This window comes from Loxodonta africana, chromosome 22 (genome assembly GCF_030014295.1).
Source record: "Loxodonta africana isolate mLoxAfr1 chromosome 22, mLoxAfr1.hap2, whole genome shotgun sequence".
NCBI classification, from domain to species: domain Eukaryota; kingdom Metazoa; phylum Chordata; class Mammalia; order Proboscidea; family Elephantidae; genus Loxodonta; species Loxodonta africana.
In genome coordinates, this window is record NC_087363.1 from 26,493,032 (window position 1) to 26,614,663 (window position 121,632).

The 121,632-nt window shown below is 42.3% G+C and overlaps 2 protein-coding genes across 6 annotated transcripts; both read right to left on the minus strand.

Moving 5' to 3' along the window:
* Window positions 1–3,645: 3,645 nt before the first annotated feature.
* CCR5 (chemokine (C-C motif) receptor 5) lies at window positions 3,646–24,871 on the minus strand. 4 transcript variants are annotated; one of them, XR_010318947.1, is made up of 3 exons: window positions 24,741–24,871; window positions 20,607–22,201; window positions 3,646–17,810 (listed from the first exon to the last, which is right to left on the minus strand). XR_010318947.1 is itself a non-coding variant. In XM_023547556.2 (2 exons), exon 2 carries the CDS (start codon window positions 22,188–22,190, stop codon window positions 21,129–21,131), a length of 1,062 nt encoding a protein of 353 aa, XP_023403324.1. In that variant the 5' UTR covers window positions 22,191–22,201; window positions 24,741–24,871; the 3' UTR covers window positions 17,846–21,128.
* A 13,774-nt stretch (window positions 24,872–38,645) lies between these two features.
* LOC100660192 (C-C chemokine receptor type 2-like) lies at window positions 38,646–94,117 on the minus strand. 2 transcript variants are annotated; one of them, XM_023547786.2, is made up of 5 exons: window positions 94,103–94,117; window positions 93,430–93,526; window positions 92,834–92,981; window positions 46,768–46,879; window positions 38,646–41,921 (listed from the first exon to the last, which is right to left on the minus strand). In XM_023547786.2, exon 5 carries the CDS (start codon window positions 41,908–41,910, stop codon window positions 40,858–40,860), a length of 1,053 nt encoding a protein of 350 aa, XP_023403554.1. In that variant the 5' UTR covers window positions 41,911–41,921; window positions 46,768–46,879; window positions 92,834–92,981; window positions 93,430–93,526; window positions 94,103–94,117; the 3' UTR covers window positions 38,646–40,857. The 2 variants fall into 2 exon arrangements, with proteins under 2 accessions (XP_023403554.1, XP_023403553.1); XM_023547785.2 differs by lacking the exons at window positions 92,834–92,981; window positions 93,430–93,526; window positions 94,103–94,117 and having other exon boundaries at window positions 46,768–47,041.
* Window positions 94,118–121,632: the final 27,515 nt, after the last annotated feature.

A 121,632-nucleotide genomic window follows, 5' to 3' on the forward strand; every position in this document is an offset into this window, starting at 1 on the left:
CTCTGAGGTGCCTCTAATCTTTCAGTTAGCAGCCAAGTGGGTTAACCATTCGAACCACCTAGGGACTTCTCTAGTGATACTAAGGGCATGATATTAAGGTGCTGAGACAGGCTGAGACCCCTCTGGCTTCTGACATGGAGCATTCTGAACAGGTAACAGCTAGCAGGGGAGGAACAGGTTACATGGTAACTGTGCATCTAGAAGGCCTGATCTTCAGGGGCTGGGGGCAGAGGGGAGCGGGGAGTTTCAGCTGAAGGGCACTCAGTTTCTGTGTGGGGTGTTGGAAAACTTTTGGAAATAGATAGTGGTGACGGTTGCGCATCATGGTAAAAGCCATTCATGTCACTGAGTTGCTGAAGAATGGTTAAAATGGCAATACGTTTGTTATACATATTTAAAAAAAAGGAAACCAAACCCAGTGACATCGAGTTGATTCTGACTCATAGTGACCCTACGGGACAGAGTTGAACTGCCCCATGGAGTTTCCAAGGAGCGCCTAGTGGATTTGAACTGCTGACCCTTTGGTTAGCAGCTGTAGCACTTAACCACTACACCACCAGGGTTTCCAATATATGTTTTACCACAATAAAATGATTAAACAACATAATGCAGACCTGGACTTGGCCCTTACATATTCTGCTCTTCTTGAAATGTGAGCAGGTTTTCTTCAGCACTAACAGAAACCCACTTCCTGAATTAACACGGGGACCAAGGACCCACAATGAGAACCAGAGCAAATGGTGTGTGTTTGGATTTTTCCTGTCACTTTTGACAGACTGTGTGTGCTGTGGGTGAAGGATGGGGTCCAAGAGAAGGTCTGGGAAAATGGAACCCAGAAAGTGAGTGTTGTCAGTTGTGGGAGGAGCGGGCAGAGGTGGGACCTTGGTGCCAGGACCAATGGCATTGATTTTTGTTTTGTTTTGTTTTTAATTGAACTTACATGAAGGTTTACAGAACAAACTAGTTTCTCATCAAACAGTTAGTAAACACTTTGTTGTATGACATAGGTTAACAACCCCACGACATGTCACCACTCTTCCTTCTCAACCCTGGGTTCCCTATTACCGGCTTTCCTTTTCCCCCCTACCTCCAAGTCCCTGCCCCAGGGCTGGTGTGCCCCTTTAGTCTTGTTTTGTTCCATGGGCCTGTTTGGTCTTTGGCTGAAGGGTGAACCTCAGGAGTGGCCTCGTTACTGAGCTGAAAGGGTGTCTGGGGGCCATACTCTTAGGGTTTCTCCAGTCTCTGTCAGGCCAGCAAGCGTGGTCTTTCTTTCTGAGTTAGAATTTTGTTCTACATTTTTCTCCAACTCTATCCGGGACCCTTTATTGTGATCCCTGTCAGAGCAGTCAGCGGTGGTAGCTGGGCACCATCTAGTTGTACTGGACTCAGTCTGGTGGAGGCTGTGGTAGATGTGGTCCATTAGTCCTTTGGACTAATCTTTCCCTTGTCTTTAGTTTTCTTCTTTCTTCCTTACTCCCGAAGGGGTGAGACCAGCAGAGTATCCTAGATGGCCCCTCACAGGCTTTTAAGACCCCAGACACTACTCATCGAAGTAGAATGTAGAACATTTTCTTTATAAACTGTGTTATGCCAATTAAGCTAGATATTCCCTGAGACCATGGTCCCCACAGCCCTCAGCCCAGGAATTCGGTCACTTAGGGAGTTTGGATGTGTCTACGGAGCTACCATGGCAATAGGCATTGATTTTGATGGAAGCAAGGAGTTTTTCCAGGAGCAGAAGACACCAGTGTCAGGTCCCTTGAGGGGGCTGACCCTCCTCTTAGAAGGAGAACCCAGAGTAGGACAATTCAGTGGTGGGAACTGTGACGCTCCATCAAGTGTGGGCTTGAGAAAATGTGAGGAGAACAAGTTTAACTCCAAACCGAGGCTGGAGATGGGAGTAGACTGGAGGCCCGAGAAAAAGGAAACTGAGAGAACAGCTCAGATTTGGAATCGTGGGATGAGACAGGGCAGTTTGGAAGAATGATGAACTGAGAAGAACTTAAAAAAACTGAAGAATTTCTTTGAACTTGTCTCAGATCAACTCATTGTACCTGTGATTGACCTAATTTGGGGAGCAGTCTTACACATTGGCTAAGCGTTTATATCTCTAGGTGAAATGACTTTTTAATGCCAAAAATGTGTTTGAGATAGCTTTCGATAAAGAATGTGTAGCTATTAAAATAGAAGCATAAAATGAAAAAGCTGTTAAGAGAAAGAAAAAATAAACAAAAAGAGCCCAGAAGAATGTGACTCAACACTAAATTTAACTTCAAGCATACTGGCAACCAAGCAGAAAGGGAAACTCAGTAATGCTCAACTGTGTGGAGGGGTTGGTGAGGGTGGGAACCCTGGCTGTGCAGTTCCCCAGAGATCCTCTCCTCCCCCAGATTGTGTGGCTTCTGGGAGGAAGTGACGACCACCATGTCCTGGGAAACCGCCGATTGGTGACAGCTGTAGTCCTGGGACCTGTAGTGTTTCTTCCTCCTGGCGCTTCTCTGCCTCCTGCAGCTGGGCAATTTGGAGCCATGCCAGGATACCTGACCTTGAGTGACTAGGTGAAGGTGGCTTTTATGGATCGAATTATGTCCCCTCCAAAATGTGTGTCAACTTGGCAAGGCCATGATTTTCAGTATTGTGTAGTTATCCTCCATTTTGTCAACTGATGTGGTTTTCCTATGTTGCTTGTGTGTTGTTAATCCTACCTCTATGATGTTAATGAGGCAGGATTACAGGCAGTTATGTTAATGAGGCAGGAGACAACCTACAGAATTAGGCTGTATCTTGAGTCAATCTCTTTTGAGATATAAAAGAGAAGCGAAGCGAGCACAGAGGAAGGACCTCATTACCAACAAGCAAGAAGAACCAGGAGAGGAGCACATCCTTTGTAACTGGGTCCTTGTGCTGAGGAGCTCCAAGGCCAGGAGAAGATTGATGACAAAGATATTCCCCCAGAGCCGACAGTGAGATAATCTTCTCCTAGAGCTGGCATCCTGAATTTGGACTTCTAGATTACTAAACTGTGAGAGAATAAACTTCTCTTTGTTAAAGCCTCCCACTTGGGGTATTTCTGTTATAGCAGCACTAGGTAACTAAGACAGTGACTGATGATGCTTTCTTGCCTGATGCTCATTGGTCAGTGCCAGGCAAGAGAGTGAGTTGACTTTCAAACTTTGATACTTGAAACCCCCCATGAATGTACACGTTGCACATTTTGTGGTTAAATGGAGGGAAATAGCAGCAGGCAGGTGCCTCATATGTGCAGGCACCGAATCATGTGAAATTTGAAGTTTTCCAAAGAAGAACGTTGTTTTGTAAATTCCTGATGAGCCTAACTTCCTGAAATTAGTATGGCTTTCACTTTAAGTATTCTTCTATTTTGACTTGATTCCCAGAATTCTGCCTACCCAAGTTCAGGCCCTGAGATTCCTGAAACTTCTTCTAGAATGGGAAGGAAGGAGTAGTTTAGAGGCCTGGAGTTGAGACAAAAGGAAAGAATCTATTTACTGCTGCAATAACTGAATCATAATGGGGTCATTCTTGTTGGTGAAACTATACTGTACTCTGTGCTTCGAGTTCCCAGCTGTCCCACTGGATCAGTTTCTGCTATGCCTCAACACTGCCATCCACTGCCTGCTTGATTGCTTCTTTCTTTTTTTTTTTTAAACTTGTCCCTATTCACCCCAATTTCCTCCATCACCCGGTTACTTAGTTGCCCATGTGGACCCCCATTCAGTGCCCAAGACTTTTAGCTGATCAGCTCAACTTCATTGGCCTTCAGTTTCACTCCACTAGTGTTCACACCCATGGGCAGATTTTCAGGTTTGTTTGCATCGAACTACCTCTGAACTCTTGGAATAACCTTGTACACTTTTCTGATTATAACCGCTACTCCTTTAATCTCTCTTACTCCTTCTATATCTGCTGTTCTCTTTCACCAAGCCCTCCAGCTTCTGCCTATCAGCCCCTCCTTGTCTATCTGAGATCCAATAGTCAATCACTTAGTCATTCTCTGGTCAATACCCAAACCAACCAAAATCAAACCCAGTGCTGTCGAGTCGATTCTGACTCATAGCGACCCTATAGGACAGAGTAGAACTGCCCCATAGGGTTTCCAAGGCTGTAATCTTTATGGAAGCAGATTGCCACATCAATTATAATTCAGAAGTCAAGTGATAAGCTGGAAGAAACACACAGGAGCTATGCTTTTGCCCATATAGACAGCGAGGGCACCTGGCCTAGTCTGGGAGGCATCAGGGAAGGTTTCCTGGTATAAGTATCACCTAAGCTGAAAGCCTGAGTAGGAATTAGCTAGTAGGAATTAGCACCTCTCCTCCCTTCCCTCCTAATATCTTTCATTTTTCTTTCAGATTCTTGAGGGCCCATTTATTTGTCTTCCAGAAATGGGCTAAGGCAAGGGAAAGTAGTAGAACTCAAGGTGGTGATATTTTATTACTTATTGGCATCTGACTTTTGGTGGAAGAGGAAGTTGAAGCCAAGAGTCAGACTGTTTTGTATTGGATTCATGGGAATCCAGGACTCTGAGAGGCAGAGTTGCATGCAGAAGGTTTGTTGGGGAGAATTTCCAGATACATCTGGAAGAGAGTGTGCAAGACAGGACTGAGCAGAGGAAGAAACCGGCCCACAATGTGGTTACAACTAAGGCCTCATCTGACCCTATCAGGAGCTCTGGAGCTGGAGGGCCCCTTCAGAGTTGTCCTAAATTGAGTTGTCCCAGTTGGCTTTGCAATCCCACATCAGCCAGTCATTGGATCTCCTGCGGACAGCCGTAGCCTGGGCAGGCATTTCTCCTTGGCAAAGAGCAGCATCCAGTGGAGGGTGCCACTTCAAGCTGTCAGCAGGCCTATTGCCAGCAGCTGGAGTGGGTGCGTTTCCCAGAAAAGGTCACCTAGCCGGAGCCCCGTAGTGCCCACTGTGCACACTGAGGGCTCTGGGTTTTCTGTAAATTTCATTTACCCTGAATGACAAGAAATGGAAACTGAAATGTCCAAAGCCACAGTGTCATAAGGCCATGGGACACGTATGCGGGCTTGGCACACTGAAGAGGGAAGTCACGTGCACGGCCAGTCCACACAGACCACATGCTCCACGTGACTACCCACTGTTACTCATCCGCTATCATTGGAGCCTGAAGACAGGGTCAAAGAGGAAGTAGAGTGTCCTCTCAGCCCTGCACCTCCAGCTTTCCTTTCTCTTTCCACTCCTTCTCCTTTCCCTACCTGATCGGCCACTGTCCGGTTTTCATAGGATGGGTTGGTCAGACAGTCACTGGTCCTATACTAACTATATTTTAAATAGATAAGAAATCTTTTTCTCATGAATAAAAGGTAATAAGCCAATCAGTGTCTTCACTTAAAAAAAAAAAAATCCTTTAACAGAATTAAATTGTGACGCTTTCTAATCAAGCAGGAAGAGGTTTCGCCCTGGTCTTCAATCTGGTTGATTTCTTGGACCCAGCTCCCAGCCTATGCCCACGTGGGCCCCAGATGTTGGGAGTTCTGCCAGGGCTCCAACTCTGCTTCCTCCCTGCCCAGCTCTCCCACAGGGGTAGTTCCCCAAGCTCCTCAGAGGCCCCTCAGCCTCTCCTTCCCCAGGCCCTGCAGGCTCCAAGGAGCTGGATTTGAGGTGGCTCCTGTCTCTGCACCAGAGCCTTTGGTCCCCTTTCTCGTCCCAAAGGATTTAGTCACCCCCTCAGGAAAGGGTCCCCGACTCCCCCCACCCTCCAAAAAACAAATAGATGAAAAAACAAACCCACCGCCATCAAGTCAATTCTGGCTCATAGTGACCACATAGGTTTTCTAAGACTGTAAATCTTTACAAAAGCACCATGGAGCTCCTGGTGGTTTCAAACCACCGACCTTTCAGTTAGCTTTACCCACTGCACCACCAGGGCCCATTTCGCTCCCCCAGTGTACCACAAAGCCTGGTCCTGGCCCCTCTGGAGGACCCAGAACATGGGGACTAAAGCTGTGTTTTTCTAGGTGTAAGGACACAATATTACTTTGCAGCCCCTTGTCATGGTTGGTTGCAGGACGAGACAAAGCACAAGTATCAAGTTATCCTGTTATTCTGGTTGCTTCCTGGAGTCAGGAGGTGTTTTTTCCGCCTTTATCTTGCTTGGCGTCTCTGCAGCACTTGACATTGTGACACTCCCTCTTCCTGAGAGACAGCTGTCTTCTCTACAATGTCCACCCTCCTTGGCACATCTTCTTGGTCTTCTTTGGGGCTCCTTTTCATGCCTGTGTTCCTCAGGGATCCATCTCATCCACTCCCACAGTCACTGGCCTCTAATTGCCCGTGACCTCCAGATGTAGAACTCCATCCTTTGCACTGCTAAGTTCAAGGCCAGTGCACCCAGCTCCTCCCCAACACTGCCACCTGAATGTTCTCAGGATCTCTAAGTCAACCTGTCTGAAAATGGAGCCCATCATTGCACACCTTGAAGCCAGTGCTCCCCATTTCACTGGCCCTGCCTTGACCTCCCTGACTCCCTCCCTAAATCCAGGTCCTGATGGTTTGTCCTCCTTCATAGCTTTCCATCCATTCACTTCTTTCCACTCAGAGCTCTTGTACCTTGGGAGCAGCTCCATTGTGTCTCAGAAGGAGCACTATCTGACCTCTGTTGAGGGTCTCTGTCTCCATTCTTACTTTCTTCTACATGGCCAGGGCCAATCAGATTAGTCCAAAATATGAAGTTTCTCCCTAGCTTAAAACCCCCCTCCAAGCCATTAGCCCCACACTCCTTAACACAGTGTGCAAGGCCTGTCCTCACGTCCTCCACTCCCAGGTTCCAGTCCTATTTCCTTCCACGCCCAGCTCACATTCTATGCATGTAAACCACTTGCTGTTCTCTGAAGCTGCCTCCTTCCCATGCCTCCATGTTTTCCACACACTGTTTCCCCTGCCTGAAATGCCTCTCTCTACTCTACATGTACGTACTTTTTCTTATAATTTCTACTTGTGTAAGAGATCCCCTAACACACACACATAAACAGGCCACTGAGAAAGATACTAGACACGTAGAACTGTTATGACCTAAGGACAGCTAAGGATACACGCTCACGTGGTCTACTCAGGCATGGGGAGGACTGAGAACCTGGCATTCTGGTCCCTAGTAGGATTCATTGTGGGTATGTCATGTGTCAACAGATGAGGGAAGGCAGTGGAAGTGATGGAATGACATGAATGGTTGGGCAAGGATAGAGTGCCAGTGGACAGTCGGTGTCTCCTGTGGCCATGTGCTATGGACTGAATTGTGTTCCCCAGAAATGTGTGTCAATTTGGCTAGGCTGTGATTCTCAATATTGTGTGATTGTCCATTATTTTGCCATCTGATACGTGTTGTAAACCCCACCTCTATGATGTTAATGAGGCAGGATTAGAGGCAGTTATGTAAACGAGGCAGGACTCAATCTACAAAATTAGGTTGTGTCGTAAGCCAATCTCTTCTGAGGTGTAAAAGAGAGAAGCAAGCAGAGAGGCATCACCAAGACACCACTAAGAAAGCATCACCAGGAGCAGAGTGTGTTCTTTAGACCTGGGGTTCCTGTGTGGTGAAGCTCCATGACCAGGGGAAGATTGAGGACAAGGACCTTCCTCTAGAGTCAACAAAGAAAGAAAGCCTCCCCCTGGAGCTGGCACCCTGAATTCAGACTTCTAGCTTCCTAGACTGTGAGAGTAGATTTCTCTTTGTTAAAGCCATCCACTTGTGGTATTTCTATTATAACAGCGCCAGATAACTAAGATACCATGCAAAGAATCCAGAATGTTCCATGATCTAGAGTAAGCTGCAGAAGTCTTCTAGGGGCCTGACCCAGCCAGCACATGCCCCAGAGTCCTCCTTGATGAGGCTAAAGCAAGGCAAAATCATGAAAGCAGGTTTTCTCAACCGTGACACTGTTGACATTTGGCATTGGATAAGTTTTGTCATGGAGGTTGTTCTGTGTCTGGTAGGATGTTAAGCAGCAGTCCTGGCCACCACTCACTAGATGCCAGTAGCCTTCCCCCTCTTCTGTTGTGACAGCTAGAAATGTTCCCAGACATTGCCTGATGTTCCTTGTGGGGGTGGGGGTGGAATGACCCCTAGCTGAGAACAGCTGCGCTAGAGGAATCAACCATGGGGTGAGAGAAAATTTGGTGAGGAAGCACTGGGACGGTGAGTCTTGTGCATCTTGAATTTGGTTGAAAAGTCATGGGATTGGATTGAACGTGCTAGGGAGGATGAACTTGAACGAGAATAAATGAAGGTCAGAATGAGGAAAAGCATGCTTGGTTATAAACCAGTGTCACTTGTGCTCCTGAGTGTGTGGGATGATATACTGGGAGGAATCGGAGGTTTATCCTCGGTTCTCGGGTAGTAGCTGAGCCATTGTCCTCGTCAGGAGCCAGTTCTGAGGGCCCAGCCCCAGGCTAGGAGCCATCCTGTGTGTGTGGAGCGTGTGTCACTCTCGACTGTAGCTGTGTATCTGTTGGGCTCCTGTCTCTAGACTCCTACATCGCTCCTTCAACATAAGAACTGGTGCCTATTATATGCTAGCACCCAGCACACTAGCTTCTCCATAAATGTTTGTTGAATGAATCATTGTAAATGAAACTTCCCTGTATTAGTGACACTTTCCACCGTGATCTGCTATGACTTCTTGGAGGGTGAAGAACTGGATAGGAGGTTTTGACAGAGGAGAAAGACCAGGGGGGTGAGGTAGCACTTTGCTAGGAAAAAGGATCCACTGACCAAAACTGACATTGTTTTAAATTTAATACAGGTTTTGTATGAAAGCAATTTCTAAAAGAACAGGCAAACACCTGGTAGCAGAAATGACTGGTAAATGAGTACCTGTGTATCGGTATGTGAAAACTTGCCCCCTCTACCACAAAAAGCTAATGAGAGAAGAGCAGCTAAAAAGCATGGAGTGGAGAAATACTTGTTTCTGAGTGTGGGGAAAAGTTGAGCCTTTTGAGTCTGTATTAGTTAAGGTGCTCCAGGTACAGGCAGCAGAGAGAGAAACTTAGGCTCACCTGGCCATGCAAGGAGTGTTTGGAGACTGTTTTGGTAGGCTACAGGATGGAAGGAATTGCAGAGCACCTGGCCTTGGGAAGGATGTTATCCAGAGCTGTTCTGTGTAGGAATATCTCCCCTCCTGGTGGTCATGGACCCTCTCTCTGGGGCACTGCCAGTGACAGTCAGGCTATCATTTCTCGGAGTGAAGACCTGGTTGGCTCACCTTGGGTAGCACACATTAGAATTCGTGGTAGGTAGGTCAGCCTCTCTAATTTGTGTCCACTGCAGTAGCCCTTGAAAAGAAACCCTTCTTTCCTTCCTTTCTTCCTTCTTTCCTGCCTTCTACCCTCCTCCCTCTCTCCATCCTTTCTTCCTTCTTTTCTCTCTCCTTCCCCATCTTTCTTTTTCCTATTCTCTCTCCCCCTCTCTCATTCTTTCTGACTTTTTTTTATTATTGTTGCGTTGTTGTTGGTTGCCATCAAGTTGATCCCAACTCATGGTGACCCCATGTGTGCAGATTAGAACTGATCCACAGGGCTTTCGAGGCTGAAAATGTTCACATATCACATGGGTAGAGAATAGTATATTAAACCACCACGTACCCATCACCCAGCCTGAGCAATAACCAACATACGGCCAACCTTGTTTCAGCCATACTTCCAACATTTTCCCCTTCACCCCAATGAACTATTTTAAAGCAAATCTCAGACATCGTATAATTTCATTGTTTAATATTTATGGAAATCCTGGCGGTATAGTGGTTAAAAGCCACGGCTGCTACCCAAAAGGGTGGCAGTTCGAATCCAGCAGGCTCTTCTTGGAAACCCTACGGGGCAGCTCTTCTCTGTCCTTTAGGGCAGCTATGAGTTGATCGACTTGACAGCAACAGGTTTTTTTTTGTTTTTTTTTTTAAGAGGACTTTCTTTACAAAATGATTATGTTAAAACTGACACTAAAAGAGGTGAGCGTCAGCTTTCTGGGAATAACTGCTTCCTGGAGGCCTCGGCCCCTGGCCCCAGGGGACCCTTGCCTCCTCTCCACCCTGGCGCCTCTGCCTCCACTCGGGCCTGGTTAAGGATGACTACAGCAAGCTCGTGACTCGCTTGCTCCATCTTGGAGTCTCTCTCCTTTTCCCTATGGTCAGAAGACTTTTTCTAAAAAAGCAAAGCTGGTGTGATTATGTCACTCTCTTGCTTAACAGCGCAGTGGTTTCTGTGGTCTGTAAGATAAACTCTACACTTGACAGCTTGACATAGAAATTGCACACAGTAAACACTCAATGAATGTTGGTAATTAATGAGTGAATGTGGAAGGTTGGTCATGAATAGTTAACGCATGTGTGTGCTGTTTTGGGGAGACTCCCTGTCCCGTTTTATCCAGGGGGAGGCTGGAGGCGGCACTTTTTGGTCCTCTCCTTACCTCCATACTAGTCACTGCTGCTGCTCTCCTGCAGGGGGAATGCGTGCAGATGGATAGCCACTCATGCTCACGCTCACACTCACAGCCTCCGTCCATCCATCCATCATCTGTCTCATCCTTGCCTTGCCATTTGCATTGTCTCACCTCTGCACACTCCTGTACATTGTTACTACTCCCGTGCTCCACCTAAGCAGCTTCTAAGCCACCCTTAACACTAGACTACTGCAGTATGCCCTCCCTGACCCCGTTCCCTAAGGCCCTATCCTTGGTTTGGGATAACTTACCCTTCTCTGTGCTTTTCAAACACCAGTGTAACTTTATGTGCCTGCTTTCTCTCTAAATAGTGAATCTTGTGAGGACAGGGACTCTCTTTCATGGCATAGTTTGGTGTCTTGCACATAGTAAGTCCTCTGTAAATGCTTGTTGAGTGAATGAATGCTGAATGTTGAGCTGCAAATGGTTAATGCAGAATTGAAGTGCACTGGGGAGATCCTTGCTCACTTCCCCTCTCCCCATGCTTCTGCTTCTGCTCAGAGGAAGGGCAGAACTTCTGCCCAAGTTCTCTCTCTCCCCTCAGGGGATAATTGGAAGACGCTTCCCATCCTTCTCCCACTCTGACTACCCCTGCCTCCATGGGAGGAGGTGTGAACTTGGGATCTCTTTGTTGCATCCCTTTTCCACAGACACACCTGAGGGTGTGGGTCCCAAGTGTAGATTTCGGGTTGGGATAAGAAATCACACTATATCTAAACTGTGTCTGCCCTGGAATTTTCCCAGAACTTCTCATTGGTATCCAGGGCTTGCCTAGTTTTTGGCACATTGGTTTGTACTTTGTTTCTCCTTGGCATATGCTTCTGTGGGAGTCCTGGAGGGAGGGATGTGGGCAATTGGCCTGCAACTTCCATTCTCCCAGTTTGCCTTGAGCTGTAGGGTCTATATCAGACCAGAAGTTTGATATTTGGTTTATTCCTCTAGACAAAAAAACTAAACCCATCGCTGCTGAGTAAATTCCGACTCATAGAGACCCTGCGGAACAGAGTAGAGCTGCGCCATAGGGTTTCTAAGGAGCACCTGGTGAATTCGAATTGCCGACCTTTCGGTTAGCAGCTGAGTGCTTTAACCACCGTGCCACCCCCCCAAAAGCAAACCTGTTGCCGTCGAACTGATTCTGACTCATAGAGACCCTATAAGACAGAGTAGAACTGCCCCCTAGAGTTTCCAAGGGACCCCAAATTCCAGGCCCAAGGACCCTAAATTAGCACAGGTGCCAGTTGTGAGGGTGGTTAGAGCTGCTCTCCTGAGTCCTGCTCAGTGGTTCACCATTGGCTGCTCATAGGGAGCACTGCATGAAATTAAACACATACCAGGTGCTTAGACCCACGCCAGACTGACTCCATCGGAAGCTCTGGGGATTGGGGTGGGTTCTCCTCTTCACCTGACTGATCCTTAAAAACCTTTCTGTCTTCAAATGATATGACTCTGTCAGAGGGTTTAACCAATAGAGGCATTAACGGTAATGGAGGAAGAAAAACACGAATAAAAAAGAGCCCACTTTTAAGTGCTGCGGCTGCCAACCAAATGGTTGGCAGTTCGAATCTGCCAGGCACTCCTTGGAAACTGTATGGGGCAGTTCTACTCTGTCCTATAGGGTCGCTATGAGTCGGAATCGACTCAGCGGCACTGGGTTGGGTTATATCCCAATTGGGTTTGATTGCTTCACACACTTGGGCACACAGGATTGCAGAGATAAATGTGGGAAGTTCTTGGGGCATCTCATGGACTACGAGAAATGGTTTGACACAAAGCCTTTTCTGGCCTTGTTGTAAGGCTGTGAGCTAAGGGCTCTGCAGAGATTTCCGTGGGAAGTTGGAACCTTCATTTCACCACAGGTTCTACCTCTCTCCTTCACTGATGCTGCTCCTGTCCTTCAGAGAAAAAACTGGAGTGAGTTGTGCATCATCAACTCTGAGCCACTATGGAAACACCTCTTGTCCACAGGCAGAATGGCACTGTCAGAGACAAACACGAAACCGCTGAGTGTATAAATACTCAGTATATATTCTCTGTGAACAATGCACACAGAATAACAGAGAAAGTCTGGCTGCAGGTGGCTTGTTGTTTTCCTAAAGTAGCCACAGGGGGGCAGTAGAGTCCAAGGCTATTAACCCTTTCAAGACCCAACTGTTTTCTCCCCTGAATTTTTTGTTGATACTGTGTGTTTTCACTAATGAAGGCATGCTGATTAAAGGACTAGTTCAGAATTTTTGTTATGAGTTATGAATTTTGATACCTATTATTTGGGATCCCATGTATCCCAGCATACACTGGACAATGTAAATCCTGCCAATATGAGTCAATGATAAAGTTTTTTGTTTTTTTTTTTTAATTTTTAAATTTTACTTCTTGAAAATTTGCAAAACATGAGATGAAATATGAAGGCACCTGGTAATGACTGCACATACACTTTATTGTAGTCTCCTTCTTAGCCTTATTATTTTTCATGAAACTTTGAAACACGGAGAACGCATTCTTCCTATAGCAGCCATCTAGTGCTGCTGTAACAGAAATACCACAAGTGGACGGCTTTGACAAAGAGATTTTTATTCTCTTACTGTCTAGTAGGCTACAAGTCCAAATTCAGGTTGTCAGCTCCAGGGGAAGCCTTTCTCTTTCTATCGGCTCTGAAGGAAGGTCCTTGTCATCAGTCTTCCCTCGGTCTGGGAGCATCTCAGTGCAGGAACCTCGGGTCCAAAGGATGTGCTCTGCATCCTGCGCTGCTTTCTTGGGGGTATGAGGTCCCCGGACCTCTGCTTTCTTCCCTTTCCTTTTATCTCTTGAGAGATAAAAAGTGGTGCAGGCCACATCCCAGGGAAACCCCCTTTACATTGGATCAGGGATGTGACCTTGTAAGGGTGTTACATTGCACCCTAATCCTCTTTAACATAAAATTACAATCACAAAATGGAGGACAACCACAGAATCCTGGGAATCATGGCCTAACCAAGTTGACACATATTTTGGGGAGACACAATTCGATTCATGACATTTCCTTACAGCAAAAGTAGCACTTATAGCACATATAAATAAAAAAAAAAAAGAATTTTTTTTTTATCTCAGAAAATTTACCACTACAATGCAGTCTTCATTACTGCAAAAGCAGTACTTAGAGGCAAAATAAACAAAACTAAAGGAATTTGAATCGCAGGAAAATTACCACTACTATGTATTCTTCATTACAACAAAAGCAGTACTAACAGCTAAGAAGCAGAAACGGCTGCCCGGGAATACTGCAGAACTGCTCACAGTGGTGCGTTCCACCTGCTACACAAGGAAGCAATGATTGGGCCCTAACTGAAGTGCATTATTTCTTATGGGAAAGGCATTATTCACTGTTCAGAAGCTAGAAAAGTAAGGAGCCAGTAACACTTGGGAATAATGAATGGCATAAAGGAGAAAATGGCCACTGTGACTGAATGAAGACTGGCAATAACTTATTCTTCCATTAAGTGCATTCTTATGAGAACACAGTAACTGGGAAGTATAGTGAGGAGGCTTATTGCACAGAAATAAGGACAAACTTGTCCAAAGTTTAGAAGATTCACACATCTGGGAGGTATCACCTAAGGCAATGTTCAATGTACACAAAAATGAGGCTCCCAATGAGGATTTCTGAGTTTCAACCATTTTGAAAGGCTCCTTCCTCGAGGCTAAATGGGTTAAAATCGGACTACCCCCTTTCCAAAGAACTCCAGAGGCATAAAAATGGGTGGGATACTGTATGTCCCAGGGGTCTTGAAAGCGTGGCTTTGAAGGCCTTTCCATTGAATTTAGTTGGAAAAAACTTTCGTCTTTCCACATATGCTCTTTGAAACTAGTTACCACTTTAAGAAAAATAACATAACAGAATTATAATGACACAAAAATTATAATCAAAAGAAAGTAATAACAATATGGAGCTGAAGCTTCCACCGAGATATCCCACCCGCTCTGCCATAGTTACCCCCCACCTTGCAGCCTGCCAAGCCAGGGCTTCTAACTGCGGTTTGGCCCGACCACATTGTTGCCCTAACTGCAGTTTGAGTTTGGTACCAGAATCCCGTGCTCGTCCTTGGACCTGAGCATCACTGACGTGATTCAACATCCGGACCTCTAAATGTGGACATGGGAGGGCTAAAGGTGGAGAGTTCTGGGTGCCAAACACAACCTCCCAGATGCCATTGGAAATAAAAAGTTCCCCAAACCCCTCAGACAGTGAGCATGTGGTCTTATGGTTGCTAGGCCCCTCGTTGCTCCTTGTCTGTGCAGACAATAAATTTCCACTTTCTGTTTCCCTTGCAACTGGCAGTGTGGTGTCCGTATTATTTCCATCGGCTAATTTAATAGGACAGGACAAGAATCTCGTTGGGTTACAGAGCCATGTACATTCAGTAAGACTTGGAAAAATGCTTATATAAAAGTATGAAGGAAAGTGGGAATTTTGTCACAATTATGACTTTTATGCATAAATACAGCATTTAAAACATTGAAGTCTATGTTTTGAAAAAACATGAGAACTTTTTTTAATTGTAAAATACATAAATTGCCATTTTAATGATTTTTAAGTGTACAGTTCAGTGGCACTGATTATATTCACAATGTTGTGCAACCATCGAAACCAAAAAAAACAGAAACCTGTGGCCGTCGAGTCAATTCTGACTCATAGTGACCCTATAGGACAGAGTAAAACTGCCCCCATAGAGTTTCCAAGGAGCACCTGGTGGATTCGAACTGCTGACCTTTTGATTAGCAGCTGTAGCTCTTAATCACTACGCCACCTGTCTATTTCTAAAACTTTTAAATTATCCCAAACAGAAACTCAGTACCCATTAAGCATTACAAGCAAGGCTTTTGTAGTGAATTTTATTTAAAAGAGAAGGAGCTATGGAAATGCATTTGTGTTTTTGCCTCTTCAATTCATTCTCATCCCTGAAGTTATGGAATGCTTTCTAAATACTCTGCCTATAAAAAACAAACAAACAAAACACCAAATCGTTGCCATCAAGTCGATTTGATTCCGGCTCATACTGGCCCTGTAAGACAGTAGAACTGCCTCATAGAGTTTCCAAGGAGTAGCTGGTGGGCTCAAACTACTGACCTTTTGGTTAGCAGCCAAGCTCTTAACCACTGAGCCACCAGAGCTCCACTTTGACTATAGGTAAATGGATATGTTAAAAAACTAAAGAATTGTTAGAAAGTTCACGACTTGTTTTCTGATTCACATTTCTAATCCTAGCCTCCAGGGTAACTGGCAGTAAGCCTTGTGTCTTCATTAGAGGAATTAACATTTGAAAGTTGATGTTCAAGTTTGGGATTCTGTCTCTCCCTGGGATAGGAAATAAATGACTTGTCGATTTAATCATAACAGTGGAAATGTCAATGTGTTTTAATTTATACAGAGCTGCTTATACTAAGAATCCTTAGAATACAGATGTAAAGAGAATCCTTATTCATGAATTCGCAAATTATTTCTTCCTGTTAAGGACTTTAACCTTAACTTTGATTTTATCCATGGCATATACAGAACCCCCTCCTTGATGGGAAATTTTGGGTTGAGGCAGTATGGTACCTCCCAAAGAATGGTGAATAGAATCAGATCTTGAAGGTTGTACTTGTTTGTCAATCAAAGGAACAGGGAGAGAAGAGATGGGGAGTGGAAGGACCTTCAAAGCCAGGGAGGAGCTCAGGGCTCAAGATCCAGGACAGCAAGCAGTAAAGGGATGGGCCCAGGACATGGTTGAGACAGGCCTTGGAAAGGCTGCAGACACCTCTAATAGCTTTTTCCTCAAGTTAACATTAGATTCCTTTAATAAGATAGGAAGTGGCTAAGCAGTACCTGGACACCAGCCTTAAGAATTGGCATCTTCCAACTGCCACATGGTGGCTACCTTCACCACATGGGAAGTATCTCTCTTCTCTTTGATCCCTTCCCTCTATTCTAACCCCACCCCCTCAGACCCTCCCTTGGTTCATTCCACCTTTTGGCCAAAAGAGTTGCTGAGAGGCCACCCTAAGAACCAGTTCCACTGTCTTCTGCTCGGCTCATGTGTCGTCTCCCAGTGTGACTGTGGCCAGTGCTTTAGAATCCTCTCTACTTGGGGTACTCAGGATGTGAGACACTTGAACCGAATCCAGATGTTCACCATTACCATCACTGGATTGCAGCCAATTTTTTTTGGAGGGATGGAGATGAAAGAAAAGCATAGCAACCTTTACAGCAACCAAACTCATCCTCACACGTCATGTGTCTGCAACTCAGGACTGGGGATAAATGGCCAGGCCATGGCATTAATTGTGCAAAAAATAATCAAAGCACCAATGAATTAAAGCATACAGTGTTTATTCAAGCAGCTGTTCTGTACGCATACAGGGAGACCATTTTTTTCTAAAAAACTAGTGGCTCAATGCAAGCTGGTTACAGTGAGACTTTTAAGGGGAAGAGGAGGAAACAGGAAAAATAAACCATTGGCTAGTCTCAACAGGATTGATTAAAACCCTGCGCCCCTTTCTGAGATCGGCTGACATTGGGTTACTAGGTGGTTTCTATGGCCTCCATTCATTCAAAATCGCCTAAAGTTAAATTCTTTGCAAAGGATAAACTTTAAATATCTTCATGGTTATCACAGTTGTCTTGTCCCAGAGGAGGTTTGAGATTTTATGATTACCTATCTCTACATTATTTCTTTTGTCTGTTCTTGGGTGTTTTTTTTTTTTATCTCTACATTATTTCTTTTGTCTGTTCTTGGATGCATTTCAGACTGGCCAGCAGCCTTCGTGAATGTTCCCGCACACTCAGGGGAACCTGGCAAGTCCTGTTCCCGTTTTCTCTCTTTTAACACTTATCTTCTTCACTTTCAAACCTAGACAAATGACAGATGCTTAAATGTTGCCAGAATGAAATGAGGTTCTTGCCTCTCACTGGTCAAGAATGAACAGGTGAGGCATGCAGAGTTTTCCACACGGGCAAAGCTTTATTGAAGAGGCTTGCAAGCGGAGGTGAGGAGGGCCTAAGCTATGCTTACCCCCATCTCACAGAACAAAAGACTTGCCTGGGTTTTTAAAAGTTTTTGGGTGGGAAAAGATTCGTGTTTATTCATAGGCATAGGTGGGGGATATGTTAACTACGGTGCACACGCAACACCTTTCTAAGATGGCTCCTGTCCCAGAGGCCTCTGGGATTCATAGCAGGACTTATTACGGGGTGTTGCACCTCTGCAGTCTCTCTCTCCCCGAGTTCCATTCCCCAGCTGCAGCTTCAGCTCCTCAGTGCCCCTGGTGGAAGGTCACACGTGGATGTTCTGCGCATGTCCCTGGGGCTGGTTTTATCCAGCTGCTTCTGAAAGACAACTTTAAAGAAGTTTGTGGGCTGTTCTCTGATACCCTGCCCCATTGTTCTGGGGAATGGCTTTGTTTCTGCACCCTGCCCCATTTCCTGTTATTTTGTTAATTTGTTTAGGTGAATTGCAGATTTGGGGGCCTCTCTGTTCCCCATCTTATAGACACACATCAATTCCCTTTTTTGAAATGTTTGTTAACTCTTTTGCTTACGTAGGACAATTAAATTTGAAATTCATAAGTTTTCAGATTAAATTGCTCAGAAACCCCGTGCCTTTAGCGGTATACTCTTTAAATACAAATGATTCTGGCAGTTTGTCCCAGGGAGAGGGCCAACTTTTAAAAACATTTCAAGGGAATTACAATTCTCTCTCTCTCTCTGTATATATATTTTTCCCCACCCCCAAGGAAGTTTTCCAAAACAGCTCCCTACAAAAAAAAATTTTTAAATAGCATTTTATTGTGCTTTTGGTGTAAGTTTACACAGAACAGGTTCCCATTCAACAGGTCTTACTCAAGTTGTTCAGTGACATTGGTTACATTCATTTCCGTTCCCATTATTCCCTTTCTAGTAATCTGGTTTCCCTGCCTCCTTACCTTCTCATCTTTTTCTTTTTTTTAAGTAATATGTTAACTGGGACTTACAAAGGCTTTACAGTTTTTTGTGCTATTCTGTAAATGTACACATGAGTAAAAGAATAAGAACACAATAAATTATTTTCAGAGGGTACTTTTAATAAGATCTATATTTTCCATCAAGCCATTTAAATATTATATGTACATAAAAATGGACACGTAGATAAAAAGGTATCAGAATGCCTTCGAATTGACCCAGAGGCTGGGGCCACAATCTACTTATGACTCTCAACAACCTTAAGAACAAAGGTAAGATCTTCCATGCACTTCACACAGATCACAGCCCTCAAGCTTCATGTATTAGAGCTTGAGAAAAATCAGTAACACCTCTTATTATTCCAACACCTTTAATCCCCTGAGTAATTCTCACAACTGTTTGATTCCCCACCTATTTTTCACTATGACCGTCATGGCTGCCTAAAAGTTCAAAACAATTTCAGGTATGTACAAAGTTATGTAACTAGCAACTGCAAAATAAAAAAAAATTATAATTCTCCCTTTGAAGCAAGTGAGCCCCTTAGTGTTTTGGCATGGTTTGTCTGGAGAAGGCTTCTGGAAACATCAGTATCTAAAGCCCCCACACCCAGCCTGAAACACAGAGGTCGGTATAATGTACTTGTTGTGGTTTACAGAGCTCGAGGCTGCCTGTTTCCAAATGAATGTGTTCTTTCTCCCCTTTGCCTCTTGATGTTGACTCCAGAAAACAATACCTGCCCTAGTGTGTCCTGTGCAGGCTGAATCTTAGTCATCTCGGCTTCCCTCACCTCTTGCGGGACTCTTTGCTTACTGCTTTTTTTTATAAAGCTCTGGAGTTTAATGAACTGTGTGTCTCAGTTATCTAGTGCTACTGTAACAGAAATACCACAAGTGGATGGCTTTAAAGAACAAAAATTTATTTTCTCACAGTTTAGGAGGCTACAGTCCAAATTCAGAGAGATGATTCTAGCAAAAGGCTTTCTCTCTCTGTCTGCTCTAAGGGAAGCGTTCCTTGGTTCCTTGGGGATCTCCACATGGCATCTATCTTTCCCCATCTTGTGCTTGCTTTCTCTGTGTCTAATCTATTCTTTTTGTGTCTCAAAGTAGGTTTAAGAGCATCCTACGCTGATATGCCTCATTAACATCATAAAGAAAACGATATTCTCAAATGGGATTACACCCACAGGTATAAACCCGTTGCCGTCTAATCGATTCCGACTCATAGTAACCCTACAGGGCAGAGTAGAACTGCCCTATACAGTTTCCAAGGAGAACCTGGTGGATATGAACTGCCACCCTTTTGGTTAGCAGCCGTAGCACTTAGCCACTATGCCACCAGGGTTTCCTCCACAGGTATAGGGGTTAGGATTCCAACACATTTTATGGGGACAAAATTCAGTCCATAACATTGTGTAATCATTCCTCACCTGGATCTGATATCTGACTGAAAATGTGTCCCTAGACCTCAAGCTCCTGTCTTCATAAGTCTAGTGTTCCAGAGGCCCCTGAGGCACCTCATTCTTTGAGCTGCCCCATTCTTTGGAATGGCCAGGGCTGTCCCGAGGGCAGGATCAGTCATCCAATGGCACCGAAAGTCTCTCCCTGAGAAGCTGGGTTTAAGCTCAGCAGACTGAACTCATCCTCTTACACCAATCCTTCTTCACGTTGACCTCAACCTCCCCCTCCCCATCCACCCTTAATGGTTCCTTAAAGGCATCTCCAGCTTGCACTCTTGAAGCTAGGGGCTCTCTCTGTCTCCTCTTTGTGCCTCACCTCCAACTCGAATCTGCCCGAAGTCCTGCGGATTCTGCATCCAAGTGCTGCACAAATCCACCCTCCTTCTCATCCCCAGGGCCTCCACCCTGGTTGGCCCTTCCTCATCCTGGCCTGAGTGTTGCTGAACTCCTTGCCCTAATCAGTCACCTTACCAGGAATGTGCCTTCTGCAACACCAGCCACTGCATCTCCCTGCTCCACTCACAAACTTTGATGGAACGTGGTCCAGCCTTGCCCTTCCTCCCAAGGGTCCTCCCAACCAGCGACATGCCTTCCCCCAGCCAAGCTTTGCCCATGCAGAGCCTTCAGCCTGAAGCTCCGATTTCCCCTCCGCCGTCACACACCGTCCAACTGAAATCCCTCCCTCATTAAGAAGCTTTCCCAGCTCTCACCAAGCTGCAGGCTCTTACCTGGCTCTGAACCCCAGTAGAGCTTAAGAGCCATGTATACCTTCCAGGGGAAACCACACGCAGCCGATGTAGTTCCTTAGCCCTCCTGCTCATGGCTTTTCTCCCCAAGGCAGGACGAGGACCTTGTGTGACGCAAATTTACAGCCTGCACATTGGCTTGCTCAAGGTAAGAAGCGCTACGATAAACTCCTTGATTAATTTTGTTATTCCTGTTCAGGCAACCAAATTCAAGAACTAACAATTCTCTGACTTTTTTTTTTGTCTGTAACGAATATTTGCAGTAAAGGAAGAGGTTGCCCGTAAGTAGATATCTGTGGAGGGGAGATGAGAAGGTTGCTATTTCATCAACATATTTTGATTCAGCTTTCTAGAATGCACAGGCTTAAATATCTCATATTCTTCAAATGGATGCCAAAGAGATGTGTGACTCTCAGGCCCTCTGTGGCAGTAACATCCCTTTTGAAAGGGTCTCTCCCACCATAGGCTGTGTGTAGCTGAGCCGTGTACGTGACTGAGTCCAGCTCACAGACCTGTAGAGATCTCCTGCTCCCCCGTGGATCGAGTATATACTGAGGTTACTCGCTCGGGAGCCTCCCGCTGGAAGATTGAACAATGTTTGCAGAGGCGTTTGGCAACGTGCTTTCGGAAGAACACCAAGAGGTAGTTTCGGAACTTCTCCCCAACGAAGGCATAGATGATGGGGTTGATGCAGCAGTGTGTCATCCCAAGAGTCTCTGTCACCTGCATGGCTTGGTCCAGCCTGTTAGAGCTATCGCAATTATCTAGGCCAAAGAAGCCCTGGAAGGTGCTCAGGTCAAGGACGATGTTGTAGGGAGCCCAGAAAAGAAAGTAGACAATCATGATGGCAAAGATGAGCCTCACAGCCTTGTGCTTCTTCTTTTCGTTTCGACACCGAAGCAAGGTTTTCAGGATTCCCGAGTAGCAGATGACCATGACAAGCAGTGGCAGCACCAGGCCCAAGATGGTTATCTTTAAAGTCTGGAAATTCTTCCAGAAATGATACTGACTTGATGGAAAATGAGGGCTGCATGTATAACGAGAACCTTCTTTTTGGGATCTGGTAAAGATGATCCCTGGGAGAGAGACAAGCACAGCCACCACCCAGGTGACCCCACTTGTCACCACCCCAAAGGTGACTGTCCTGGCTTTTACAGCAAACACGGCATGGACAATCGCCAGGTACCTATCAATTGTCAGGAGGATGATGAAGAAAATTCCACCAAAATAGCCAATGTGATACAGCCCGGTGAATAGTTTACACACTACATTCCCGAAGACCCACCCATTTGCCGCATAGTGGGCCCAGAAGGGAAGGGTGAGAAGAAACAGCAGGTCAGAGATGGTCAGATTGAGCAGGTAGATGTCAGTCATGCTCCTCAGCTTTTTGCAGTTGATCAGGGTGAGGACGACCAGCATGTTGCCCACGAAACCAAATATGAACACCAGCGAGTAGAGCGGGGGCAGGAGCTGGGCTGCGATCTGCCTCACGTCGATTTTTTGGCAGGGATCTGATATGCTGTAATCGATGCCATAGTCCATCGGACTCGTGGTTTCGTAGTCCATTTTGCTCAATCCTGTACATAAAGAAAAAACCACCTTTTGTAAGGTCCTAGAATATATGTGGGTCCCTGGAAGACACATTCGGCTAAGCTCTCGACTACTAGCCAAAAGAACTGACCTACAGAGGTGCCTGGGAAGAGAGGTCTGGTGATCTGCTTCCAAAAGGTCACAGCCTTGAAAACCCTATGGAGCACAGTTCTATTCTGCATAGATGGGGTCGCCATGAGTCAGCATTGACAACAACTAACAACAACAAGAACAACGTGTGTACTTTAGGTCCCTGGATGGCACAAATGGTTTGCACTCATCTACTAACTTAAAGGTTGGTGGTTTGGACCCAACCAGCAGTGCCACAGAAGAAAGACCTGGTGACCTGCTTCCGTAAAGACTGCAGCCAAGAAAACCCTGTGGAGTAGTTCTGTTCTGCAACACACGGGTCACCGAGAGTCGGAATCAACTCCAAGGCAACAGGTTGGGTTGGACTTAGTGGTCCACCATGAATGCAAGCCGTGTTATACCTTATGTTTTCAACGTGATACATAGATTCCTACCTTTAACTGAGCTCCCTTTTTCGGCCAAATGCTGAAATTTTGCAGCGAGGGGCAAGTTTGCCACTAGCTTCTCCGTGGTGCCCACTAGATGGAGAGCTTGGCTTGTTGGAAAAGTTCATGAAAGCATCATCTCACAAAATTTAATCTGCTGGTTTTCTATAGCAATGTGGAGTGAAGCTCTGACAACATTTTCGAGGAATGGAGTCAAATCGAGCCCAGCACTACCTTGCCATCTCGGCTGCCCTGGGTTAGGCCACAGAGCATGCAGCGAGCCTGCCAGGACTACTGTTGACTTAGAGTGCGGTCACTGTTCTGAGCTTGGCCCGTACTCATTCATTTAATCCTCAAGGCCACCCTCATCCCCAGCCCAAGCACAGAGAGGATGAAAGAGTCGCTCAAAGCCACACAGTTAGTCAGCAACCAGTTTTGAAAGCAGGCAGCCTGCACTCTTTACCACCATGCTACTCTGCCTCTCACTCCTTGGAGAAGGAACTAAAGAGCAGGCCCCTGAACCTGGTGCCTCCATGTAGTCAGAATGAAGTGGGCGGATGCCCAAGTCCCCAGAGAAAGCCATAGAAGTCAACAATTTGTAAAATACGGATTGCTACCTTTCTCTCTTGGGTTTGTGTTTGTCATTTCTGAATTGCCACAATTGTCAGCCCTTAGAAATACACAGGAAACGGCCAAGTGGAAAATGTACTCATCTACCACGACCAGCAAATATCACACATTCTGGGTTAGTTTCTTTCCTTCATAACCATCTGTCTGGGCCAGTCTATTTAAGTTTCACTTCTTCCTTTTATTTATTTGTTTTTGAATAATTTTTTTTGTGTGTGTTTTAAGTGAAAGCGTACACAGCAAATTAAGTTCCCCTTTAACAATTTTTATACAAATTGCTCTGTGGCATTGGTTACAATTTTTGCAATGTGTCAGCACTCTCGGTATTTCCATTCCGTTTGTTCTGTTTCCATTGATCTAGAGTCCCTTCCCTTCCTTGCCTTCTCATCTTTGCTGGTGGGTAAATGTTGACCATTTGGTCTCATATATTTGATTGTTTCAGGGAGCACATTACTCACCGGTGATTTGTTTATTTTATAAGCCGTTCTGTTATTTAGCTAAAAGGTGACCTGCAGAAATCACTTCAATTCCAAGCTCAAAGGGTATTTTAAGGCAATAGTCTCAGGAGTTCCTCTAGTCTCTATTAGTCAAAAAAATTGGGGTTTTTTTTTTTAGGCATCTGAGTTTTGTTCTATATTTTTCTCCCATTCTATCCAGAATCTTCTATTGTGTCCCTGGTCAGAATGGTTGGTATAACTTTTACTTCTTTAGGTGAGACTTTTCTCTGATCAGCCCTTGTGAGTCTCAAACTCCCCAAACCCATTAGATTAGATTAGATTAGATTAGATTAGGTAGCTGGGAGAAGCACCCAGAAAAAAACTGCTTCTTTAAATTCTGAGCCAGAAAAAGAATCATCCACAAAATATGCTGTGAAACTGATATATTAAGGGGAATTTGTTTTTGGTAATTTGATAGTAATTTGGGCAACTATTGGGCTTTGCTCTTTTCTAGGAAAAGACAGAAAAGAGCAGGCTTAGACACAACTTTGGGTTGTGGAAGCCTTCGGACACCATCCCGGGGGGAAGATTTTTATAGTTCTCTTTAGCAGAAGAAAGTCTCTGCCAAGATTGTAGCCAAGACCCATCTCTCGGAAAAATTTTCTTTTGAGAGTTTTTCTTTTCTTCTTCGTTTTTTTTTTTTTTTAAATAATTTTAAATAATTTGGCTCCCTTTAAAATCTTTCATTTAAGATCATTTAAGATCTGATGTTATAGACTGAAACTCATTCCAGATTCTGACTCTTCCTTATCTTAAAGATTACATTTTCAGACAGTTCTTTGAGCATCTGGTATTTGTCAAGTGTCTTCTATGGTTTCCTGCCAAGGCTTTTACTCATCTCAGAAGCCGAGCTAACTAACAGGCAAAGTGGCTAAGAGGTGACTTACCGGGGAGAATTTCTTGTAGGGGAACGGATGTCTCAGCTCCTCTGGCCAGCTGAGCTGTGCAAATCAAACGTATAGACAGCAGAAAAGTAGGAAATGCTCAGTTTCTTCTGAAGGAGGGCGGAGTTTTGATGAATAAGAATATTGTAGGAAAAAAAAAATCAAAGGGCAGTTCTTTATTTCTGTGAATTGAGCTGAACATAGGCTAGAGAGGAGACCTTCGGTCTGAAAGCTAATTCATCGACTTCTTTTGTTCTCTGCTCATCCAGCTACACAGATTGTGCTAGAAAATGGAAAGGATGAAAGGAGACTGCATGGATTTTTAATTGTGACTCAAAGGGTGGGAGAATGCTGGTTCTTTTAATATTTGTACTCGAATGAAAGGCAGCTCAAATCACATTTAAATTTAGAAGGGATACTTAATGGTGATCCCCCTTTCTCTACTGTCTTCTCTAGCCGCCTTCCCACCAGCTCACACACATACACTTGCTCTCACGATGCTTTTTCTCCCTTAAACTAAAACTCCTGGTTGTCTGGAAGGTTTAACCCAAAGGTTCATCTGTGAGCTAGGCGCATTTATCCATCTTTCTCTGGGGATTGGGTGTCTAGTGGAGCACATCATTATGAATTTGCCCCCTAAACATTCACGATTCTGCAGCCTTCCAAACCAGACAGCATTTACGAGTGGCGATGCTATGTCAGTCCAGATATATAGGTGGCAGGGTTCTGACTCTGAAGACACATCTAGGTGGACCTATGAGAACTTTGCAAAATGAACTAGGCAGCAGGTGACAGAAGTGTACGGTCCAGTTCAGAATTACGTGACACTACTACTTGCAGTCACATCAAGCTTTCTTGGTGGTTACTTATCTAAAACCTCAGCTATTGACGCCAGAGCTGAGAACACAGCAGAGCCCGGGTTTCACCTGGCCCCTCCTGCGCCACAAGAGCCCCTTCTGTAGAATAAGGAATATTGGCTCATGGTTTAAGGAGAGGCAAAGGCGCCCCCAAACAGCAAAATTTTATGCTCCCAAATCTACGGAGGTAGCCTAATGCACAGGTTAAGCAAGTGACCTCTGCAGTCAAACTGCCCTAGCTTGGAGCCTGGCTCTGCTCTTAGCTTCCTCATCTGTGTAATGGGCTGAATAACAGAGGTTGCTTCATTGGTTTACTGGGAACATTACGTGAGGCTTCCATACCCAGCACTTAGCGCGTAACATACACTAGTGGTGCGGTGGTTAAGAGCCGAGCCACAGCTGCTAACCAAAAGGTCTGTGGTTTGAATCCATCAGCTGTTCCTTGGAAACCCCATGAGGCAGTTCTACTCTGTCCTTTAGGGTCGCTATGGGCCAGAATCGACTCAACGGCAATGGGTATGGTGTTTTTGGATACCCTCAATAAATATCATACTCTTTGTTACTCATTCAGTTGTCCTTTCTTAGAGCTATTTTAGATAAAATCCTAACAAAATTGGCTCCCTGGGATCCTTGTCTAGAGCAGATTAGTACAGTCGTCCCTTGGTATCCATGGGGGGTTGGTTCCAGGACCCCCGTGGATACCAAAATCCCCATGGATACCATAAGACTCAAGTGCCTTATATAAAATGGCATAGTGTTTGTATATAACTTATGTACATCCTTCCGTATACCTTAAGTCATCTCTAGATTACTTATAATGCCTAATACAACCTAAATGCGATGAAAACAGTTGTTTCATCAAATTGAAGGCTCGCTCTGGAAGGCAGCCCTTCTCTTCTATGAGTTTCTGGAGCTCTCTCTGCTGGGAACGCTAATGCTGCCTGGGTCTCTGTGATGCTGGCTCGTCTGTGATCTTGAAGTTCTGGAGGCCACAGCGCAGCACAGAGCTAGCCAGCCATCCCTTCCTAGCTTGACACTCCTTTCTCTCGCTCTCCTCAACCCCTCACACTTAGCCTCTGAGGGACTGCTCTGACCACTTCTTTGCTTTTTAGGAGCCCATTTTTCACAGAAACCAAGGGGGCACACAGCACAAGTAGGAACTAGTAGTGAGGTGAACAGCGCTCAAACAGCCAGCACTGGAGAGAGGCTGAGGATTTGCGAGGTGGCGGGAGGCTACAGCAGGGGATGTCTGCACTTCACTTCATTGTTGTGCATTCAGTGTAGTGCTCCGTGAGCTGCAAATTCAAGTTTCGCTTTTTGGAATTTTTTCTCCATCCCTGGTTGGTTGAACCCGCAGATGTGGAACCTGCGGATACAGAGAACTGACTATATCAACAAACTTGAAGCTGAAAGGGTGAAACCAGCAGTTGGTGCTTGGAGAATAGTAAGCAGTGACCGCTGGGGAAACCTAGAAAAGCCGGAAATAGCCCAGTCATCAAGAATCACCCCGTGCAAGCGCATATGTCTGTATCAGAAGAGTCCAGTAACTGGTAATCATACCAAAGACAGTGACTCATTGAGAAAATGCTCACGTTCATCCTGTGTGTGCAATTCAAGAGCCAATGATGGGGAACTGGACTCTAGTCTTCACCGTTGGGTTTAAACCCAGCTTCATTATTTACTGCTTTACTGGCCAAGTCGTTGAAACTCTCTAAACCTTAGTTTCCTTATCTGTAAAATGGGGGCAAAAAAAGAAAAACAAGAATTCTGCTCTATAGGTCTGTGGTTAAGATTGAATGATATAACAAGTGTAGAGCCTTTCGCAGATACCTGCACAGAGCAAGCCCTCAAGATGCTATTTAAAGCAGAGAAATATAACTTATGTTCTAGAAAGAGTACACAAAATGAGAAACAAATGAATTAGTGTAAAATTTCACACAAAATAGGCAACATGACTACAATTTCAGTCCTCTGAAGAGTAGACTTTCAGTCACTGGTAATACACTGGTGTGGAACTCTCAGATGATGCTGGACAAACGTCTTCTAGTTTCCTGTGGCTGCCCTGACGAAGTACCACAAATCGGGTGGATTAAAACAACAAAAATTCATTCTCTCACAGTTGTGAAGGCTAGAAGTCTCAAAACAAGATGTCGGCAGGGCCATGCTCCCACCGAAGGCTCTAGGGCAGAACCCTTTCTTCGCTGCTGGTGGTTACCATCAATCCTTGCTGTTCCTGGGCTTGCAGCTGCATCACTTCAGTCTTTACGTCCATTGTCACGTGACCTTCTCCCCCGTGAGTCTCTGTGTCTTCACATGGCCTTCTTATAAGGACACTAGGCAGATTGGATTAGAGTATCATCATCTAGTATGACCTCGTTTCACTTAAATAATTACATCTGCAAAGACCTTATTTCCAAATAAGGTCACATTTTGAGGTTATGAGTGGATGTGATTTTTGGGAGGGGGGACCCAGTTCAACCCAGGACAAAATGTTATATTTCTGATTGTAACCATTGTTGGCTCATACCTTTACCGGGTGAAGCCTGGGCTTTGCCCTGTGTTCCCTGCATCTGTCCTGGGGTGGAGGAGGATGAGAAGGCATGCCCACCCCCAGGGGGCAGTGTGGAGCAGTGGACCAGACTCAGAGTCACACAGATCATGCCAAGGACTCTCTGTGTGACCTTTGCAACACTCTTTCCTCTCTGAGCTTCCGTGTCCTCATCTGCCGAGTGATGGGCTAGACCTGGGGTTCCTAAGGCAGCTTCCACCTTAAACACTAAACACCCTCATGGCTGAGTTGGTTTGGAAAATACACATTGGAAGGAATTAGTGTTAGGCTTCACAGGCTGAAACAAGGCTTTCTATGTCCAGAGATGAGTTCAGGTCACCCCTGGGAACGGGGGTTCACCCCAAGGATACATGGAATATTCTAACGCATTATTAAATGCATGCATTTAATAAATGAAACATGATTCCAGATACAGCAACTCAAACAAAAACTAGCTGATTACCATTCTTATTCTTATGACTTAGCTCCTTGGACTCTGCTTCTCCTTTTGCTTTGTCTCCCCCCACCCTCCCCAATCACATGCGATAGTGAGCTCTGGTTCTTATATGCATTGCATTCAGTGCCCCCATGAGAAATGACCTTTTGATTGGTTGGTCACTCTAGATTCAATGCTCATCTTGGAGGAGTCGCATGCCAGGCCTCCACTGGGGCAGCTTTAAGTGGCTGCCTTTGGGTTAAGTGTCACATCCAGTCATTGAGCCCATGTTCCAATGGTTGCTTCACCCTGCTTGCCCATCTCTGGCCACTGCTCAGGAAACAGCGTGGGTTCCAAGGGCCAACTACGTGAGCACAGGGAGCTGAAGCCCTGCCCGACAGCAGCTCATCTGAAAACACCTGGGGCTGGAGCTGGCTCTAGGTCAGTGGGAGTCAACAGCGAAAGGGGCTGTAATAGTAGCGGATGAATCTTTTATTTTTTTTTTAAACAAACGTCTAATTATAAAACCAACACATGCTCATTGTATGAAACTGGGGAAAACAGAAAACTAGGAAGTAAAAATAAAATAGCCATACTCTCACAACCTCAAAACAGTCCCATTAGCATATATTATGTTCAATCCAGAACTTTCCCCATGCATAATATTTTGATTGTTTTCACATTATATTATTCTTTATGCCGCTTTTCTTTCTTTTTTGCCAGACATTAAATATAAGCATTTCCCTATCTTATTAAAAATTGTTCATAAATATAGTTTTTTCATGTTATTTTTTTTATTGAGTGTTATGGATTGAATTGTGTCTCCCCAAAATGTGTATCAACTCGGCTAGGCCATGATTCCCAGTATTGTGTGATTGACCACAATTTTGTCATCTGATGTGATTTTCCTGTGTGTTGTAAATTCTACCTCTGTGACGTTAATGAGGCAGGATTAGAGGCAGTTATGTTAATGAGTCAGGACCCAATCTACAAATTAGATTTTACCTTGAGTCAGTATCTTTTGAGATATAAAAGAGAGAAGGGAGTGGAGAGACAAGGGGACCTCTTACCACCAAGGATGAAGAACCAGGAGGGGAGTGTGTCCTTTGGACCCAGGGTCCTTGCACTGAGAAGCTCCTAGTCCAGGAGAAGATTGATGACAGAGGTGACAGAGGGAAAAAGCCATCCCCTGGAGCCGAGGCCCTGAATTGGGACTTCCAGCCTCCTAAACTGTGATAGAATAGATTTTCGTTTGTTAAAGCCATCCACTTGTGGTATTTCTGTTATAGCAGCACTAGATAACTGAAACATTGAGGTATAACTTACGTGCAGCAAAGTTCACTAACCCTAGATGTACAGCTTGGTGCAGTTTTAATATGCACCTACCCATGTAACTACCACCCAGATTGAGATAGGGAATACTCCTGTTATACTGGATAGTGTTCTTGTGACCTGCCCAGAGGTAACTCTTACTTCTAGCGTCATAAATTAGATGAGCCTGTTCTATAACTCCTGGAAATGAAATCATGGTCTGTTCTCTTATGCATCTGGCTTCTTTCGTTCAACATAATTCCATAGCTGTATTTAAAAACCAAACCAAGTCCATTGTCATCGAGTTGATTCTGACTCCTAATGACCCTCTAGGACAGAGTAGAACTGCCCCATAGGGTTTTCAAGGAGCTGCTGGTGGATTTGAACTGCCAACCTTTTGGTTAGCAGCCAAACTCTTAACCACTGCTCCACCAGGGCTTCCGTAACTATATTTAGCACAGCCCAAAGTCTGGCCTGATGCAGGAGACCTGGGTTCAATTCCTGGCCAATGCATTGCATATGCAGCACCAGTGGAGGCCTGAGTGTTGGTACCACGCTCAACAGTTTTCAGTGAAGCTTCCAGACTAAGATGGTCTGGGGAGAAAGGCCTGATGACCTACCTCCAAAAAGCAGTCACTGAAAACCCTGCGGAGCACAGTTGTACTCTGACACATGTGGGGTCACCATGAGATGGAATCGACTTGACAACAACTGGCTTAAATTTTTTTTAAGGTGATAGACCACTGTGATTTTCAGTTGGTCAGATCACACCTGCAGCTGTATATTCGGCTCTATGCATAACAGGATATTATCTGGGACTTTTCCGGGTGCCCCAGAACTGGCAACCAGGGCCAAAGGCTGAGTACAAAAAGGTGTTAAGTACCCCACATTCTAAAGGAAACCACCAACACCTGGGGTCAGACACCACTCCCAGGGCTTAAGAAGAGGTGACAGAATCAGCCTCATGCCCCATCATCTCATCAACTCCTTCCACCCCTGTCAGTATAAGGAGACAAGTGGGGAGGAAAGCGTTGCAGGAGTGGTGATGTGAAGGAGAGTGGTGCTTCCTCTCTCAAAGTCAAATGAGGGGGCTCTCAGAGAATCACCTGGGGCTTGTAAGAAGGGGAGGCCAGCACCTCATTCCAGGGTGGGGCACTACTAGGTTGTAGACAGCTGAACAAAGGAAAAAAGGATGGAGAAAGGGGATTGGGCGGTCACAAGGCATGAAAGTGAGGCAACAAGGATGGCCCAAGGATGCGAGTGTGCCGCTATGCCAAGGGGATAGGGTGGAGGTAACTGGGCTGGAACTGTCACCCGGATCCCACTATCTGGGTGAGGTGACCCCAGCAGCCAGGGGTGGGGGGGGTGGGGTTGGAGGAAGTTGATCTGAAGAGAGATCTCACATGTGCCAAAAATAAAACACAAAGACATTAAAGCGTATGGGTTTTATTTACGTTAATTAGTAAGTATGCAAAAAAAAAAAAATTTTTTTTTTATGCAGCGATACTCCACCTTCTGAAAAAATAGTAGGGGCTGTTTTAGACCAGTAACAATGAGGCTTTAAGGAGGAAGGGAGGAAATAGAGTAGAAAATCAACCACTGGCTAATCTTTTTTTTTTTTCTTTAAGCGAAGCTTAAAATTCAAGTCAGTTTCTCATACAAAAATTTATACATACATTGTTATGTGACCCTAGTTGCTCTCTGTACAATGTGACAGTACATTCCTTCTCTCCACCCTGTATTTCCCATGTTCATTCAACCAGCTCCTGTCCCCCTCTGCCTTCTCATCTCGCCTCAAGACAGGAGCTGCCCACACAAATAGATAAATATGTATCTATCTGAGCTAGGAAGCACACTCCTCACCAGTATCATTTTATGTCTTATAGTTCTAAAGAGTTGGCTTCAAGAATGTTTTTTACTTTTGAGCTAACAGAGAGTCTGGGGGCCATGACCTCTGGGGTCCCTCCAGTCTCAGTCAGACCATTAAGTCTGGTCTTTTTACTAGAATTTGAGGTCTGCATCCCACTTTTTTCTTGCTCCGTCTGGGATTCTCTGTTGTGTTCCCTGTTAGGGCAGTCATTGGTGGTAGCGAGGCACCATCTGGTTCTTCCAGTCTCAGGCTGATGGAGTCTCTGGTTTATGTGGCCCTTTCTTTCTCTTGTTGTTGTTGTAGGTGCTGTCGAGTCGGTTCCGACTCAAAGCGACCCTACGCACAACAGAACGAAACACCGCCCGGTCCTGTACCATCCTTACAATCGTTGTTATGCTTGAGCTCACTGTTGCAGCCACTGTGTCAGTCCACCTCGTTTAGGGTCTTCCTCTTTTCTGCTGACCTTGTACTTGGCCAAGCATGATGTCCTTCTCCAGAGACTGATCCCTCCTGACAACATGTCCAAAGTATGTAAGATGTAGTCTCGCCATCCTTGCTTCTAAGGAGCATTTTGGTTGTTCTTCTTCTAAGACAGATTTGTTCATTCTTTTGGCAGTCCATGATATATTCAATATTCTTCGCCAACACCACAATTCAAAGGTGTCAATTCTTCTTCAGTCTTCCTTATTCATTGTCCAGCTTTCACATGTATATGATGCGGTTGAAAATACCATGGCTTGGGTCAGGTTCACCTTAGTCTTCAAGGTGACATCTTTGCTTTTCAACAGTTTAAAGAGGTCCTTTGCAGCAGATTTGCCCAATGCAATGCGTCTTTTGATTTCTTGACTGCTGCTTCCGTGGCCGTTGATTGTGGATCCAAGTAAAATTAAATCCTTGACAATTTCAATCTTTTCTCCATTTATCATGATGCTGCTCACTGGTCCAGTTGTGAGGATTTTTGTTTTCTTTATGTTGAGGTGCAGTCCATACTGAAGGCTGTGGTCTTTGATCTTCATTAGTAAGTGCTTCAAGGCCTTTTCACTTTCAGCAAGCAAGGTTGTGTCATCTGCATAACGCAGGTTGTTAATGAGCCTTCCTCCAAACCTGATGCCCCATCTTTCTTCATATAGTCCAGCTTCTCGTATTATTTGTTCAGCATACAGATTAAATAGGTATGGTAAAAGAATACAACCCTGACGCACACCTTTCCTGACTTTAAACCAATCAGTATCCCCTTGTTCTGTCCGAACAACTGCCTCTTGATCTATGTAAAGGTTCCTGATGAGCACAATTAAGTGTTCTGGAATTCCCATTCTTTGCAATGTTATCTACAATTTGTTTGATCCACAGAGTTGAATGCCTTTGCACTGTCAATAAAACACAGGTAAACATCCTTCTGGTGTTCTTTGCTTTAGCCAGGATCCATCTGACATCAGCAATGATATCCCTGCTTCCACGTCCTCTTCTGAAATGGGCCTGAATTTCTGGCAGTTCCCTGTCCATATACTGCTGCAGCCATTTTTGAATCATCTTCAGCAAAATTCTGCTTGCATGTGATATTAATGACAGACGAGGAAGAAGGACCCGGCAGTCTACTTCTGAAAAGCATTAGCCAGTGAAAATCTTATGAATAGCAGCGGAACATTGTCTGATATAGTGCTGGAAGATGAGCCCCCCAGGTTGGAAGGTACTCAAAATATGACTGAGGAAGAGCTGCCTCCTCAAAGTAGAGCCGACCTTAATGATGTGGATGGAGTCAAGCTTTTGGGACCTTCATTTGCTGATGTGGCACAACTCAAAATGAGAAGAAACAGCTGCAACATCCATTAGTAATTGGAACCTGGAATGTACAAAGTGTGAATCTAAGAAAATTGGAAATCATCAAAAATAAAATGGAAAGCAAAAACATCGATACCCTAGGCATTAGTGAGCTGAAATGGACTGGTATTGGCCATTTTGAATTGGACAATCATATAGTCTACTATACTGGGAATGACAGCTTGAAGAGGAATGATGTTGCATTCATTGTCAAAAAGAACATTTCAAGATCTATGCTGAAGTACAATGCTGTCAGTAATAGGATGATATCCATACGGCTACAAGGAAGACCAGTTAATATGACCAACCACTAGGGCCAAAGATGAAGAAATAGAAGATTTTTTATCAGCTACTGCAGTCTGAAATTAATCGAACATGCAATCAAGATGCATTGATAATTACTGATGATTGGAATGCAAAAGTTGGAAACAAAGAAGGATCAAAAGGATCAGTAGTTGGAAAATATGGCCTTGGTGATAGAAACAATGCTGGAGATCGAATGATAGAATTTTGCAAGACCAACGACTTCTTCATTGCAAATACCTTCTTTCACCAACATAAACGGCGACTATACACATGGACCTCGCCAGACGGAACACACAGAAATCAAACTGACTCTATCTATGGAAAGAGACGATGGAAAAACTCAATATCATCAGTCAGAACAAGGCCAGGGGCTGACTGTGGAACAGACCATCAATTGCTCATATGCGAGTTCAAGCTGAATCTGAAGAAAATCAGAGCAAGTCCATGAGAGCCAAAACATGACCTTGAGTATATCCTACCTGAATTTAGAGACCATCTGAAGAATAGATTTGACACATTGAACACTGGTGACCGAAGAGTGGACGAGTTGTGGAATGACATCAAGGAGCTCATACATGAAGAGAGCCAGAGGTCATTGAAAAGAGTGGAAAGAAAGAAAAGACCAAGACGGATGTCAGAGGAGACTCTGAAACTTGCATTCAAACGTCAAGCAGCTAAAGCAAAAGGAAGAATTGATGAAGTAAAAGAACTGAACAGAAGATTTCAAAGGGCGGCTCGAGAAGACAAAGTAAAGTACTATAATGACATGTGCAAAGAGCTGGAGATGGAAAACCAAAAGGGAAGAACACACTTGGCATTTCTCAAGTTGAAAGAACTGAAGAAAAAATTCAAGCCTCGAGTTGCAATAGTGAAGGATTCTATGGGGAAAATATTAAAGGACGCAGGAAACATCAAAAGAAGATAGAAGGAATACACAGAGTCATTATACCAAAAAGAATTAGTTGATGTTCAATCATTTCAAGAGGTACCATATCAGGAACTGATGGTACTGAAGGAAGAAGTCCAAGCTGCTCTGAAGGCATTGGTGAAAAACAAGGCTCCAGGAATTGAAGGAATATCAATTGAGATGTTTCAACAAACAGACGCAGCGCTGGAGGTGCTCATTTGTCTATGCCAAGAAATATGGAAGACAGCTTCCTGGCCAACTGACTGGAAGAGATCCATATTTATGCCTATTCCCAAGAAAGGTGATCCAACTGAATGTGGAAATTATAGCACAATATGTATTTCTTTCTCTTGGGCTTATATTTTCCTTGTGTCTTTGGTGTTCCTTATTCTTCTTTGCTCCAGATGGGTTGAGACCAATTGATGCATTTAGATGGCCACTTGCTACCTTTTAAGACCCCAGATGCCACTCACCAAAGTGGGATGCAGAAAGTTTTCTTAATACACTTTGTTATGACCACTGGCTAATCTTAACATGATTAATTGAATCGTCCCTCACTACTGAGATCAACTGACAGGGTGATCTCTATGAGATGATCTCTGTGGCCTGGCCACAGCTCCCCCGCATTCATTTGCACAAATTCTCAGGTGTAGAGTCTGGAGGTTTTATAGTAATAAAGACACCTCAACTACCCACGAAATTCTAATGTTTTAGAATTATTTCCCAGGAAGCAATGAGAATTACCTAAATTTAAATTCTTTGCATAAGATAAACCTTGAGCTAGTTTCTGGTTAACAAATGTCTTGTCACAAAGGTGGTTTGCATGATTTCATGATCACTGTGTCTGCTCACCTCCCTCTTTTTTTTCATTAGCACATGTCTAGGAAGTGGCAGCGGGGAGTCCTCACAACCCTAGACCCTCTGAGCCACCACACAAGCACTCCTCCACCCAGGTGCCTGAGCAACCACACAAGCACTCCTCCACCCAGGTGCCTGACACACTGGGGCCCCGTGGCCAACACGACATAAACTGCAGCAGCAGCTGGTTAAAGATGCTGTTGTTGTTAGGTGCTGTCAAGTGTATTTTTGACTCATAGTGACCATGTGTGACAGAGTAGAACTGCTCCATAGGGTTTTCTAGGCTGTAATCTTTATGGGAGCAGATCGCTAGGTCTTTTCTTCTGCAGAACTTCTGTGGGGGGTGGGGGGGGCGCGGTTTGAATCACCCATCTTTTGGTTAGCAGCCAAGCACTTAACCGTTGGGCTCCTTAGGTGAAGATCCTTTTGCCCATTTTCCCAGCCCTCCTACCCCTGGTCTCACCACCATCCCATGCCTAGGAGGGGGAGGGGCAGGAGGTTTCCCTGAGGTGGACCACTAGGCAAAGGCTGGGAAGGGGGTGTGGGAGGGGAATGAAAGAACAGAACATGCCCCTCCTCTAGACAGAGCCCTCTGGAATCCACTCAACCTTTAGGCCCTGTTGAAACAAGGATTGGAGAGAAATAAAACAATTTCATATCGTGAACTGATTACATTTGGAGATTTTATAGGGATAGTGATAAAATAAGATATTAATCAATGCCCTACCTTTACTTGCTAGGCTGTGAGCTGGCAGAGCTTCTCAAGTGGCAGGAGGAAGTGGCCTGGGATCTCACCATGCCCCCCAGGCCAGGCCTGCCCATATGACAGGGCTTCCACTGCATGATTCATTGTTCTCTCTTTTTCCTACAAGCATGGCAGCCACTTGGCAACACCTGAAGAAATTTCCAACCTCAGTCTCTCACCTCACCCAGAACCATCCTCCCCTAAATCCATGAGCTACCTTGTTGAGTTCAAGTCACAGCCCAGATTCTTCTCTCATGGTGAGTTTCCCCTTGGTGGTGTACTCTGGTGGCTCATCACATCTGAGGCCATTTCAATTTGTCCAGGAAATTTTAATAATGATTAAAAGCAAAAGGGAAAGGATAGAGTCCCGACAGCTTACTCCCAGGAAGCTGCAGGGCCTCTCTGCAAAATTGTTCAAACATCCCCAGCTATTTTAAGCAACACAGATCAAGGGAGGTGGGATGGGGCGGGCCATGTTGAGCCCCTTCCTCCACCAAAAACCATCTTATGACACCCACCTCTTGGAAAAATGGGCTTTCCTTACCTTCATCTGCTTAATTCAAACAGACCACTCAAGTGTTCTACCCAGAATAAAGGAGACTTGAGGTTTTAATGTCTAGAAATGGAGATGGTTGGCAACTTTTAAATGGCAGTTTCTTTGGATGCAAAAAGAGTCCACTGTAGCTGTTATCACTATGGAGCAGAAATACCCTTTAGTTGCTGTCCTTTGGGCTCTCAAAAAAATTTCCCATATAGCTCTACTCCTGTGTTCCATGCAGTGCATTGTAACTTATGCCTACACCATTCTCCCCCACCCACAACAGCAGTCCTGGAACCTGGAGCTTCTGAAGGGCACAGGTGTTAACATATCTGTCTTTACAGACCCAACCCAGACTGGCACATGGTAGGTTCTTGTTATGGATTGAATTGTGTCCCCACAAAAAGTGTGTCAACTTTGCTAGTCCATGATTCCCAGTATTGTGTGATTGTCCACCATTTTGTCATCTGATGTGATTTTCCTATGTGTTGTAAATCCTACCCTATGATGTTAATGAGATGAGATTACAGGCAGTTATGTTAATGAGGCAGGACTCAATCTACAAGATTAGGTTGTGTCTTAAGTCAATCTCTCTCTTGAGATATGAAAGACAGAAGTGAGCAGAGAGACTGGGGGACCTCATATTACCAAGAAAGCAACGCCAGGAGCGGAGAGCATCCTTTGGACCTGAGGTTCCTGCACTGAGAAGCTCCTAGACCAGGGAAGTTTGATGACAAGGGCCTTCTCACAGAACCAACAGAGAGAGAAAGGCTTCCCCCAGAGTTGGCACCCTGAATTTGGTCTTCTAGGCTCCTAAACTGTGAGAAAATAAACTTCTGTTTGTTAAAGCTATCCACTAGTGGTATTTCTGTTACAGCACTGGATAACTAAGGCAATCCTCATATGTGTTTGTTGTGTTGAATTCCATGATGAAAAAAACAAAGACACATTTCCAAATTTTATTTATGAAGTCACTGTATATCATATGTACTAGTCAGCTTTTTTGCTTCTTAATCAACAACCCCAAACTCAGGGGCTTATAATAGTGAACATGGACTCTGCTCCCATTACATGTGGTTGTGGTGTTGCTGTGTCCCTGGCTCTGCACTCAGGCACCTGAGCTGAGGAACCGTGATCTGAAAAGAGCCTTCCCCATGGCTGAGCAGGGAAAAACATGAGGTTCAGCGATCCACTTTGAAAGCTTCTGATTGAACTAGGCAGATGATGTTACTGAGCTCCCATTCTGGTCCCCACGTGGTACAAAAGGTTGTGCTTGACTGCTAGCCTAAATGTTGGCAGTTGGAACCCACTGAGTGGTGCTGTGAAAGAAAGACCTGGCAATCTGCTTCCATTAAAATTACAGCCAAGAAAACCCTTTGAAACAGTTCTGCTCTGTAACATGTGGGGTTGCCATGAGTTGAAATCAACTACGTGGCAATAGTTTTCTTTTTTTTTTCGCAGCTGTGGTGGAGAAGGGTGTTCAGTCTTTGGGCACACCACAAGTCATGTGGCAAGGGGAGGTGTGTGCAATGGCACAGGAGACGGAGTGGCAAGTTGTGGACGATAAGACATTTATCACAGTAGAGTATAACAAAATAGTTTTAAACAATCAAATTAGAGCACTGATTTATTTTCCAAATCATAACTTTTCAAACAATATTTACATTTCATCATCATCAAAACATATTCATTAAGATAATACATATGTCAGAAGGTGAAGTTACTTCCCCTCCCCACCCACCCAGTTCTGAAGTCATTTTTAATTAAGTGGCGAGAAAGTAGAACCATAACATAATAACTTGTAGTTCCCAAGTTACCTGGCTCCAGAAGCCCACGTTTCTTGCTTGTATCAGCTCTGAAACACACTGCTAACATGTATGAGCATTCTTAACCTGGCTCCACTAAGAACGGAGTCTTCAGGCTCCTCACTTCAGTGAGCTTTTCAAAAGCTTTGATTTAAGAGCCAGCTGGATTGAGGAGCTCCCACTGGTCAAACACAGGACAATTTGAGCATCAGGAAGGACCACTGCAAAACACTGAAGTACTCACATATGTTTAAATTCATTGCTTCATAGTGGTATAAAAAAGGTTTTTGGCAACAAGCCTAAAGGAAGAAAGACACGGTTGAGGTGATGGTTGTAGAGCGTCCACTGGCATCCAAAGGACATTATTTAGGAAGCTACATCCACATGAGCTAATAAGCCAACAGATCACAGACCTACGACTTCCTGTAGATCAATAACTATTGATGCTAAACCAGCAGTCTCCCCAAATAGCCATATTTCTAGCCTGTAAATTCAACCAGATTTTTCTCCGTGACTGCTACCATATTTTCAGGCTGGGCATAGGAGGAACCCTTCAAAATGAGATTTTACCACATTTGCAAGTTGCAATTATCAGCTTTGATTTTATTTTTACTGTTTCCAGAGAGAAGATAATTTTTGTTTGTTTGTTTGATCTGAATTCTAAGCCTGTATCTAGATTCATCGAGAATCTTCTCCATCTAGCCCATCCTCCTGGTAATTTAGACTCTGAGTTTCAGAGGCCTGATATGCGATTAGTATATCATTCCCAAAGAAGGGGCCTTCTGCCAGGTGAGGCTCCAGACTCCTTCTCTGCTCCAAGGAGAAGCTCCAGGGCCCCACTGATTGATTACCGCCTCCCTGGCCTACCAAGGGATTTTTGTCTCCAGTTTCCTTTTTATTCTCTCCCCTCTGCTCTCCTGGACCTCCACAAACTGGACTTTGGAGCAGGGCGATCCTATGGCCAAGAGTTATATGATAAAGGCTGTGGTCAAATAAATAGGAAGCAAGAGGGGCAGGAGGACAGGCAACAGCAACAATGAAACAAACACAGTTCAGGTGCAAAGTCACCAGGTTTTTCCATGGTTCTGACCCATCCTTCCCGCTCTTTCCTCTTAGCTGACTCCGGAAACATTCCCACACATCCCTGTTTTCTTGCTGCGGCCCCTCTGCTCTGGATGGACAGACTCGTTTGTCTTCACCTCCTTCTCACACTATCTCCAGCCTTGTCCTTTCCCCCAAAGGACCAAACAAGCTGCTTTTGTTTTGTTTTTCAGCTGATCATAGATTATGCAATATTTTATAAACAAAATTTTTACATAAAATTTTCTATAGGAAGATAAGGCCTAAAAAACATGCAAATAATGGGACAGGGCATTTAATGGATTTCAGATGTAAGGTGTGTGGTTGGCACAAAGCCAGTAAACCAATCAGTTGCTATCGAGTTGATTCTGACTCGTGGTTGTCATAGATAAAAATTGTATCATGCACTTACACACAAGAAGATCACTGGACCCAACCAAAATTCGAGGGAAGTTGTTACAGTTTCCAAGCTCTCCATGACCTGGCAAAGCCTGCAAATTTAACTACAGGTGGGAGATGAGGCTGAGGGTCACCACCGCTTCCTGGTTGAGTGAGTGAAGCCCTTATTCAATTTCACACTCACCCAGGCTCAACCATGCTCACTCTCCCACCTTCTCACACTCACCCTGACCCACTCACCCTCATTCCCCTTCCCCCTGTAGCCATCTCCTCCTCTTCCCCAAGGGGGCCCTTGATTACAAGAGATTGATAAAAACAGAGGCAGAACGATGAAACGGTGTAGACTGGAAAAAGCATAAACATGGGAGATGCAGCATCATCCAGGAACTGAGGTGAGCTTGCTGGAGAGTCAAAGTCTCTACCTGTAGTTGTTCTGGAATATTCCCTGAGCATACGCTGTCTATACAAGTTGTGTCATAACTCTGTCTTGGGACGCACAACCCAGAGGTTTCTGGGCACCTGCTTCACAGGTCTTTATTCTTCAACAAACCCTTGAAGATTATTATTATACATGGATTGTTTTCCCCAAAGGTAGTTTATTTTTCTCTTTTTTTAAAAGTAATGAACAAATGGCTCCTTATTTTATAAACCAACTGAGACTTCCTGCTCTCCAGTGGATGGGGTGTACCCTGAACTCACCCGATCTGCTGTCTCCCCAAAGAACACCGGACATTGTTTGCAGAGACGTTTAGCGATGTGCTTTCGGAAGAACACCCAGATATACCTTCTGAACTTTTCCCCGACAAAGGCATAGATGATGGGGTTGATGCAGCAGTGCGTCATCCCAAGAGTCTCTGTCACCTGCATGGCTTGGTCCAGCCTGTTAGAGCTATCACAATTATCCAGGCCAAAGAACTCCTGGAAGGTGATCAGGTCAAGGACGATGTTGTAGGGAGCCCAGAAAAGAAAGTAGACAATCATGATGGCGAAGATGAGCCTCACGGCCTTGTGCTTCTTCTCGTTTCGACACCGAAGCAAGGTTTTCAGGATTCCCGAGTAGCAGATGACCATGACAAGGAGTGGCAGCACCAGGCTCAAGATATTCCTCATTATTGTATGGAGATTCTTCCATATTATTGGAAAAGCAGGGCCACAAACATAATGAGAATCTTCTTCTTGGGATTTGGTAAAGATGATTCCTGGGAGAGAGACAAGCACAACCACCACCCAGGTGGCCCCACTTGTCACCACCCCAAAAGTGACTGTCCTGGCTTTTAAAGCAAATACGGCATGGACAATTGCCAGGTACCTATCAACTGTCAGGAGGATAATGAAGAAAATCCCGCCAAAATAGCCAATGTGATATAGCCCAGTGAATATTTTACATCCTGAATCCCCAAAGACCCACCCATTTGCAGCATGGTGGGCCCAGAAGGGAAGGGTGAGAAGAAACAGCAGGTCAGAGATGGCCAAATTGAGCAGGTAGATGTCAGTCATGCTCTTCAGCTTTTTGCAGTTGATCAGGGTGAGGACGACCAGCATGTTGCCCACGAAACCAAATATGAACACCAGCGAGTAGAGCGGAGGCAGGATCTGGGCTGCGATTTGCTTCAAGTCAGTTTTTCGGCAGGGCTCTGAAGCACTGTAATCGATGTCAATGTATTCATACATCGGACTCGATGTTGGATGATCCATCTTGCTCAATCCTGTGAATAAAGAAAAAGTCAACTATCATAAGGTCCTAGAAAACCCAATGTTTGATCATCCATCTTGCTCAAACCTGTGAATAAAAAAAAGTCAACTTTTATAAGGTCCTAGAAAACCCTATGGAGCACAGTTCTACTCTATACATTTGAGGTTGCCATGAGTCCGAATTGGCTCAAAGGCAACTAACAACAACAGACTTCCTCAGTGGTTCCCACAGTCATAGTCATAACTGATGGTGGCTTCTTTGTCATTCCCCGCGATACTTCTTGTAAAGAAAGATTGAGATGTGGACAGCATGTTGTGGAAGAACTGGGGAAATCTTTCCTTGCCATCTATTTTCTTTCCTCTGTTCTAGAAACAGAGGGAGCCCTGGTGGTGCAGTGGTTAAGAGCTTGGCTGTTAACCAAAATGTCGGCAGTTGGAATCCATCGATTAGAGGGCAACAGATTAGAAATAGAGACTAAAAGGATGGCCACACAATGTAAAATCCCTGATCTTAAAAGTATCCTTGCTCCACTTAGCAATTCCCCAGTCTTTGTTCTTTCCTTAAAAGCATGTGTGCTAGTCCATTCAACCAGTTGTCAATGAGTCAATCCTGATTCATGGGGGCCCCATGTGTGTCAGAATAGAACCGTGCTCCATAGGGCTTTCAATTGCTGATTTTTCAGAAGTAGGTGCCTCTGGATGGACTCAAACCTCCAACCTTTTGGATAGCAGGCAAGCACGTAAACTGCGAGCACCACCCAGGGACTCCACGCTAGTCCCTCACTTCCCTTTTAGTCCTAGCAGCAGACATCAGTTATCTACCCAACGGCTATTTCACAACACTCTGTCTTCCCCAAACCAAAACCCTTTGCTGTTGAGTCCATTCCGATTCATAGCAACCCTATGGGTTTTTTGTTTTTTTTTTAATGATTGTCTTCCCCAGCAAGCCTGATTTCATTACAAGGCTAAAAATGCTGGAAGCTTGCTTTTCCTACCTCCTTCACAGGTGTTAACAGCCATGTGACCCACTTCTGGACATTAATATGTTAGTGGGAGTGTGTGAGGGGTTTCTGGAAATGTACCTTCCTGATAAGAGAAAGACACACAGGGAAACCCCTACCTGTCCCACCAGCTTTAGGAGCTTGTCTTGCAAGGATTTGTAGCTTGGGGCCATGAATGAAAGACCCAGAGAACTGGAGAAAATCCAAGCAAAATCCTAAACCTCCCTTACACTTTTCATCTCCTGGTTTCTTGTTATCTGACAAAAATAATCCTGTGTTTTCAAGCCACTTTGAGTTAAATTTTCTGTTACTTGCAGCTGAAAGCATTCTGACTGGGTTATCTAACTGACACCCCTCTCAAACTTCTGCATCTGTCATCTGGCCTCCATCATCCTGCCAAAACTTCTCCTGCCGATGCTGCCAATCACAACCCAATTTTCAAATGCCCAGCTTTGTTCCAGTCTCATCCTCATTGATCTTTCTGCCAACTTCTTATAAAAAAATGTTTGCTGGTGGTGGTGCCTCTCCCCTGCCCACACCTTAAGCGTCCCCAGGCACTATCCTTGGTTCTCACCCCTTTTACCTTTCACCTCTTTATTGTTGCTACAAAGCTCTTTTTGAATCATATCATCATTTACTCTCAGGGTTCTAACTCCCACGTAGGTTAATGCTTCTCAAAGCTCTGCCTTCAAGTCCCAGCTTTCTCCTAAACCTCACAACTGAATTTTCCATTGCCTACTTCCCATCTCCTCATGGTGTAGTCATTTAACCAGTATTTATTGAGCATCCGCTATGAGCCATACTCTGTTCTAGTGACTGGAGATGCAGTAAACAAAGAGGATGTCAATAGGTACCACATTCAACCCCTCCGAAACCAAGCACTCCTGAAACTGCTCCCACTCGTAGATTTCTTATCTAGGTGATTGTCATTTACTCAGCTTTCTGAGAAGCAGGGCTTGGTGTTAACCTGGGTTCCCTCCAGGACCTTTGGAATCTATCAGATCTGGATTTGGATCATGCCCCCAATTTACAAGCTGTGTGATTTGGGGCTAATTACGTCTTTTTAGCCTCAGTCTCTTTACATATAGAACAGTGTCTTCCCTGAGTTGCTGTGAAGATTGATGGAGATAAGCACTCAGCAGAGCCTTGCACAGAGAAATGCTCCGTGTTATTATTATGTCACGTGAATTCTACCTCAGAGATCTCCTCCGGTTCATCCCCCCGTGCCTCTTTCACTGCCACTTCCTTGCCACACTCTCCTCACTTCTTGATTTGTGGTGGGTTTGTGTTTGTTCGTTGCACTCCCCATTTCCAGCCAACCTCCCTTTCAAACTGTCTTCTCTAAATGGAAATTGGATCACACACCTCTCAGCTCAAAACCTCCAGTAACCCTGTGGTTTGTATATGGTAGGACCACACAGGTGATGCCCACTGTTCATTGCGCCTTCCTAAGCTCATGTCTTCTCAGCTTCATCTCCAATCACTTCCCTAGTCCCAGATCCTGGGCTCCAGCCACACCCACCTTCTCTTCATTTTCCCCAAAGTCACCATTTCCTTCATGGTTCACTGGTTTTGCGTATGCTTGTCTTGCTGCCTAAAATGGCTGGTGAGCTCCTATTCATTCCTCAACATCCCTGCTCAAATTCCCCTTCCCTGGGAAGTCTTCTTTACTCCCTCTATCAAATTACTCTTATCATCTCACAACACTCTGTGCTTGCCCTTAAGCAAGCACTTACCACAAATAAGCACTTACCACATTGTCTTCTACACGTCGGGTGCTTGTTGAGGCCAAGGACTAAATCCTGCTTCTATTCCCAGCTCTTATGATAGCATCTGGCTAAAGAAGGCGCCAATACATGTTCACTGAATGAATGCACAGGACTCCTTATAAACCCTATGGGGCAGTTCTACTCTGTCCTAGAGGGTCGCTATGAGTCAGAATCAACTTGATGGCAGTGGGTTTGGTTTTTGGCTTTTAAGAATTACAACTATGATCACTGAGTACTCCTTAAGCTCCAGGCGCTGGCTATGCTGCTTTGCATACATTAATTTTCTCCTTCCCACAACTTTGGGTGTAAGCATTTATACATTTTAGAAATGAAGAAATTGAAGCATGGGTGGATGAAATGTCTTTCTCAAGCCCACAAAGCAAGCAATGGTTGAGCTGGATTTGAACCTCAGGCTGTTTACTTCAAAGGCTCTCAAGGGCTCCAAACTCCAGGCTCTGGGAGCAGAGATGTCACAGAACAGTTAACGGATTTTCTAAGTATTCTTCCATGCTTGGAACAAAATTTCTTTGGCACTTAGCCTTTGAATTCACACATGCACCCACAGAACTCCCTTACCCACCCCCCCCAACGTGCGGGCACGTGCAAGCACACACACACACACACACACATACTTACACACTGCCTCTAGAAAAAAAGCTCCATGTGGCCAGGGGTCTTGTTTTGGACTGAGGCACGCCAGTGCCCCAGAACCTGGCCTAGCCCATACAAACAAAATAACAAACAAGATGTCACTGACTCCATTACGACTCATGGAGACCCCAGGTGTGTCAGAGTAGAACTGAGCTCCATAGGGCTTTCAGTGGCTGGTTTTTGGGAAGTAGAGTACCAGCGCTTTCTTCTGAGGTGCCTCTGGGTAGATTCGAACCTCCAACCTTTTGGTTAACCAGCTGCTCCACCCAAGGATTCCCAGCCGAGCACATAAAAAACAAAAAAACCTTGTCGTTGCATTGACTCTGACTCACAGTGACCCTATAGGACAGAGTAGAACTGCCTCGTAGCGTTTCCAAGGCTGTGATCTTTACAGAAGCAGCCTGCCACATCTTTCTCCCGCTGAGCCCAGCACACAGTAGCTGCTAAGTAAGTATCAGTTGAAAAAGTGAGTAACAGAACTAGTTGGCTGCAAGATGCTGGAAAACAAAATGCCCTGCTGTGAACTGGGCTCCCAGGTGATTGGATGGGAGACCGTATAAAAATTGATATATTGACAGTCCTTACACAGAGCACCTTCCCGTAGCGAGCCCTCTGGGCTATTCTGTAACCCGAGAGTGTGAATGAGATCAGAGGCTCTCAGACGCTGGGCATGAGAATCACACAGGAAATCTATCAGTAACACACGGACCAGACCCTCGCTCTAGTTTCAGACTGGGAGGTGGCTGGGAGGAGGTGTGCTGCTCTGACCACCTTCCGTCCTGGGTTCCACCCTGTGTTGTTTGTATGCCCTGGCATCTCAAATACTAGCCACTCTGTCTTTCTGCTGTTTCCACACCCCCCCTCCCCCCCATCTCTCCAGCATACCTAGCTCCTACACAGTGGATGCTCAGCAAGGTGGCTGAAATGCACCGACCTAGGTTTTGGGTTTCAGGTGTTATAACACATCCTTCAGGTAAAAACCTGCCTGTAGAAAGACTCCTCACTTCAGCCTCTGTGGACCTCCTGAGTTGAGGCAAGAGGCTCATTTTGGTTCAGAGCATGGACTGTCACATATATGGACTAGAGAGGGAAGAAAGGGTAGAAAGTACCAGATCTTTAAAGCCCTTGGGGGCTGAGTAGGGTAGTATTGAGAACTGTGCTTCTCTTACCTTATTTTAGTGCACTCTCTCTGACCCCCCCCCCGAGTCCCAGGAGATGTCTCACCCTGCTGGCTCTGCGCTTCCTCACTGTCTGTAGGATCTCTGCTAAAACCTCCTGGTGCAGCTGTTCCCTCCCGCCTGCCCCGGTCTTGGTCATTCCCCCAGAGTTCACAGGCTTTGCGGTCTCTCAAGGTGCGTCTAGTCCAGGTGCCTCCACAGCTTTGAGGCACTCTGAGCCTCTGATTCATAAAGTCACAGGAAAAGCGCCCCTCAACTCACCGGTCGGTGATGGTTTTTTCCAGGCGCCACTGGTGTGTCAGACTTCTCAGTAACCAAACCCAGCAGATCTGGAGGTAGAAACTTGGTGTGCAGAAGTAGGAAATCAAGTTTCCTGCAGAAAAAGAAGGCGGAGATATGAGGGCAAGTGATGCTAAAGATACAAAAAAAGAATTTTTTTTTTGAGATAATATAGTTCTTCTTTTCCAGCCAGGATCGTTATACACTTGTTTGAGGTCTCCCGAGTAGAATTCATTTTGAAATCTTGCTTATGCAACCTTGAGTGTGAGCCAGACACACCCTGAACATCTGCTCCCAGACCGAACGCATGGGGTTCTCTGTCTTGTGGGTCTCTCCATCTGGAACTCCTCCGCTGTCTGCCCTTCTGCCAGTGGTCATTTGCATGACAGGAGCACAGAGAACTTGTCACTTGCCAGAGGACAGCTTTGACTTAAAATAAGAAAAAAAATGCTAACGGGGTCTGCTGGTGATGATAGAGGGCATCCTGTGACCCTGCGCGCACTGGTTTCAGTGCCATGGTAGGCTTGGAATCCAATTACGATTTTACGTAGATAAAACTCTTTACCAAAAAGAGATTGCTAAATTATTTTTTGTGTCAGTGTTGTCCTTAGCAAAAAGGACAACAATTATAAGAATTCTTTGGTGAATTATTCCTTCTTAGAAGTTTTGTTAAAAGAAAATGCCATCGACAGTATAAATTCTGCAATGCAGGCACTAGGGAAGTTCCCAAGGTCCTGTGGGGAAGGCAGTATGACCTTAGCTGGCCCCCACTGGCCACTGGCACATTCTGGAATTCCGACCTTGGGGTCAGGAACGAATGGTTGGACTCACTAACCTGTGGCATTGGAAAGTTACTCACTCTTTCTAAGCTTCAATTTTTCCAACTCTAAAGTAGGAGGAATAAGACCCCTGGGAACTGTGAGGGTTAAATCGATATAAAGCAGCTAGTACGGTGCCTGGCATGGAGTGTTGTTAGTTGCCATTGAGTCAGCTCCAAAGCTCGTGGCAACTTTACGTATAACATCAGAATAGTACATTGCCTGGTACTGTGCCATCTTCTCTTCTTCCAGCCCCACATTGGAAAATATTCTGTTGTGATCCACAGGGTTTTTACTGGCTAATTATTGAAACAGATCTTCAGGCCTTTCTTCCTAGTCTATCTTAGTCTGGAAGCTCTGCTGAAACCTGTCCACCATGGATGACCCTGCTGGTATTTGAAATACTGATGGCATAGCTTCTAGCATCGTAGCAACATGCAAATCACCACAGTACCGCAAACTGACAGAAAGTGGTGGTAGCACAGAGTAGACAATAAATAGCAGTTGACAGCCACCCCTTACAACAGACCACTCGGTGCAGACCAGGTGTCCTCTGTAGACCTCAACAGGCTACCACAGTGTGCCCTGCATGAGACCTGGTTTTTGTGTAAAGAAGACCTTTGGATTTTACTTAGAGGACAGCTCCTTGCTTGTTCACGGACAGAACAAGTTCCCCAGTTACCCCCTAATGTAGTCTCTGGGCAGCAAAAAAAAAAATGGCCTCTCTGGGATTTAATAACAAGGCTGGTTACCCCCATCACAGTGAAGCTGGGTGCTTTGCCGCTCTGGAACCTCCTGACCCAGGCATCTTGCCACCAGTCCTTTGAGTTGGCTTGGGAATGGAGAAGATTAGGACTCAGGGATTTTGCTCCTGCTGATCAGGGCCACTCTCCATTTGTCTTCACAGTAGAGCTAATTGACTCCAACCCTGTCATTTTATAAACAAGGAGAGAAGGAGAGGTGCAGAGGTAACAGTGGTAGAGCTAGGATTTGAATCGTTGCCTTCCTAATGCAAGGAACAAATTGCATACACACCTAGAATTTAAGAGACTATGTATAATGATGAGCATGTTTACAGAGGGTTGGACAAGGCCAAGGGCATCAATAGGGGATACTGAGGTGCCTAGAGACTAGCAGCAGTGGGAGGGATTACCCCTATGCTTGAAGGATCAAATCAATAAACAGAATTGTCTGAGCCCTGTTGAGAGCTGGAGTTGAGAGCTGATGGGTGAAGGATGCAGCCACTGCTAGAACTTCGGCAAAGTAGGGAAGAGAAGGAGCAGGAAGTGTCCTGGTCTGCTACTCTTACTCTCTGATCTCTAGCTAGTGTTTCCCAGTGGCTGACCCCAACAGGAATCAGAGCACTGGGGAGTCCAGGGGATGTCCACAGACATCAGTTCTCATTGAGACAGAGATGGGTGGAGATGGATCTAGGGGTAAATGGCAGATCATCACACAACAACAGTCAAGTCAAACAGATAATTTTTTGTTTGTTATTTTGCCCTGTCCTGTTATCTAGTCGTATAGAGAGTTAGGAAACACGGAGTCTGGGTAAGCACAACTTACAATTATTTATGCATATGGAGAGTTAGGAAAGATGCATTCCCATGAGTTTCAGAACCCCTTATCTACCTGTTGGCACTGGGCATGGTTTCACAAATTCCCAGTCTGGAAGATGAGCATGGCCGTTTGAGTAGGCTTGAGAGAAAATGTATCATGAGTCACCTGGCTCTGTCTGATGTGCCTTCTGGCCAAGTGGCATCACACAGAGGGCACTGCTGTGGCCACCTCAAGAGACCTGGGGCAAGGATGAGAAGATGCTCAGTTCTGCAAATCAATGGAATGAAAATAGTTTATGCTTTCTGAATGCCTAAGGAAGAACCAGGTGACACTGGCCATGCAGAGTTAAGATTCCTGTGTATTCTCACTGTGAGGATCAGAGCTGAGGGTTAGAACATCGAAGCTAAACATTAGGCTTGTTCTCAGAGCCTCTCTGCCAGCCTATGGGTAGCAAGACCTGTTCTCAACCAAATGAAACATGAACAAAGCCAGGCTGGAGGGAGTTGCCGCTGGAGCAAGAAGGCAGGAAAAGATTATCAACAGTCTGAAAGGGTACTTTGATGATGCCCCTTGTAACCTCCATTCTCATCTGCGATGAGTTTGTTCAATTGGCACCTTTCGATGATACAGAAATTCTTGTCCCTTGTCAACACAGATGTTTTAGTTGACTGTGGTTTCTATGGTTTGCATGCTTCCTGTGACCTACTAAAATAGACTGGCAAGTTCTAGGATTTTACACCTTCATTGTTGGTTGAAAACAGTGATCTGGACTAATATGACACCCAAGAAAAAGCACTGTTGTTATGTTCCTACATGTCCTGGTCATGTCTTCATAATAAAAATAAAATAGAGTACCTTCATTACTTTGGCCCCAAGTGACAATGTGACACAACGAGGCACAGAATTATAGCAAGAAAACCCAGAAGCTGCAAATGATTCTTGGAAAGGAAAATGTCGAGTAACAGAGGTCAGGCATGAGTGAAGTTCTCCTTCATCCCTCAAGTTCACCCTCATCTCTAGAGGAACCAAGAACAGACAAGAATATGTGATAAAAAATAGAACTAAAAATGTCATCCAAAATGGTAATTTAAGTTTTAATTAACAGAGTGTAAAGCTAGCACTTCAGATGTTTCCATTCCTTTGGGCCAAATAAAATTTGGGGAGATTCACTTGCTAATTTCACTTGCTACAAAACCCTCTCCAGTGACTTAGAGGAAGTCATTTAAACCCTGTAGGAGAGAGATTATCTTGTGTTCTTCAGTAGCCCAGATGTCTTAAACTACTCCATGATTAGACTTGGATTTCAGTCCACATGCCTTAGAGGCGGCCTGCTCTGCGAGAAGAATTTGGCTGGGGGTAGATCAGGACAGAGGTTTTAGAAGGAATTCATCGATGCCCCCAGAAATAGTAACTGCAAGTGAATGCTGATTCTGGGAACTGAAAACCTGAGATTCCCTCTCACCACCATTGCCCACCCCCACCTCTACCACAAGGCACGATAAGTAGAAGGGGAATAGAGGTTGAGGGCCTGCAGGATGATGTTCCATAGCTATCTTTGGGGTCCACAGCTACTGCTCTCCCACCTCTGACATCACATGCTATTTGACTATGGCTTCTGAGGTGTCCCAGGGAGGGGTCAACTGCAGGAAACCCAGATACTGCTGTTTGCAGGCACAGGTGGTGTGAGAAGGAACCCACAGAACTGGATGTGGCAGAGATTCTGATTGGTGGATGTGGCAAAGGCCTTAACCTGGGTGGGTGGAGGGTGGTGGAGATGGGCAACCTGGCCCCACAGGGCTGCCTGGGGATGTACCAACTGCTGTTGGCTTTGCAGGAAGCATCAATACTCGGTGGTGGGTAAAGGGCAAGCATGGGGAGGAGAATTCGGTTGCAGTGCAGCTCAGGTATATATAGCTATAATTTTTTTTTTCTATTTAAAGAGTAAGGCATGGTATTACAGAAAAATTAAACATTATATAAAATAAAAATGAAAGGGGAGGCAGGGCCAAGATGGCAGAATAGACAGATGCTTCCAGGGAGACCTCTTACAACAAAGACCTGAAAAAACAAGTGAAACGAGTATATTTATGACAAGCTAGGAGCCCTGAACATCAAAGGCAAGGTTAGAAAATGAACTGAGGGGCAGGGGGAGGAAGAGACGGTTCAGAAGCGGAGAGAAGTTACCAGACTTGAATTGCCAGGAGCCCTCAGGCACCATTCCTGGTAGAGGCTGTGGTGGGCTGGTACTAGCATTTGGCCACAGTTTCCTCAGGGAGAACCAGCCAGCCACGCAGCCTATTCACACCTCCAGAACCAGAAAAGAACGGTGCTCTCAGCAAAAGCTAAGTACTTGCATATATTTTACCACACACCCCACCCCCAAGCTGGCTTCAACGGCTGTTCATTTCCCTGGGCCTGACCCCTGCGGAGCTCTGGAGAAGGAATAAATTCACAATTGGGGGAGAAGATATTTTACCAGCTCCACTAACCGGAGGAGCTCAGGACAGAAGTAGCTCCTATCCAGGCATAAATGGTCTGTGGACTTTGAGTACATTTCCCCCCTGCATGGACCTGTGTGGGCCTATTTCAGGAGAATAGGCTCTTGTTGGCAGGCTACAACTGTTTCAGCTGTGCGGTAGAGAGGTGGGTGTTTGATGTTTAACACCGCTTTGCCTATTAAACAGGGTCCTCACCTACCCACATCAGGAGCCTAAGGGCTGGTGGCTTCATTCAGGTCACCCAGCCACCCACGACAGGGGCCCGAGGATAACTGATACCTCCCAGTCCTTACCACCAAAAACATTGGGTGCCCATCGTCCATCTACAGAACCCACCCACCTGTAAACTCTAGTGAACAGGGACCCACTTTCCTCAGAGACACTGGGGGATGATTCTCAGCCCCTGCCTTATTCAGAGCGTGACCCCCCTGCTGCAATCAGATACTGGTACCTACACCAAACACTCCTGCCCCTCTAAGGCTGTAGGACAGAGCCTGTACCATACATTTGATGATCAGCTACCTGGACACCTGAGCTGAATTCATAAAAGAAAAGTGAATGGACTTCTAGACTGATATACCTGATAATAGCTCTAGCCATCTGGGGACAGGACGTCAGGGCTCCAAAGGCAAAAATAATCAAGCTAGGGCACTAAAGCAATCCATTTGGGCATATTAAAACAAAACAAAGCAACAAGCTATGATACAGTAAGCAAACATAACATAAACTAATGCAATAACTTATAGATGGCTTGGAGACAACAGTTAACATCAAGTCACATAAAGAAACAGACCATGTTCCCCTCGACAAGTTCTCAAAACAAAGAATCAAGGTATCTTCTAGATGCAAGTGCCTTCCTGGAATTACCAGAGGTAGAATACAAAAGGTTAATATACAGAACCCTTGAAGTCATCAGGAAGGAAATCAGGCAATATGCAGAACAAGCCAAACAACATACAGATAAAGCAGTTGAAGAAATTAAAAAGTTTATTCAGGAACATAATGAAAAATTTAATAAGCTGGAAAAATCCATAGTCAGACCCCAACAATCAGAAATTCAGAAGATTAACAATAAAATTGCAGAATTAAGACAACTCAATAGAAAGTCAGGGGAGTAGAACTGACCAAGTGGAAGGCAGAATTTGTGAACTTGAAGATAAAGCACTTGGCACCAATACATTTGAAGAAAAATCAGATAAAAGAATTTTAAAAAATGAAGAAAACTTAAGAATCATGTGGGACTCTATCAAGAGAAATAACATATGAGTGATTCAAGTTCCAGAACAGGGAGGGAAAATAGAAAATACAGAGAGAATTGTTGAATATTTGTTGGCAGAAAACTTCCCTGATATCGTGAAAGATGAGATGATATCTATCCAAGATGCTCATCGAACTCCACATAAGGTAGATTTTACAAGAAAGTCACCAAGACATATTATAATCAAACTAGCCAAAACCAAAGATAAAGAGAGACGTTTAAGAGCACCTAGGGATAAATGAAAACTTACCTAAAAGGTAGAGTCAATAAGAAATCATGCAGGCAAGAAGGCAATGGGATGACTTAGATAAAAAAACTGAAGGAAAAAAATTGCCAGCCAAGAATCATATATCCAGCAAAACTGCCTCTCAAATATGAAGGTGAAATTAGGACATTTCCGGATAAACAGAAGTTCAGGGAATTTGTGAAACCAAGCCAAAACCACAAGAAATATTAAAGGGAGTTCCTTGGCTAGAAAATCAATAATATCAGATATCAACCTAAGACTAGAACACTGGGCAAAGCAATCAGATGTCAACTCAGACAGGGAAATCACAAAAATAAATAAGATAAAAAAATGCTCAAAACAGGGAAACAGCAATGTTATTATGTGAAGGAAGACAACATTAAAACAATAAAGGGGGACTAAGAAATATAGTCATAGATCTTTCATATGGCGAGGAAGACAAGGTGATACAAAGATATAAAAGGATTAAATTTAGAAAAATAGGGGTAAGTAATAAGGTAACCACAAAGGAGACAAACTATCCTATACATTAAGATAAAATACGAGAAAAAAATACTCAGCAGAAACAAAATCAACAACAATGAATATGAGGAAAAGACAATATATAAAGATAATCTACTCAGCACAAAAAATTAAGTGGGAAAAAGAAACTATCAACAACACACACACACAAAAAGACATTGAAATGACAGCTCTAAACTCATAAAAGAAAAAATTTTTTTTCTCCTAGCCATAATTAAGCTGAATATAAATGGACTAAATGCACCAATAAAGATACAGAGTGGCAGAATGGATTAAGAAACACGATCTATCTATATGCTGCCTATAAGAGACACACGTTAGACTTACAGACACAAACAAACTAAAACTCAAAGGATGGAAAAAATATATCAAGCAAACAACAATCAAAAAAGAGCAGGAGCGGCAATATTAATTTCTGACAAAATAGACTTTAAAGTTAAATCCATCAGAAAGGATAAGGAAGGACACTATATGATGATTAAAGGGACAATATACCAAGAAGATATAACCACATTAAATATTTATGCACCCAATGACAGGGCTGCAAGATACATAAAACAAACTCTATCAGCATTGAAAAGTGAGATAGACAGCTCTGCAATAATAGTAGGAGACTTCAACACACCACTTTTGGTGAAGGACAGGACATCCAGAAAGAAGCTCAATAAAGACACGGAAGATCTAAATGCCACAATCAACCAACGTGACCTCATAGACATATACAGAACACTCCACCCAAGAGCAGCCAAGTACACTTTCTTTTCTAGTGCACATAGAACATTCTCTAGAATAGGCCACATATTAGGTCACAAAGCAAGCCTTAGCAGAATCCAAAACATTGAAATATTACAAAGCATCTTCTCTGACCATAAGACCATAAAAGTAGAAATCAATAACAGAAAAAGCAGGGAAAAGAAATCTAATACTTGGAAACTGAACAATACTCTGCTCAAAAACAACTGGGTTATACAAGACATTAAGGATGGAATAAAAAAATTCATAGAACCCAGTAAGAATGAAAACACTTCCTATCAGAACCTTTGGGACACAGCTAAAGCAATGCTCAGAGGCCAATTTATATCAATGAACGCACACATCCAAAAAGAAGAAAGGGCCAAAGTTAAAGAATTATCCATACAACTTGAACAAATAGGAAGACAGCAACAAAAGAAACCTTCAGGCACCAGGAAAAAACAAATAATAAAAACTAGAGCAGAATTAAATGAAACAGAAAACAGAAAAACGATTGAAAGAATTAAGACCAAAAGCTGGTTCTTTGAAAAAATTAACAAAATTGATAAACCATTGGCCAAACAGACAAAAGAAAAACAGGAGAGGAAGCAAATAACTGAATAAGAAATGAGATGGGCGATATTACAAAAGATTCAACTGAAATTAAAAGAATCATATCAGATTACTATGAAAAATTATACCCTGACAAATTTGAAAACCTAGAAGAAGTGGATGAATTCCTGGAAACACACTACCTGCCTAAACTAACACAAACAGAGGTAGAACAACTAAATAAACCTGTAACAAAAGAGATTGAAAAGGTAATCAAAAAACTTCCCCCCCGCCCCCCAAAAAACAAAAAAAACCTGGCCTGGACGGCTTCACTACAGAGATCTACCAAACTTTCAGAGAATTAACACCACTACTGCTAAAGGTATTTCAGAGCATAGAAAAGGATGGAATACTCCCAAACTCATTCTATGAAGCCAGTATATCCCTGATACCAAAACCAGGTAAAGACACCACAAAAAAAGAAAATTATAGACCTATATCCTTCATGAACTTAGATGCAAAAATCCTCAACAAAATTCTAGCCAATAGAATTCAACAACATATCAAAAAAATTATTCACCATGACCAGGTGGGATTCATACCAGGTATGCAGGGAGGGTTCAACATTAGAAAAACGATTAATGTAATCCATCATATAAATGAAACAAAAGACAAGAATCACATGTTTTTATCAATTGATGCAGAAAAGGCATTTGACAAAGTTCAACACCATTCATGATAAAAACTCTCTGCAAAATAGGAATAGAAGGAAAATTCCTCAACATAATGAAGGGCATTTACACAAAGCCAACAGCCAACATTGTCCTAAATGGAGAGAGCCTGAAAGCATTTCCCTTGAGATCGGGAACAGGATGCCCTTTATCACCACTCTTATTCAACATTGTGCTGGAGGTCCTGGCCAGAGCAATTAGGCTAGATCAAGAAATAAAGGACATTCAGATTGGTAAGGAAGAAGTAAAAGTATCTTTATTTGCAGATGACATGATCTTATAAACAGAAAACCCTAAGGACTCCTCAAGAAAACTACCAAAACTAATAGATGAGTTCAGCAAAGTTTCAGGATAAAAGATAAACATACAAACTCTACACCAACAAAAAGAACATTGAAGAGGAAATCACCAAATCAATACCATTTGCAGTAGCCCCTAAGAAGATAAAATAATTAGGAATAAATCTTACCAGAGATGTAAAAGACTTATACAAATAAAACTGCAAAACACTTCTGCAAGAAACCAAAAGGGATCTACATAAGTGGAAAAACATCCCTTGCTCATGGATAGGAAGACTTAACATTGTAAAATGTCTATTTTATCAAAAACGAGCTCTGGATTTAATGCAATTCCCATCCAATTTCCAACATTTTTTAATGAGCTGGAGAAACAAATCACCAACTTCATATGGAAGAGAAAGAGGCAAGTAAAGCGTTACTGAAAAAGAAGAACAAAGTGGGAGGCCTCATTCTACCTGATTTTAGAACCTATTATACCGCCATACCAGTCAAAACAGCCTGGTACTGGTACAACAACAGATACATAGACCAAGGGAACAGAATTGAGAATCCAGACATAAATCCATCCACATATGAGCAGTTGATATTTGACAAAGGACCCAAAACAGTTAAACGGGGAAAAGACAGTCTTTTTAACAAATAGTGCTCGCATAACTGAATATCCTTCTGCAAAAAAATGAAACAAGACCCATACCTCACACCATGCACAAAAACGAACTCAAAATGGATTAAAGACCTAAATTTAAAATCTAAAACGATAAAGACCACAGAAGAAAAAATAGGGACAACATTAGGAGCCCTGACACATGGCATAAACAATATACAAAACATTACTAACAATGCAGAAGAAAAAGTAGATAACTGGGAGCTCCTAAAAATCAAACACCTATGCTTACCCAACGACTTCACCAAGAGTAAAAAGATTACCTACGAACTAGGAAAAAGTTTTTAGCTATGACATTTCCGATCAGTGCCTGATCTCTAAAATCTACATGATACTGCAAAAACCCAACTACAAAAAGACAAATAACCCAATTAAAAAATGGGCATAAGATATGAACAGACACTTCACTAAAGAAGACATTCAGATACATGAGGAAATGCTCACGATATTTAGCCATTAGAGAAATGCAAATCAAAACTACAATGGGATTCTATCGCACTCCAACAACAACAACAAAAAAGAAAATGAAGGCTAGCATTAATCCAGAAAACACATAATAATAAATGTTGGAGAGGTTGTGGAGAGACTGGAACACTTATACACTGCTGGCGGGAATGTAAAATGGTACAACCATTTTGGAAATCCATTTGGCGCTTCCTTAAAAAGCTAGAAATAGAACTACCATACAATCCAGCAATCCCACTCCTTCTGTTATCCTAGAGAAATAAGAGCCTGTACACGAACAGATATGTGCACACCCATGTTCACTGCAGCACTGTTTACAATAGCAGAAAGATGGAAGCAACCAAGGTGCCCATCAACGGATGAATGGATAAAGAAATTACGGTATATTTACACAATGCAATACTACGCATCGATAAAGAACAGTGATGAATCTGTGAAACATTTCATAACATGGAGGAATCTGGAAGGCATTATGCTGAGTGAAATTAGTCAGTTGCAAAAGAACAAATATTGTATCAGACCACTGTTAAAAGAACTTGAGAAATAGCTTAAACAGAGAAGAAACTATTCTTTGATGATTATGAGAGGCGGGAGGGAGGGAGGGAAGGGGTTTGCACTAATTAGATAGTAGATAAGAACTACTTTAGGTGAAGAGAAAGACAACATACAATACAGGCGAGGTCAGTACAACTGGACTAAACCAAAAGCAAAGAAGTTTCCTGAATAAACTGAACACTTCAAAGGCCAGCGTAGCAGGGGTGGGGGCTTGGGGACCATGGTTTCAGGGGACATCTAGGTCAACTGGCATAATAAAATCTATTAAGAAAACATTCTCATCCCACTTTGGGAAGTGGCATCTGGGGTCTTAAACGCTAGCAAGCGGCCATCTAAGATGCATCAATTGGTCTCAACCCACCTGGGTCAAAGGAGAATGAAGAACACCAAGGACACAAGGTAATTATGAGTCCAAGAGACAGAAAGGGCCACATAAACCAGAGACTACATCAGCTTGAGACCAGAAGAACTAGACGGTGCCCGGCTACAACCGATGACTGCCCTGACGGGGAACACAACAGAGAAGCCCTGAAGGAGCAGGAGAGCAGTGGGATGCAGACCCCAAATTCTCGTTAGAAGACGAGACTTAATGGTTTGACTGAGACTAGAAGGACCCCAGTGGTCATGGCCCCCAGACCTTCTGTTAGCCCAGGACAGGAACCATTCCCAAAGCCAACTCTTCATACAAGGATTGGACTGGACAATGGGATAGAAAAAGATGTCGGTGAAGAATGAGCTTCTTGGATCAAGTAGACACTTGAGGCTATGTTGGCATCTCCTATCTGGAGGGGAGATGAAAGGGAAGAGGGTGTTAGAAGCTGGCGGAATGGATGCGAAAACAGAGTGGAGGGAAGGAGCAGTCTGTCTCATTAGGGGGGGAGCATTTAGGAATATATAGCAAGGTGTATGTAAGTTTTTGCTTGAGAGACTGACTTTATTTGTAAACTTTCACTTAAAGCACAATAAAAATTAAAAAAATAAATAAAAATGAAAAGGAATAATCATCCATAATCTCATGACCTAAAGACAACCTCTATGGGTATTTTCATCTGTTCTTTTTTCCTCCCTTTTACAGTTTTTTTTTTTTTTTTAATGGCATTGTAATCGTATCATAGATACAATTTCATAACTTTTTGCTTTTCCACTAAACAAGTCAAGTTTTTCTCCAAGTTATAAATTCTTCATAAACATAATTTTAATGACCGTGTTCTGGTCTAAAGATAAGTGGTGCACAAATTGATTTATTCATTTAACAAATGAGTACTCAAGTTCTACCATATGCCAGATTAGGCTGGATGATAGATGTATAATGGTAAACAAAACATATCCAACCTTAAGAAGCTTTTGTGTTCTAACGTGAGAGCAATGTTAAAGAAATAAAAATACAGGTAAGTATAGAACCACAAAGTTTGATAATAGTTATAGACAAAAAAAGAACAGAGTTATATGAAGTCTAATATATATTGAAGAGACAGGGTCAACGCCCTTGAAGAAATAATATTTTAACAGGGGTCTACAATCAGAAGGACAAATAGGAGTTGACTAGACAGAGATTTAAAAATGATGATGATGATGATGATGGTTGTAATGATGGTGATGGTGGTGATAGTGATAATGATGTTGACAGTGATGATAATGGTATTGCAGATATTTATTGAGTGCTTATATAGGTGCAGTTCTAGTCCCTTATATATAGAGGTCACATTTAATCCTTTAAAAAAAATGAGTTCAACACTACCATTATACCTAATTTTCAAATGAGAAGCTGAGTCACACAGATGTTAAGTATCTCTCTATGTCAACTCAGTGCTGGGACCGCAGCCCAGCCAGTGTGGCTCTATACCTCTACTCTACAGCCATGCATAAAGAGTTCCAAGCAGAGGAGCAGTACATGTAAAGGCCAGGAAGTAATAAAGGCATAGTCTCTTAAAAGTATACTTTTATTTTTAAAAATGGACTTTTTAGAGATATGCCATGGATAGGAAAATTCAATATTGTTAAGGTGGTAGTTCTTCCCAGCTTGATCTATAGATTCAATGCAATCCCAATCAAAATTCCAGGAAATGTGGCAAACATGGTGCTATAGACAGAAGCACCGCGCCTTCCCTCCACAACAAAGACTCGAAAGACTAAGTAAAACAGAGACAAACGTTGTGCTTGGAACCCAAAGTGTCAAACAAAGAGACAAAGAACTCAGCCATACACCGAATGGAATAAGAAACTGACAGCGGACTGAGAGCGAGGAGAGATACTTGCCAAGGTTCTTGTATCAGCTAATGAAGTAGGGATTCATCATCTTGGACTTCCGTTGGAGACTGGCTGACAGGGAGCATAGGAAAGCAGCTACACGGAGCTGCCAGCAGGAGACAGAGCACCTGGTAACCAACGATACATGCTTTCCCACCCCCACCCCCCCATCCTCTTCCTGCTGCTCTACCTCTGAGATTCCTGGCTGGCTGCAGTGGCTTGGCCAGTCGGGAAGTGCAGCATCCCGGCCACTTGGATTCACCCCACCAACATCTTAGATCTGCAGACAGAGTGTTTGAAATAACAGCTTCACGAAGTTCCCAGCAGGAGACAGCACACCTGGTAAGAAGCGATATATGATTCTCTAACCCCCACCCTTCTTCTTCTCCCCCTTTGGCTTCCTCTGCTTCCCACTAGCTGCAGTCTCTTGAGCAGAAGACAACTGCTTCCACCCTGGGCTGAGTGACTAGCCCCACCCATTGGACAAGGAGGTGAAAATATCGTGACTATGGGTGAGCAAACAAAGAATGCACAGCCTGCCTGCTGAGACATAACCAAATAAAATAAAAAAGCAGGATGAAACAAACAAATCTACAATCAAGAAACAAAGAAAATAACTACTGCATGTCCCGAAGACAGCACAATATCAAAACATATGAAAAAACCGGAGAGGATGGTTCCAGTAGCCATCCAAAATAAAATACCAGATGACTTTCTAGTAGAAGAAAAGGCACTAGAACTACCTGGCAGGGAATTCAAATCTGTAATATTCACAGCTACTCAAGAGTTGAGGCAAAAAGCAGACAAAAATGAGGAAAAAATAGACAAATTTATGGGAAAGGCTTGCAAATTAAAGAAAAATACAGACGAAAAAGTGGAAGAACTCAGGAAAATAAGGCAGGAACAAAATGCCAAAATAAATTCACAACTGGAAATCACAAAAACAATGATTAGGAATCCAAAAGATAAACAACAAGATTTCAGAAATGCATAGTGTCATAGAAGGACTGAGGAGCAGGTTTGAAATGATGGAAGACAGGATCAGTGAAATTGAAGACAAACACTTGGATACAACTCTGTTTGAGGAAAAATCAGAAAAAAAGAACAAAGAAAAATGAGGAAACCCATGAGAATTTTGTAGGATGCAATCATGAGCAAAAATTTCCAAATGATCAGAGTTCCAGAACAGGGAGAGAAAAAAGAAAATACAGAGAAGATCATTGAAGAATTGTTCACAGAAAACTTCCCTAATATCAGGAAAGATGAAAAGCTGACTGTCATGGATTGAATTATGGCCCCCCAAAAATGTATGTATCAATTGGGCTGGGCCGTGATTCCCAGTATTGTGCGATTTTTCTATATGTTGTAAATCCTGCCTCTATGATGTTAATGAGGGAGGATGAACAGCAATTGTGTTAGTGAGGCAGGACTCAACCTACAGAACATGATTGTGTCTTGAGGCAATCTCTTGAGATATAAAAGATAGAAGCAAGCAGAGAGATGGGGGACCTCATACAACCAAGAAAGCAGTGCTAGGAGCAGAGTGTGTCCTTTGGACCTGGGGTTCCTGTGGAAAGAAGCTCCTAGTCTGGGTGAAGATTGATGAGAAGGCCAACAGAGAAAGAAAGCCTTCCCTTGAGCTGACACCCTGGATTTGGAATTTTAGCCTACTTTACTGTGAGAAAATAAACTTAGTTTCATTAAAGCTATCCACTTGTGGTATTTCTGTTATAGCAGTACTAGATGACTAAGACACGGACCATCCAAGAAACTCAATGAACCCCATATAGGATAGACCCCAAAAGAAAAACACCTAGGCATATCATAATCACATTCAATAAAACCAAAGACAAAGGAAAAATCCTGCAAGCAGCTTGAGAAAAATAAAAAGTCACATATAGAGGAGAAACAGTAAGACTAAGCTCTGATTACTCAGCATAAACCATGCAGGCAAGAAAGCAGCGGGATGATATACATAAAACTTTGAAAGAAAAAAAAGTGCCAACCAAGAATAATATATCATGCAAAACTTTTGTTCAGATATGATGGTGAAATTAGGACATTTCCAGATAAACAGAAATTAAGGGATTACGTAAGAACCAAATCAAAGCTACAAGAATTATTAAAGGGAGTCCTTCATCCGAGAACAAACAACATCAGACCACAGCCTGAATCTAGGATGCAAGATTGTACCAGCCAGACACCAACATAGGAAATGAACTCTCGAGGACTATCGAAAACCAAAAGAATTGCAACAGGGAACCAGAGAGGTTAATCTGTAAATGACAACAATATCAGAACAATAAAAGAGGGAATAAACAGTGTAGGTATAGAGCTTTCTAATGGAGAGGAAGGCAAGGTTATACCAAGTAATAATAGACTGGTTCAAAACTAGGAAGATAAGGGTAAATTTCAGGGTAACCACAAAGAAAGTTAACAAACCTACTTATCAAAATAATAAAGAAAAACATAAAGTCTCAACAAAAACAAAAGAAATCCACAAACAAAAGGAGCTCGGCACAGGAGAGTAAGAGGAACAAAGAAAAGGTTACCACCACAAAAAAAAGCACTACGAAATGACAGCAATAAACTCACACCTATCAATAATAACACTGAATGCAAATGGCCTAAATGCACCTGTAAAGAGACAGAGAGTGACAGAATGGATAAAAAGACAGGATCCATCAATATGCTGTCTACAAGACACACACCTTAGAAACAGGGACGCAAATTTATTAAAAATCAAAGGATGGAAAAAAGACATTAAACAAATAACTACCAAAAAAGAGCAGAAGTGGCAATACTAACCTCAGATAAAATACTTTAAAACAAAATCCGCCATAAAAGACAAAGAAGGGCATTACATAATGATTAAAGGGACAATCCATCATGAAGACTTAACCATAGTAAACATGTACGTACCCAATGACAGGGCTCCAAAATGCATAAAACAAAGTCTAACAACACTGAAAAGAGAAATTGACAGTTCCACAATAATAGTAGGAGACTTTAACACACCACTCTCGGTAAAGGACAGAACATCTAGGAAGAAACTCACATTACAGAAGAGCTAAAGAGCACAATCAGCCAAACTGACCTCATAGGCATATATAGAACTCTCCACCCAACAAGTGCAAAGTACACATTCTTTTCCAGCAAACATAGAACATTCTCCAGAATAGACCATATCTTAGGCCACAGAGCAACCCTCAGCAAAAACCAAAATACTGAAATAATACAAAGTATCTTCCCTGGCCACAATGCCATCAAAGCAGAAATTAACAACAGGAAGAGTAAGGAAAACAAAACAAAACAAAAAAACAATTACATGGAAACTGAATAGCACCCTGCTTAAAAATCACTGGGTAGTAGAAGAAATCAGAGACGGAATAAAGAAATTTCTAGAATCAAACGAGAATGAAAACACATCATACCAAAACCTTTGGGACACAGCAAAGGCAGTCCTCAGAGGTCAATTTATAGCAATAGATGCACACATCAAAAAAGAAGGGACAAAATCCAAACATTAGTTACACAACTTGAACAAATAGAAAAAGAACAGCAAAAGAAGCCCACAGCCACCAGAAGAAAGAAAATAATAAAGATCAGAGCAGAAATAAACAAAGTAAAGACTAGAAAAACAATAAAAAGAATCAACAAACCAAAAGTTGGTTCTTTGAAAGGACCAACAAAATTGACAAACCACTGGCCAAACTGACGAAAAAAAAAACAGGAGAGGATGCAAATAACCTAAATAAGAAGTGAAACAGGAGACATTACAACAGACCCAACTGAAATAAAAAGGATCATAACAGGGTATTATGAAAAACTATACTCCAACAAATTTGAAACGGACAAATTTCTAGAAACACACTACCTACCCAAACTAACACAAAATGATGTTGAAAATCTGAACAAAGTCATAATAAGAGAAGAGAATGAAAAGGTAATAAAAAAAAACTCCCAACAAAAAAAAGCCCCGGCCCAGGTGGCTTTACTGGAGAATTCTACCAAACATTCAAAGAGCTTTGACCAGTACTACTCAAACTATTTCAGAACATAGAAAAGGAAGCAATACATCCAAGTTCATTCTATGAAGCCAGCATAAGCCTGATACCAAAAACCAGGCAAAGACACCACAAAAAAAGAAAATTACAACCAATTTCTCTCATGAATACAGATGCAAAAATTCTCAAAAAAATTCTAGCTAATAGGAGTCATCATCATATAAAAAAAAAAAATACACAACGGCCAAGTAGGATTCATACCAGGTATGCAAGGATGGCGGCTCAACGTTAGAAAATCAATCAACGTAATCCACCACATAAATAAAAAGAAAGAATCACATGATCATCTCAATCGATGCAGAAAAGGCATTCTACAAAGTCCAACACTCATTCCTGATAAAAACTCTCAATAAAATAGGTACAGAAGGAAAATTTCTCAACATAATAAAGGCCATATATGCAAAACCAATGGCCAACATCATTCTTAATGGAGAGAAGCTGAAAACATCCCCCTTGAGAACAGGAACAAGACAAGGATGCCCTTCATCACCACTCCTATTTAACATTGTGTTGGAAGTCCTAGCTTGAGCAATAAGGCAAGAAACAGAAATAAAGGGCATCCAAATTGGTAATGAAGAAGTTAAAATCTCCATATTTGTGGATGATATGATACTCTACATAGGAAACCCCAAAAATGGACCATATCTACCACGGCCTCCAGCAGACTAAGTCCAGAACAACGAGGTGGTACCCGGCTACCACCACGGGCTGCTCTGACAGATTATGACAATAGAGGGTCCCACACAGAGCTGGAGAAAAATGTAGAACAAAATTCTAACTCAAAAAGAAAGACCAGATTTCCTGGCCTGACAGAGACGTAGAAACCCTGAGAGTATGGCTGCCGGACACACTTTCAGCTCAGTAAATGAGGCCACTCCTGAGGTTCACCCTTCAGCCAAGGATTCAACACGGCCATGCAACAAAACAAGACAAAAGGGGCACACCAGCCCTGGGGCAGGGACTGGAAGGTGGGAGGGAACAGGGAAGCTGGTAATAGGGAACCCGGGGTTGAGAAGGGAGACCGTTGACATGCCGTGGGGTTGTTAACCAACGTCATAGAACAATGTGTGTACTAACTGACGAGAAACTAGTTTGTTCTGTAAGCCTTCATGTAAAGTACAATAAAAAAAAGAAAAACAATAAAGTATTTAGGATGTCCTTTATAAAAAAAAAAAAAAATCCAGGAAATTATTTTGTGGATATTGACAACCTGATTCTAGTTACATGGAAAGATAAAAGACCCAGAGTAGCCAACACAATACTGAACAAGAAGAGCAAAGTTGAAGGACTGGCACTACCCAACTTCGATACTTATTATAAAGCTATAATAATCAAGACAGTATGGTATTAGCTAAAGAACAAACAAATAGATCAATGGAAAAGAATAGACAGCTCAGAAATGGACCTATACAAATATATTCAACTACCTTTGATGAAAGGGCAAAGACAACTCAATAGAGAAACAATAGTTCCAACGCTAGAACAAATGGGCATTCACATGCAAAAAAATGAATCTAGACACAGGTCTTATGCCTTTCACAAAATTAATTTAAAGTGAATCATAGACCTAAATGTAAAACTATAAAACTTCAAGAACACGGGAGAAAATCTAGGTGTCCTTGGGTTTGTTTTTTAGGTAAAACACCAAAAACATGATCCCTGGGAAAAAAAAAAAAACTGATAAGTCAAAAATAAGTTAAAGAAGTCAGACTTCTTTAAAATTTAAAAGTTGTGTTTTGTGAAAGATAAGAAACTAAAAGGACAAGTCATACTGGAAGAAAATATTTGTGAGACACATATCTGATAAGGGACTTGTACCCAAAATATACAAACCCATTGCTGTCGAGTCGATTTCGATTCATAGCAACCCTGTAGGACAGAATAGAACTGCTCCGAAGGGTTTCCAAAGAGCAGCTGGTGGATTCGAGCTGCTGGCCTTTTGGTCTGCAGCCAAACACTTAACCACTGCACCATGAAGGTCTCTCAACATCATATATTACTAGGGAATTGCAAATTAAAACAACAAAGAGATACCACTACAATGGCTAAAAAAAAAAAACTAACAATGCCAAATAGCAGTAAGGATATGGGGCAACAGGAAATGTCATTCATAGCTGGTAGGAGTGCAAAATGGTACAGCTACTTCGGAAGACAGTTTGGCAGTTTCTTACAAAGCTAAACATGCTCTTACTGTATGATTCAACAGTTTCACTCCTAGGGTAATTGTTAGACATTGACAAATTTCTCTCCAAGCTGGTGACCAGCTTACTGTCTCAGCTCCCATTACCCCAACACTTACCAATACCGGGTATTATTAGACATGAATGTATTCACCGATCTAATGAGTAGTAACGGTATTTCATTGTGGTTTTAATTTGCATTTCCTGATTGGTAATGAAGGTTGGTAGAGGTCTTTATAAATTCTGGATACTATTTTTTTTGTAAATATTAGTGGCAAATATCTTCACTGTCTGCAGCTTAGTTTAACTTTATTTCTAGTGTCTTTTGATGGCCAGAAGCTTTTGATTTTAATGCAATTTGTAGAAATTTTTCTTTTTGTGTAGAGTTTTTATATTTTGTTTGAGAAATCCTTATTTATGTTATGGTCATAGGATTGTCTTCTAAAAGTATTAGAACTTTGATTTTTTTACATTTAAGTCTATACTTATCCGGAATTATTTTTGTGTATAATGTGAGGGTCACTGTAAGTTGGAATCGACTCGACGGCACTGGGTTTGGTTTTGTGAGGTAAGAATCTAATTTTTTTCTACATGGTAGTCAATTAACTGTCATCGTTGAATAATTCTTTCTTTCTCTATTGACTTATTAACAGTTTTACTGAAATATAAGATACATACCATAAAATTCCCCCACTTAAAAGTCATTGTTTTTTTTGTTTTTTAATTTTTATTGAGCTTCAAGTAAACGTTTACAAATCAAGTCAGTCTGTCACATATAAGTTTATATACACCTTACTCCATACTCCCACTTGCTCTCCCCCTAATGAGTCAGCCCTTCCAGTCTCTCCTTTCGTGACAATTTTGCCAGCTTCCAACTCTCTCTATCCTCCCGTCCCCCCTCCAGACAGGAGATGCCAACACAGTCTCAAGTGTCCACCTGATACAAATAGCTCACTCTTCATCAGCATCTCTCTCCTACCCACTGTCCAGTCCCTTCCATGTCTGATGAGTTGTCTTTGGGGATGGTTCCTGTCCTGGGCCAACAGAAGGTTTGGGGACCATGACCGCTGGGATTCCTCTAGTCTCAGTCAGACCATTAAGTATGGTCTTTTTGTGAGAATTTGGGGTAAAAGTCATTGTTCTTTACTCATAGTCTTATCTAGTGCTGCTATTAACAGAAATACCACACATGGATGGCTTTAACAAAGAGAAATTTATTTTCTCACTGTCTAGTAGGCTGGAAGTCCAAATTCAGGGCATCAGCTTCAGGGAGAGGCTGTCTCTCTCTGTTGGCTCTGGAGGAAGGTCTTTCTCATCAATTGTCCCCTGGACTAGGAGCTTCTCTGTTCAGGGACCCAGGTACAAAGGATGCGCTCTGCTCCCGACACTGCTTTCTTGGTGGTATGAGGTCCCCAACTCTCCGCTTGCTTCCCTTTCCTTTTATCTCTTGTAAGATAAAAGGTGGTGTAGGATGCGACCTGGTAAGGGTGTTACATCCCACCCAAATCTTCTATAACATAAAATTACAATCACAAAATGGAGGACGACCACAGAATACTGGGAATCATGGCCTAACCAAGTTAATACACACATTTTGGGGGGGACATAATTCAATCCATGACAAGATTCAACCACAATCTAATTTTAGAACATTTCCATCACCTCAAAAAGAAACCCTGTACCCATTAGCAGTCACTCTCCATTCCCACCCCTATGCCCCCAGCCACATAACAGCATTAGGTAACCACTGATATACTTTCTGTCTCTATAGATTTGTCTATTTTTGGCATTTCATATGGATGGAATCATCCAACGTGTAGTCTTTCACAACTGGTTTCTTTCACTCAGCATAATATTTTCAGGGTTCCTCCATGTTGTGTCTTGTATCATTACTTCATTCCTTCATATGGGTGAATAATATTTTATGGATATAAAACACTTTATTTGTGCATTCATCATTTGATAGACATTTGGGTTGGTTCCACTTTTTGACCAGCATGAATAATTCTGCTGTGAGCATTTATTTGCGTAAGTTTTTGTTTTCATTTCTCTTTGGTATGTACCTAGAAGTGGGATTGCTGGGTCATATGGGTGAATAATATTTTATGGATATAAAACACTTTATTTGTCCATTCATCATTTGATAGACATTTGGGTTGGTTCCACTTTTTGACTACCATGAATAATTCTGCTGTGAGCATTTATTTGTGTAAGTTTTTGTTTTCATTTCTCTTTGGTATGTACCTAGAAGTGGGATTGCTGGGTCATATCGTAGCTCTACCTTTAACCTTTTCTGGAACAGCCAGACTCTTTTCTAAAGCAGCTGTACCACCAGAAAGGTATGAGGGTTCCAATTTTACCACATCCCTGATGATATCTGTTATTGTCTGTCTTTTTTTATTATAGCTATCCTAGTGAGTGTGAAGTGGTATTTCATTATGGTTTTGATATGCATTCCCTTAATGGATAATGATGTTGAACATCTCTTTGTGTGCTTAGTGGCCATTTGTGTATTTTCTTTAGAAAGAAGATACACAAGATTCAGATCTTTTCCCCATTTAAAAAATTGGGTTATTTATCTTTGTATTATTTTGTAGGTATTTTTTTAATATATTCTGAGGAGTACAAATCCTTTGTGAGATATCGAAAAAAAAACAAAAAACCAAACCTGTTGCCGTCGAGTCGATTCCAACTCACAGCAACCCTATATATGATTTCCAAATATTTTCTTCCATTCTGTTGGTCGTCTTTTTCATTTTCTTGACAGTATCATTTGAAGCATAAAATTTTTAATTTTGATGTTCAATTTATCTATTTTTTTCTTTTGTTCTTTTTGCTTTTGATATCATATGTAAGAAACCATTGCATAGCCCGAGATCATGAAGATTTACACCTATGTTTTCTTCTAAGGGTTTCTAGTTTTAGCTAGATGTTAAAGTTTATCATCTATTTTGAGTTTCCTTTTGTATATGGTGAGGTATGGGTCCAACTTTATTCTTTTGCACATGGATATCCGGTTTTCCCAGTACCGTTTTCTGAAGGCTATTCTTTCCCCTACTGAATTGTTTTGGCACCCTTGTCAAAAATAAAGTGACCATCAATGGAAGGTTTTATTTTTGAACTCTCAATTCAATTGACTTATATGCCTATTCTTATGCCAGTGCCATACTGTCTTGATCACTATAGTTTTGTAGTAAAGTTTTGAAATCAGGAAGTGTGAACCCCTAAATTTGTTCTTCAAGATTGTTTTGGCTGTTCTGGGTTCTTTGAATTTCCATAACAATTTTACGATCAGATTGTCAGTTTTTGCAAAAATGCCAGCTGGGATTTTGATAGGGATTGAGTCGAACATGTGATAAATTTGGGGAGTATTGCTCTCTTAATAATATTGAGGTTTAGTATTTTTTCTTTATGAGTTCTTCTGTTTTTCTGCTCCACCATCTCCACAGCATGGATTTTAGTCTCAAGGTCATTTGGTGGTCTCAGCTGGCCCCAGCCCTCATGCCCGCATTCATACAGTGAAAAAGAGGAAAGGAGGAAGAAAAACTGCAGCTTATCCCCTCCCTTTTAAAGATAATTTGTAGAAATTCTATACAACGCTTCTCTTCACATCTCATTGGCCAGAAATTTGTTATACCTAGCAACAAAGGAATCAGAGAAAAGTCATCTTTGGACTATCCATAATTGCCTAGAATTTCGTTTTTAGGAAATATGAAATGAAGAGCTATTTACTGAAAGGGAACCAATGATCTCTGTTGGACTCAGACATTTGGTCACATTCCTATCAACTTTTCTCTATCTAGGTTTTCTGTTCACCACCCATTTTCTCTGTTCTTACCTTCCTCTTTCCCTGCCTTTTATTAGGTTGGTAAAGGACTCTGTACACCTCTCCCCCTTTCCCTTCTATCACAAGTGGTAGAGCCTCATCCTATTCTCTGATTTTAAGCAGTGAGCCCTAGCTGTCTTTATTACCATTTGATTTCTCCATGAATTGTGAAATTTTGACTTGTGATCTCATTTTGAATAAAAGGATATTTTTGGTCTGTCTCTCCCCTTTGTTCTTGCCTTTTCCTGTCTAGTTATTTCGTGCTTGTCTTCATCTAGGCCCCTGGGCCAGAACTAGGCCTTATGAGAGAAGTTCAGCGTGCTTTTTCTGAGAGGATATTGGTGATATCACAGCATGTGGCCTGGTTCAGTGTCTGGTCTCTAGGTGATATAGCTGTCCTCCCACATCCTTCAGCCTGCTGCTCTATATAAACCATAGCTCCAGGAAAATGCTGACAACAACTGCTAGCCTTCGCTCGGGAGCCATAGAATCTCATCTTACCTAGCCTCTGGTTTTAAGCTGTGAGTCTGGCTTCAATTCTCTTCTTTCAAGCAGTGTTTTTAGTGTCTATTATCCATCAGAAGCCACACTCCTGCAGAGACATAGCTAGATAATGAGCACCCAGGAACAATCTCTAAATTGCTCTCCTCCCCCCAGTCAGTGGCATCACTAGAGTGTCATCCAGTGCTATAACTCATGGTGTCACCTCGTCCCCCACCAGCTGACCCTTCGATGGGTTGGAGGTGGCTGAGGCACTGTTGACGGGAGAGGGGTAGTGGTTCATCAGCTGGTACTGTCGACTGGGAGGAAGTGTGATTTGCTGGCTGGCCTCATCTGGTGCCCCCTTGAACTTGTGCTGGGGGTAAGTACCCCTGTTATGGATTGAATTATGCCCCCCCAAAATATGTGCCAGCTTCGTTAGGCCATGATTTCCAGTATTGTGTAGTTGTCCTCCATTTTGTGATTGTAATTTTATGCTAAAGAGAATTAGGGTGGGATTGTAACACCACCCTCACTCAGGTCACCTCCCTGATCCAAGTAAAGGGAGCTCCCTGGGATGTGGCCTGCATCACCTTTTAACTCTCAAGAGATAAAAGGAAAGGGAAGCAAGCAGAGAGCTGGGGACGTGATACCACCAAGAAAGCAGCACCAGGAGCAGAGCACATCCTTTGGACACAGGGTCCCTGTGCCTGAGAAGCTCCTTGACCAGGGGAAGATTGAGGACAAGGACCTTCCTCCAGAGTCGACAGAGAGAGAAAGCCTTCCCCCGGAGCTGACTCCCTGAATTTGGACTTGTAACCTACTAGACTGAGAAAATAAATTTCTCTTTGTTAAAGCCATCCATTTGTGGTATTTCTGTTATGGCAGCACTAGATGACTCTAAGACACCTCCTCTGCCTCCACTCCTTCCCTCGCTATGCCCCTGTACTCCTGGGTGCTAGCACCTATGTTCAGACATGGGCCTGGAATGCTGGTTTGTGGCACTGGCCTCTGTCACTGCTTCGGTTTTCTGTTCCACTTCTCGTTTCCAGAGATGCTTGTTTTAGAGCCTGGCTTTATATATATATATAGCTGTATTTATAGCTATAGATACATATATATAGAAACAGATACAGATATAGGTATAGAAACATATTAAACTTATTGCCATAGAGTCAATTCTGACTCATAGTGACTGTATAGAACAGAGTAAAACTGCCCCATAGGATTTTAAAGGCTGTAAATCTTTACAGAAGCAGACTGCTACATTTTTCTCTAGCGAAGTGGCTAGTGGGTTCGAAACTCCAACCTTTCTTTTGGTTAGCAGCTGAGGATATATATTTATTATATATACATAAATATTTGTTGTTGTGTGTCATTGAGTCAATCCTGACTCCTAGCGACCCTATAAAACAGAGTAGAGCTGCCTTATAGGGTTTCCAAGGAGCAGCTGGTGGATTCAAACTGCTGATATTTTGGTTAGCAGCCTGAGCTCCTAATCACTTCGCCACCAGGACTCCATATAGACACATATGTTATGAAGATGTAGCTCTTGTATATACAGTAGCTAGAGTGAACGAAAGAAATGATGATGCAAAAGAATTGCAGAGAAGATTTCAAAGGGTGGCTCGAGAAGACAGAGTAAAGTATTGTAATGAAATGTGCAAAAACCTGGATTTAGTAAGCCAAAAGGGAGGAACATGCTCAGTATTTACGAACCTGAATGACATGAAGAAAAAATTCAAGCCTTGAGTTGCAATACTGAAGAATTCTCTGGGCAAAATACTGAACAATGCAGGAAGCATCAAAAAAAGAGTACACAGAATCACTCTACCAAAAAAGAATTGGCCGACTTTCAACCATTTCAGGAGGTAACATATGATCAAGAACTGATGGTACTGAAGTAAGAAGTTCAAGCTACACTGAAAGCACTGGCAAAAAACAAGGTTCCAGGAACTGACAGAATACCAATTAAGATGTTTCAACAAAGGGATGCAGCACTGGAGGTGCTCACTCATCTCTGCCAAGAAATTTGGAAGACAGCTAACTGGCTAGCCGACTGGAAGAGATCCATATCTGTGCCCATTTCAAAGAAAGATGATGCAGCAGAATGCGGGAATTATCAAACAATATCATCAACATCACACACAAGTAGAAGTTTGCTGAAGATCCTTCAAAAGCAGTTCCAGTAGTACATCAACGGGGAACTGGCAGAAAGTCAAGCTGAATTCAGAAGAAGACATGGAATAAGAGATATCACTGCTGATGTCAGATGATCTTGGCTGAAAGTGAGAAGACCAGAAAGATGTTTATCTGTGTTTTATTGACTATGCAAAGGCATTCAAATGTGTGGATCAAAACAAATTATGGATAACATTACAAAGAATGAGAATTCCAGAACATTTAATTGTGCTCGTGTAGAACCTGTACACAGATCAAGAGGCAGTTGTTTGAACTGAACAAGGGGGCACTATGTGGTTTCAAGTCAGAAAAAGTGTATGTCAGGGTTGTATGAATGGTGCAGTGTTTCTTTGTGTTGTACATAGGGACTCTATGAGTCGGAATCGACTCCATGCCACTTACTATTAACAGAACCTTTCTGCTAAGAGTGTGGTCCACACACTTGCAGAATCACCATAGCCTGGGAGCTTGCTAGAAATGCTATTTCATGGCTCCCAGGACTGACCTATGGAATTAGAATCTCGGGGTGGGGTGATTTGTGTTTTCATAAGCTTTCTAGGTGATTCTTATGTTGATTTTGGCTGAAGTTTGAAAACCACTGGTATACAGGGAAGGAAGAAGGGGTTTCCTATAGTAGGAAGGGTACTAGATATATAGTCAAGTGCATCGGGCGTAGGCCCAATGCTGCCCCCTAAGGAGCTGGCTTCCCTGTGGCTTCCCTGGACAGGCAGGCTGTGGAGTCCAACCTTCCAATCTCAGCTCTTCCAGACCCAAGTTTGTGGCCTTGGGCAGGCAACTTCATCTCTCCGAAACTCACAGGTAAGGCCTGAGAAAATGGGAGCTCTGGGTATTTTTATTTACTCATCTGTACAATGACACAATTGACCTAGCGTTCTGTGCTTCTAAGAATATTCTGAAAGGATGCCCAAGCTGACTCTGTTTTATCTAGAATATGTGCCTCAGGGTGTTGTTGCTGTCAGCTGTTGTTCCGTTGCCCTGACTCATAGTGATCCCATGCATGACAGGACCAGACCATTGTGACCATAGGGTTTTCATCGGCTGATTTTTTGAAATTAGATCCCCAGGCCTTTCTTCCTTATCTGCCTCAATGTGGAAGCTCTGCCAAAACCTGCGCAGCCTCATAGCAATGCACAAGCCCCCACCGATAGACAAATGGTGGCTGCACGTGAGATGCACTGGCCTAGAATCAAACCTGAGCTTTTCTCCTGCAAGGAAGGCAAGGGTTCTACCACCGAACCACCACTGCCCCTGTGCCTCAGGGTTATTGCTGTTGTTAGGTGCTGTCCAGTTCATTCTGACTCATAGCGACCCTAAGTACAACAGGACAAAATACTGCTGGATCCTGCGCCATCCTCACAATTGTTATGCTTGAGCCCATTGTTGCAGCCACTGTGTCAATCCATCTTGTTGAGGGCCTTCCTCTTTTTCACTGACCCTCTACTTTACCAAGCATGATGTCCTTCTCCAGGGACTGATCCCACCTCATAACATGTTCAAAGTATGTGAGACGAAGTCTGACCATCCTTGCTTCTAAGGAGCATTCTGGCTGTACTTCTTCCAAGACAAATTTGTTTGTTCATGATATATTCAATGTTCTTTGCCAACACCATAATTCAAAGGCTTCAATTCTTCTTCAGTCTTCCCTATTCATTGTCCAGCTTTAGCATGCATATGAGGTGATTGAAAACACCATGGCTAGGGTAAGGCACACCTTAGTCCTCAAGACAACGTCTTTGCTTTATAATACTTTAAAGAGGTCTTTTGCAGCAGATTTGCCCAATGCAATGCGTTGTTTTCTTGGCTGCTCCTTTCATGGGTGTTGATTGTGGAGCCAAGTAAAATGAAATCCTTGACAACTTCAATCTTTTCTCCATTTATCACGATGTGACTTATTGGCCCCGTTGTGAGGATTTTTGTTTTATGTTGAAGTGTATTCCATACTGAAAGCTGCAGTCTTTGATCTTCATTAGTAAGTGTTTCAAGTCCTCTTTGCTTTCAGCAAGCAAGGTTGTGTCATCTGAAGTATTGCAGGTTGTTAATGAGTCTTCCTTCAATCCTGATGCCCTGTTCTTCTCCATACAGTCCAGCTTCTAGGATTATCTGCTCAGCATACAGATTGAGTAAGTATGGTGAAACATGATATGATACAACCCTGACACACAACTTTCCTGACTTTAAACCACACAGTTTCCCCTTGTTCTGTTTGAACCACTGCCTCTTGGTCTATGTACAGGTTCTTTATAAGCACAATTAAGTGTCCTGGAATTCCCATTCTCTGCAATATTATCCATAACTTGCTACGATCCACACAATTGAATGCAAGTAAACACCAGAAACATGCACCTCAAGGTTGTTACGCTGATTTTCAAGGCAGAAGACTCAGTTGCAGTTCTGGTCCCGCCTTTCTCTTGGCCTGCCACCCTAGCAATAATAGGTTACCCTCCTTGAACCTCATCTTTGAGCTCGTAAAATGAGTAGGTCAGTACCTGACTTTCTACCCTCACAGACATTTTGAGAAGATTCCTCTGCAAAATAAAAAGGAATGCAGCACGGAATTTCTTTTATAAATTGTGAAGTACATGTTAACAAAAAGTATTTGCTACTGAGTCTACTTCAACTCAGAGCGACTCCATGTGTGTCAGAGTAGAACTGTGCTCCACAGGGTTTTCAACGGCTGACTTTTTTGCAAGTAGACCACCAGGCTTTTCTTCCAAGGTGCCTCTGGGTTGACTCGAACCTCCAACCTGTTGGATAGCAGCCAAATGTGTTAACCACTCAGGGGCTCCATGTTAATTATTATTCATTATATTATGATGAATAAAAGAGATGGTTATATCTTGGAGCAGTGGTTCTTAAACCTTAAAACCCACTGCTGTTGAGTTGATTCCAACTCATAGGGGCCCTATAGGAGAGGGCAGAGCTGCCCCATAGGGTTTCTAAGACTGTAAATCTTTCCTGAAGCAAACTGCCACATTTTTCTCCTGTGGAGCAGCTCTTAGGATGTTGATCTTGATTCTCCTTCCTCCTTGTGAAGTTAGAGTAGGTCAGTTGTCCCCACCATGCCATTTTTACAACTACTTTTCCCCTTTTTTAGATGGAGTAGTCAGGAAAGAGGGGTGGCTTCTGAATTTTCTTTGTACAACGATTCAATTTCCATTCCTCTTTTCGGTAACTAGAATTTTATCTTCCTCTTTTGGTTTCTTGCCCCCCGAGCCCTGCCTTCTCTGAAATATTTAGTTCCCCCTTGCATATTTTTAGACCAACTCTCCGTCTTTCAGCCAATGTGGCAAGGGTACTTTTTGCACAACTCTTTAGGGGCAAGGACCCTTGAGGAAGACACTTTCCTGAATATGACAGAGTGGGTCCCCAAACACTTTCTTCATCATTCCAAGGCTCCTGGGTTTAGGTGCTGGCTTTTTGGTTTAGCTTACAACTGAGGCTGAAGGTCTTCTGGGAAGTCGTTCATACCAGAAAAGGCAAAGCCATTTCATTCAGCCAACTTTGACTAAGACTTTTTGCTTCTCCAAGTACCTTGCTTCATTTTTCATTCTTTCGTCATTTATTTAACAACTACAGAAAACCAAACATATACTGGGCACACTCAATACATTGTGCCCAGCAGATACTTCGCATTCCCTCTTTCCTTCCTGATTGCTCAGCATTGTCTCCAATTAGGTTAATAAAATGTTCTCCTACTTAGCAAACTTCTAATGTTCTTTAACTCTGAGAATAGATTAAGAAGTTCCTCAGATATAATTTCACTAGACCCTGCACCTGCAGAGCTGGAAAGGATATTTCTGGTTATGCCTAGCTACCTGCCCATGTTGCAGTTGAAGAGGCTATGAGTGAGGCATAGAGAAGTCACATGGCTTGATGGAGGCTGCAGGGCCACCAGTGGCAGAGCCAAGTCGAGACAATTTTCTTTCTATTACTCTGCACTAAACTACCGTGGGGGGCATTGTTGGCTCAGTGGTAGAATTCTCGCCTTCCATGCCAGAGCCCTGGATTCAATTCCCAGCCAACGGGCCTCACACACAGCTGCCACAAGTCTGTCAGTGGAGGTCTGCATGTGCTAGATGCTGAACAGGTCTCAGAGAAGCTTCCAGACTAAGATGACTAGGAAGAAAGGTCTGGTAATCTACTTCTAAAAATCAGTGAAAATCCTGTGAATCACAATGGTTCAATCTTGACATGCATGGGTTCGCCATGAGTTGGGGGCTGACTCAACAGCAGCCACAATAACAGCAAACTGCCATGTAGTTTCTCCAGCTCGCCTTCCTGCGTCTGGTTCCCCCACTCCCACCCATCTACATGTCACATCCTTTACAAAACCTCCAGGCTGTTCTTTGGGGACTAGCGATCAGATCTGTGTTCCCTTGATTAAGTCTTCAGTGCATCCCCTGCACTGGCTTCACCATGGGGGCAAGATCAAACTCCCTGGTGTGAGCACAGCAGAACTTCTGAGACCTGGCCTCTGCCTTGCCACCTTCTCCTCCCGGGATCTCTCCACATGAGCCTACATTTCACCTGCACTGAACTTGCCCTAGTTCCCTGAAATACTATGCAGTTTCATGCCTTCGAGTTTTTTGGATATGTCCTAACCCCCACCTGAGCGCATTTCCTTCCCTCATGTACCTAAGCTCGTTGTGGTTGAGTTGACTCTGACTCACAGAAACCCTATAGGACAGAGTAGAACGGCCCCGGACGGTTTCCAAGGCTGTAATCTTCCAGGATGCAGACTGCCATATACATCTTTCTAGCACAGAGCGGCTGGTGGGTTTGAACCGCCAACCTTCCGTTTAGCAGCTGAGTGCTTAACCACTGCATTCTAACCCTTCCTAGAAAACACCATTTCAGGAGTCCGTTCCTCCAGGCAGCCTGCTGGATGTCCCATCCCAGATCAGCCCGACCCATGTTGGTTTCAGCACTGTGCTATATTGAGTACAATTCCCACCTGCCACCATTACTACTTTTGCCACTTGCATTGCTGTGTTGTGAGTGCTCAGTCAGGTTCTGGTCTTGTTGGCAAGCAGTTCTCGGTCATAGCTGTGCATCAGCCCCAGGCAAGGAACTGTTCAGAAATGCAGATGCTTAGACCTCTCCTGGAAACCCTGGTGGCATAGTGGTTAAGTGCTACAGCTGCTAACCAAAAGGTTGGCAGTTTGAATCCACCAGGCGCTCCTTGGAAACTCTATGGGGCGGTTCTACTCTGTCCTAGACGGTCACTACGAGTCAGAATCGACTCGCTGACACTGGGTTTTTTTTTTGTTTGTTTGTTTTTAGACCTCTCCCTAGAACAGCTGGATCAGATTCCAGCAACAAGGTGCTTGTCACATTTGGGGCACAAGTGAATGACTAGGTTTAAGGATTGGTACATCGATAGGAAAAAAATGCTGGAAGATAAGACCAGAAAATAAGGTCAGCACTGTGGAAGGGTCTGGTACAGTGGAGTGACACGAAATGAAAGATGCATTTTAAAAAGTTTTGCCTGACAGCAATTTGTAATAGGGAAAGAAAGGCTGAGAGGTCGCGGGCAGAGGGTGGAGTGAGGATCTGAGATGTTGTTTCATGTTTGTAATCTTTGTATGTTTTAGTGCACTGTGCCTGGTACAAAGTAGATGCTCAGTGGATGGATGAATGGATGATTGGATAGATGGATGAACTAGAGTCATGGAAGCAAGAAGAGCAAAAAACAGTGTTCCAGATGTAATCCCAACCAAGGACAGTGAGCTCAAGGGTCAACGCAAACATTTTTTCTAGCTTCTTCCTAGACTTTGACTTAAACAAAAAAATCTAAGACTATTCTTGACACTGGCTGGCTTACTGGTGCTCCAGCAGGAATACACACACACACACACACACATGCATGCACGCACACACACACTGAATTGTAAATAGTGGCTGCAGCTGAGTTCAGCAGATTTCTGCCCCACTTCTGCTTCTCTGTGTCAGCTACGAGGAGGAAGGAGTCGTTCTCTTTCCTGAACACAGCGTAAGTTTTGTTTAGGACAGAGAGGAGCTGTAGTTTCAAAACTACCACATCTGTCAAGTCGATTCTGACTCATAGCAACCGTGTAAGACAGAGTAGAACTGCCCCATAGGGTTTCCAAGGCTGTAAGCTTTACAGAGGCAGGCTGCCACATCTTTCTCCCATGGAGAACTGCTGACGTTAGTAGCTGAGTGCTTAACCACTGTGCTACTAGGTTAGGGTTGCTAAAACCAGTGCTTCTCAATTTTTAATGTGCCTATTAATCCCCTGGAATCCCCAGGTGTCACGAACAGTTAACGTGCTCAGTTGCTAACCAAAAGGTTGGAGGTTTGAGGCCTGGTGACCTACTTGCAAAAGCACCAGCCGTTGAAAACCCTATGGAGAACAGTGCTACTCTGACACACATGAGGTCCCTGTCATGGATTGAATTATGTCGCTCCAAAAATGTGGGTATCAATTTGGCTGGCCCATGATTTCCAGCATTGTGTGATTGTCCTCCATTTTGTGATTGTAATTTTATGTTAAAAGGATTAGGGTGGGATTGTAACACCATCCTTACCCAGGTCGCATCCCTGATCCAATGTAAAGGGAGTTTCCCTGGGGTGTGGCCTGCACCACCTTTTATCTCTCAAGAGATAAAAAGGAAAGGGAAACAAGCAGAGAGATGGGAACCTCATGCCACCAAGAATGCAGCACCAGGAGCAGAGCGCGTCCTTTGGACCCAGGGTCCCTGGCCTGAGAAGCTCCTCGACCAGGGCAAGATTGAGGGCAAGGACCTTCCTCCAGAGCTGAAAAAGAGAGAAAGCCTTCCCCTGGAGCTGACATCCTGAATTTGGATTCGTAGCCTACTAGACTGTGAGAGAATAAATTTCTCTTTGTTAAAGCCATCCACTTGTGGTATTTCTGTTATGGCAGTACTAGATGACTAAGATAGTCACCATGAGTCAGAATCCACTCAACCAGAACTCATTTATGAATTCCATGAGGATCTCGTTAGAACGGATTCTGTCCTCAAGAAGTTCACTGTCTAGTGACGTAGATAGATGCTAAACAGATAATTAGATGAATGTGATCGGTACATGGAGCTCACACTTTCAAAGAAATATAAGACACATGCTTATAATTCACTAACCTTCAAGTTTGGTCATTTTCGAGGGTTATGGAGATGGATAGGACAGAATCCCTGCCTTCTAGAAACTCCTTGTTTTTGTCAGCTGTTGAAGAGTCAGCCCTGGCTCATGGCACAATGGAACCAAACATTGCCATGTCCTGCACCATCCCCATGATTGGTTGCAGCTCAGACCATTGTGAATCATAGGGTTTTTATTGGCTGGTTTTTTGAAGTAAATTGCCAGGCCTTTCTTCATAGTCTGTCTTAGCCTGGAAGCCACACGGAAACATGTTCAGCATCATAGCAACATGCAAGCCTCCACAACCAACATATGGGTGGTGGCTGCTCATGAGGTGCATTGGCGGGGAATCAAACCTGGGTCTTCAATGTGGAAGGTGAGATTACCACTGAACCACCACTGACCACATCTAGAAACTCCTAGACTAATTGAAAAAGAGAACTGTGAACAGGTTGGTGTGTCGGGTTCCTTGGGGCGCTGGGTGGTAACACAGGGAAGACAAAGGCCTTTCTGACCCATGGATTCTTGGGATTGATGCCTGGTAGGTCACCACAGAAATAAGAGGGACCTTCATTCAAAGATGCAATATCTCATAAATACTTTCTAAGTGCCTAGTTGACAACAGTTTTTCCTACTTCATCCCACAATAATAACCCACATCCCATAGGAACCCAGAGAGGGGAGGCTTTTGATGTTTGATCTTAATCGGGCTTTTTTCTTTGACATTCCATGTCCTACCATACAACCAATGTTGTCACCAACAGCTCCAGTTCTAATGCCATAATACTTCAGTTGCTATGTAGTTAAGAGCTCGGCTGCTGACCAAAAGGTAGCAGTTTGAATCCACGTAGCTGGCTCCTTGGAAACCCTATGGGGCAATTCTACTCTGTCTTATAGGGTCGCTATGAGTTGGAATCAACTGGATGGCAATGGGTTCTTTTTCTGGGCCTTAAACCCTAAATGACATAGATTTCACACACCAGAGAAGGGAAGTGTATATCCTACCTTTCCTCATGAGAAGCCTATAACTTGCTTCAAGCGGAAGTGAGCCACCTCCTCCGGCCTCCCTCTGCTTTGGTGTTAATGCTCAGAACTACATGGCCAAAATCAGGGTTGTGAGAAAAGTTCTGCTGGCAGGAACTCTGGTGTCTTCTTCAGCTGCAACCATAACTGTAATGAACCCAGGGGTGGGGCCATCCACCTGAAGTGCCGTATGTTTAAATCTCAGCCTTTGATTTGTTTCAGAAATGAAAGGGAAGGAGGAAGTTCTAGTCTCCAACCTCAGGAATGAGGAACCAGTGTATATCGTACACATGCAATAAAGAATCATCGCCAACTATCGGAATACTCGTCATTCCTATTTTTTTTTAAAGAATGAAATCATTGTGTTTGTGAGCACCGTGAACGCTGCTTCACCCACTCCCTCTTTGCACATCTGTAATTTTCCTCTGGCCCTATCCTGTAAAAAAACTCACAAAACTTTCCTCTTCGTCCCATACAAAAATTCACTTCTCTTCCTTTTGCTCTAGAAAAACTAGATTGTACAATGTCTCTATTACAGGGATGACTCAACAATTGCTGAGGACTGAAGGAGGTGCTGCAAGGGATAGAGGGATATTGAGGCTACCTGTCCTCAAGAAAGGAGCCTTGGTGATGCAGGGGTTAAAGTGCTCAGCTGCTAGCCAAAAGGTTAGCGGTTTGAACTCATCAGCCACTCCACAGAAGAAAGATATGACAGTCTGCTTCTGTAAAGATTACAGCCTGGGAAACCCTATGGGGCAGTTCTACTCTGTCCTATGGGGTCACTATAAGCTGGAATCGCCTTGATGGCAATGGGTTATGGGTCCTCAAGAAGGATGCTTTCTGATGAGGAAGGCAGCATTTAATAGACCTGAAAGGGCAGCCAACCAAGCCAGATTGCTTGTTTTTGTACATCAGAAAGCTCCCAATGTATGCCTGGGGTCAAACAACTTCATTTATGTTCATGAGCGATACCGATCTGTTGTTTAATTTTCTTTTAATGTCTTTGTATGGTTTTGGTATCAGGTATCAGGTAATGAGACTAGCATTACCCTGATACCAAAATGATACAGTCTTGTAGGATAAGTTTGGAAGTATTCCCTCCTCTTTAATTTTATGGAAGAGTTGGTGGAGAATTGGTATTTTTTTTTTCTTTAAATATTTGGTAGAATTTACCATCAGGGCCGGAGCTTTCTTTGTGGGAAGATTTTAGTTTATGTATTCAGTTTATGTATTTGTGTCTTTCAAAGAATTTGTCTGTTTCATCTAAGCCGTCTGATTTATTGCTATAAACTTATTCTTTATGTTCCCTTATTATACCTTTAGTATCTATAGTATAAATAGATATTGTAATGATGCTGTAGTGATGTGCCTCAATCATTCTTGATACTACTAGTTATTTGTGTCTTCTCTCTTTTTTCCTGATCAATCTGGCTAGAGTTTTATCATTTTATTGATCTTCTCAAAGAATCTGTATTTGGTTTCATTGTTCTCTATTTTTTTTCTGTTTTCTATTTCATTGATTTCTGCTATTTATTATTTCCTCTCTTATTTACTTTGGGCTTAGTTTGCTCTACTTTTGCTAATTTCTTAAGGTGGAACCTGAGGTCATTGACTGGCCTTTTTCTTTTCTAATATATAAGTTTTGGTGCTATCAATTTACCTCTAAGCACTGCTTTAGCTGCATTTCACAAATAGACAGCAATTTAGATAAAAGCAAACACAAAATAAAAGCAAAAAAATATTACCCTAGAAAACACTTAGGAAAATAAATATGGGAGATAGATCATCTTTTAGTAAGTAAACACAGCCATTCAGGACTTCTGAGAAGAGTTATGAAGTCAGGGTGCTATTTGGGCTGAAATGCAGCCTGACCTTTGCTCACCAAGCTGAGTGCTACCTGTGGCACTTTTTTCTAATTTGCATAAGTTTGCTCTTCTAATGTTTCCTTCAAGTCAAGATGAAGTAGTTCGCTTGCTTTGAGAAGCCATGTGTGTGTGTGGGGGGGGGGGGAAGTATCTTTATGTCGAGGTACTCTTACCATACAAGGCTGGATAATAATCTTTGGCTTGTTAAATATCACAAATATTTTCGTCTAATTTAGCCCTTATCCTTTTTTTATGTATTAAGTGAAAGTTTACAGAGCAAATTAGATTCTCATTCAATAGTTTGTAAATAAAGTTTCATGGTTTCAATCCCCACAATGTGTCAGGACTCTCCCATTCTCTGCCCTGGGTTCTCCGTTTCCTTTCATCCCATTCCTGCCTTCTCATTTTTATTTTTGGGCAAATATTGCCCTTTTGATCTCGTATGATTGACTGTTCTCAGGAACACCTTCCTCTCGGATATTGTTGTTTATTTCATAGGCAAGTCTATTTGGCTAGAAGGTGGTCTCCTGGAATGGCTTCAGTTCCAGGTCAGAAGGCTGTCTTAAGGCCACACTCTCCAGTCTCTGTCAGATCAGTATGTCTAGTCTTTTCTGAGAATTTGATTTTTTGTTCTACATTTTTCTGCCGCTCTGTCCAGGTTCTCTGTTGTGATCCTGGTTAGAGTGGTCGGTAGTAGTAGCTCAGCACTGTCTAGTTCTTCTGGTCTTGAGGTTATGTAGGCTGTGGTCCATGTGGTTCTTTAGTCCTTTGGACTAATTGCTCCCTTAAGTCTTTGGCTTTCTTCACTCTCCTTTGCTGCAGACAGGAAGAGACCAATAGTTGTATCTTACATGGCTGCTTGCAAGCTTTTAAGACCCCAGATGCTACTCACCAAGTAGGATGCAGAACATTGTCTTTAGGAACTATGTTGAGCCAATTGACATAGATGTCCCCCAAGTCTCTGGTCCTTTGCCTTCAAGCCTAGGAACTTTATCCTGCGAGCTATTTGGTTATGTCTAAGAAGTTTCCCTGACTGTGACCCTTGTGTGCTCTATTGTCTATATTAATACGTGAGGAACACCTACAGTTATTATGTAGAAATACCTACCACCAAACCTGTATCTGCTGGTGTGTGTGCTCCCTTACACCCTCCTACCTCTCTTAGTATATCTATCTACCTATGTACATTTGTAAATTATTGTTTGTTAATACTATTGTTGCAGGATTGTCTATGTTATAGTAGTTACTGAAGTTGCCCTTTAATCTTGCATTCCTCTCAGCATCCTCTCTTGCCTTGGTCATGTTATGTTGACTTCTCCCATATTGTGTATTGCCTTTCCTTTCACCGATATTAATTTTCCATCTATTTGGTAATTTTTCCTCCCATCCCTGGTAACCAACAAAGAATGTTCTTATCTTTCTTTCTTTTTTTCACTCCTTGTGGGTAAAGTTTTTATTGTTAATTTATCATAGTTGTCTCAGACAATATTTGTCCTTTTGTGATGGACTTATTTCACTCAGTATCATGTCTTCCAAATTCATCCACATTGTGAGCTGTTTCACGGATTCATCCTTATTCTTTATTGTTGCATAGTATTCCATTGTGTGCATGTGCCACAGTTTGTTAATCCATTTATCTGTTGATGGGCACTTCGGTTGTCTCCATCTTTTTGCTATTGTGTATAATGCTGGAATGAACATGGGTATGCATGTGTCTATTCATGTCATGGCTCTTATTTCTTTAGGATATTTACCTAAGAGTAGGATTGCTGGATCAGATGGTATTTCTATTTCCAGCTTTTTAAGGAAGTGCCATGCTGTTTTCCATAGTGGTTATACCATCTTACATTCCAACCAGTAGTGTATAAGAGTTCCAGTCTCCCCACATTTCCTCCCCTTGATTCCTGGACCCACGGATCCTGGCTATGGGAGAAACAGCATCATATATTAGACTCTAGAATGTATACAGCCTCCTGGAGAATATTGCCCAGACCCTGCGAGGTATTGCTACCTAGCTGGTATTGTAATTGTGTCTTTAGAAGGCCATTCCATTGTTCTATCAAGCCAGCTGCTTCAGGATGATGGGGAACATGGTAACCAGTGAATTCCACAAGCATGGACCCATTGCTGCACTTCATTTGCTGTGAAGTGATTCCCTTGATTCAAGGCAATGCTGTCATGGGATACCATGACAGTGGATAAGCCATTCTGTAAGTCCATGGATGGTAGTTTTGGCAGAAGCATTGCATACAGGGAAGGCAAATCCATATCCAGAGTGTCTATTCCAGTAAAAGTCTGCCTATTTCATGATGGAAGCAGCCTAATGTAATCATCCTGCCACCTGGTTGCTGGCTGTTCACCCATATAGGAGACTCACTGTTGATCTCTGCTGCTGACAGACTAGTCACTCAGCAGCGGCTGTAGCCAAGGCAGCCTTGGTGAGTTGAAGTCCATGTTGCTGAGCTCATGCATAACCTCCATCCCTGCCACCATGGCCACATTGTTCATGAGCTCATTGGGCAATGACAGGAGTGGCTGGGCAAAGAGGATGACTGGTTTCCAAAGAATACATCATCCTATCCACCTGATTATTAAAATCCTCCTCTGCCAAGGCTACCCTTATGGTGAGCATTCACATGAGACACAAATATCTTCACTTCTTTGCCCATTCAGAGAGGTCTATCCACATACCTCTTCCCATGCCTCCTTGTCTCCAATTTTCCAGTCATGTTCCTTCCAAGTCTCTCACCATGCAGCCAAACCATTGGCCATAGTCCATGAATCAGTATACAACTGCACATCTGGCTATTTCTCCTTCCAAACAAAGTGAAGAACCAGGTGCACTGCTCAAAGTTCTGCCCATTGGAGGAATTTTCCTTCATCACTATCCTTCAGGGAGGTCTTGGAAAGGGGCTGTAATGCTGCTGCTGTCCACTTTCTAGCGGTGCCTGCATATTGTGCAGAACCATCTGAAACCAGGTACGAGTTTTCTCTTCCTCAGTCAACTGATCATAAGGAACTCCCCATGAGGCCACAGGTGCAGACTGGGAGAGGGCAAGTAATCTGACAGGAGGGGAGACCATGGGCATTAAGGTCACTTCCTCATGCAAATTACTTGACGCTTCAGGTCTTACTTGGGCCCTATCTCATATATACCACTTCCATTTGATGACGGAATGTTGCTGTACACATCTGACTTTATGGCTCTGTGGGTCAGACAATACCCAGCTCATGATGTGCAGCTCAGGCCACATGGTGACTTGGTGGCCCATGGTTAAATATTCAGTCTCTAGTAAGGCTCAGTAACAAGCCAAAAACTGTTTCTCAGAAGGAGAGAATGGCAGGGCTTTGTTCCAAAATCCTAAGGCTGTGTTGTGATTTACCAATAGGGACCTGCCAAAGGCTCCAAAACAGCATCTCTAACTGTCACTGACACTTCAAGCACCATTGGATCACCCAGATCATATGGCCCAAGTGGCAGACCAGCTTGTGCTGCAGCCTGAACCTGTTGAAGAAACTTCTCTTGGTCTGGGCCCCATTCAAAAGTAGCAGATTTTTGAGTCACTTAATAAATAGGACTGAGGAGCACACCCAAATGAGGGATATGTTGTCTCTGAAATCAAAAAAGGCCCAACAGGTGTTGTACCTCCTTTTTAGTTATGGGAGGAGTCAAATGCAATAACTTATCCTTTACATTAGAAGGAATATCTTGACATGTCTCACATCACTGGACCCCTAGAAATTTCACTGAAGTGGAAGGTACCTGAATTTTTGTAGAATCAGTTTCCCACCTTCTAGCATGCAAATGTTTTACCAGTAAATCCAGAGTCATTGACACTTCTTTCTTACTAGGTCCAATCAGCATGATGTCATCAATGGAATAGACCAGTGTGACGTCTTCTGGAAGGGAAAGGCAATTAAAGTCCCTGCGGACTAAATTATGACATAGGGCTGGAGAGTTGACATATCCCTGAGGAAGGACAGTGAAGGTGTATTTCTGGCCTTGGCAGCTGAAGGCAAATTGCTTCTGGAGTTCCTTCAAAACTGGAATGAAGAAAAAGGCATTTGGCAGATCAATAGCTGCGTACCAGATACCAGAAGATGTATTAATTTGCTCAAGCGATGAAACTATATCTGGAACAGCAGCTGCAATTGGAGTCACCACCTGGTTAAGTTTATGATAATCCACTGTTATTCTCCAAGATTCATCTGTTTTTTTGCACAAGTCAAATAGACGAGTTGAATGGGGATGTGCTGAGAATCATTGCCCCTGTATCCTTCAACTCCTTGATGGTGGCAGTAATCTCTGCAATTCCCCCAGGAATGTGGTATTGCTTTTGGTTTACTATTTTCCTTGGTAGGAGCAGTTCTAATGGGTTCCACTTGACTTTTACTACCATAATGGCCCTTACTCCACTTGTCAGAATTTCAGTGTGGGGTTCTGCTAGTTGCTGAGTAAATCTATTCCAATTTTGCATTCTGGAACTGGGACAATCACTACAGGATGGATTTGGGGACCCACTGGACCCACTGTGGGATGGCTATGAGCTAAGACTCCATTAATAACGTGACCTCCTTGTGCCCCCACTCTGACAGGTGGGCCACAGTGACATTTTGGGGCACCTGGAATTGGAAACTCTGTGGGGCAGTTCTACTCTGTCCTATAGGGTCGCTATGAGTAGGAATTGACTTGACAGCAGTGGGTTTTTGGAATTAGTGTCAGTTCAGGGCCAGTATCCAGTAACCCCTGAAAAGTCGCTTATTTCTTTTTTCCCAGTGTACAGTCAATCTTGTAAAAGGCCATAGATCAGGCTGGGAAAAAGATGAAGAGTGTAAATTTTTGGCAATGCAGTGACGTCCTTTCTCAAGGGGACCTGGCCTCACCTTCATTCAAGGGGTTGTGGATCTGTAAATTGGCTCAAGTCTGGGAATTGATTGAGGGGCCATGACTCTCTATTCTGGCAATTTAAGTTAGACTGCTGTTCACTTGAGCTAGAATTCTTCAGCTTGTACAGATCAAGTAAATGGTAGATTTTCTATCTGTTTTACTACTAAGGACATCAAGACTAAGTAGTCAACACCATAAGTACATATAAGTCAGACTATTCTGATTACTGCTTTGACTCTGCTGTCCATTACAATAACCATACTCTTTGTCAGTTGAGTGCTGCCACTTGGCCCCTACCATCACAGGGTCAAACAGCCCTGTCTTAGGCTGGGTTCTCTAGAGAAGCAAAACCAGTAAAGCGTATAAATATATAGAGAGAGATTTATGTCAAGGAAACAGCTCATGTGATTGTAGAGATTGGAATATAGTATGTCCTTGGATCACTATAGAGACCTTTCCCAATTTACAGAGCCGCAGGAGCTGGTGAACCCAAGATGAGCAGGTTGGGGAGCAGGACTCTTGCTCGCAGGCCGTGAAGACTGATGAATCCCAAGATGGACAGGTAAGCTGCTAGCTCAAGTCCCAAGAACCAAAGGTCAGACAAGAGACAGTTGGATCCAGAACAAGCCAACAACTGTTGCAAGGTGAGCAGGAAGGAATTAGGTGGTGGAAGGTGGAGAGATGAAGGCTGAGGAGGCGCTGAGCCGCCACAGGCCTCACCCCCACTGGTACCATTTAGCAGATTCCATCATGGGGGTGATCACATATCAAATTTCAACAGGGAAGTGATCACAGCATTATACAACTGCCAAAATACTGAGATTCATGGCCCAGCCAAGTTAACACACAATCTTAACCATCACAAGCTCCATTGTAGTTACCCATTACCCACTGCCATCAAGTGGATGGATACCCATTGTGTTAAGTGTCTTAATTTAGTTAGAGCAGTTCCCACTGTCAAATCAGATTTATATAAAATAGGAATCACAGCAGTCTTCAGGAATGCTGGGGCTCTCTTCACAAATGTGTTCCTTGCCACTGTTGTAAAAAGTGTGTCCTCTGGGAACTCCATGAGTAGGTCTGTGGGTCTAACTTGATAAATCCACTCTTCCATGCCAGTATCCCTAAGCCTTTGGATTCCTTCTTCTACAGTATACCAAGGCAGGTCTTGTACTTCAACTTGATTTAGTGTGAGCCACTGAATAATCCATGCTCCAGGGAACCAACCAAATAACTATTAAATCCTCTCCTAGCCTCTTGAGCTGAAACGTTGAATGAAGGATCTGTGCTTAATATGCCCATATCAATAAACTCAGACTAATACAACTTTATGTTCCTTGCACCATTATCCCACGCCCTTAATAGCCATTCCCACACATATTCCCCAAGTTTCTGTATGTACATACTAGAAAAGTCAAGCTGTTCTTTTGAAGTGTAGCATTCTTTCTCTTGGGTCACACTTTCTACTTCACCTTTTGGGGTTTACTGGGACTTAAGTCTAGTTATAAGTCTAGAAGCAAAAATGGGTGATGGAGATATGTCTTGAGAACATTTGGCAATGTCTTGAAAGGCATCTGCCTCAGGTAATGCTCCAGACAATGACTCAGAGGACTTCCCAAGCGAAGACTCAGATGCTGTCTCAGGCAGTATCTTAGACAAAGGCTCTTCAGACACAGCTGGGTTAATCTCATAAGACAGAGGTGGATGGCCTAACGGTTTTACTGGAGAGGGTGACTGAGCAGACAATGATAATCTCTTCAGATGGGAGTGAAAGGGCTGATTCTGTTGGCAAGAGTGATTTCATGGAATTTAGGGGCTCAGTGTCTCCAGTTTCCTTATAATCTGTCCATATGTCCCCACTCCAAGTTTCAGGATCCAATTGCTTCCCAATCAGTGCCCTCACTTTAACTTCAGACACCATTCAAGGTTGGGAATTCAGTCAGCAGTAAAATTCAGCCACTCTTATGATAAGGCTCTGAGTCTGGTTTTCGGCAATATTAGCTCTGTTGCTACAAGAAATAAGGCTTTCTTTTAGGGCACAAGTGGCAACTTTGAGGTCTTTTATATGGTGCTTAAGCTGTGACTCTGAAGTCTTGAGCTCCTTCCTTTCTTTCACCACTTTGTCCAGTGAAAGTAGGACTAATCAACCAGCTTCCTTATACTTCTCATTCTGATGAAATTGTAGAAGTCTCAAACATGTGATCACCCAGAGCCACAACTGTCACCAATACTTAATCTATTGGTACTGATATTTTGTGTATTTCTATTGCTACCTCATGCCATGGATTACTAGTGCCTTCTTTACTACTGGAAGCAGAGTCACCATCTTCAAGAACAACTAGACTTGAGAACCAATTTAGAAAACTCATACTTACAATTTTGTTTCTCTAGAACTACTCTTGGTACCAAAAGGTCTTAGGCTGAGTTCTCTAGAGAAGCATAACCAGTGCTATATATATATATATGTCCAAGTTCATAGGTCAGGTGTCAGGTTGGAGAATTATCCTGACTCACATAGCTGCAGGGGCTGATGAGCCCAAGATCAGCAAGTAAGATGGCGTGCAACTGGCTCACAGGCTGCAAAGGCTGGCGAATCCTAAGATCAGCAGGCAATACAACAGGCTGTTGGCTCAAGTCTCAAGAACCAGAGGTCAGATGATGACAAACCAGACACAGGACAGTGAGCAAAGCCAAAGACCTTTGCCAGAACATCCATATATATTGGGTGTGGGCCACACCCCCAAGAAAACTCTCCTTACAACTGACTGGCTGCTCACAACAGATCTCATCATGAAGGTGATTATATTATATCAGATCTCATCATGGAAGTGATTACATTATGTCACAAAATGTAGGATAGCCACATCATTACATAACTGCCAAATTACATTATTACATAACTGCCAAACCACTAAGAAGCATGGCTCAGCCAAGTTGACACACAGCCTTAACAATCACACGAAGAAATAAAAATATTCTTCAATTATTTTTCCCTAGTACTTTTAGTTTTTTTTTTTTAAATACATATTTAGATCTTTAATCAATCTGGAATTTATTTTTTCATATGATATGAAGTAGAAGTTTAACTTTATTTCTTTCCAATGTATAACCAATTTTCCCAGCACCATTTTCTGAATGACCCAATTTTTATCAACGAATTTGAAATGCCACCTTTATTATACACTAAACCCCTATATATATGAGTTTGTTTTGCCTGTCGATTTTATTTCATTTGTTTGCCTATTTCTACACTGGTAACCCACAAATGGATGCAGCACTGAAGGTACTATTAACTCAATTTAACATCAATAAGTTACCTAAAAGGTCTTAGAAATTATTTTAAGCCTGTATACCATAAACTCGATGGCACTGGGTTTTTGGGGTTACCGTAAAACATAACTAACTGAAATAAAGTTTGTTTAAACATTCTAAGTTTTCATTTGACTTTTACTATTCCTCACATTTTCCCAATCTAATTTTATCAACTTTTTTTTTTTTTTTAATTTTATTAACTGGCTTTGGAAATCAGGAAGTCTCTGTTCAAAAGACTAATTAACCTTAGGTCTCTGGCTATTGTTCGAAACATTTTTCCAGGCCATTTCAGGCATGTCTCATTGTTATTTTTATTTGACTTTGGAGACAGGGTGGAGGGGGGGAAGGGGTGGGGAACCCTGATGCTGTCCCACCCTCTTTATTTTTTGACTCAAGGTAGAAGACAAGATTAAACCATTCTGGTTCATTTACATATGGTTAAATCAATGGAGGCATTTTGAAAGGCTACCTACCCAGTAAATACCAAAGCCCTTTAGCAATTTTGTAAATGAATCCAAGTCTTAGCTAGGAAGACTGGGGACTGGAGGAGGTCATCCCAGTTCATTTACATATACTTAAGTCCACCTAAACATTTTGAAAGGCAAAAGATGACTAATTTCTCTTTTTCTTTTCTGGAGCTGCTACTTTTACTTTAAGACAAAACTATCTTTTTTCTTTAGATAAAACACATTTCATATAATATCTAGTTTAAGTTACTTAGAAAGGTCTCACTTCTAAGACTGGCACACAGAACATAAAGATCTTAGTGTACTTTTCAAATAGACCAATTTAAATCAAAGTTTCTCTGAGGAGCTACTGCAAGCCTAAATCAGAAGACAGACACAAGAGGCAGTTTTTCTGAAAAAGAACTGAGGTTCTAAGATGGTGTTAAAAAAAACCCAACAATTCTTAGCCGTAGCCTCTAACTTGATACAAGACAGAAACTTAAGATACAACGCTCCAGACCAGACGCAGACGAAAAATCATATTAACTCACTGAACAATAGCACACAAAACAAGGATATGGGGATTCTAGTTTTTTAAAGTGTATGTAGCAATTTTTGGTAAGATTGACTCAATTCAATGGAAAAAAAAAAAAAAAAAACTGTTTCTAGATAAAGCTTATTACCTTGCCAGAGCTTCAGATGCAGGAATATTAGAACTTTTGACAAAACCTGAATATCAAGCAAGTTTCCCAAAGAGGAAAAGACAACACAAATGAAGGTTCATTTTCCCAAAATGATCACTGAAATTCCAAATTAATTCTAGTATACTCAGTTTATAGCATTTTTAAATATGAACCCCAAACCAGTGTCTCAGTAGTAGGGCGGAAATCCAGGCTCATTTATCAAAGATATTAAGCGCTAAGGTTCAAGGTTTTGTTCTCCTTATTTTTGAACTTAATTCATTCTGCTGGGTAGAGACCTAGTCTCTTATTTTAGACCTTAAATATACTAGTTCTTCCAATTGGAATGTACTTTAAAGCTACTGATGATTTCAATTTTAACATTGTGATTCTTCATTGAGAAACTATCTCATCAAAAAGCTACATAACTACCACTTCTCCCTTCAAATTTCTTAACACAGGTCAGAAGCTGCCACCTCCCCCTGAAAATCTGGCGAAACAGAGCACTATTTTCCAGGTTTTCTGAGTCACAAAAAGGCCTGAACTTTGTCGTTTATGGTGATCCAGAGCTCTTTGAAGATAGAATTACCTCTTTCATGTTTCAAATGCCCCAATCCAGACCTAAACTGCAGCTTACCTAGAGTTACCAAGCATCACTCTTAGCCAAGCGATCAAGCAAAAATCTAAGAGTCTCCTTAATCAACCAACCTGTTTTTCAAACAAATATGACGAACAAAACTTAAGAAAACATGAGAAAGAGAAAAAAAAAAAAAGAATAAGCAAAAGCTCGTTTTCCGAGACCACTCACTCACCCTGTCGGTGTCGAAGGGATGTGGAGTGGGAACACGTGGGTCCAGAAGCTAGGCCCTCTCTTTTTGCTGGCTTCTGCTCCACAGTCCAGGTCTCTTAGAGTTTGACTAGATTTTTATCTTCAGAAATCCTTGACGACCACGCCATTAACTGTTGGAGTGGAAAAAACATCACAAAGTTTAGCAAAGCAAAAAGAAAAATTTATTCAGCATATATTAAAAAAGACAAAAGTGGGAAGAGGACAAGCATGCTGCCTGAGCTACTGTCTGCCCGAATCCAAGGCAATATTAGAGAGTAAGCAAGAATGGGAAAAAGGACAAGCATGCTGCCACAGACATGTCTGTCCAAGTCCAGAGAATATTACACAATAAACAAGATGGGAAAAAGGACAAGCATGCTGCCCCAGCCATGTCTGCCTGAGTCCAGAGAATATTACAGAATAAACAACAATGGAAAAAGGACAAACATGTTGCCACAGACATGCCTGTCCAAGTCCAGAGAATCTTACAGAGTCATCAATATATATTAACACTACAAAATGGGCAAAGCCATTGAAAGCTTCACCTTTTCACAGATTGGCTAGAAACTGAGATCTTACATTTTGAATTGTCCCTCTCAACAATCATTGGTGCAGGTTTCAGTAATGACGGTCAGGAGGGTCTTCACTGGTCCAACAAATTTCTATTCACTAAACGCTGATAGAAAAAGATAAGAGTAGAAAGTCTTTTGTGTTCTGGTTTATGTCAAAGATTTCCTAAAAGATATTTTCCAAGATTATTCTATCTACTGTCTTTATCTCAGGGCCCAGCTGATGTGTCCTTGTGAGTCCTTGTGAGCCCAACCAACTCCAGCTGGGTTACATTCTCTGCTCTCAAGGACAGAGAATAATGATTCCAATATTGTTTTCTAAATCACCCCTATCAGCCATGCAGGCCTCCTCCTCTCAGCTCCCTCAGGACAGGTCTCCTCTTGGCTTCCTCAAGACAGAGTTCTTCTCAGCCCCCTGAGGGCAGGCCTCCTGTCAACCCCTTGAGGACAGGCCTGTCTGCCTTTGGCCTCCCTGTCGTTGTCCTCTCCACTGCTAACTGACCCAGCTCACAGCCAGTGTGTCAGTTTTGTTCAACTCCCTTAGTTGCATTCCTAGCAGTAGGTTTCTGCCATGGCCACTGACTCTGCCACAGGGCCCCTCCTGGACCTCTCACTGTCTTCAGTGTTACAGCCCTTTTAGAAGTTCCTGGCCTCTCTCTGTTTCTTCTTTTCTCTCTTTTTACCTCTTGTCTTTTCTCCTTTCTGCTTCTTTATCCTTGTGTCTGCAAACCTCTCTCAGTAGACCACAGCTACTTCATTTGCATAAGTATGTTGACCAATCCCTGCAAGATGTGTAAAATAGATCAATCAATCACAGCGCAGGCTGCAGCCCAGGGCCAGACAAAAAGTATCAAACTTCAAGTTTGTTTACAGTTTACCCAGGAAATGTTAATCAACCAGGACAAAAGTAACAAACCCTCTGGGGGTAGAAAACAAGAGCAAAACTAACTCCTCAGGGTTCAGGGGAAAAATCTCTTAAGCTGTTTTTCCAAAGAACCAAGGCAAAAGGCCACATAAACTCATTTCACCACAATTCCCAACATGATTATACCAGTTTACGAATATGAGTGGAATAAGTTCATTATAAACTCACAAACATTAGCTATTATCAGTATTTTACACTTTTGAGAGGTCAGTTTTCATGTATCTAAAAAGAAGTCTTTACATTTTTCCTATTAAATTTTATTCTCTTAGTTTTAATCAGTTATTCCAGACTATCACAGTGTCTTTGAAATCCTACTTGTTATTTAATCAGTTATCTTTCCCAACTTTGTGTCATTTGCCATTCCATTAAGGCATATCTTTAATGTCTTCATTAGGGTAATTGATAAATTATTAATTAGAAAATAGTTAAATATGCCACATTTTAGTTAATCACTAAAGACCATCTTTGAGGTTAATATTAAACTATGAATCAATTATCTAGGAGTCCCTGGGTAGCACAAATGGCTAAGTAGCTGACTGCTAACTGTAAGGCTGGTGAATCCACCCAGAGAAGCCGTGGAAGGAAGGTCTGGTGATCTATTTCCAAAAGGTCGTAGCCATTGAAAACCTTATGCATAAGTATGTTGACCAATCCCTGGTCAACTCTGAAACACACGGGGTCACCATGAGTTGAAAATGAGTTGAAATCGACTTGATAAAAAGAAAAAAAAAAATTTTTTTTTCGACTTGATAGCAACTGGTTAATCAACAATCTTTAGATACCTTTGTTTAACAACTATTCATTTCTCCTTTAATTCAGCCATCCTTTTTGCTCTATACGATCCAACTCAATCCAATTAAATTTTTTCTCATTGGTTGAGCTCCAAATATCCTACCCATGCCAGGCATATACTTTTTTTGGCAGCAGAAAGTCTGCCAAATATCTTGTTGAAAATAAGCTTCATCAGTCATTCCTGAATTTACAAATTTAGCAATTTTGTTAAAAAAGGGAAATGTGGTTGACATGACATTAATTGTTTTTAGTGGACTTGCTAGAGTAAAATTTGGTTAATCAGCCAGAGGAGTGGCATGGCAGTAAGCCAAGAGATTAAGCAACAACAAAAACCGGGGGTGAGCAAGTGGAGTGGAACTGAGAAGCTGTTGCCCAAGCACGCACGAGAAGGGGCTAACCCGGAAGTTCATCAGCGTGGTGGCCAAATTGCAGGGAAGTTTATGTTGGAGGTTGGGGGGTGGCAATAAAGGAGCAATATTCAAGAGGTTCACGAACTTTGGACATTGAATTTACCCTAATGAGTGAGTGAGTGAGCATTTCATAAGTGGCCTCTCTCACTTCTCCACCGCCGTTGTCTCAAACCTTGTTGAGGTTGCGGCTCACCGTACTCCTGTCCCCTGGCAGGGCTGGATGATTAGAGATTTTTTTTTTCCCTCCCTTTTTTTTTATGATTATAGACTTTTAATATTCACAAACCAGCATTTAATTATTCTTCCCATCATTTGTGGAGGTTCTGTATCAATCTCACATAAGTAAATATTCTAGAATCTCTTCTTTTATATAACTGAAGCACGACTATTTACCCAATTCCAGCATTTTGCCTCCTTTTTTACTGTTCAAATTTCAAGATATTGGCAATGCTTTTCAGTCACACCTACAAATTCTTCTCAAATCTCCAATGTAACTTATCTGAGTCTGAAAAATAAAACTCTTGGAAAAATACATGCTCCCAATATAGCTTTGCCTACCTTGGGCTTCAAGTTCTTCTATTAAAGAGATAATTTCTTCCATTATAAAGATGATACATACTCCTTTTAGAAAAATTGATAAATATATATAGACAGGGAAAAAATCACTATAGTTCTACCACCCAAAGTCTACACTGTAAATATTTAGCTCTACTTCATTACAGTGTTTTGCCCTTCATGCATGCATTTGTTCAAAAATATTTGCTAAACGCCTACAATTACCTGATCCTTGTGCTAGTAGTTGCTGGGATTGCTGTGGCAAACAAAACAGACAGGGCTCTTACAGCCTACTAGGAGAGAAGGACATAAAAAACAAACAAGCAAAAAAAAAAAAAACAGAGTCTTCCAAGGAACGTGGCGCCAATATACTTTTCCCTATTCCTGCTACGTAAAACCAAAAACCCTGGATAGTATATATAAAGCAAACATAAGAAAACTCCGAAAATTGAGAGAAGGTAGACCAGCTAAGGACCTTAGAATCCAAAGAGCAACACAGAGGTGAGTTCCCTGGACTTGATTTTTGTCTAATCTACTTCTGAAAGATAATAGCCATTGAAAACCCTATAGAGTGCGGTTCTACTCTGAAACACATGGGACTGCCATGATAGAATCAATTCCATGGCAATTGGTTCGGTTTTGATTTAATATATCCCAACTTTACTGGAGGGAAACTCTAGTGGTATAGTGGTTAAGATCCACAGCTGCTAACAAAAAGGTCAGCAGTTCGAATCCACCAGGCACTAATTGGAAATCTTATGGGGCAGTTCTACTCTGTCCTATAGGGTTACTATGAGTCGAATTGACTCACTGGCAACTGGTTTTTTTTTTTTTTTTTTTTTTTTTTTCCTGGGTGGGGGGTACTGGAGAAGCCAGGAGCCTGGAAATGACAATGGGTGCAGACAACAAAAACTTGCTCTCTCTAGTCAAATGACAAAAAGGTCAGAAAACTTTTAGACATTAAATGCTCTATTCCAGACAAATATCACATAAAAAACGATAACCCCATCCCTACCCATGCCAGCAAAAGCTAGTGAGGAGTACAGACTTTTATCTTCAACACATGAGGAGCCTAGACTTCCACCCCTACTTAGCTGTAGTAAAATATCCCTTCCACTTCCCACTAGGGTGGTATCAGAGGAGGCATAGTGGAGAGTCAGGACTTTTATCACCAGCCAATGGTAAAAACACCAGCAGTAATGTGTTGTCAATGGAGGTCACATGGGGAAATAGTAATGAGGCATCCCTATCCCTCTTGCCAGGATGGCATCAGCAGAAACGGTGAGGAGACTGAACTCCCACCTCTACCCATCAGTTAACAGGAGTCCCTCCCCTCTCAGGTGTCAGTGGAGGCCAAGTGGAAAATTTGGATTTCTATCCCTACCTTGCAGTAATAAAGTGGCTCTACCTTTTGTCTGACAGAACAGTGTCAAAGGAAGTCAGTAAAAATGGGGGATTTAAATAAGATCCAGGGTCTTATAATACTTAAATATCCAGACTTCAATAGAAAATAACTCATCATACCAAGAACCAGAAAAATCTCAACTTCAGTGAAAAAAGACAATCAATGGATGCCAACACCAAGATGACAGAGATGTTAGAATTACAAAGATTTTAAAACAGTTATATATAAAAGTTTAAACCAGTAATTACACCCTTGAAATAAATGAATAAATCTAAAGTTTCAGCAAATAGTCTCAGCAATGAAATATAATATATATGGAAGAACCACATGGAAATTATAGAACTGAAAAATATAATGGCAACAACAACAAAAAACTTGATGGATGTGCTCAACAGCAGATGGGAGGAGACAGGAAAGAATCGGTAAACTTGAAGAAGGAACAGACATTACAAAATCTGGACAACGGAGAGAAAAAGGCTGAAAAATGGAGTCTAAGGAATATGTGGGATTATAACAAAAGGTCTAACACTGATGTCATCAGAGTCCCAGAAAGAAAAGAAAAAGAGGATGGGACAAAAAAACTATCCTAAGAAATAATTGTGAAAACTTTCCAAATTTAGCAGAAGGTGAAAACCTAAAATGCAAGAAACTGAGGAAATCTCAAACAAGATAAACCCAAAGAAATCCACACCAGAACACATTATAATCAAACTTCTAAAACTACAGGCAAAGACAAAAATCCTGAAAGCAGCCACATTACCTGTAAGGGTCAGTCAATTTCAATGACAGTGATTTCTCACAAGACGTCATGAAAGCCCAAAGTGTGGTGGCACAACATTTTTCACGTGTGGAAAGAAAAGAACTATCCATCTAGAATATTACATTCAGAAAAAACCCCTACGGGAATAAACAAGAAAGGGCATTTGTTGCCAGCAGACTACCATAAAAACATGGTCAAAGGAAGTTGTCTAAACAGAAAGAAAATAATGAAATAAGAACTCTTCAGAGATCGTGAAGAAGGCAAAATCAATACGAAGAATAAAAATGTGGGTGACTATATGTTCTTTCTCTTGAGTTTTCTAAATTATATTTGATGAAGTGAAAATTATAGTACTATTTGTGGTGGTTTGAAATGTATGTAGAGGAAATATCTAAAACAATTACAATATAAATGGAAGAGGCAGGAGGCAGGGCCAAGATGGAGGTGATCCCTCTTATAACAAAGACCCGAAAAAACAAGTGAAATGATTATATATATGACAAGCTAGGAGCCTGAACATCTCACTCCAACAAGGCTGGCATTAATCCAGAACACACAAAATAATAAATGTTGGAGAGGTTGTGGAGAGACTGGAACACTTATACACTGTTGGTGGGAATATAAAATGGTACAACCACTTTGGAAAATTGATTTGGCACTTCCTTAAAAAGCTAGAAATAGAACTAGCATATGATCCAGCAATCCCACTCCTTGGAATATATCCTGGAGAAATAAGAGCCTTTACCCAAACAGATGTATGCACACTCATGTTCACTGCAGCTCTGTTTACAATAGCAAAAAGACAGAAGCAACCAAGGTGCCCATCAACAGATGAGTGGGTAAATAAATTATGGTATAGTCACACAATGGAATACTATGCATCAATAAAGAACAATGATGAACCGGTGAAACACGTTTTAACATGGAGGAATCTGGAAGGCATTATGCTGAGTGAAATTAGTTGAAAAAGGACAAATATTGTATGAGACTACTATTATAAGAACTCAAGAAAATAGTTTAAACAGAGAAGAAAATATTCTTTGATGGTTATGAGACTGGGTAGGGAGGGAGGGAAAGGAGTGTTCACTAATTAGATAGTAGACAAGAACTATTTTAGGTGAAGCGAAAGACAACACACAATACAGAAGAGGTCAGATCAATTGGACTAAACCAAAAGCAAAGAAGTTTCCTGAATAAACTGAACTCTTCGAAGGCCGGCGTAGCAGGTTTCAGGGCACATCTAGGTCAACCAGCATAATAAAATCTACTAAGAAAATATTCTGCATCCCACTTTGTAGAGTGGCGTCTGGAGTCCTAAATGCTAGCAAGTGACCATCTAAGATGCATCAGTTGGCCTCAACCCACCAGCTGCAGAGTAGAATGAAGAACACCAAAGACACAAGGTAATTATGAGCCCAAGAGACAGAAAGGGCAACATAAATCAGAGACTACATCACCCTCAGACCAGAAGAACTAGGTGGTGCCCAACTACAACTGATGACTTCCCTGACAGGGAACACAACAGAGAATCCCTGAAGGAGCAGGAGAGCAGTGGGATGCAGACCTCAAATTCTTGTAAAACGGCCAGACTTAACGGTCTGACTGAGACTAGAATGACCCTGGAGGTCATGGTCCCCAGACCTTCTGTTAGCCCAAGACAGGAAACATTCCCAAAGCCAATTTTTCAGACAGGGATTGGACTGGACTATAAAAAAAAAAATTTTTTTTTTTTTTTTATAAGATAGAAAATGATACTGGTGAGGAGTGAGCTCCTTAGATCAAGTAGACACATGAGACTATGTGGGAAGCTCCTGTCTGGAGGGGAGATGAGAAGGCAGAGGGGGACAGAAGCTGGCTGAATGGACACAGAAATTGAGGGTGGAGAGAAGGAGTGTGCTGTCGCATTAGGGTGAGAGCAACTAGGAGTACATAGCAAGGCATATACAAAATTTTGTACGAAAGACTGACTTGATTTGTAAACTTTCACTTAAAGTGCAATAAAAATTTTAAAAAATACATAAATGGAAGAGGGTAAAAGGAGGTAAGTTTTATATGAACTGGTAAAATGTCAACACCAGTAAACTGTAAAGTATATGTGATTGATATATATATATATATATATATATATAAAATCCGTTGTCACTGAGTCAATTCCGACTCAATACTATATATATATACAAACACAACAGAACAAAACACTTCCCAGTCCTGCACCACCCACATAATCATCGATATGCTTCAGCCCATTGTTTCAGCCACTGTGTCAGTCCATCTCGTTGAGGGTCTTCCTCTTTTTCACTGACCCCTACCTTACCAAGCATGACACGCCCAAAGTACAAGAAACAAAGTTTCCCCATCCTTGCTTCTAGGGAGCATTCTGGCTGTACTTCTTCCAAGACAGATTTTTTAAGTCTTCTGCCAGTCTATGGAATATTCAATATTCTTCACCAACACCATAATTCAAAGGCATCGATTCCTGTTCAGTCTTCCCTATTCATTGTCCAGCTTTCGAATGCGTATGAGGTGATTGAAAATGCCATGACTTGGGTCAAGCGCACCTTAGTCCTCAAAGTGACGTCTTTGCTTTTGAACACTTTGAAGAAGTCTTTTGCTGCAGATTTGCCCAGTGCAGTGTGTGTTTGATTTCTTGACTGTTGCTTCTATGGGCATTGATTGTGGATCCAAGTAAAATAAAACCCTTGACAACTTCAATATTTTCTCTGTTTATTATCATGCTGCTTATTAGTCTAGTAGTGAGAACTTTTTTTTTTCTTTTTGATGAAGTGTGATCTATACAGAAGGCTGTAGTTTTTGATATTTGTCACTAAGTGCTTCAAGTCCTCTTCACTGTCAGCAAGCAAGGGTATGTCATCTGCATAACACAGGTTGTTAATGAGTCTTCCTTCAATCCTGATGTCGAGTTCTTTTTCCAGTAGTTCAACTTCTCAAATTATTTGCTTAGCATAGAGATTGAATAAGCGTGGTGAAAGGATACAACCCTGACACACACCTTTCTTGACTTTAAACCGCGCAGTAGTGCCTTGTTCTGTTCGAACAACTGCCTCTTTGTCTATGTACAGGTTCTTCATGAGCACAATTAAGTATTCTGGAATTCCCATTCTTCACAATGTTGTCCATAATTTGTTGTGATCCACACAGTCGAATTCCTTTGCATAGTCAAGAAAACACAGTTAAACGTCTTTCTGGATTCTCTGCTTTCAGCAGAGATCCATTGGACATTGGCAATGATATCCCTGAATCCTCTTCTGAATCCACTTTGAACTTCTGGCAGTTCCCTGTCACTGTACTACTTCAGGCACTTTTGAATGATCCGCAGCAAAATTTTCCTTGCATATGATATTACTGATATTGTTTGATAATTTCCTCATTAAAAAAAAAAATTTTTATATATATATATTTTTTATTGGATTACCTTTCTTTGGAATGGGCACAAATATGGATCTTTTCTAGTCAGTTGGGCAGGCGGTTGTCTTCCAAATTTCTTGGCATAGACAAGTGAGTACCGCCAGCACTGCATCTGCTTGTCGAAACATCTCATTTGGTATTCCATCAATTCCTGGAGCCTTGATTTTTGCCAGTACCTTCAGTGCAGCTTGGATTTCTTCCTTCAGTACCATTGGTTCTTGATAATATCCCACCTCCGGAAACAGCTGAACGTTGACCAATTCTTTTTAGAACAGTGACTCTGTGTATTCCCTCCATTTTCTTTTGATGCTTCCTGCGTCCATTTAGTATTTTTCCTGTAGAATCCTTCAGTATTATAACTAGAGGTTTGAATTTTTTCTTCTGTTTTTTCAGCTTGGAAAATGCTGAACATGTTCTTTTTTGGTTTTCTAACTCTGGGTCTCTGGACATTTCGTTATAATACTTTGTCTTCTCAAGCCGCCATTTGAAATCTTCTGCTCAGTTCTTTTACGTCATTATTTCTTTGGTTCACTTTAGCTTATCTATGTTCAAGAGTAAGTTTCAGAGTTTCTTCTGAGATTCATTTTGGCCTTTCTTTCTTGTCTTTTTAATGACCTCTTGTTTTCTTCATGTATGGTGTCATTGATCTCTTCCCACAATTCATCTGGTCTTCAGTTATTAGTGTTCAATGCTTCAAATCTGTTCTCGAGATGTCTAAATTCACATGGGATATACTCAAAGTTGTATTTTGGCTCTCATGGACTTGCTCTAATTTTCTTCATCTTCAACTTGAACTTGTGTAACAGCAATTTATGGCCTGTGTGTTCTGCATTCAGCTCTGGCTGAGAGAGAAATTTATAGCACTGAGTGTTTATATTAGAAAAGAGGGAAAATATATCAATTACCTAAGCTCCCACCTTAAAAAGCTAGAAAAAGAAGAGCTGAATAAACCCAAAGCAAGAATAAAAAATAAAGGAGCAGAAATCAATTAAATTGAAAAGGGAAAAACAATACAGAAAATCAACTAAACAAAAGCTGATTCTTTTGAAAAGAAGAAAAAAATTGACAACCTTTAGTAAAACTGACAAAAAAAAAAAAAAAAAACAGAAGGTACAAATTACCAATATCAGAAATGAAACAGGGGCTCTAACTACAGACATTAAACGGAGGCTGATGAATCCCAATATTAGCAGGTCAGACAGCAGGGCCCTGGCTTACAGGCTGCACAGACCAACGAATCCTAAGTCTGCAGCAAGATGGTAGGTAAACTGCTAGCTCAAGTCCCAAGAACCAGAGGTCAGGTTGAAGAGGAGCCAGATGCAGGATCCAGAGTGAGCAAAAACCCACGAGCCTCGCCAGAAAGTCCACCTATATTGGATGCAGGCAGCACCCACAAGGAAACTGTCTTTTAACTGATTGGCTTCTCACAGCATATCTCATGGAAGTGATCACATTATATTAAATCTCATCACGGAGGTGATCGCATCATTTTATGACTGCCAAACTACATCACAACTGCCAAACCACTGAGATTCATGGCCCAGCTAAGTTGGCACACAACCTTAAGGATCACATTGACTTAATGCTTTCTCCTTATGATCAGGAAGAAAGCAAAAATGCCCACTTTTACCATGTAAACATAGTGCTAGACCTTTTTGTCAGTGCCAGAAATGGAAATAAAAATATACAGATTGAAAAGTAAGAAATAGATTGTCTCTATTTGCATGAGACATAATTGTCTATATACAAAATCCCAAGGAGTCTACCAGAAAAACTACTAAAAATAATGAGATAACAAGGTTGTGGAATCCAAGATAAACATGCAAAAATCAATTGTGTTTCTATACACTAGCAATGAGCACATGGATCCCCAAATTCCAAATATAATACCATTTACAATCGCTCAAAAAAAAAAAGAGAGAAATCCTTACGTGTAAATTTAACAAAACATGTACAGAATGTCTATGCAGAAAACTATGCATGCAGTAATGAAAGAAATCAAAAAAGATCTAAATAAATGGAGGTGCTTATTCTGTTCATGGATTAAAAGACTCAACATAGTAACGATGTCAATTCTCCCCAAACTGATATATAGGTTTAATGCAATTCCTTTCAAAATTCTACCAAGATTTTTTGTAGATATAGAAAAGATTATTCTACAAATTATATGGAAATGCAAAGGAACTGTAATAGCATAACAACTTTGAAAAAGAAGAATAAAGTGGGAGGAATCAGTCTATCACAATTCAATATGTATTACACAGATACAGTAATCAAGATTGTACAGAATAGAGAACCCAGAAATAGACCCACACAAATATGGCAAACAGATTTTTGACAAAAGTGCCAAAACAACTCAATACAGGAAGAATAACCTTTTCAACAAATGATGCTCAAGCAACTAGACATCCAGAGGCAAAAAAATCAACCTCAAACTAAACCTCAGACCTTACTACAAAATCAACTCAAAATGAACCATGGACTTACATGTTACATAAAACAATGAGGCTTTTACTGAAAAAAAAAAAAAAAAATTGAGGATGGGGAGGATCTAGCCAAAGTGTTCTCAGACTTGACACCAAACGCATGACCCATAAGAGGAAAATTGATAAATTGGACCTCACCTAAATTAAAAATTTTCAGTCTGCTAACCTCTCTTAAAAGGACGGAAACACAAGCTACAGAGTGGAAGAAAATATTTGCAAACCACATATCCAACAAAGGACTAATAACTAGGGAACTCTCTAAACTCAACAGTAAAAAAGCAAAGAATCCAATTACAAAATGGGCAAATGACATGAACAAACATTTAACCAAAGGGGATATACAGATGGCAAATAAACACATGAAAAATGTTCAACATCGTTAGTCAATAAGGAAACGCAAATTAAGACCACAATGTAATACAGCTGCTACGTATCAGGTTGGTTAAAACAAAAAATTCTGATGACAACAAATATTGAAGACAGTGCAGAAAAACTGTTCATAATGTTGCTGATGGGAACATAAAATCTCACAGCCATTCTGGAAAATAGCTTGGCAGTTTCTAAAAAAAACTAAACGTGCAAATACCATATGACTCAACAATTGAACTAGTGAGAATTTCTCCCAAAGAAATGCAAACATGTTCACACAAAAATCTGTACATGAACATTCATAGCAGCTTTATTTGTAATAGCACCAAACTGGAAACTCCCTAGATATTGTTCAGTGGATGAATGATTAAACAAACTGTGGTATATTCATATCATGGAATGAACTACTGATACACTCAACAATATGGATAAATCTCAAGGGAATTATGCTGAATGATTCCATTTGCATGCTGTTGTTGTTAGGTGCTATTGCGTGGTGACCCCATGTGACAAAGTAGAACTGCCCCATACGGTTTTCTAAGCTGTAATCTTCACGGAAGCAGATCACCAGGTCTTTTCTCCCACAGAGGCACTGGGTGGGTTCAAACTACCAACTTTTGGGTTAACAGCCAAGTGCATAACCATTGCACCACCAGGGTTTCTTTTGTGTAACCTTGAAATGACAAAATTTTAGAAATGGAGAATAGATCAGCAATTTCCAGATGCTAAGGGTATGCGATGAGGTGGGCAACAGAAGGAAAGCAGGTGTGGCTCTAAAAGAACAGCATAAAGATCCTCTTGGTGATGGAATTGTTCTGTATATTGACTGTATAAAAGTCAATATTGTGGTTGTGATCTTGTATTATATTTTTACAAGATGCTGCCCTTGAAGGAGACTGGGAAAAGGTACAAGAGATCTTTCTGTATTATTTTTTAAAACTGCATGTGAATCTACAATTATCTTAACATAAAATTTTTATCATACCACAGTAATCAAACTACATTAATCAAAACTGTGTGGTCCTGGTATGAGGGTAGGCTATAGACTAATGGAATAGAATTGAAAGTCTGGAAATAAACCTATACAACTCTGGACAATTGATTTTTGATGAGGGTGCCAAGCCCATTCAATGGAGAAAGAATGCTCTCTTTAACAAATGATGCTGGGACAATGGGATATCCACATGCAAAAGTTGAAGTTGGACCCATATCTCACATCATACCTGAAAATTAACTAAAAATGTGTCAGTGACTTCAATACAGGAATTAAAACCATAAAACTCTTAGAAGAAAACGTAGGGGTAAAGTTTCAAGACCTTGATTTTGAAAATGGATTCTTAGATATTATACCAAAGCACAAATGACAGAAGACAGAATAGATACATTGGACTTTATCAAAATGAAAAAGTTTTGTGTATCGAAGGACTTTATTAACAAAATAGACAACCTACAGAATGGGAGAGAATATATGCAAATCATTTATCTGATAAAGACCTAGTGTTCAAAATATATAAAGAACTCTTAAAATTCAACGACAAAAAGACAACCGAGTTAAAAAATGGGCAAAGAGCTTGAATAGACATTTCTCCAAAGAAGGTATACAAATGGCCAATAAACACATGAAAAGATACTCAAAGTCATTAATCATCAGGGTATGTAAATTGAAACCACAACGAGACACCGTTTCACACCCAATAAGATGGCTATTATCAGAAAAATGGAAAAGAAGAAGTGTTGGGGAGGATGTGAAGAAACTGCGACCCTCGTGCACTGCTGGTGCACATGGTAAGGAGGTGATGCTCCATGGGAAATGACGCCTCTTCTGTGGAAAAAAGTTTGGTGATTCCCTAAAAGTTAAACATAGAATTACCATACAATTCAGCAATTTCACTACTAGGTATATACCCCAAAGACTTGCAGGCAGGCACTCAAACAGATACTTTTACACCAATGTTCATTGCAGTACTATTCACAATAGCCAAAAGGTAGAAACCACCCAAGCGTCCGTCAAGAGATGAATGGATAAACAAAATGTGGTATATCTATGCAATGGAATATTACTTAGCCATGAAGAGAAATGAAGTTCTGATACGTGCTACAACGTGGATAAACCTTATACTAAATGAAATGTCTTTTTTCTGTCTTATTAATGGCCTTTTGCTCTCTTCATGTGTGATATCCTTGATGTCATCCCACAACTCGTCTGGTCTTCAGTCATTAGAGTCCAATGTGTCAAATCTGTTCTTGAGATGGTCCCTAAATTCCGGTGGGATATGCTCAAGATCATACTTTGGCTCTTTTTTGCTGCAAAAAAACTCTTTAAAGTGTTAAAAAGCAAAGACATTACCTTGCGAATTAAGATGTGCCTGACCCAAGCCATAGTATTTTCAACTGCCTCATAAGCAGGTGAAAGCAGGACAATGAATAAGGAAGGCCAAAGAAGAATTGATGCCTTTGAATTATGGCTTTGGTGAAGAATATTGAATATACCATGGACTGCCAGAAGAACGGACAAGTCTGTCTTGGAAGAAGTACAGCCAGAATGCTCTTTGTAAGGGAGAGCGGTGAGATTTTGTCTCATGTACTTTGAACATGCTATCAGGAGGGACTAGTCCCTGGAGAAGGACAGCATACTTGGTAAAGCAGAGGGTCCATAAAAGAGGAAGATCCTTGATGAGATGGATTGACACAGTGGCTACAACAACAGGCTCAAATATAGCAACGATTGTGAGGATGGCTCAGGACTGGGCAGTGTTTTGTTCTGTTGTACATAGGGTTGCTATGAGTCAGAATTGGCTCAATGGCAGCTAACAACAACAACAAAAGATATGTCAGACATGAAAGGACAAATATTGTATAACCCCACTTAAATGAAACATCTACAAAGACAAATGCACAAAGACAAAATTGTGTCAGTGGTTACCAGGGGCTGGGGAAAGGAGAAATAGGGAGTTATGGTTTGAAGGATTTCTTAAATAGAGTTTCTATTTTGGGTGATGAAAAACTTTTGGAAATTGATAGTGGTGATGGTTGCACAACATGATGAACGTAACTAATGTCACTGAGTTGTACACTTAAAAATGGTTAAAATGGAAAGGCTGTTCAAATAACACGTAATCATAAATGTAGGTAGTTGGTGATCATGTGACGTGTTAATGAACAATGGCAAATCTGACCTGAAGAATTGTTACTTTAGGCATACACTTTATGGGCCAAAAGGCCAAACTCATTGCTGTTTGTTGATTCCAACTCATAGTGACCCTATAGGACAGAGTAGAATTGCCCCATAGGGTTTATCCTTATGCAAGCAGACTGCCACGTCTTTCTCCCAAAAAGCGGCTCGTGGGTTTGAACTGCCAACCTTTTGGTTGGCAGCCAGATGTTTAGCCACTGTGCCACCAGGGCTCCCTTTTTATGGGCCACAGTGGGGCAATAAACCCAAGGTCTTTTAGTTATTTATGAACAGAATATTTCCTAAAGAGTTTGGGGAGGTTTCTGTCTTTCAGTCCTTACTCTCCAGCAAGTCTAGGGGGTATAAATTTTAATTTTTATACTCTAGTTCAGATGTCACTAAAAGGCAACACCAGACAAAAATGTACAGAAGTGACCAAAATATGGAGAGATTCTGCATTGCCACCTAGACCAATATCTGCCAAGAGGTCCCACTGAGCATTCTTGACCCCCAAACTTTACCGGGAGCCTTGACTATGCTCCTTCTCCTGGGCACCTGGAACGTGAACGAACATCTCCTGCAGGAGTCCCTTCCACAGACCCTTGTCCTTGGTGGGCAGCTGTGAGCTCTGCAGCTGACTGGGGATGTGGATGTCCACAGAGTGACATTTCTTTGGCTGGGCTTAGTGCATTACAACAGCGCAACAGGGGCTGGGTGTAGCTCATCGTGTTTGCTGCCTCTGGGGGACTCTCAGGTGAGTTTCCTGAATGAAGGGCTTCCCTCTGCGGAGCCCGCGATGAGGTTGCTTATGATAAAGCCTCGCCATCTTTCATGAGGGCTGAAAGAATCAATACGTGACAACATACCCACAGCCTGTTCATGGCTCACCAGTAGAGAAGTTCTGAAACAGCGACTATATGGTGAAACTTGTGAGAGCTGGAACTCGACAGAACTGCCTTGTTTTTCTGGATCTCGCAAGTTTTCTGCCTTTGGCAGGATGCAGTCTTACCACTTTTATACCCCTCTCTACCAGCAGAAAATATTTGAGCTTTCCTTTTCTGACAGATTTTCACCTCACACAGGTGCTAGCTTTTATGGGTTTTACTGTATATGCTCTTTTACAAAATCTGACGATGTACAAGTTTATAACAGAGTTTTTAGTAAGTTTAAAAGAAATAATGTCATATTCTCTGACCACAATTTATTAAATTAAAAATCATTCTCATATAGATTATAAAAAACAAAAACTGTGTTTTTGGAGACTAAAAAGTGCATTTCTAAATCCTTTATCAGCTAAAAATGAAAGCAGAACAAAAACTACAAAATATTTACACCTGAATGAAAATGAAAGCATTGATCCATAATCTGAAATTTAGCATTCTGAAATCCAAAAGTTTTGAAAACTGGAACTATTTTTCATCACATTTTTTGGTGGTGAAAACTGACTTGAGGATATTTATAGTGTTAGTTATCCCGCTTTGAGCAAGACTGAGGGTCCATAAGTGGTACAAAAGGTTTGCGCTTGACTACTCCCTTAGGTATTTAACACCACAAGTAAATGACTTTAACAAAGAGAAATTTATTTTCTCACAGTCTAGTAGACTAGAAGTCCAAATTCAGGGGGTCAGCTCTAGGGGAAGGCTTTCTTTCTCTGTCACCTCTGGGGAAAGGTCCTTGTTATCAACCTTCCCCTGGCCTAGGAGCTTCTCCGTGCAGGCACTCTGGGTCCAAAGAACACGCTCTGCTCCCGGCACTTCTTTCTTGGTGACATGAGGTCCCCATGTCTCTATGCCGGCTTTTGCCTTTTGCATCTCAAAAGAGATTGACTCAGATACAACCTAATCTTGTAGATTGAGTTCTGCCTCATTAACATAACTGCCATTAACATTGCATTAACATCATAGGAATAGGATTTACAACACATAGGAAAATCACATCAGATGACAAAATGGTGGACAATCACACAATACTGGGAATCATGGCCTAGCCAAACTGATACACATATTTTCTGGGGACACAATTCAATCCAAAAAAGCTACTAACCTAAGGTTGGCAGTTTGAACCCAACCAACCATCTTGAGGAAGAAAGAACTGGAGATCTACTTCCATAAAGATTATAGCTAACAAGATTCTATGGAGCAGCTGTATTCTGTAATATGTGGGGTGATAAGTCAGTATCAATGGCAATGGTTTTGGTTTGGTTTTTCAGGAAGACTGATGAGGAAAAGAACGAAAAAAGGCACAAGTCAGCAATATTGGCTATTTGCATCACCCTGGGACTCCAAGGCAAGGGCAGAAGCAAGGAAAGAATTAGGCAAAAGTCCAGGTAAGTGACAAAGGTAGCTTGGACAAGAACAGCAGCATTGGTGGTAGGGAGAAGTGGCCAGATCCTGGACACAGCCCCAGGCCATACTCCTGATGCTAAGAACATGCAAAGCACTGGCCCCACTCTGGTAAACTATCTGCCTCGATGGATTAGAGATTTTCAGACAGCGAACAAGACATTGCCCCGTAGTTTGTACGGGCCTGAAAGTGGCTTTTGCTTCTCAGGTCAGCATCACTTCTTTTCTGATCCTTCTTGAAGTGAAGAGCCCACTACTATTTAATTTCGACCATTTATAAAGTTTACATTTGGGAAGGACTGGAAAAAGTGAAGAGGTCTGACAATTTCTAGCCACATCAAGTGTGAAGATTTCATGGAACAGAGTAAAAAAGCAAATCCCAAGACACGTTGTCAAAATCCTTAAGGATCTTAAGAGAAGTAGTTTTAGGGAAAAAAAAAAAAAAAGGTCAAAAACAACCAAAGGGGACTTTATGACCTTGGCTCTAGAAGCAAAAAGGACTGAATTGTACTTCGTGTCTCTTTCTCATTCTGTCGGGAGAGATTCTCACTTTGCTCTGCCTGGGCACCAACATAGTAAATCTTAAACAGCTGGTTGGCTTTCTTGGGTTTGGAAATTTATTTAAAAAATAAGAGAATTATTTAAAATAGACCCAAGTCATTCTTTGAAATGTATGGGCTGCCTAGCAGTTAGTTTGAACATACATACATCAAACTGCAAATATCAAAATGGCAAGCCAACAGAGCATTTCTGACATTGAATATCAGAATTGCTACTGTCCAGAGCTTGGCTGGTGAGCATAACACCACAGGGGTTTCAGCCAGCTGGCCCCATTTGTGGGAGGGTGATGCTTGTTTAGGGCACAACTTGCACAGGTTTTTTTTTTTTTTTTTAATAATATTTTATTGTGTTTTAGGTAAAAGTTTACACAACAAATTAAGTTCCCCTTTAGCAATTCTTATATAAATTGTTCCCTGTCATTGGTTATAATTTTTACAGTGCGTTAGCATTCCCATTAATTCCATTCTATTTCTCCTGTTTCCATTGATCTAGCTTCCCTTTCCGCTCCTTGCCTTTTTGTCTTCTCTTTTGGGTAAATGTTGACCATTTGGTTCATGCAGTTGTCTAAGGGGGCACAATACTTATGGGGATATTGTTTATTTTAGAAGCCAATTTATTATTTGGCTGAAGGATGACCTACAGAAATAGCTTCAAAACCAAGTTCAAAGTTTATCTTAGGATGATAGTCTCAGAGGCTTCTCCAATCTATCGGTCCATAAAGTTTGGCCTTTTTTAGGAATTTGAGTTTTGTTCTACATTTTTCTTCCATTCAGTATGGGATCTTCTATTGTGTCTCAGGTCAGAACAGTCAGTAGTGGTAGCCGGGCACCACCTAGCTCTTCTGGTCTGGGGTTAGAGAAGGCTGAGATTTGTGTGATTAGTCTCATGGACTAGTTTTTTCTTTGAGCTGTTAATTACCTTCGTTCTCTTTTGCTCCATAAGACTTGAGACAAATACTCATATCTGAGACAGCTGCTCACAAACTTTTAAGACCCCAGATTATACTCACCAATCTAGGATGTAGAACATTATCTGTGTGAGCGGTGTTATGTCAACTGACTAAGTTGTACTCTAAGACAATGCTCCCAAGCCTTCTAACCCAGTAAATTAATCTCACGAGATATTTGGATATGTCTAGGAAGCCTCTGTATCCCCTACATGGTTTGTGATATATGTGGGCATACATGCAGCTCACACAAATGTGTTTATATATGTATCTACAGAAACACCTATACACACTCATGCATTTACTTGCGTATGCCTTTCTATATACATATATGCATCCATATCTACCCATGTAAACACACGCATAATATTTTGGTTGTTTTCACTGTTGTTGCAAAATTGTATATGTCATAGCATTTACCCCCACGTATCTTTCAGTTCGTGTGTTGCTGTGATGCTGCGAGCTATGCCACCGGTATTTCAAATACCAGCAGGGTCACCCATGGTGTACAGGTTTTATGCAACTTCCGGACTAAGAGACAAGCTAGGAAAAAGGACTTGGTGATCTACTTTGGAAAAAATTGGCCAGTGAAAACCCTTGAACAGCAGCGGAACATTGTCTGATATACAGCCAGAAGATGAGCCCCTCAGATTGGAAGGCACTCAAAATACGACTCAAAGGAGAGTAGACCTTCATGGTGTAGATGGAGGAAAGCTTTTGGGACCTTCATTTACTGAGGTGGCATGATTTAAAATGAGAAGGAACAGCTGCAAACATCCATTAATAATAGGAATATGAAATGTATGAAGTATGAATCTAGGACAATTAGAAGTCATCAAAAATAAAAAGGACTGCATTAGTGAGCTGAACTGGACTGGTATTGGCCATTTTGAATAGGACAATTGTATGGTCTGCTATGCTGGGAATGACAAATTGAAGAGGAATAGCATTACATTCATTGTTTAAAAGAACATTTCAAGATCTACCCTGAAGTACAACGCTGTCAGTGATAGGATAATATCCATACACCTACAAGAAAGATGAGTTAACACGACTATTATTCAAATTTACGCACCGACCACTAATGCCAAAGAAGAGGAAACTGAAGATTTTTACCAATTTCTGCAATCTGGAAAATTGATCAAACATGCAATCAAGATGCATTGATAATTACTGATGACTGGAATGCAAAAATTGGAAACAAAGAAGAGGGAACAGTAGTTGGAAAATATGGCCTTGGAGACATAAAGGATGCCAGAGGTCGCATGATAGAATTTTGCAAGATTAACGACTTCTTCATTGCAAATGCCTTTTTTCAGCAACATAAATGGCAACTGTATACGTGGACCTTGCCAGGTGAAATACACAGGAACCAAATCAACTACATCTGTAGAAAGAGACAATGGAGAAGCTCAATATCATCAGTCAGAACAAGGCCAGAGGCCGACTGCACAACAGACCACCGATTACTCATATGAAAGTTTGAGCTGAAGCTACAGAAAATTACAGCAAGCCCATGAGAGCAAAAATACAACCTTGAGTATATCCTACCTGACTTTAGAGACTATCTCAAGAGCAGATTTGATGTGCTGAACACTAATGACCAAAGACCAGACAACTTGTAGAATGATATCAAGGGCATCATACACTCAGGAAGCAAAAAGTCATTAAAAAGACAGGAAAGAAAAAAAGGCGAAAATGGATGTCAGAAGAGACTCTGAAACTTGCTCTTGAACATAGGGTAGTTAAAGCAAATGGAAGAAATGATGAAGTAAAACAGCTGAACAGAAGATTTCAAAGGGCTGCTCGAGAAGATAAAGTATTATAATGAAATGTGCAAAGACCTGGAGTTAGAAAACCAAAAGAGAAGAACATGCTCAGCATTTCTCAAGCTGAAAGAGCTACAGAAAAAATTTGAGCCTGAAGTTGCAATATTGAATAATTCTACAGGAAAATACTGAACAACACAGGAAGCATCAAAAGAAGGTAGAAGGAATACATAGAGTCACTGTACCAAAAAGAATTGATTGATGTTCGACCATTTCAGGAGGTAGCATATCATCAAGAACCAATGGTACTGAAGGAAGAATTCCAAGCTGCACTGAAGGAACTGGAGAAAACAAGGATGCAGGAATTGAGAGAATACCAATCGAGATGTTTCAACAAACAGAAGCAGCACTGAAGGTGCTCACTTTTGTATGTCAAGAAATTTCAAAGACAGTTGCCTGACCAACTGCCTGGAAGAGATCCACATTCAGGCACATTCCAAAGAGAGCAATCAACAGAAAGTGGAAATTATTGAACAACGTCATTAACATCATACCCAAGTAAACTTTTGCTGAAGGTCCTTCAAAAGTGGCTACAGCAGTACATCGACAGGCAACGGCCAGAAATTCAAGCCAGATTCAGAAGAGGACATGGAACCAGGGATATCGTTGCTGATGTCAGACGGATCTTGGCTGAAAGCAGAGAATACCAGAAGCATGCTTACCTGTGTTTTATTGGCCATACAAAGTCATTTGACTGTGTGGGTCCTAATGAATTACAAATAATATTGCAAAGAATGGGAATTCTAGAACACTTAAATGTGTTCATGAAGAACTTGTACATAGACCAAGAGGCAGTCGTTCGAACAGAACAAGGCAATATTGCTTGGTTTAAAGTCAGGAAAGGTGTGCGTCAGGGTTGTATCCTTTCACCGTACCTATTCAATCTGTATGCTGAGCAAATAATCCTAGAATAACTGGACTATATAATTTTTGAGGAAGTGTCATACTGTTTTCCACAGTGATCGTACCATTTTACAATCCTACCAGCAATGTATAAAAGTTCCAATTCCCCCACAACCTCATTAGCATTTGTTTTCTGTTTTTTTGATGATTGCCATTTTTGCAGGGTTTAGATGGTATTTCATTTTAGTTTTAATTTGCATCTCTCTAATGGCTAATGATTGTGAGCACCTCCTCATGTATTTGTTGGTTGTCTGAATGTCTTCTTTGGTGACGTGTCTGTTCATGTCCTTTGCCTATTTTTTGTTTGTCTTTTTGTTGTTGAGTTGTTGAAGTTTTCCATATATTTTAGAAATTAGACCCTTATCAGATATGTTGTTGCCACAAATTCTTTCCTGGTCTCTAGGTTCTCTTTTTACTCTCTTAGTAAAGTCTTTTGATGAGCATAAGTATTTAATTTTTAGGTCCCAGTTATCTAATTTATCTTCTGTCATGCATGCATTTTTAGTTTTGTTTGATAGGCTATTTATGCCAAAAATTAGCTTCCTTAGTTTTGACCCTATGTTATCTTCCAGGAACTTTAGGTCTTCAATCCATTTTGAGTTTTTGTGCATGGTGTGAGGTATGTACCCTGCTTTATTTTTCTGTGTATGGATATCCAGTTTTTTCAACACCATTTGTTAAAGAGACTGTTCTTTCCTCATTGAATGGACTTCGACTATTTGTTGAAGATCGGCTGCCCATATATGGATGGATTTACTTCTGTGTTATCAATTCTATTCCATTGGTCTGTGTTTCTGTCATTGAACAAGTACCAGCCTGTTTTGATTACCATGGCTGTATAGCAAGTTTTGAGATTGGAAAGTATGAGGCCTCCTACTTTGTTCTTCTTCAATATTGCTTAATGATTTGGGGCTTTCTGCCTTTACATAAGAAGTTTGAGATTAGTTTTTCCATTTCATTAAAGAATGTTGCTGGAATTCGAATCAGGATTGCATTGTATCCATAGGTCACTTTTGGTAGTATTGACATTTTTACAATGTTAAGTCTTCCAATCCATGAGCATGGAATGTTTTTTGATTTTTGTAAGTCTCTTTTAGTTTCTTCAGTAGTGATTTGTTGTTTTTCCTGTATAAGTCTTACCTCCCTGGTTAGATTTATTCCTATGTATTTTATCCTTTTGAGGGCTATCGTAAATGGTATTTTTTTCTTGATTTCCTTTTTGGAGTTCTCCTTGCTAACGTAGAGGAACCCAACTGATTTTTGTGTGTTGATCTTGTATCCTTGTTGATTTATTTGTCATCTACTGACCTTGTCTTGTATCCCACATGGGTCTGCCTGGCACACTGATCCACCCTGGTTCATGCTGGGTTGCCACTTCCTTTTATTAAGGCTGATGCATTTGCTGCCCAAAGTATCTAGCTCTCTTTCTATAGCTTTTTAAAGTTCAGACTTTAAAGTAGATAATTTTAACAGCTCTATTGGCAATGCTTTAGCTATTTTTTTTTTTTCCTGTTGTGATACTTCACTGATCTATTTAAATATAAGAACTCAGGAGCTGTAGCTTTCTTTTGCTATAGTTCTACAAAATGTCTCCTTCTCCCTCTCCTCTTCCTCCTTCTCTTTCTCCTCTTCTTTCTTGTTAAAGCCTTGCATATTCTAATTTTGAGGTGGCAACAGGTTTAGGCTTATCTGGCTTGTGGTGAGTGAAAAGTTCTTACTAACTCTAATGGTAGAATTTGAGGCATGACAGTGGATATGGGGGTTGATAATTTTGGATGGTGATTTCTCAGAATGACACTGTAGATGCAACCCTTATGCTATCTAATTCTGCTGGCTGGTTTTGAGCTACTCTTAATTATTCACGTAGGCCTCATGTGGTTTTAGTTTGATCTACTGCCTCAGTTACTTTTCGCTTTGACCTAGGAAAGTTCCATTTTTTAATTTTTAAATCTTGCTAGCTTGAAGCTGGAAGTCTTAAGCTTCAGTCCTGGCTCTGCCAATGAATGCAAAACATTAAACATGATATGTTACCACCGGGGATCTCGAATGTAAAACATTAAACATGATATGTTACCACCGGGGATCTCAGTTTTTCCAAAAGTGAAGAGGGAAGATTGGGCTGTATCCCAGCCCTAGCAGTGTGGGATTTAGATGTCTCTAGCTTTGCACACTGTGCATTGAAGAAAAGTAAAGGAAAGACCGCACCCTGTATGTTTTTTCTTCTGATATTCCTTTTGCCCATTTCAATATGACTCTAAGGAAGTGGAGTGAATGACAGGCAAGGTTATGGAAATGATCATGTTTCTCTAACCAAATGGCTTTTTGAACTATTTCTGAGTCCTCTGTGACATGGTGGTTCTCAAATGCGTTATTGTTAAAGCACAGATTGCCAGACCCACCCCAGAATTGGGGGTAGGTGAGTCCTGTAATTTGCATTTTTAACAACATATTGCTGATACTGCTGGTCTGGAGGTCACACCTTGAGAAGCCCTGCTCTTCGGGACTAGGCTCAAAAAAAAAATTTTTAAACCCTCACCTGGACCTCCTTCCTAAGCACCTGCCTGGCATTCTAAGTATAGGAGACCCCAATGAGTGGGCACCTCGCTTCCATTCACTTGGTTAGGGAAGGGGCGTCTATGCTCAGACTAGGTGCCCTAGCCCCCAGATTGGGCCAGGTGTGGGCAACTGACACTAGCTGGGCCAGGGTTACCTGGAATTGAGACTAAGATTTTAGCTTCTTGGTCTAGCTGCTCTCTTTGGTAGAAAACCTCAAGCTCATGGAAGTGGGAACAAAGAAAACCCATTTGAAGCCACCAGAAGAGAGAGGCAAAAGATAAGATGTAAAGAGGTGAGGAGACTTCCTGTCTCCCTAGGCTCATATCTCTATCTGCCCCCATTTTTGAGGCCTGCTGCAGCTCTGTCTTTGGATTGCATCAAGAGCCTATGTATCCTTAAAATACTTTTCTCTACTGGCTTAAACTGGTGGTTCTCAAGTTTTAGTGCTCTTCAGCTTCCCTTGAAGGGATTATTAAAACACATTGCTGGACGTCATCCCCAGAGTTTCAGATTCAGTAGGTCTGGGGAGGGGCCTGAGAATCTGCATTTCTAACAAGTTCTTTAATAGCATGCTGCTGGTCTGGGGACCTCACTTTGAGAACCTTTGGCTTAAACAATAGTCTTCTCAATATGTCTGCTTGTATAATACAACCGAAGAATATCGATTGAGCCTCAGGCTCTTCAAGGTTGTGTTTTTTATCTTTTAACTAACTCAATCCCTACAACACCTCTTTGGATGGGGCGTGAGGGAGATGTTGTAATTACTATTTTTGTTGTTTGTTGTTAGGTGCAGTGGAGTTGATTTTGAATCCTAATGACTCCATTTGATGAAGTAGAACTGCCCCCCAGGGTTTCCTAGGCTATAATCCTTACAGGAGCAGATCACCATGTCTTCCTCCCATGTTGCCTATGGGTGGGTTCAGACCCCCAACCCTTCCGTTACCAGCCAAGCCCTTAACAGTGGCACCATCAGGGCTCCTGTCTATTACTTTACAGATAGGAAAACGGGGGCTCTTAGACGTTAACAAGCCCAGTTTCCCTCTCTCAGAGAGAGCAGAGCTGGAACTTGGCCAAAGCTGTCTGATGTGGAAGCTCATGTTCTTAATGAGTGCTGATTTCACTTCCCATTCTGGCCAGCCTGGATCCCTCGCCTTCTCTGGACTTGGCCCACACCCTGTCCTCTGTTCCTTTCCTTAGGCTGGTCTGGCCTGGGGTGCATTTCTGCCCTGGGATACACCCACCCATCCCTCAGAGGCCATTTCAACGTCTGCCTCTCCCATGACAGTGCTCTGAATCTCCCTTCCTCCAGCCCAGACCGTTTCTAAGGCCTCCCTCCTTTGAGCATCCATTGCCCTTTGTGCTAGTCTAAGGGTGTGTGTTTTGTCTTATACTTTAGTCATTTATTTCTCAGCTCCACTGCATGAGCCTGTGAGCTTCTTGAAGGCAGGGGCTGATGCTGATTCATGTTGGTGTTTATCTGCCCTTCCACTCCCAGCACCTGCAACAGTGCCTCAAAGACACCCAGGACCCAAAGGTGCCTGTTAAGTTGGAATAAAAAAAAGAAAGAAGTGGTTTGTTCCTTGTTGCAGCAGTGCCCTGGGAAGCAGACTATGGCCATCAGCCTGCAGGAGGCTTATCAGGAGTGCTCTGAGGTCAACACTGGTGGGAGGGAAGGGAAGGAAGAAAGCAGGACTGGGCAGAGGGAGAGGCTGAGCTTCAATACAGTCTCAGCAAAGGCCTCAGACAACCCCACGGGGAGCTCTGGAGCTGGGATGGCCCTGCAGAGCTATCCAGAGATGAGGCCGTGGATGAGGGCTGCCCCAGGAGGGGGGCATGACTTTGGAAAAAAAGACCGTTTTCAGCCAAGATGATTCCAAAGAGGACTGAGAGCTGAGGCTGTGCTGATAACACTCTGAGCACCAGGGGGAACGAGTCCTTCAGCTCTGAAGGGGAGTCTGGGTATGCAGCCCAGTGTCCACTGCATCCGCTTAATGACTATCCCCACCCCCTCTGCCCCGTGCTCCCCTTCCCACTTCCTGCTGCCCAGTTCCTTATTCTGTACCTTGTACTCAACCCAAGCATTTGGGGTGGTCTCTCTGTTCTGGCAGACTATGTGAGCCACTTTCCCAAAACCCATGTCTCCTCTTTCCTTACTAAGATCATGATTAGGTTTACGACAGCCTCCCTTGCAGCTAGAGGTGGTGTGCCACACAGTCCTGGCTAATGAAACCTACATGGAAGTCTGCTGAGGCGTGCTGGAGAACTTTCCTTTCCTGATACTGTCGCTGCCCCTTCCTCCTTGTTTCTTCTTTTTCCTTCCTGCTTGGAATGCAAATATGAGGCTGGCAGTAGACCAGCTGTCTCGAGCTCATGTGGCAACCAAGCGGGTGAAAGCCTCACTCCAAGGATGATGGAGCAGAGAGACGAGAGCAGCAGCTGAAGTATTTGTGTGAGTAGGACAAGGCCATGCTTAGTTATATTCCCATGGTCAGGTTTCTGCTGTATGAAGGCAGGGGAGGCTCTCAGTTAGAGCACACGGGAGTAACCAACCCCGTGGTTATGGCCAAGTCTGTGCTGACAGCTCAGTGCATTATTCTGATATACCCAGTTATCTAGAAGAGCCTGGGCTGGAGCTACGAGTCCTAGATTATGAGTCTTGGATTTGGGGAGGCGGTATAAGAGTCTCCGAAAGTAGAAAAGGGGCTTTAAAGAGTGGGTGTGGAGTAGGCTGGGCAGCAAGAAACAAGTATTGGAAGAGGGGAAGAGTAAGTCAAATCACTGCTATAAAACAGTGGTCATTTCCTACCCACTCAGTGTCATCCACACATCCAGGACTTTCATTGACCTCACACAGGGCTAGAGAAGTGACAGGGGAGAGCTTGGGCCTTAAAAACTGACAGAACTGGGTCTGAATCCTAGATTCCTCACTGATTCCATATGTGATGCTGCGCAAGTCATTTAGCCTCTCTGAGTTTTTGTTTGGAAAAAATATTAAATGTGACTTACAAATAGACATGCACCAAGAAAAACATTTCAAATACAAATATGAGGGAAAGAAGGTGGCACCTGTGAGTTAGGCCATAGCGTGTGCACTCTATGGTTTGGTCCACAGGCTGGAGGCCCTTCGACAATTTTACTCTAAGCCTTACAGCAGTCAATGTGAAGAGGGAAATACACCGTTTACAATTCTCAGGACTCACAAAATAAGGCAAGGTGATTCCCCAGTAGAGTCCTTGGGTAAAGAAAACAGTTAAGCATTTGGCTACTAACTGAAAGGTTGGCAGTTCTAACCCACTCAGAAGCACCTTGAAAGAAAGGTCTAGTGATCTACTTCCAAAAGGTCACAGCCTTAAAAACCTTACGGAGCATGGTTCTACTCTGACACACAGGAGTCATTATGAGCCAGTACAGTAGATATACAGCCATTCTCAGTACTGGACTCCAGGAGAGAAATTTCTTCTACAGGCCTTCTTTGAGAAGACATGGAAGTGATTCCACTTGTTCTGAACTGTTTTCCCCAAGATCACCTTGAAAAAAATTGGTTAAATAAGTTTGGAAAGAACCTTCTACCAGATGCCCTTCTTGTAGAGTCCCCACATCAGCCTGTTAAAGGCTCTGCAAGTCTTGCAGGAAACAAACCAGCTTCTGAAGCTCCACAAGCACAGAAGAGTATTTTCTATTTCTTCATTTTCTTTTTTCTGTTGTTGTTGTTAGCTGCTGTCCAGTTGGTCCTTGACTCATGGTGACTCAACGTGCAACAAAATGAAACACTGCCCAGCCCCAAGCCATACTCAAGATCAATTGTGAATCAGACCAGGGTAACCACAGGGTTTTCAGCGGCTGATTTTCAGAAGCAGATTGCCAGTCAGCCTTTCTTCCTAGTCCTTCTTAGTCTGGAAGCAGTTCTCAGTGCATGAGTTATTCCTTTCTTTCCTGGTAACTTGAGTTGAAGTTTCCCTTTTGTGGGTTTGCCAAAAGCAAAAGTAGCAGTCCCAGACAGCTGTAACTTAATTGAGAGGATATGTATTACTTGTAACTAAGCACAGATTTACCCCAATAGGAAGGTCATGTAAGCAAGGGAAAGAGAGGCCCAGTGTGGTCTCCCACAGCAATCCCGGGCCCCTGCTAGAGAGCAGTCAGGAGGAAAGTCTGTTTGAGGTCTTGACCTTGGCAGCTCAAGCCTTTCTTTGAGTAGGTCAGTTTCGTAGCTTCTACAGAACAGAGAGGAGTCCCTGGGTGGCAAAAACAGTTATGCGCTCAACTACTAGCTGCAAGGTTGGCAGTTTGAACCCACGCAGAGGTGCCTCAGAAGACAGGTCTGGTGATCTGCTTCTGAAGGTCACAGCCTTGAAACCCTTATGGAGCAATTCTACTCTGATGCACTAGGGTCATCATGAGTCAGAATCAACTCAACAGCAACCTCACAACAACAACATAGAACAAAGAGGCTGCCTCTCAAAGTATACGTCTTCCTGAGTCTTTGGAGCATGAGAGTGGGCCCTCAGGCAGGCGAGAAGCCTGACAGGCGTCAAGAACAGGCTTGGCAGGCTACTGGGAATTTCAAGTATCCATCTTATCCAAGGAACCGATAATTTAAAACAGTGTTGCCTGAAAGTATGAAACTCCTGGGATGCTTGCTAAAGATTCAGATAGCCAGGGTGCACCCCAGACCTCTCTGAATCTGAATTTCCAAGAGAGAGACCCGAGAATCTGTATTCTAACAAGTTTCAGGTGATTCTTGACTGGGTGGGCCTGGGAACTGGATATTCTTCACAT

What these genes read in the sequence shown, in the direction of transcription:
- CCR5 (XM_023547556.2), bottom strand. Translation starts at nt 22,190, where the DNA reads ATGGACTACGAAACCACGAGTCCGATGGACTATGGCATCGATTACAGC.
- LOC100660192 (XM_023547786.2), bottom strand. Translation starts at nt 41,910, where the DNA reads ATGGATCATCCAACATCGAGTCCGATGTATGAATACATTGACATCGAT.